Source organism: Ranitomeya variabilis, chromosome 4 (genome assembly GCF_051348905.1).
Source record: "Ranitomeya variabilis isolate aRanVar5 chromosome 4, aRanVar5.hap1, whole genome shotgun sequence".
Taxonomy (NCBI): domain Eukaryota; kingdom Metazoa; phylum Chordata; class Amphibia; order Anura; family Dendrobatidae; genus Ranitomeya; species Ranitomeya variabilis.
Window position 1 is genome coordinate 389,867,861 of NC_135235.1, and position 144,179 is coordinate 390,012,039.

The following is a 144,179-nucleotide window of genomic DNA, read 5'->3' on the forward strand; positions in this document are numbered from 1 at the left end:
TGCTCCCCCTGGTGGCCGGAGTGTGAAGTGTAGTGTGTGACTGTGATACCTGGTCAGGTGAACTCTTTTAGTACCATCAGACGTACCATCACTCCCCCTGGCGGGAGAGCGACATTACTGCAACGACCAGGACTCTGGGGTGCTGCATATCTATAGATCTATCTATCTATCTATCTATCTATCTATTATCTATAGATCCATCTATTATCTATCTATAGATCTATCATCTATCTATCTCAGATCTATCTATTATCTATCTCCTATCTATCTATTTATCATCTATCTTTCAGTGTGTGTAAACATTATTCTTCAATGGAGTATGTAAATGAAGAGGTTGGACAAGAGATGACAACACAATTTTTTTTGTTCAATAATAGATCTTTATTTAGCTTTTAAAAACACATACAAATCTGCACGCTCCTGCCCTGACTGGTGGATGTGAGCTTGGGTGGTTTGTGGTCCCACTGTGCCACAAACCAGACTACCCTGGAAGGGGCGTGACTAGGACAGCTGCCTTGGTCTTCTCTGGAGCCTCTGATGGTGAGGTCAGGATTGTGCAGGAGGCAGCTACCATGTACTACTCCAGGGTGGTGTCTGGCTGTGACTCCTGATCCCACTTGGGGACGGCACACTAGAAATAGAGGGCTGGCAGGCACGGCAGAGAAACAGTGCTGGCAGGCACGGCGGAGACACAGGGCTGGCAGGCATGGGAGAGACACAGGGCAGGCTGGTGTGTATGAGGGAAAAGGTAGGGACCAGTTCACACAAGAGGTGCAGGTACGGATGCAAGCAGGAAGGAACAAAGTAGGAGGGAACAGGTTGGGACCTGTTCACACAGAAGGTGAATCGCAAGGTATGCGGAGAGGAGCTGCAGCAAGTGATACTGCAGCAGCAAGAGCAGAGCAAAACCGCAAGGTATGTGGAGAGGAGCTGCAGCAAAGAGATTCTGCAGCAGCAAGAGCAGAGTAGAGCAAAACCGCAAGGTACGCGAAGAAGAGCTGCAGCAAAAAGATGCTGCAGGAGCAAGAGCCAGTGCAGCGCCCCAGAGTCCTGGTCGTTGCAGTACTGTGGCTCTGCCGCTAAGGGGGGCTATGGTACGTCTGATGGCACTGAAGGAGTTCATCTGACCAGGTATCACATACACCAATACATTTCACAGTCGGGCCTCCAGGGGGAGCTAAGGGTGCTATTTATTAGGCCACTCCTCACCACTGTGGGTAAAACTGGGGGTCAGGCAGGAAGTTAGAGAAAAAGCTGACTGCGTTGGACCAGACAACACCTGGTGGCAGAGGGTGTTGTGAGGGAAGATTCAGTAGGGTCCCTGTCAGGTTTGGGACCCTGACAGAGGCCTGGCTACAAGAAGGAATGTCACGGGACCGTGCCTGCTCAGCATAGCGGCGGTGCCCTAAGAAAGGATCAGAAGCGAGATATATTGTGCTGAGTGAGAAACGAGATCAAAGCAAGAAGGAGAATACCAGTAGGAGTCGTGCTGTAAGACCGAGGCAACATCCTACTGAGGCGCACAACCGGCGGCCGGAACGCCGAGGAAGTATTACTATATTCAGCTTCAGGCAATACTTCAAACCAACGGCAGGACAGTCAGTCAAAGGCGGGCTGTCTCACCTAAATCACCTATGCAGTCTTGGGGGCAACTTGTGGAGAGGGGCGACTCTAGGGTCCCGGAAGAGCTCCGAGCCTACCCGTCATACGGGTGCCGTCCTAACCGTAACATCAGGGAGGGACGGAGGATTAGCAGAACATCATCTAATCGAGTTGTGAGGGAACTTAAGAAACAGACACAACAGTTGTGGGGACTTTCCGTAAGCACAGCAGGGAAGGACCACAACACATAGCGCTAGCAGGTAGGCACAGATTTCCACCTGCAAAGAGAACTCTGGAGGTGCCATTGGACCGGCCGGACTTGCACAGCCTGGTGAACCGTATTCCGGACTGAGGACCCAGAGACCTTCAGTAAAGAGGTAAAGAGACTGCAACCTGGTGTCCTCGTTATTTACTGCACCGCACCTCCACCACCATCCACTACCATCATTTACTGTACGCCCCTCAGCAGGGTCACGGACCGGGCCTAGCCACCGTGACAACCCCAGAGCAGAGACTCAGAGGCCCGGTACCGGGTACCCCTCGGCCCTGCGGCAGTGGGGGCGCTACAACTTGGGGTCACGAACAGGATCTACTTAAGCCTGAAGAATCAGGTCATGTGTGCCTTGGAACTGTGATTTATTGTGCTTGGACTGTACTTTATTGCAAAGACTGTGTGTTGCCATTTACCGCCAAAATCCGCCGCCATTACAGCGCTGAGGAGAGCGCAGGAGAAGAAGAGGGGCGTGGAGTAGGCGTGGACAAGCTGGAGAGCGCGAACGACAATGGCCGCCCAGTCTAAATATTTCTGTGTCCTGAGGACGTGTCCGTCAACAGCCGAGGTCCGCCTCCTGATCCTGTTTGGAGGGTGGAGACCATGGAGACGGGGCCGCCCACAAAAGAGACCGCGGGAAGAAGACGCTGGGGAGGAGATAAAGATGGCGACGCCGGGAGCACCGCGTGGGGATGACCGGACTCGGCATGGAGCCGCATCACCAGACACAGCCTCGGAGACGCCATCGTTGCGGGGACTGGCCCTCACGGAACCACCGATGGGTCGACCTAATTGGCAGATGTCCAAGGAGTGTGTGGCCGCAGCCGAGGCCAGACAGATAGCACGCCGCTTGGAGGCTGATGCCCGCGTGCTCGCTCGGCTGGGCCAGCCCACGGAGGTCCGCCTGTCTCCGGTGTCACCTGCTCCTCCCAACCCGGCCGCGGCTGAAGGTACGCTGCAGACACAGGGCATGAGGATCTTGCCGGAGGCCGAACACCTGCGGTGCTTGATGACGGCGTAGCGGAGCCGGCCCCAGCCTGCAGCCCAGATTGACTTGACCAGCGTAGAAGAAACCCCGCCGTCACACTGGGGTGTAGTGGTATCCTTTAACTCCCGACGCGGAAGGGGAGTTATACAGGAGATTGGGGAGCCGCTACAGGTCCGTGTGGACCGGGAGGAAGTGGAGCCCTGCGGAGGAAGGTTCGCTCGCGACCTGGAGCCAGGTGACGCTGTGACCTACACCAGGTGGAGGAGGGAAACAGGTGAAGCTGGCTAGATAGCTCGGGGCGTCCAGCGGTGCGTCGCATTCCAGGCCGCTGCCGGAACATCAGAAGCCGAACCTCCTGCTGAAAAGGCAACAGAACCTGTCCCTGCGGAGCAGCGGGGAACCCGGACCCACCACGTACCTTGGGGGCGTGCCGGCCCATCAGTGAGAAGAGCATCACGGCGAGGGATCCTGTCACTGCTGGGGCAGGAACCACTCCTTGGATCGGCAGCGCGACCCGTTGGTCTGGTGAGGCCCGGAAGGAAACCACCTTCCGCATCACAAGAGTAAGATTTTAAAACTGCATAATATGTATATAGTTCTTCTAACTGTTTGTTTCCCGTTATGTTGCTACTAAAACCCGTCCAGGGTTAACTCTTAAAGGGATCCCTTTGTTGACCCGGGATCCCTATTGTTTCTGCTTTTTGTTTGTTTTTCTACCTTTTGTTCCGTTACCAAGAACTGCCGCAATCATGAACAGTGCATGATACAAACTGCTTGTAAATAGTTTGCACCTTCTTAAAGGTGCTCCCTACTGGTTTTACTTAAAGAAGGACTCTTTGCGAAGATACCGCACCGGAGCCTTTGCTGAGTATGGACTGGTAGCTTGAGAAGATGTGCTACCTCATACAGACTGGATCCCCTCTTAAAGGGGATGTTCACTTGTTGCACTTAAAGAATGGTATTGCTTTAAGACAGATAGATGGCAATAATGTCTTGACAAAAAGGAAAATGATGATGATGCTCACGTGTAAAAGTTAAAATGTAACCAACTAATTGATTGTAAAACAATGTTTAATAATGTTGATAGAAGAATGAGGACAGGAAGTGAACCAGTAGGGGTTAGTGGTGAGTCCTCTTAGGAGCCATATAGAGATGGCTCAGTGATCTCAAACTGAAAGAAAAACATGTTCTATACTGTGTATAGTAGTGGAAGGACAGAAGGCTCGGGCTGAAAGGAGCGGTCCTGTGATAGAAAGGAGAGGCAGTAGGTCTGGAGCCGTTAGGACAGGCGGTCCTGCAGATGTACAGTAGGAGAATGTAGCACAGTTGCTCAAGCCTTATAATGTGTTATAAGAAGGTCTTTAGTGGATTTAGAGTGTACATCCTTAAAGGCAATGTTGAATTAATGTTTAAAAATTTTGCACTTAGTAGAATACCCGGTTGGGTAAGAAGAGTTATTTATAGGAAAGTTATTTAAAAGTATTTAACTATGTTTGTAACGTTCAAGTGTCCTCACCTCCCATAAAGGGAAGCTTTGTTCAAGTATGCTTATTGTTATTGCACTCACAAAAATTGTATATCTTTTTGCTGACATGTATTGTTGTTTTCTTCCCAGTCCCGGAGTACTGGATTTAACCGGGGGGGGGGGGGAGTGCAGCGCCCCAGAGTCCTGGTCGTTGCAGTACTGTGGCTCCGCCGCTAAGGGGGGCTATGGTACGTCTGATGGCACTGAAGGAGTTCATCTGACCAGGTATCACATACACCAATACATTTCACAGTCGGGCCTCCAGGGGGAGCTAAGGGTGCTATTTATTAGGCCACTCCTCACCACTGTGGGTAAAACTGGGGGTCAGGCAGGAAGTTAGAGAAAAAGCTGACTGGGTTGGACCAGACAACACCTGGTGGCAGAGGGTGTTGTGAGGGAAGATTCGGTAGGGTCCCTGTCAGGTTTGGGACCCTGACAGAGGCCTGGCTACAAGAAGGAATGTCACGGGACCATGCCTGCTCAGCATAGCGGCGGTGCCCTAAGAAAGGATCAGAAGCGAGATATATTGTGCTGAGTGAGAAACGAGATCAAAGCAAGAAGGAGAATACCAGTAGGAGTCGTGCTGTAAGACCGAGGCAACATCCTACTGAGGCGAACAACCGGCGGCCGGAACGCCGAGGAAGTATTACTATATTCAGCTTCAGGCAATACTTCAAACCAACGGCAGGACAGTCAGTCAAAGGCGGGCTGTCTCACCTAAATCACCTATGCAGTCTTGAGGGGCAACTTGTGGAGAGGGGTGACTCTAGGGTCCCGGAAGAGCTCCGAGCCTACCCGTCATACGGGTGCCGTCCTAACCGTAACATCAGGGAGGGACGGAGGATTAGCAGAACATCATCTAATCGAGTTGTGAGGGAACTTAAGAAACAGACACAACAGTTGTGGGGACTTTCCGTAAGCACAGCAGGGAAGGACCACAACACATAGCGCTAGCAGGTAGGCACAGATTTCCACCTGCAAAGAGAACTCTGGAGGTGCCATTTTACCGGCCAGACTTGCGCAGCCTGGTGAACCGTATTCCGGGCTGAGGACCCAGAGACCTTCAGTAAAGAGGTAAAGAGACTGCAACCTGGTGTCCTCGTTATTTACTGCACCGCACCTCTACCACCATCCACTACCATCATTTACTGTACGCCCCTCAGCAGGGTCACGGACCGGGCCTAGCCACCGTGACAACCCCAGAGCAGAGACTCAGAGGCCCGGTACCGGGTACCCCTCGGCCCTGCGGCAGTGGGGGCGCTACACCAGCATGAAGCAGAACCGCAGGAGTATGGAGCACAGGCAGAGCGACAAGGGTAGAACCACAAAGTGCAGAGCCAAGAGCAGAGCGAAGGCACAGAGTGCAGAGGCAATAGCAGAGCGAAGGCACAGAGTGCAGAGCAAATCCACAGAGTGCAGAGACAAGAGCAGAGCAAACCCCAGAATGCAGAACAAAGTCACAGGTTGCAGAGCAAGAAGCAAAGCAAGGTCGCAGAGTGCGAAGCCGAGAGCAGAGCAGAGAGGCACTGCAGGGAAAGAAACCACAGAGAGGGAGGCAGAGGTAGGACAGAGTTCAGACAAGGTAATGATGCTATACAAGGTACAGAAACAAAGACACAGGGACCAGGACATTCTGCTTCCTGGAAGGCAGACAGACAAGAACAAGGCAAGGACAAAGACACTGAGATCAGAATATACAGCCTTCTGGAGGGCAGACAGAGAATAGCCAAGCAAAGCTAGGAGCAGAGCCTCCAGAGAAGGAGGAACACAGAGCAAGGCCTGGCAGCTCAGAAGCAAAACACTGAGTTAACAGATTGCACAGGCCCATTCCACAGGGTGGAGCTGCCCTAAATACTAGAAGCCTCTTGGTAATTGGTCAGGGACACATTAAACAGGTGCACCCTGATTCCATAAGAACCAGAAAGTTCTGGTGCCACCCCCCTATGAACACAGCCAGGAAGCATGCAGAGAGCAGGCAGAGAGCAAGAGACACAGAACATGGAGCCGGAAGCAGACAGAGACCACAACATGACCTGGAGCAGTGGGTAAGATGGTGTGTGAGGGATGGGAGGCCATGAAGTGATGCCAGCAGAGTTGTTACATTCATTCAGTTGTTTACTTTTGTAGATAAAAAGCAGATCACAGATATGGCACAAAACTAAAGTCATTTCAAAAAGCAACTATCTGGCTTTAAGAAACACTAAAATAAATCAAGAACAAAAAATGTGGTAGTCAGTAATGGTTACTTTTTTAACCAAGCATAGGGAAAAAATATGGAATCACTCAATTCCGAGGATAAAATTATGGAATCATGAAAAACAAAAAAAACACTCCAAAACATCACTAGTATCACAAGTATTTTGTAAAAGGGAACCGGTCACCCCCAAAATCGAAGATGAGGTAAGCCCACCGGCATCAGGGGCTTATCTACAGCATTCTGTAATGCTGTAGATACAGTGGGGCAAAAAAGTATTTAGTCAGTCAGCAATAGTGCAAGTTCCACCACTTAAAAAGATGAGAGGCGTCTGTAATTTACATCATAGGTAGACCTCAACTATGGGAGACAAACTGAGGAAAAAAAATCCAGAAAATCACATTGTCTGTGTTTTTATCATTTTATTTGCATATTATGGTGGAAAATAAGTATTTGGTCAGAAACAAAATTTCATCTCAATACTTTGTAATATATCCTTTGTTGGCAATGACAGAGGTCAAACGTTTTCTGTAAGTCTTCACAAGGTTTCCACACACTGATGTTGGTATGTTGGCCCATTCCTCCATGCAGATCTCCTCTAGAGCAGTGATGTTTTTGGCTTTTCGCTTGGCAACACGGACTTTCAACTCCCTCCAAAGGTTTTCTATAGGGTTGAGATCTGGAGACTGGCTAGGCCACTCCAGGACCTTGAAATGCTTCTTACGAAGCCACTCCTTCGTTGCCCTGGCGGTGTGCTTTGGATCATTGTCATGTTGAAAGACCCAGCCACGTTTCATCTTCAATGCCCTTGCTGATGGAAGGAGGTTTGCACTCAAAATCTCACCATACATGGCCCCATTCATTCTTTCATGTACCCGGATCAGTCGTCCTGGCCCCTTTGCAGAGAAACAGCCCCAAAGCATGATGTTTCCACCACCATGCTTTACAGTAGGTATGATGTTTGATGGATGCAACTCAGTATTCTTTTTCCTCCAAACATGACAAGTTGTGTTTCTACCAAACAGTTCCAGTTTGGTTTCATCAGACCATAGGACATTCTCCCAAAACTCCTCTGGAGCATCCAAATGCTCTCTAGCAAACTTCAGACGGGCCCGGACATGTACTGGCTTAAGCAGTGGGACACGTCTGGCACTGCAGGATCTGTGGCGTAGTGTGTTACTTATGGTAGGCCTTGTTACATTGGTCCCAGCTCTCTGCAGTTCATTCACTAGGTCCCCCCGCGTGGTTCTGGGATTTTTGCTCACCGTTCTTGTGATCATTCTGACCCCACGTGGTGGGATTTTGCGTGGAGCCCCAGATCGAGGGAGATTATCAGTGGTCTTGTATGTCTTCCATTTTCTAATTATTGCTCCCACTGTTGATTTCTTCACTCCAAGCTGGTTGGCTATTGCAGATTCAGTCTTCCCAGCCTGGTGCAGGGCTACAATTTTGTTTCTGGTGTCCTTTGACAGCTCTTTGGTCTTCACCATAGTGGAGTTTGGAGTCAGACTGTTTGAGGGTGTGCACAGGTGTCTTTTTATACTGATAACAAGTTTAAACAGGTGCCATTACTACAGGTAATGAGTGGAGGAGACTCTTAAAGAAGAAGTTACAGGTCTGTGAGAGCCAGAAATCTTGAAATTTTGTTTCTGACCAAATACTTATTTTCCACCATAATATGCAAATAAAATGATAAAAAAAACAGACAATGTGATTTTCTGGATTTTTTTTCTCAGTTTGTCTCCCATAGTTGAGGTCTACCTATGATGTAAATTACAGACGCATCTCATCTTTTTAAGTGGTGGAACTTGCACTATTGCTGACTGACTAAATACTTTTTTGCCCCACTGTAAGCCCCCGATGTATCCTGAAAGATGAGAAAAACAGGTTAGATTTTACGCACCCAGAGGCAGTCCCGCTGCGGTTTCGGTACGATGGGCGTCACGGTCCGGGGCTCCCCATCTTCATAGGATGACATCCTGTTCTTGGCTTCACGTTGCGGCTCCGGCGCAGGCATACTTTGTCTGCCCTGTTGAGGGCAGAGCAAAGTACTGCAGTGCGCAGGCGCCGGGCCTCTCTGATCTTTCCCGGCGCCTGCGCACTGCAGTACTTTGCTCTGCCCTCAACAGGGTAGACAAAGTACACCTGCGCCGGAGCTGCAGTGTGAAGACAAGAAGAGGACTTCATCGTAAGAAGATGGGAGGCCCCAGACCACGACGCCCATCGCAGCGGGACCGCCCCTGGGTAAATATAATCTAACCTCTTTTTCTCATCTTTCAGGGTACATCGGGGGGCTTATCTACAGCATTATAGAATGCTGTAGATAAGCCCCTGATGCCGGTGGGCTTAGCTCACTTTTGATTTTGGGGTGACAGGTTCCCTTTAACCACCTCTGGCTTTTATAACAGCTTGTAGTCTCTGAGGCATGGACTTCGTGAGTGTCAAACAGTACCCTTCATCAATCTGGCTCCAACTTTCTCTGATTGCTGTTGCCAGATCAGCTTTGCAGGTTGGAGCCTTGTCATGGACCATTTTCTTCAACTTCCACCAAAGATTTTCATTTGGATTGAGATCCGGACTATTTGCAGGCCATGACATTGACCTTATGTGTATTTTTTCAAGGAATGTTTTCCCAGTTTTTGCTCCATGGCAGGATGCATTATCATTAGAGATGAGCGGTGTTCGAGTCTAACTGTTCGCCAATTTCAAATTCAAGCTGTTTTGGGCGGTGTTCGAGTCGTTCGAAGAACCCGAACAATTTGCTTAAAATTCGGCTGTTCGAGTTTCTATTCGATAACTGTTCGTTCACCAAAAGCCTAGCTTGATTTGCACATTAAAACTGTTTATCATTGTTAATGGTCTGTTTCAGTGTATATAGTGGGCGGGTGGGGGGGCGGGGGATAGATCTGTGCTAAATACCGCCGATCTCCTTTTTTTTTTTTCAGTGCACACACACACACACAGCAATGTGCATGTGATGCACACAATCAAGGGCATGTCATTAGCTGTGTATGTCACATGTCCTTGCCCTATAAGAACCATCCATTTGCCCCGTCGCCACCATTTCCTCACTGCTGCAGCTTAGTGTTAGACGGCACCGCTGCTGCTGTGGGCGCTATACAGACTAAGAGTGTTTTTTTGGAGCGAATTGTCAGAGAGATAGGTTTAGGGAGTCGGGAGGAGTCGGGACTAGTTGTAATATCAGCCTTTTTCAGTGTAGGTTACAGCAGTTCATAGCACTGTTTGCCAGGCAGGTCTGAGCCAGTGCTGTGCAAGTGTTAAGGCCCCGTCTCACTAAGCGATTTACCAACGATCACGACCAGCGATACGACCTGGCCGTGATCGTTGGTAAGTCGCTGTGTGGTCGCTGGGGAGCTGTCACACAGACCGCTCTCTCCAGCGACCAACGATCAGGGGAACGACTTCGGCATCGTTGAAACTGTCTTCAACGATGCCGAAGTCCCCCTGCAGCACCCGGTAACCAGGGTAAACATCGGGTTACTAAGCGCAGGGCCGCGCTTAGAAACCCGATGTTTACCCTGGTTACCCAAAAAAAACAAACACTACATACTCGCCTTTCGGTGTCCAGGTCCCTTGCCGTCTGCTTCCTGCTCTGACTGAGATCCGGCCGTACACTGAGAGCAGAGCGCAGCGGTGACGTCACTGCTGTGCTCTCACTTCTCACTGTACGGCCGGGAGTCAGTGAGAGCAGGAAGCAGACGGCAAGGGACCTGGACACCGAAAGGCGAGTATGTACTGTTTGTTTTTTTTGGTAACCAGGGTAAACATCGGGTTACTAAGCGCGGCCCTGCGCTTAGTAACCCGATGTTTACCCTGGTTACCAGTGAAGACATCGCTGGATCGGTGTCACACACACCGATTCAGCGATGTCAGCGGGGCCTCAACGACCAAAAAAAGGTCCAGGCCATTCTGACACGACCAGCGATCTCGCAGCAGGGGCCTGATCGCTGGTACGTGTCACACATAGCGAGATCGCTATGGAGGTCGCTGTTGCGTCACAAAACTTGTGACTCAGCAGCGATCTCGCTAGCGATCTCGCTATGTGAGACGGGGCCTTTAGTCAAAGCATTTGGTGTAATCTAGCTCAGCCAATCCTTTGGGCTAGTAGCATTGTCTGATAGTCATCTGAGTAGCCCACCTGTGAAGCTAGCTACACCGCCTGTGTATCTCAATTTTTACTGCATCTAACCCAGTAAATCGTTTTGGGGTTTTGGGCTTAGTAGCAGTGTCTGCACGTCAGCAGAGTAGCCCGCCAGTGAAGCTAGCTACACCGCCTGTGTATCTCAATTTTTACTGCATCTAACCCAGTAAATCGTTTTGGGGTTTTGGGATTAGGAGCAGTGTCTGCACGTCAGCAGAGTAGCCCGCCTGTGAAACAAACTATACCGCCTGTGTATCTCAATTTTCACTGCATCTAATCCAGTTAATAGTTTTGGGCTTAGGAGCAGTGTCTGCGCGTCAGCAGAGTAGCCCACCTGTGAAACTAACTACACCGCCTGTGTATCTCTATTTTCACTGCATCTAATCCAGTTAATAGTTTTGGGCCTAGGAGCAGTGTCTGCACTGTCCGACGAGCCCTGGTGCAATACGTTATGACGTATAGCCTGGGCCAACGAGCTCAAGAGGTTGGGCAAATCACGCTGCAGGAGTGGTCTCAGATCAGGAACCTATGCATCCTTCTGCACAGTTTTGAAATAGCAACGAAGATGTTTAGTGCTGACGATGCCATTATCAGCATGACCATTCTGGTGATTTACATGCTGGAGCACACCTTACACAGTGTTCGGAGTGAAGTGGTGGAACAAGAGGAGGAGGAACAGGAGGAGTCGTATGCGGAAGGGATCATATCTCCAAGGTCAAGAAGGTTGGCAGCACCAAGGCGGCTGGCATTGGAGGCTGGGGGGAGAGGGATTACCGAGGGCGCATGGTAGCAGCCAAACTGTTGAGGAAGGTGCAGGAGGCGAGGAAGAAGTGGAGGACAAACTGGCGCTGGGCATGGAAGACTCATCAGATGAGGGAGACCTTGATCAAATTTCTGTTGTGTGAGGTTGGGGGGAGAGGGCAGACGAAGGAAGCATGATTCTCACCTCGCCACCACCAAGACAACAAGGACTTGGTCCTCCAGGAAGCGCAAGACACGAGTGCCTTCTTGCTGCACTACCTGCAACATGACCCTCGGATTGTCAGAATACGAAGTAATGCCGACTACTGGGTTGCCACACTCTTAGATCCCCGGTACAAAAGCAAATTTGGCGAAATAATTCCTGCCATAGAAAGGGATTCACGCATGCAGGAGTATCAGCAGAAACTGTTACAGAATCTAACATCTGCTTTTCCACAAAACACCAGTGGTGCACGTAGTCAATCTCTGAGTTCTAACTTGCCAACCGTGGGACTATCGAGTCATCACTCTAACCGTAACAGTAACATCGTACCTGGTGGTAACAGCAATTTTTTCCAATCGTTTCAAGATTTTTTTAGACCATCCTTTGCAAGGCCACAGGAGACAAGAAGTCTGACGCACAGCCAACGCCTAGAGAGGATGGTACAAGAGTATCTCCAAGTAAACATCGATGCCATGACTGTGCAACTGGACCCTTGCTCATTTTGGGCTTCCAATCTTGAAAAATGGCCTGAGCTCGCCACTCATGCCTTGGAGATCTTGTCGTGCCCCGCAGCCAGCGTTCTTTCTGAACGTGTGTTCAGCGCTGCTGGTGGTGTGCTGACAGATAAGCGCACGCGGCTGTCCAGTGACAATGTAGACAGACTAACGTTCATCAAGAAGAACAAATCCTGGATCCACAAGGACTTTTCTACCCCTGTGTCATCTTGGGGAGACTAAAAGCTTGATGATTTTTGAAAATCACCTCACCAACCGTTTTAAAAAACTCTGGCGAAATTGATGCCACTTAAATGGTGTCTGTGGCCGAATTTTTTGAAAAAAATGAGACTCTTATTTAGTCCCCTTGCTGAGTTTTACATGATGTTGCCATCGTCAATTCCAGGTGGGTGGGGTCGTCTGCAGAGTTGTTTACTCATACTATGTATACTACATACTTTATTCAGAGGTCTGCTCCAAAGCTTCAGTGTCTGCTAGTCAGCAGAGTAGCCCAGCCACCCACCGCCTGTTTACCTAAGTACTATTTTTAACAGCATCTGGCCCAGAAAATCCTTTTGGGCCTTGTAGAATTTAGTGCTACTCCGCAGCGTACCCCACCCATGAAGCAACCTACACCGCCTGTTTACCTAAGTACTATTTTTAACGGCATCTGGCCCAGGAAATCCTTTTGGGCCTAGTAGAATTTGGTGCTACTCAGCAGCGTACCCCACCCATGAAGCAAGCTACACCGCCTGTTTGCCTAACTACTATTTTGTAACGGCATCTAGCCCGGGAAATCCTTTTGGGCCTAGTAGAATTTAGTGCTACTCAGCAGCTTATCCCACCCATGAAGCAAGCTACACCGCCTGTTTACCTAACTACGATTTTGTAATGGCATCTAGCCCAGGAAATCCTTTTGGGCCTAGTAGAATTTAGTGCTACTCAGCAGCGTACCCCACCCATGAAGCAAGCTACACCACCTGTTTACCTAAGTACTATTTTTAACAGCATCTGGCCCAGGAAATCCTTTTGGGCCTAGTAGAATTTACTGCTACTCAGCAGTGTACCCCACCCATGAAGCAAGCTACACCGCCTGTTTACCTAAGTACCATTTTAACGGCATCTGGCCCGGGAAATCCTTTTGGACCTAGTAGAATTTAGTGCTACTCAGCAGCGTACCCCACCCATGAAGCAAGCTACACCGCCTGTTTACTTAAGTACTATTTTTAACAGCATCTGGCCCAGGAAATCCTTTTGGGCCTAGTAGAATTTAGTGCTACTCAGCAGCGTACCCCACCCATGAAGCAAGCTACACCGCCTGTTTACCTAACTACTATTTTGTAATGGCATCTAGCCCGGGAAATACTTTTGGGCCTAGTAGAATTTAGTGCTACTCAGCAGCGTACCCCACCCATGAAGCAAGCTACACCGCCTGATGATCTAATTACTAATTTTTAACTGCATCTAGCCCAGGAAATCGTTTTGTACCTAACAGCATTTTGTACTACTCAGCACAGTACCCGACCCATGAAGCAAGCTACACCTCCTTCTTTCTTTCTCAATCCCTCGGCTCTGGGGTGTCCACTCTCCCTCCAGCTCTCTACTTCTCACAGGTGGACTACCGTGTGTTTTCACACTGTGGTGAATGTTTTGGGCCCAGGCATAAGAAGTCGTCGAGGTAATGGATATGTGCCGCCTTACAAACGTCCATGACGACACATTCGAGGAAGCAACTAAATGCCTCAAATAGTGAGCAGGATATGGAGCACCCCATGGGCAAACAGCGATCTATGTAGTATGCTCCTTCACAGAAAGCAGCCCAATGGGAGGACACTATTCGGAGGCACAGGTTGTAACCGGAACGCCCCCTCAATGTCTGTTTTGGCAAGTAGGGTGCCCCTTACCAACTTCTTGACCCGCCTGATTGCCTCGTCAAAGGAGGTACAGTACATAGTACTGCACTTTGTTATGCGTCGATGTTGTCGTTTACTGACATTCCCCTTGGATATGACAAATGGTGGATTAGTCTGAATGTATTTGGGTTCATTTTTTGGCACAACTCCCAACGGGGGTACCACTACGTCTTCTAAGGAAAGTGTTCTCAATGGAACCGCCGCCATTCTTCCTAGAGAAATTTCTTTTTTTTTTTTTTGTCAAGACGTCTGGGTGTTGGTAGAGTGAGTTTAGATTTTAACTCCAGCCTTTCTTGATTTTAGAAGGGCATGACATGCCTATATCTGTCTCCTCCTCCTTTTACTCCTCCACCTCTTTTCTTTTCGCATGACTATATGTAGTTGTGACTTTTCCATGTGTTTGTTGTGTCTTCTGAGCAGTTTGTCAGCTTTTGGACACCTTTTAAGGTGTTTTCCATGTGTTTGTATGTGTTTGTGTTTGCCTGCGATTGGTTTCAATGGGGTTCGACGGTGTTCGTCTAAAGTTCGACGAACAGTTCGTTGAACACGTCCCTGTTCGACGAACCGAACCCTAGGGAGGTGGCTCATCTCTAATTATCATCTTGAATTTCACCTTTCAATTGATGGGATGAGAGAAGTGTCCAAAATGTCAACATAAATCTGTGCATTTATTGAAGATGCAATGACAGCCATCTCCCCAGGGCCTTTACCTGACATGCAGCCCCATATCATCAATGACTGTGGAAATTTGCATGTTCTCTTTAGGCAGTCATCTTTATAAATCTCATTGGAAGGGCACCAAACAAATGTTCCAGCATCATCACCTTGCTCAATGCAGATTCGCGATTCATCACTGAATATGACTGTCATCCAGTCATCCACAGTCCACGATTGCTTTTCCTTAGCTCATTGTAACCTTGTTTTTTTTGGCTTAGGTTTTAATGATGGCTTTTGTTTAGATTTTAAGTATATAAATCCCATTTCCTTTAGGCGGTTTCTTACAGTGTGGTCACAGACGTTGACTCCAGTTTCCACCCACTTAAGAGTTTGATAATCCTCTCCTTTGTTTCAATTGACATCTCTCGTGTTGGAGCCATGACTCATGTCAGTCCACTTGGTGCAACAGCTCTTCAAGGTGTAATCACTCCTTTTTAGATGCAGACTAACAAGCAGATCTAATTTGATGCAGGTGTTATTTTGGGGTATGAAAATGTACAGGGCGACTCCATAATTTTTTCTCTATGCTTAGTTAAAAAAAGTAACCATTACTGACTACCCAATTTTTTGTTCTTGATTTCTTTTAGTGTTTCTTAAAGCCAGAAAGTTGCCATTTGAAATGACTCTAGTTTTGTGCCATGTCTGTGTTCTACTTTTTTTTCTACAAAATTAAACAACTGAATGAACATCCTCCAAGTCCGATGATTCCATAATTTTTGCCAGGGATTGTATACCCATAAGTGTTTGATTGGGTTGAGGTCTGGGGACTGAGTGCACCATTCCAGCACTTCTACTACGTTGACATTGAATCATTTATTTTCCAATCTTGAAGTATACTTCAGGTTGTTGTCCTGCTGGAACACTGCAGTCATTTTCATACCCATAGTACTCGAGTGTACGAAGTAACATGTTTTGTAGGATTTTCACATATGTTGCTCAACATTGAGACCACCATCGATCTTGGTCAAGTATCCAACACCTTGGCTGGGCAACAACCCCATATCATCAGGCTTCCTCCACTGAACTTGATAGTTCCTTCAATTTCTCGATTTGTAAGTCCCTTTTTCCTGTTTCTTCCTAACCCATTCGCACCCATCAGAGCCTAGTCTCATTGCTCCAAATTGCCCAATTTTGGTATCTGGTTCCCAGAGTAGATCTTCCTGTTTTAATTATCTGGTCATTGCAGGAAAGTCCATACTTCAATCAAGGTTGAAATTTCAGCCCTCTCTTACTTCCCAGCTATAATTAGTTTCTCTTCCCATGTAAAATTAATCCCATATGTTCAACCTTGAACTGTCCTCCCATCTCTCTTCTTGCTTCCTCTTTGACCGCTTACAACCTGGCTTCCGGTCACACCATTCCACTGAAACTGCCCTAACTAAGGTCACCAATGACCTATTAACCGCCAAGAGCAAGCGACACTATTCTGTCCTCCTCGACCTGTCAGCTGCCTTTGACACAGTGGACCATTCCCTATTATTACAGACCCTCTCATCCCTTGGCATCACAGACTTGGCCCTATCCTAGATCTTATCATACCTAACAGACCGGACCTTCAGCGTCTTCCACTCACACACCACCTCCTCACCTCGCCCCCATCTGTCGGAGTCCCACAAGGTTCAGTCCTTGGGCCCCTGCTCTTCTCCATTTACACCTTTGGCCTGGGACAGCTCATAGAATCTCATGGCTTTCAGTATCACCTCTATGCTGATGACACACAGATCTACATCTCTGGACCAGATATCACCTCCCTACTAACCAGAATCCCTCAATGTCTGTCCACTATTTCATCCTTCTTCTCCGCTAGATTTCTGAAACTTAACATGGACAAAACAGAATTCATCATCTTTCCCCCATCTCATGCGACCCCCCCAACGAACCTATCCATTACAGTACATGGCTGCCCACTCTCCCCAGTCCTACAAGCTCGCTGCCTCAGGGTAATCCTTGACGCTGATCTCTCCTTCAAACCACATATCCATGCCCTTTCCACTTCCTGCCGACTTCAACTCAAAAATATTTCACGAATCCGTACATTCCTCAACCAAGAATCTGCAAAAACCCTAGTCCATGCCCTCATCATCTCTCGCCTTGACTACTGCAACCTCCTGCTCTGTGGCCTCCTCTCTAACACTCTCGCACCCCTCCAATCTATTCTAAACTCTGCTGCCTGACTAATCCACCTGTCCCCCCGCTATTCCCCTTCCTCTCCCCTCTGTCAATCCCTTCACTGGCTCCCCATTGCCCAGAGACTCCACTACAAAACCCTAACCATGACGTACAAAGCCATCCACAACCTGGCTCCTCCATACATCTGTGACCTCGTCTCCCGGTACTTACCTACACGCAACCTCCGATCCTCACAAGATCTCCTCTTCCCACAATCGTATACAAGATTTCTCTCGTGTATCACCTCTACTCTGGAACCCTCTACCACAACACATCAGACTCTCGCCTACCATCGAAACCTTCAAAAAGAGCCTGAAGACCCACCTCTTCCGACAAGCCTACAACCTGCAGTAACCACCGATCGACCAAACCGCTTCATGACCAGCTCTATCCTCACCTACTGTATTCTCACCCATCCCTTGTAGATTGTGAGCCTTCGTGGGCAGGGTCCTCTCTCCTCCTGTACCAGTTATGACTTGTATTGTTTAAGATTATTGTACTTGTTTTTATTATGTATACCCCTCCTCACATGTAAAGCGCCATGGAATAAATGGCGCTATAACAAATAATAATAATAATAATAATGTGAGAGTGATGTACCCTCTCTGGAGATGTCTTATTGATTTTTATTTTTTCTCTATGACAATATAGGTCTACAAACCTATGCAATAACAAGAAAACAAATCTTGGAAAATTCTCTGTTCCTATGAAGTTTGTGACTTGTGTTTAAGATATACACAAGGATGCATATGTTAAACCAGTTTTCCAGGCCACAGCAAATTTTCAGCAAGCACTGTATTAAGCTAAATCCTAAGCGTGTAATATACTCAATGTCAGGATTCAGTTCTGCTTGCCGATTCCAGTGGTCATCACATACTGTACAAAAAAGACATCAAATTAACATTTTTGTTTTAATTTATCAAATTAAACTTTACAGTATGCCAAGTGTCTTTCAAGTTCTCTTTTCAAAAAAGACAATGACATGATGAAAATATATTTTAATTGTTTTTCAGCCACAATAGGTTTTATGCAACTATAATTTAAGACATCAAAATAAAACCTGACTAAATGGAAAAACAAAAAAAATTCTTTGAAACTTTGTATGTAAAATGGTAATATAATTTAAGAAAATGTAATAAAAAAGGTTCTATTTTCCAAGAATGATCAGACAATCATTCAGAAGACAAACAGATGCAATACATATGAAATACAGTATTTTAGCAATAACGTGTCAAGATGTATTAACATGGAAGGGAAGCGTGGCTCATCACAAAAGAGAAAGTATAAGTTCAACATAGATAGATATTCAAAGAAAGCAAATGCAAAAGCCGCCTAGCGTTGATCAGTGACACAAATCACTAACCTGCACTCATGCTTGGTTTTCCATGACTTTTTTGTCCCCATCTTTTTTTTTTCTACTTACCCACCTTTGCACTACTCCGTGCATGCATCCTGCAGCCGCCGAGTGCCGATCACTGACCCAAGTCACAGAGTAGCTCTCATGCTCACTGTTTTCCAGGACTTTTTTTGTCCCTGACCAATTTTTCTACTACCCCTCTTTGCACCACTCTGTGTTTGCGTCCTACAGCTGCCGAGCCACTGATCAGGTGCACATCACTGATTAGTACCAGTGCTCGCTTTTGGCATGGATTTTTTTCTCCTTTTTTTTTTAATTTATCCCCTTTTTGCAATACATCTGTGCGTGCGCACTACAGCTGTCGAGCGCCGATCACTGACACATCATTTATTGGCCTCCGGTTGTTTTTGCTTGTTTAAAAAAATTTAAATCAAAATAAATCATTTAGATTAGTTGATAGGACTAGGTCAGGGACACTAAAAAACTAAAAATATACCATAGTCTCTACTATAGTTTTTTTTTATTGAATTGAGTCAGGGTTAGTGTCAGCGTGGAAAACAAAGAATCACATCCGTGCGTATGCCCTACAGCCATTGAGCACTGATTACTGACGCACATCAGTGATCGGTCACCGGTTGTTGCTTTTTTTTTTTGTGAAAAAAATAATAAAAGCAAAATTTATTTAGATAGATTAGGGACATTAAAAACATACCAAAGTAATTGACAACTAATGCAGTAGTGTCGGTTGCGGGTGCTCAGTAATTTGTTTTTTACTTACATCCGTTTAATAGGGTTTTTATTATTTTACCAAATTTTTATATTTTTCTTTCTACATTCTTTTATTCCCTCTTCTAAATAATAATGAAAAAAAAAAAATACACCCTGCACACACACTCACCTGAATAAAATTTTGTACACACGCAAACAGCATATGTGAAAAAATGTCGTATTGCTCGTCGCAAACCTGGTATTCAACGGAGGAAGCATAAGCCTTCCTTGCTTCCGACAACAGTGAGTGAGAGGATCCCACTTTTCCTTTATTTTTCCTCATCCTCTTCTTCCCCTTGTGATACAGAACCGCCATGCAGATGCCCCAGGACAGAAAATGAAACAGCGCCCACTGTTACTCACACCATATGGACCTCACTTCCCAAAAATTATGAGCCACAGACTCCTTATTTTATGGCGCAATCAGGAATCCAATTTGACACTGAAGGCCTCTGAGGATTTTGTAAATCTCATGGTGTCGCAGACAAATTTGTACACCCAGCAATTTTTATCCTAAAAACTCACTTCATCGTTTGCCAACTGGACCACTGTAGACACCATATAAATGATTACGTTTTGGGGCCTGGTTCTTCACGTGGGGATAGTGAAGAAGCCAGAAGTTGGACAATATTGGAGTGTAGACATTTTGTACAACATTCCACTGTTCCACATGGGGACGGCCCGGACACACGTTGAGGCCATACACAACTTTTTGCATTCCAGTAATAATGCATAATAATAATGCCCAAGATGACCCCAACTTTTCAAAGTTCGGCCGGTCATTGACCACTTCAGCAACAAGTTTGCTGAGTGTACGTTGCGCAAAGGGACATCTGCATGGATGAGTCCCTAATACATTTGAAGGAGGGCTGAAATTGCTGCAATACTTGCCCAGTATAAGGGCTAGGTACAGAACTATGCTGTACAAACTGTGTGTACAGGGTACACCCACAGGTTTAGTTTATGAAGGTAAGAACACTCAGATTCAACTCCCTGAATGTCTCCCTGTCCTGAGAGTGAGTGGGAAAATTGTGTGGGATTTGGTGCACCCACTGCTTTATCAGGGTTATCACCTCTACGTAGATAACTTATTCCAGCATCCCACCCTTTAAGGCCCTCTCTGTGCGAGCTATTGCAGCATGCAGTATTATCCACAAAAATCAGATAGCCCCCCCCCCAGGACACTAATTGGGCAACTGCTCAGAAAGGGTGAGAGCAGAGCCCAATGTAGCGACAACATTCTGGTGGTTAAGTACAAGGACAAAAGCGATATCCTTTTCCTAACCACCGGACATGGTGATGGCAGCACCACCATCACCACTGTACGATGTACCACTACACCGGTCACTAAACCAGACTCTCTACTGGGGTAAAACAAGAACATGGAGGAAGGTGATTTCTCTGATCAAGTCTTCCAGCCATACAGTGCCATGAGAAAAGCCAAGATGTGGTACAAGAAGCTGGCTGTGCACATCGTACAGACATCTATGTAGAAATCTTTCATGCTATCACAATGTGCAGGCCAGACTGGGACTCTCCTTCAGTTCTAGGAAGTAGTGATCAAGGCGCTAATATTTGGCAGTCAGGAAGGAGCAGGCCCCAGTACTAACGGAACTGAAGATGCCCGAGTAGTAACAGGGCAACATTTCCCGGGTGAGGTCCCTCAAACTGAAAAGAGAGGAAGGTTGCAAGATAGGTGCTAAGTGTGTTACAGAAGGGGGATACAAAAGGAAACCATTTATCAGTGTGACACCGGCCCTGAAGAAAACAGGTTTGTGTATGAAAGACTGTTTCTGAGCCTACCACTCATCCATGGATGACTTACACAACTCACATGCCAACATGATGCATTCTACACAACTCGCGTATGCCAACCTGATGTAATCTACACAATTCAAATATGCCATATAAAAAAATTCACATAACAGGAAAACACTAGATCAAATCTACTATAGGGTCACTGGTAAGGTTTTTCCACTGTTGGCTCTCCAAACGAGACATGACGTCCGCAGATCATTTAATCAAAATCTGCGTTCCAAACGTCACGCCTTCCTTTCCAAGCCCTGCCGTGTGCCCAAACAGTAATTTTACCCCACACTTGTGGGTATCCGCGTACTCAGGAGTAATTGAGCAACAGATTTTAGCAACAAATCTCCCATTACCATTGTGAAAATAAAAAAATTGGAGCTAAAAGAACATTTTCGTGGGAAAAATTTTAATTTTCAGGGGTCAATGTTATAAATTTCTGAGAAGCACCTATGGGTTAAAGCTGTTCACCACACACCTCTACATAAATTCCTTGAGGGGTTTAGCTTCCAAAATGGGGTCACTTGTGGGGATTTTCCACTGTTTAGGCACATCAGGGGCTCTCCAAACGCACATCATCCGCTCTCGATACTAGCCAATTTTGCATTCAAAAAGTCAAACGGTGCTCCTTTCCTTCCAAGCCCTGCTATGCTCCCAAACAGTGGTTTTCCATCACATATGGGGTTCGTTTTCCCGTTACGCTTGTGAAAAAAAAAAAAAAATTGAGGTCTAAAGTAAAAATTGTGAAAAAAAAACGTTCATCTTTTCCTTCCACATTATTTCAGTTCCTGTGAAGCAGCTAAAGGGTTAATAAACTTCTTGAATGTGGTTTTGAGCACATTTAGGGGTAAAGTTTTTAGAATGGTGTCACACTTGGGTATTTTCTGTCATATAGACCCCTCAAAGTCACTTCAAATGTGATGTGATCCCCAAACAAAATGGTTTTGTAAATTTTGTTGTAATAATGATAAATCACTGGTCAACTTTTAATCCTTCTAACTTCCTAACAAAAATAAAAAATCTTGGAAAAATTGTGCAGATGTAAATTAGACGTGTAAATGCTATTTATCAACTAGTTTGTGACATAACTGATTAAAAGGCATAACAATTAAAAGTTGAAAATTGCCAAATTTTAAAAATTTGTGCCAAATTTCAGATGTTTTTCAGAAATAAACACAAGTCATATTGAAGTTTTTTTTTATCACTATCAAGAAGTACAATATGTCATGAAAAAACAGTATCAAAATCAGCGGGATTCATTGAAGCGTTCCAGAGTTATTACCTCATAAAGTGACATTGGTCACAATTAGTGATGAGCAAATATACTTGTTACTCGAGATTTTCCAAGCACGCTCGGGTGTCCTCCAAGTATTTTTTAGTGCTCGGAGTTTTAGTTTTTATTTCCGCAGCTGAATGATTTACATCTGTTAGCCAGCATAAGTACATGTGGGGGTTGCCTGGTTGCTTGGAAAGTCCCACATGTACTTATGCTGGCTAACAGATGTAACTCATTCAGCTGCGGCAATAAAAACTAAAACTCCAAGCACAAAAAATACTCGGAGGACACCCGAGCGTGCTCGGGAAATCTCGAGTAACGAGTATATTCGCTCATCACTAGTCACAATTGTAAAATTTGCCCTGGTGATGAAGGTGAAAACAGGCTCGGGGGTGAAGGGGTTAAAGGTTTGCACCTTGTGTTGAACCCTTTGTATTTGTGCTCATGAAGTCTTCTCTTTATGGTTAACTTAGATACTGAAACACATACTTTCTGGAGAGTGTTATTCACTTGGGTAGATGTTGTGAAAGGGCTTTTCATCGTTATGGAAACGATTCTGTTATCATACACCACCGTTGTCTTCCATGGACATCAATGCTTTTTTGAGATTTCAAGCTCACCAGTGTGTTCTTTTCTTGCAGAAAGTACAAAACTGTTGATTTAGCCACCCCCAATCTTTCTGCGCTCTCTGATGGATTTTTTTTTTTCCAGCCTTATAATATTAGAGCTCCTTTGACCGCATGTTGTGGGTTCACAGCAAGAACTTCCAAATACAAAAGCCAAACCTGAAATTAGCCACAGACCTTTAACCTGCTTAATTGATGATGTATTAATGAGGGTATAGCCTGTGCAGGCCATTAAAGAACTTTTGAGATAATTGTCCAATTAATTTTGTTCTCTTTAATACCTTTCTGCCATCAGACATACTATTCCGTCCATGTGACTTGGGCCCTAATTCCCATGGCAGAATGGTACTTCACATGCGATCAGCCGTGCTCACGGGGGAGGGGGGGGGGGGGACAGGGACAAAGTGGAAAAATATGAATGAATACAATTTACTTTTTTAAAAATTGTAAAGATATTTAAAAAAAAAATCAATATTTAGTCATTCAATAAATATTTAAATAAAAAAAATTGAATCAATAAAAGTACACATATTTATTATTGCCGCGTCCATAACGACCCGACCTATAAAATTGTCCCACTAGTTAACCCCTTTAGTGAACACCATAAAAAAAAAACTTAAGGCATTGTTGTTTTTTTTGCCTGATCATCATACCGCCGAACAAAAAGTGGAATAACATGCAATCAAAAAGACAGATATAAATAAACGTGGTACAGCTGAAAACGTCATCTTGTCCTGCAAAAAAACAAGCCCCCATACAGCGTCATCAGCAAATAAAGAAAGTTATAGCTCTCAAAATAAAGCGATGCAAAAATAATTTATTATATAAAATAGTTTTTATTGTATAAAATTGCCAATACATTAAAAAATGATATAAATGAGGTATCACTGTAATCTTAATGCCCTGAAGAATAAAACTGCCTCATCAATTTTACCACACGCGGAACAGTATAAACGCCCCACCCACAAAAGAAATACATGAATTGCTGGTTTTTGTTCGCTCTGCCTCCCAAAAATTGTAATAAAAAGCGATACAAAAATTTCATGTGCCCTGTAAGAGTCATGTCGGCCTGGTAGTCGGGGGCAGGTATATCTCACCCAGGTATTTGTCCTATGTGAATTAGGCCGCTCAGTATCTTCAGGATACCGAGGGGTTAATAACTGCAGGAATAAAGGCTGACCAGCTGGAGGTTTCAGGTGTCAGCCTGGGGCACACAGAATGTCTGTCTGTGTGAGACACATGTGAGTAAGAGCTGTGCTCATGACCTGTGTTATGTTTGCTGGGTGGGAGTAGCCCCCCCAGTTGTTAGATAGGAACGTGTTTGTTTAGTAAGTGCCGGACAGGCAAGGATTTATTTTTATGATTTGTTTTCTGTATTTGCTTTCACTTTAATAAACCTGACCTGAGGTCAGTCTACCTGGAAACCTGCTGTCGCCTCAGAGTTTAATGCACAAACCACGTGACCTTTGACCCCAGCAAAGGCGATCCCGGAGTGTTTTGTTACATTGTGGTGGAGAATGCGGGCACTCCGTGGCACAGGCGACAGTATGGAAGACGTGGTGAAAGCACTAGTGCAGTCCACTGCCATACAGCAGCAGGCCACTGCCGCACAGCAGGAAGCTAATCGCTTGATGGCCGCACAGCTGAAGGAGTTACTGGACATGACGGCTGCAGACCGCCAGCTTCTCCAACAGGTGGCGCAACGCTTGCTGAGCATGCCTGAGGCTAACCCGGAAGCAGAGTCCAGGAGGATCCATGTGAGTCGATACTAGCAAAAGCTGACCGCAGAAGATGACGTCGAGGCGTACCTGACAACGTTTGAGCGGACAGCGTTGAGAGAGAAGTGGCCGAAGGAACGATGGGCCGATCTAATTGCTCCGTTTCTTTCCGGCGAGGCCCAAAAAGCTTACCATGACTTGGACCCGGAAGTCGCGCAGGACTTTGAGAAGCTGAGAGCTGAGATCCTGGCCCGGCTCGGTGTGACGACGGCTGTCCGTGCACAGAGGGTACACCAGTGGACATACCAGCAAGATAAACCGGCGCGGTCTCAGATGTTCGACCTGATCTACTTGACAAAGAAATGGCTGCAACCTGAGGAACTGACAACGCCCGAAATAATCCAGCGGATTGTCTTGGACAAGTACCTGAGGGTACTACCACCAGCGCTGAAAAAGTGGGTAAGCCAAGGAAATCCCACGACAGCGGATCAACTTGTGGAGTTGGTCGAGCGTTATTCCGTGGCAGAAGGACTTCCCGACGACACCGCCAGCACCCGGTCTGTGCCTCCTCCTCATGGAACCGGTAAGACTGTTCCAGCGATTACGGGTGAAGGAAAATCGCCAAAAACTGTGGGGGAGGAACCCGGGACTGCTCGCGCTCCGAGACCGAGAGTATGGGACGGTGGTCTCAGTAGGGGGCCTGTTAAGTGTTTTCGTTGCCGTGAGAAGGGCCATGTTTCTGCGAACTGTCCTGTTACCACTGAACCCATGCAGTGCGATGTTATAGACTCTAAGAAACGCATGTCTTTGGTTACACAGCTGGTGAATGTGAATGCGGGCCAAAATGATATAGCAAAACACCTGTGTGAATTATCTGTTGATGGGAAAAGTGTTGTGGCGTTACTAGACTCTGGAAGTGTGGTGACTCTGGTGAAAGCTAGTCTGGTGGCACTTCCGTCTGGTTCGTCTGACAAATTCTCTGTAACGTGTGTGCATGGTGACACCTGCTCGTACCTAACAGCGGTCATACTGATTTCCACTCCCTATGGGTCTGTGCAACACAAAGTGGGACTCGTTCCCGCATTGTTACATGATGTAATTCTGGGCCGGGATTTTCCCCATTTCTGGCAGTTGTGGGAGAGTCAGTTGCTCCTTCACGGTAGCTGTGAACCTTCCCCCATGCCATCTCGAGGTCCCGAGCTCCTAGATGAGACCCCACAGGAAGATATTGCTGCGGAGGTTATTGAATCTAACCTTCAGTTCCCCTTCTCAGTTATGGCAGGGGAAACTGAGGAAACTGAGGAAATTCAGCGAGAGGCGGAGGCCGATAGCCATCCAGCACCCGGCCTGCCAGATTTGGGAGTTCAGTTGGATGACTTCCACAGCGAACAAATGAAAGATCCTACCCTGACTCATGCTAGGAAAAATGTAAAAGTGATAGATAGCGTACCCGTGGAACCTGACACTAGGCTAGCGTACCCATACATGGTTCTTGAAAATGATTTACTCTACCAGGTAGAAAAAAAAGGGGAAGACACTGTGCAACAGTTAGTGGTACCCAAACCTTACCGGCGGAAGGTACTGGACCTGGCCCACGGACATATAATGGGGGGACACCTGGGGGTACAAAAAACCATAGAAAGGATATTGCATTGTTTTGTGTGGCCCGGAATACACAATGATGTGCGTAACTATTGTGAGTCCTGTCCAGAGTGCCAAATCTCTGCACCTAAACCTCGGTTCCGTAGCCCTTTGGTACCCCTCCCTATTATTGGGGTCCCGTTTGAGAGAATTGGGATGGATTTGGTTGGGCCCCTTCCCCGGTCCGCACGTGGGCATCAACATATCCTCGTCATCATGGACTATGCCACTCGTTACCCAGAAGCCATCCCTTTGCGTAACACTGCTACCAAAACGATCGCCAAAGAGTTGGTACAAGTGTTTAGTCGGGTGGGAATTCCAAAACAGATACTCACCGACCAGGGGACTCCCTTTATGTCAAGGGTGATGAAGGAGCTCTGCAGGCTCTTACAAATAGACCAGTTGCGTACGTCTGTCTATCACCCTCAAACAGATGGCCTGGTTGAGCGGTTCAATAAAACCTTAAAACAGATGCTCCGGAAGGCGATAGACAAAGATGGGAAGAACTGGGATTACTTGTTACCCTATTTGCTGTTTGCCATTAGGGAAGTTCCCCAGTCTTCCACAGGATTCTCGCCTTTCGAGCTATTATATGCCCGTCGTCCCCGTGGACTGTTGGACGTCGCAAAAGAAACCTGGGAAGGTCAAGTCACTCCCTTTAAAACGGTGATAGACCATGTAATGCAAATGCAGGACCGGATTGCTACTGTCATGCCCCTTGTTAGGGAACATATGTTACAGGCCCAGGGAGCCCAAAGGCAAAGTTATGATAGAGGCGCCAAGGTCCGTACGTTTGCACCCGGGGATAGGGTGTTGATCCTAATCCCTACGGTGGATAGTAAATTTCTGGCAAAATGGCAGGGCCCCTTTGAGGTCATGGAACGAGTTGGAGAAGTGAACTATAAAGTGCACCAGCCTGGTAAGAGAAAACCAGAACAGATTTATCATGTGAATCTGATAAAACCCTGGAAAGACCGCACTGCCCTAACAGCGGATCTGCCCCGTCCGGTTTGCTCACCTACCATACCGGAGGTGCCGATTGCCGAGACTCTCTCTGAACGACAAAAATCTGAGGTTAAGCAGTTTTTGTTACAGAACCAACAGTTTTTCTCGGAAAAACCAGGCCAGACAAGGCTAGTGAAACATGAGATTGTCACCGAGCCTGGTGTCACAGTTCATGTGAAGCCATACCGGATTCCGGAAGCACGCCGTGAAGCCGTCTCCCGGGAGGTGAAGGCAATGTTGGACTTAGGAGTCATTGAAGAGTCGCACAGCGCCTGGTCCAGTCCAATCATGTTGATACCTAAGCCAGATGGCTCTATACGATTTTGCAATGACTTTAGGAAACTGAATGCGGTTTCTAAATTTGATGCCTACCCTATGCCCCGGGTCGATGAGTTGATCGACCGGCTGGGTAAAGCCCGATATATTACGACCCTGGATCTAACAAAGGGGTACTGGCAAATCCCTCTGGCCGAGGCGGCCAGAGAGAAGACGGCATTTGCTACACCAGAAGGGCTGTTCCAGTATATCTACATGCCGTTTGGACTTCACGGAGCCCCAGCAACGTTCCAGAGATTGATGGATCGAGTCTTGAGGCCCCACAGGCAGTACGCCTCTGCCTACCTAGACGACGTCATAATCTACAGCGTGGACTGGGAAGCTCACCTCCGGAAGGTACAGGCGGTGATTGATGACCTGAGAGACGCAGGCTTAACGGCGAATCCCAAGAAATGTCACATCGGCCTTGAAGAAGCCCGATACTTGGGCTACGTGATTGGCAGAGGAGTGGTTAAACCCCAGATCGACAAAATACAGGCAATTCAGGGCTGGCCGCAACCAGTGAACAAGAAACAAGTTCAAGCTTTCTTGGGCATTGCCGGCTATTAGCGCCGGTTCATACCCAACTTTGCGGCCATGGCTACCCCCTTGACGGATCTTACCAAAGGGAGGGATTCCGTCATGGTAAAATGGACCTCAGCGGCTGAAGAGGCCTTCCACAGTCTGAAACGGGCTTTGTGCTCTCAGCCCGTACTAGTGACTCCTGATTTCAGCAGCGAGTTTGTGGTGCAAACGGATGCTTCTGATACTGGTATTGGAGCTGTACTTTCCCAGGTCAGGGACGGAGTCGAACACCCGGTCCTCTACCTCAGTCGGAAACTGAATGTGCATGAGCAGAGGTATGCCGTGGTTGAAAAAGAGTGCCTAGCCATCAAATGGGCTCTCGACTCCCTCAAATATTACCTGGCAGGTAGGAAGTTTAGGCTGGTCACGGACCATGCCCCTCTCAAATGGATGCACCTCCACAAGGACCATAATAGTCGGGTAACCCGGTGGTTCCTTGCCCTGCAGGCTTACTCGTTCACGGTGGAGCACCGCCCCGGGGTACAGATGGGGAATGCTGATGCCCTGTCCCGAGTGCACTGTTTCAGGAGTGTCTTTGCTCGACCGGAGTGGTCTGAGCAGGGGGGAGGATATGTAAGAGTCATGTCGGCCTGGTAGTCGGGGGCAGGTATATCTCGCCCAGGTATTTGTCCTATGTGAATTAGGCCGCTCAGTATCTTCAGGATACCGAGGGGTTAATAACTGCAGGAATAAAGGCTGACCAGCTGGAGGTTTCAGGTGTCAGCCTGGGGCACACAGAATGTCTGTCTGTGTGAGACACATGTGAGTAAGAGCTGTGCTCATGACCTGTGTTATGTTTGCTGGGTGGGAGTAGCCCCCCCAGTTGTTAGATAGGAACGTGTTTGTTTAGTAAGTGCCGGACAGGCAAGGATTTATTTTTATGATTTGTTTTCTGTATTTGCTTTCACTTTAATAAACCTGACCTGAGGTCAGTCTACCTGGAAACCTGCTGTCGCCTCAGAGTTTAATGCACAAACCACGTGACCTTTGACCCCAGCAAAGGCGATCCCGGAGTGTTTTGTTACAGCCCGAAAATGGTACCAATAAAAATGTCAACTTGACCTCACATGACTGTGGGCCAAAATATGGAAAAATTATAGCTCTCAAAATATGGTGATGCAAAAACTAATTTTTTTGCAATAAAAAGCATCTTTTAGTGTGTGACAGCAGCCAAACATAAAAACCTGCTATAAATAATAAATGAAACCCCCCTTTATCACCCCCTTAGTTAGGGAAAAATACTAAAATTAAAAAAAAATATTTATTTCCATTTTCTCATTAGGGTTAGGGTTGGGGCTGAAGTTAGGATTACGGTTATGGTTGGGATTAGGGTTAGGGCGTGTTAGGGTTAGGTTTCTGGTTAGGGTTGGGGTTAGAATTGGGGAGTTTTCACTGTTTAGGCATATCAAGGGCTCTCCAAACACGATATGACGCCCGCACACCATTCCATCAAAGTCTGCATTCCAAAACGTCACTACTTCCCTTTCGAGCCCTGACGTGTGCCCATACAGTAGTTTTCTCCAACATATGGGGTATTATCGTTCTCAGGACAAATTGGACAACAACTTTTGGGGTCCAATTTCTCCTGTTACCCTTGAGAAAATAAAAAATTGAGGACTAAAAGATTATGTTTGTGGAAAATATCTGTGTGATTCAAGGGCATGAAAATTCAAAGTTGGAAAACTGCGGAATTTTCACCAAATTTCCATTTTTTTCACAAATAAATGCAAGTCATAGCAAATACATTTTACCACTAACATGAAGTACAATATGCCATGAGAAAACATTGTCAGAATCACCGGGATCCGTTGAAGTGTTCCAGAGTTATAACCTCACAAAGGGACAGTGGTCAGAAATGTAAAAATTGGCCTGGTCATTAACATGCATACCTCCCTTGGGGGTAAAGGGGTCAAAAATATGCAGCTACATTTTAAAGAGCTGTAATTCCTAAACGCTTACTCCAATTAGGATGCGAATACCCTCAAATTTTAGCTGAGAGTCTGCACCTTAACCTCACATGGACTACCAAACCATATTTAAGACAGTTATATAAACCGTTCAAGTGTCAAAATGTGTCACTGTCCAAATATTTCTGGACCTAACCGTGTATACCAGTCATATGCTTTCTATTGTTATATGGATTGGCTCTGGTCAGGTTTAAATGCATTATGGAACATGATGGTATTTTGTTCAAAGTACACCGGAAAGTGTTAGAAATGCTTTGCCATTTGTTCTCTTGCAATATGGAATCTATTTTTAAACTTACAAGAAAATTTTACTTTTTTTTTTTATAAGGAGCTGGAACCCATCTCCTTTTTTCTATAACATCAGATAAAGAAAATTGTATACAAAAAAAATAGAAATTTTAATAATTGTTCACAATACAAAGTTGATAAAGTTAAAAGTGGGAAACCACAAGGTGGTGCCACAATCCCATATATCGTAGATACAGGCATTAAGGTATATACAGTCTAAGCATGGTAAGGTTAGTGGTCTTTTTCACAAGTAACAGTATTTACTAAGACTGAAAACAACCCAATGTGCAATCCCATACAGAATAAATACTTATAAAGTGAAGAATAAGCTAAATAGCTAAAGTCATATTCTAACCAAAAACTATAAAACAGAGGGTAGATAAATATCTGCGAAGGGACGTGAGGTGCACCAAAGACCCAACGCAAGTTTCTGCGATATAGCCTTCTTCCAGAGGTAGTATCATACTAACATGGACACATAAGGTCTGTAATGCATACCAAATTCAGGATCTAAACAAAACAACCCTATAGCAATAGAGAATAATTGCCATAGGTACCTCTTGCCTTTAACCCAACAGAACCAGGGTGCTTGTTTAATAATCTATGCACATCCCGGGGAGGTTAAACCAATGAAATCTACCAAGGGGTGTAACCAAATTTACATCAGTTTTGGCGTGTGTTGCACCTGCCAATCAGGAGGGGCACATTCCGAGACCACATCAAGGCAGGTGATCCGATCACGTGACCCAAAGTCAACGCCCATGTAGATCACGTGGGTGAGTCGGATCATGTGACCGGAGCGCCGCCCCTCTAGGCACACCTGGATGCAAGGGCCCAGACTGGCAGGGCACAGGATCATCAAGATGGGCAAGTATCTAGGCAGAACAGTTATCTGGATATTCCATGCGCATCATCAGTAACAAGAAAAAGTAATGAGGGATAATATGTGTTTATATAATACAATCCTCCTTTTAGGGTTAGGGAATGACTCTGCATAATATATAGTCCCTAACAAAACCCAATTCCTCTAGAGATACAGGAGTACAATAATGTAAGGGAACCGCATACATAATGTGTGCCAAATACTACATACAGCTGCTTCTCACAAAATTAGATCATCAAAAGTTGATTTCAGTTCTTCAATACAAAAATTGAAATTTATATATTATATAGTCATTACAAACAGTTCTCTATTTCAATTGTTTATGTTATTGCTGATGATTATGGCTTACAGCCAATGAAACCCCAACAGTCATTATTAGGGTTGAGCGAAACGGGTCGATCATTTTCAAAAGTCGCCGACTTTTGGCTAAGTCGGCGTCTCATGAAACCCGATCCGACCCCTGTGCTTGTCGGCCATGCGGTACGCGACTTTCGCGCCAAAGTCGCGTTTCAATGACGCGAAAAGCGCCATTTCTCAGCCAATGAAGGTGAACGCAGAGTGTGGGCAGCGTGATGACATAGATCCTGGTCCCCACCATCTTAGAGAAGGGCATTGCAGTGATTGGCTTGCTGTCTGCGGCGTCACAGGGGCTATAAAGGGGCGTTCCCGCCGACCGCCATCTTACTGCTGCTGATCTGAGCTTAGGGACAGGTTGCTGCCGCTTCATCAGAAGCAGGGAGAGCGTTAGGCAGGGTCCACTAACCACCAAACCGCTTGTGCTGCAGCGATTTCCACTGTCCAACACCACCTTCGGTGTGCAGGAACAGTGGAAGCTATTTTTTTTTTTTTTTCCCCTCAGCGCTGTAGCTCATTGGGCTGCCCTAGAAGGCTCCGTGATAGCTGTATTGCTGTGTGTACGCCACTGTGGAAACCAACTGCTTTTTTCAAAGCACATATCCTCTTGTTCCTTCCTTTCTGCACAGCTATCTTTTTTGTTTGTCCACACTTTTTATTTAATTTGTGCATCAGTCCACTCCTATTGCTGCCTGCCATACCTGGCTTACATTACTGCAGGGAGATAGTAATTGTAGGACAGTTTTTTTTTTTTTTTTGTTTTTTTTTTGTGGGAGATTAAGATTGGCATTTCTGCTACAGTGCCATCCCTGTGTGTGCCATCTCTCACTGAGTGGGCCATAGAAAGCCTATTTATTTTTTCCGTGATTTGTGTTCTAAAATCTACCTCAACACAGAAACACTACATCAATCAGTGGGAGAAAAATATTGGCCTCAGTCAGGGCTTGTGTGCCACTGCTGTGTGTGCGCTATCTCTCATTCAGTGGGCTATAGCAAGCCTATATTTTTTTTTTTTTTTTTTTTTTAATATTATTTGGTTTCAAAAGTCTCCCTGAAAAAAAAAAAAAACCTAAAAAAACAGTGGGAGAGTAATATTGCCCTTTCAGCTTGTGTGCCAGTCTTGACTCCTGGGTGTGCCACCTCTCTCCCTCTCATTCAGTGGGCCATAGAAAGCCTATTTATTTTTTTTTTTAAATATTATTGGGTTTCTAAAGTCTCCCTGAAAAAAACAAAAAATACATAAAAAAACAGTGGGAGAGTAATATTGCCCTTTCAGCTTGTGTGCCAGTCTTGACTCCTGGGTGTGCCACCTCTCTCCCTTTCATTCAGTGGGCCATAGAAAGCCTATTTTTTTTTTTTTTTTAATATTATTTGGTTTCTAATTCTCCCTGAAAAAAAAAAAAAAACCTAAAAAAACAGTGGGAGAGTAATATTGCCCTTTCAGCTTGTGTGCCAGTCTTGACTCCTGGGTGTGTCACCTCTCTCCCTCTCATTCAGTGGGCCATAGAAAGCCTATTTATTTTTTTTTTTAAATATTATTGGGTTTCTAAAGTCTCCCTGAAAAAACAAAAAATACATAAAAAAACAGTGGGAGAGTAATATTGCCCTTTCAGCTTGTGTGCCAGTCTTGACTCCTGGGTGTGCCACCTCTCTCCCTTTCATTCAGTGGGCCATAGAAAGCCTATTTTTTTTTTTTTTTTAATATTATTTGGTTTCTAATTCTCCCTGAAAAAAAAAAAAAACCTAAAAAAACAGTGGGAGAGTAATATTGCCCTTTCAGCTTGTGTGCCAGTCTTGACTCCTGGGTGTGTCACCTCTCTCCCTCTCATTCAGTGGGCCATAGAAAGCCTATTTATTTTTTTTTTTAAATATTATTGGGTTTCTAAAGTCTCCCTGAAAAAACAAAAAATACATAAAAAAACAGTGGGAGAGTAATATTGCCCTTTCAGCTTGTGTGCCAGTCTTGACTCCTGGGTGTGCCACCTCTCTCCCTCTCATTCAGTGGGCCATAGAAAGCCTTTTTTTTTTTTGGTTTTTTTAATATTATTTGGTTTCTAAAGTCTCCCTGAAAAAAACAAAAAAAACATAAAAAACAGTGGGAGAGTAATATTGCCCTTTCAGCTTGTGCGCCAGTCTTGACTCCTGGTTGTGCCACCTCTCTCTCTCTAATTGTGGGCCATAGAAAGCCTTTTTTTTTTTTTTTTTTAATATTATTTGGTTTCTAAAGTCTCCCTGAGAAAAAAAAATAAATAAATTAGGTGGGAGATTAATATTGACATTAGTGCTTGAGTGACAGTCCTGCGTGTGTGTCATCTCTGTGATTTTGTGCCACAGAAAACAGAGTGTGTAACATTGTGCCTGATTTTCCTTGTGGTCTCACCAACCTGTTAAGGGATATTGAAATCATACTGAAGTTATAGCTCACCGTGTAAGTTGTTTGATAGCAACAAATAAAGTTACTTTGGTTAAGATTTTAAAACAATGAGGAAGTCTGGTGCAAGAGGTCGTCGTGGGCGTTCATTGTCAGCTGGTAATGATGGTAGTGGTAGTGGAGCATCAGGTGGTCGTGGGGATAAAAATATTCCACCTAAGTCTGGAGCTGTGGAGCCAGTTTCGTCGTCAGGCTACACAAGGCCTCGAACGCTCTCTTTTCTGGGAGTAGGAAAACCGCTTTTAAAGGCGGAGCAGCAACAGCAAGTTTTGGCTTACATTGCAGACTCAGCCTCTAGCTCTTTTGCCTCCTCTTCCGAAACTGGTAAATGTAAAAGCAGCGCGTCGCTTGTGGATGTTCACGGTCAGGGACAAGTCGCTTCCTTGTCCTCCTCAGCAAAAACTACAACAAGAGAGAAGGATGCAGCAGGCGACACAACGGGTCACTCCATGGAGCTCTTTACACATACCGTCCCTGGCTTAGAAAGTGAAACATTTAACAGGCCATGCCCATTACAAGTATATTCTGACATGGAGTGCACTGATGCACAGCCACAGCCAGAGTACTATGCTGCTCCTTTGACTCAGACCACCACATTGCCCTCTCAGGGTACAGATCCACAATCAGACCCTGATGAGACTATGTTGCCCCGCCACGAACGCTATACCACCGACCGACACAGTGACACAGACGAAGTTGCACACGAGCTCGAAGAGGAGGTAATAGATGACCCAGTTATTGACCCCGATTGGCAGCCATTGGGGGAACAGGGTGCAGGCGGCAGTAGTTCAGAAGCGGAGGTGGAGGAGGGGCCGCAGCAGGCATCAACATCGCAACAGGTTCCATCTGCCGGGCCCGTATCTGGACCAAAACGCGTGTCAAAGCCAAAACCTGTTGGAGCACAGCGTTGCCATCCGGTTAAAGCTCAGTCTGCAATCCCTGAAAAGGGATCAGAGTCTAGGAAGAGTGCAGTCTGGCATTTTTTTAAACAACATCCAACTGATCAGCGCAAAGTCATCTGTCAAAAATGTTCAACTAGCTTAAGCAGAGGTCAGAATCTGAAAAGTCTAAATACTAGTTGCATGCATAGACACTTAACCACCATGCATTCTCAAGCCTGGACTAACTACCAAACGTCCCTCAAGGTTGTAGCACCCTCGGCCAATGAAGCTAGTCAGCAACGCAACATCCCTTCCGTCACTGTAAGGCCACCATTTTCCGCACCACCGGCAGTATCTGTGCAGGTTTCTTTGCCAGCCAAAAGCAGTCAGGGTCAGGGAATCACCAGTTTTGTAGGAGGAAATATTGCATGTAGGGCACCGGCGGAAACAATACCGTCTCCAACCGTCTCTCAGTCTGCCATGTCCACCGGCACACCCGAAAGTTCCACGATCTACAGCTCTCCAGTCCAGCTCACCCTACATGAGACTCTGGTTAGAAAAAGGAAGTACTTATCCTCGCATCCGCGTACACAGGGTTTTAACGCCCACATAGCTAGACTAATCTCGTTAGAGATGATGCCCTACCGGTTAGTTGAAAGCGAAGCTTTCAAAGCCCTGATGGAGTACGCTGAACCACGATACGAGCTACCCAGTCGACACTTTTTTTCCAGAAAAGCCATCCCAGCCCTGCACCAGCATGTTAAACAGCGCATCGTCCATGCACTCAGGCAATCTGTGAGTACAAAGGTGCACCTGACTACAGATGCATGGACCAGTAGGCATGGCCAGGGACGTTATGTGTCCATCACGGCACACTGGGTGAATGTGGTGGATGCAGGGTCCACAGGCGACATCAATTTAGGGACAGTTGTGCCTAGCCCACGGTCTAGGAAACAGTTGGCTGTAGGCGTTCGCACCCCCTCCTCCTCCTCCTCGTCCTCCTGCAGAAGCTACAGCTCTTCCACAGAACGCAGTCGGCCAACCACTCCATCGGCAGATGACACTGTTGCACACCAGTTGTCCCATTATGGGCCAGCTACTGCCAAGCGTCAGCAGGCTGTATTGGCTATGAAGTGTTTGGGCGACAACAGACACACCGCGGAAGTTCTGTCCGAGTTCTTGCAACAAGAAACGCAGTCGTGGCTGGGCACAGTAGATCTTGAGGCAGGCAAGGTAGTGAGTGATAACGGAAGGAATTTCATGGCTGCCATCTCCCTTTCCCAACTGAAACACATTCCTTGCCTGGCTCACACCTTAAACCTGGTGGTGCAGTGCTTATTGAAAACTTATCCTGGGTTCTCCGACCTGCTCCTCAAAGTGCGTGCACTTTGCTCACATATCCGACGTTCGCCTGTACACGCCAGCCGTATGCAGACCTATCAGCGGTCTTTGAACCTTCCCCAGCATCGCCTAATCATAGACGTTGCAACAAGGTGGAACTCAACACTGCACATGCTTCAGAGACTGTGCGAACAGAGGCGTGCTGTTATTTATTTGTGGGAGGATACACGGGCAGGCAGTAGGATGGCAGACATGGAGTTGTCAGGTGTGCAGTGGTCGAAGATACAAGACATGTGTCAAGTCCTTCAGTGTTTTGAGGAATGCACACGGCTGGTTAGTGCAGACAACGCCGTAATAAGCATGAGCATCCCCCTAATGCGTCTGCTGATGCAAAGTTTGACGCACATAAAGGAGCAGGCGTCTGCACCAGAGGAAGAGGGAAGCCTTGATGACAGTCAGCCATTGTCTGGTCAGGGCAGTGTACAGGACGAGGTAGCGGGCGAAGAGGAGGTGGAGGACGAGGAGGATGATGGGGATGAGTATATTTTTAATGCGGAAACTTTCACGGGGGCACAGGAAATTGGTTGCGTGTCACGGCCGGGTTCTGGTTTTTTGAGGGACACAAGTGACGTAGATTTGCCTGCAACTGCCCCTCAACCAATCACAACCGGAGATTTGACAAGTGGAACTTTGGCCCACATGGCGGATTATGCCTTACGTATCCTACAAAGGGACACACGCATTACGAAAATGATGAACGATGACGATTACTGGTTGGCCTGCCTCCTTGATCCACGCTATAAAGGCAAATTGCAAAATATTATGCCACATGAGAACTTGGAACTAATATTAGCAACCAAACAATCAACTCTTGTTGACCGTTTGCTTCAGGCATTCCCAGCACACAGCGCACGTGATCGTTCTCACACGAGCTCCAGGGGGCAGCAGACTAGGAGTGTTAGGGGTGCACACATCAGAAGTGGCGTTGGACAGAGGGGTTTTCTGACCAGGTTGTGGAGTGATTTTGCTATGACCGCAGACAGGACAGGTACTGCTGCATCAATTGAAAGTGACAGGAGACAACATTTGTCCAGTATGGTTACTAACTATTTTTCATCCCTTATCGATGTTCTCCCTCAACCGTCATTCCCATTTGATTACTGGGCCTCCAAATTAGACACCTGGCCAGAATTGGCAGAATATGCATTGCAGGAGCTTGCTTGCCCGGCAGCAAGTGTCCTATCAGAAAGAGTATTCAGTGCTGCAGGGTCAATATTAACCGAAAAAAGGACTCGTCTGGCTACCCAAAATGTTGACGATCTAACATTCATTAAAATGAACCACAACTGGATTTCAAAATCTTTTGCCCCACCTTGCCCGGCCGACACCTAGCTTTCCTATGAAAAGCTCTTGCCTGTGAATTACTTTTCTAATGTCTAATTTGCTGCTGCAGATTGTACAGCATACGACATGTTTACACCTCCCTAAATGGCCAAACTCCCCACACGGGGCCGTGGTATCGCGACTTGGCGCAAGCACCCGTGAGACTGCTGTTTGTCTGAAGAGGTGGGTGTGCTTGCTTTTGGTTGACGGCATTGCTACTGGGTCCCTCATAGTACAATGTAGTGTCTCTGGCGGTGGTGGTGCGCACCCAACGTCAGACACACCGTTGTAACATGAGTGGCCCTGGGGCGGTCCCGCCGGCCTCAAGAGAGTTCCCCCCTACCCCAGCTCAAACTGGGCTCTACTACGTGCAAAATTATGTCGCACAGCTCCACCAATCTTTAGTCTATTCGCTGACATCATTCAATGTCTGGCACTGACAATACAAATTTGTAGACATCTATGATGCAACTTAAAGTAGTCTGTGTCTGTGTCCTATATTGGCACCATTAAATAGTTACTGCCAAATTACTATGTCAGAAACACAGCAGATGAGCCCACCCCTGTACCTAAGTATGCCATCTTTTTTTTTGTTTTGGTTGTTTTGCGAGACATTAACATCTATTTATATTTTGGGAGTACTGGGACAGACACTCCTTGCACTACTCCTCCACTCAGCACCAAGCTGCCTGCCCGTGTATCCATGTAACCGCTGTAAAACTGCCATGAGCCTATTGTTTGTTATTTTAGGCCTTTGATAGCCTGTCTGCGGTCCCTACTCCTCCACTGACCACCAAGCTGCCTGCCCGTGTATCCATGTAACCGCTGTAAAACTGCCATGAGCCTATTGTTTGTTATTTTAGGCCTTTGAAGCCTTTCTGCGCTCCCTCCTTCCACTAGTCCTCCACTGACCAGACCACTGCTGCCCGTGTACCCCTGGAACCAATTTTAAAGTGCCTACAGCCAGCCCATTTTATTGTGTTAGGCCTTCGAAGCCTGTCTGCGGTCCCTCCTTCCACTAGGCCTCCACTGACCAGACCACTGCTGCCCGTGTACCCCTGGAACCAATTTTAAAGTGCCTACAGCCAGCCCATTTTATTGTGTTAGGCCTTCGAAGCCTGTCTGCGGTCCATACTTCCACTAGTCCTCCACTGACCAGACCACTGCTGCCCGTGTACCCCTGGAACCAATTTTAAAGTGCCTACAGCCAGCCCATTTTATTGTGTTAGGCCTTCGAAGCCTGTCTGCGGTCCATACTTCCACTAGGCCTCCACTGACCAGACCACTGCTGCCCGTGTACCCCTGGAACCAATTTTAAAGTGCCTACAGCCAGCCCATTTTATTGTGTTAGGCCTTCGAAGCCTGTCTGCGGTCCCTCCTTCCACTAGTCCTCCACTGACCAGACCACTGCTGCCCGTGTACCCCTGGAACCAATTTTAAAGTGCCTACAGCCAGCCCATTTTATTGTGTTAGGCCTTCGAAGCCTGTCTGCGGTCCATACTTCCACTAGTCCTCCACTGACCAGACCACTGCTGCCCGTGTACCCCTGGAACCAATTTTAAAGTGCCTACAGTCAGCCCATTTTATTGTGTTAGGCCTTCGAAGCCTGTCTGCGGTCCATACTTCCACTAGGCCTCCACTGACCAGACCACTGCTGCCCGTGTACCCCTGGAACCAATTTTAAAGTGCCTACAGCCAGCCCATTTTATTGTGTTAGGCCTTCGAAGCCTGTCTGCGGTCCATACTTCCACTAGTCCTCCACTGACCAGACCACTGCTGCCCGTGTACCCCTGGAACCAATTTTAAAGTGCCTACAGCCAGCCCATTTTATTGTGTTAGGCCTTCGAAGCCTGTCTGCGGTCCATACTTCCACTAGGCCTCCACTGACCAGACCACTGCTGCCCGTGTACCCCTGGAACCAATTTTAAAGTGCCTACAGCCAGCCCATTTTATTGTGTTAGGCCTTCGAAGCCTGTCTGCGGTCCATACTTCCACTAGGCCTCCACTGACCAGACCACTGCTGCCCGTGTACCCCTGGAACCAATTTTAAAGTGCCTACAGCCAGCCCATTTTATTGTGTTAGGCCTTCGAAGCCTGTCTGCGGTCCATACTTTAAATACTCCTCCACTCACCACCAAGCTGCCTGCCCGTGTATCCATGTAACCGCTGTAAAACTGCCATGAGCCTATTGTTTGTTATGTTAGGCCTTTGATAGCCTGTCTGCGGTCCTTACTTTAAATACTCCTCCACTCACCACCTAGCTGCCTGTGTATCCATGTAACCGATGTAAAACTGCCATGACTGCCTACTGTTTGTTATTTTAGGCCTTTGATAGCCTGTCTGCGGCCCCTACTTGCAATACTCCTCCACTGACCACAATGCTGCCTGGAGTGCCTGCCTGTGTATCCATGTAACCGATGTAAAACTGCCATGACTGCCTACTGTTTGTTATTTTAGGCCTTTGATAGCCTGTCTGCGGCCCCTACTTGCAATACTCCTCCACTGAGCACAATGCTGCCTGGAGTGCCTGCCTGTGTATCCATGTAACCGATGTAAAACTGCCATGACTGCCTACTGTTTGTTATTTTAGGCCTTTGATAGCCTGTCTGCAGCCCCTACTTGCAATACTCCTCCACTGACCACACCAATGCTGCCCGTGTACCCCTGGAACCTATTTAAAAGTTCATAGAGCCTAGTTATATATTTTATTTACTATTAATAAGGCCATGATGGACTACGCTGTACCACGCTACAAGCTAACCAGTCGACACTTCTTTTGCGAGAAAAGCCATCCCAACCCTCCACCAGCATGTAGAAGACCGCATTGTCCATGCACTCTGGCAATCTGTGAGTACAAAGGTGCACCTGACAACAGACGCATGGACCTGTAGGCATGGCCACGGAAGATTACGTGTCCATTACGGCGCAATGGGTTAATGTGGTGGATGCATGGTCCACAGGGGACAGCCTACTAAGTCTGTCTGCAGTCCCTAATTCAAATTGTCCTCCACTGTCTAAATCGGAACTTCCACCTTCTGGCTTTCGGCCTATAGTATCAGAAATTAAACTGCATTTGGCCTTCAACTTTGGTTAGGGCCTACTAACGGCTTCTGCCCCTCCCTGGTGTTGCCCTCAACTAAATAAAGCTGAGCTTCAACCTTCCGGCTCTCATTATGTGGTTTTAAAAAAAAAAATGGTGGTTAGGGCCTACTAACGGCTTCTGCCCCTCCCTGGTGTTGTCCTCAACTAAATAAAGCTGAGCTTCAACCTTCCGGCTCTCATTATGTGGTTTAAAAAAAAAAAATGGTGGTTAGGGCCTACTAACGGCTTCTGCCCCTCCCTGGTGTTGTCCTCAACTAAATAAAGCTGAGCTTCAACCTTCCGGCTCTCATTAAGTGGTTTTAAAAAAAAAATGGTGGTTAGGGCCTACTAACGGCTTCTGCCCCTCCCTGGTGTTGTCCTCAACTAAATAAAGCTGAGCTTCAACCTTCCGGCTCTCATTAAGTGGTTTTAAAAAAAAAAAAAATGGTGGTTAGGGCCTACTAACGGCTTCTGCCCCTCCCTGGTGTTGTCCTCAACTAAATAAAGCTGAGCTTCAACCTTCCGGCTCTCATTATGTGGTTTTAAAAAAAAAAATGGTGGTTAGGGCCTACTAACGGCTTCTGCCCCTCCCTGGTGTTGTCCTCAACTAAATAAAGCTGAGCTTCAACCTTCCGGCTCTCATTAAGTGGTTTTTAAAAAAAAATGGTGGTTAGGGCCTACTAACGGCTTCTGCCCCTCCCTGGTGTTGTCCTCAACTAAATAAAGCTGAGCTTCAACCTTCCGGCTCTCATTAAGTGGTTTTAAAAAAAAAAAAATTGGTGGTTAGGGCCTACTAACGGCTTCTGCCCCTCCCTGGTGTTGTCCTCAACTAAATAAAGCTGAGCTTCAACCTTCCGGCTCTCATTATGTGGTTTAAAAAAAAAAAATGGTGGTTAGGGCCTACTAACGGCTTCTGCCCCTCCCTGGTGTTGTCCTCAACTAAATAAAGCTGAGCTTCAACCTTCCGGCTCTCATTAAGTGGTTTTAAAAAAAAAATGGTGGTTAGGGCCTACTAACGGCTTCTGCCCCTCCCTGGTGTTGTCCTCAACTAAATAAAGCTGAGCTTCAACCTTCCGGCTCTCATTAAGTGGTTTTAAAAAAAAAATGGTGGTTAGGGCCTACTAACGGCTTCTGCCCCTCCCTGGTGTTGTCCTCAACTAAATAAAGCTGAGCTTCAACCTTCCGGCTCTCATTAAGTGGTTTTAAAAAAAAAAAAAATGGTGGTTAGGGCCTACTAACGGCTTCTGCCCCTCCCTGGTGTTGCCCTCAACTAAATAAAGCTGAGCTTCAACCTTCTGCTCCAAATTACCATTTTAAAAAATGCAATAGGCTTTTCCGGCCTACTAAAGGTGTCTGCCCCTCCCTGGTGTTGTCCTCAACTGAACAAAGCTGAGCTTCCACATTCTGGCTTTCGCCCTATACTATCAGATATTAAACTGCATTTGGCCTACTAGTGTGGTTAGGCCCTTGAAACAGTGTCTGCTGCTCTTGGGTTTGCTACTCCACTGAACAAAGCAATGCCGCCTGTTTAGTCCTGTTACCAATTTTGAACTGCATGTAGCCTACTTTATTCTTTGGCCCTATATCTGTTTCCTCCTCATCCTGCCCATTGCCCAGCCACTGCTAAATGAGTCTGCTGGTACATTGACCTAGACCACTACATTCCCCTTGTACTCTACACAGCCAGAATCTGTCCCTGCTGAAAGTAAGGTTCCCCTTCCCGCATGTTATACCACCTTACACAGGGACAAAGAGGAAGGTGCAGATGAAAGTGCAGGTTCCTTCATCAGGTGGGGGGGCATACTCGTTGGCGACGTCACTGGCACAGGGCCCCTCAGAGTACGCAAAAGTGTCGCTGCTGGTGGGAGGCGCCCCCGCCATGCAAACACACCGCCGTACTTTGAGGGGCCCTGTGCCAGTGGCAATGCGAACGAGTGGGCCCCCCCTGCTTGCTCAGGATCACAGCACTTGCAACTTTTAAATACTTACCTTTCCCTGCAACACCGCCGTGACGTAGTCCGCATTTCCTGGGCCCACGAAAAACTTGAGCCAGCCCTACTCCCCCCACAACTTTCCCCCAATTCCCTATGCCCAACTATTATTATACAGTTAATTAAGATTGGCAAGCTTCAGAAACAAGAATGGATGTTTTTGGCATTAAAATGGGCACTGTAGGTGTTTTCCTGGCCTCCACTCACTGCCGACTATGCTTCCCCATTGACTTGCATTGGGTTTCGTGTTTCGGTCGATCCCCGACTTTTAGCGATAATCGGCCGACTGCACTCGACTCGACTCTGGACAAAATCGGGTTTCCCAAAACCCTACTCGATCTTAAAAAAATGAAAGTCGCTCAACCCTAGTCATTATCTCAATCAATTATAAAGTATTCTAACACCAGCTTGAAAGATGATTTTAAAATCCTAAATGTTGGCCTACTGAAATGTATGTTCAGTAAATGCACTCCATACTTGGTCGGGGCTTCTTTTGCATCAATTACTGCATCAATGCAGTGTGGCATGGAGTTGATCAGCCTGTTGCACAGCTGAGGTGTTATGGAAGCCCAGGTTGCTTTGATAGTAGTCCTCAGTAGGGTTGAGCGAAACGGATCGGACAAATTCAAAAGTCGCCGATCTTGGCGCCAAAGTCTCGTTTTGTATGACGCGTTTAGCGCCATTTTTTCAGCCAATGAAGGAGCGTGGGCAGAGTGATGACATAGGGGCGTGCACGCCTATCGCCATTTTATTGTTTGTGCGCAGTGGGGATTTGCAATGTGTAACACGAGATTGTCCTGTGCTGGGAAGAAAGAGAAAGAGAGAGAGAGAGAGAGAGAGAGAGAGAGAGAGATATGAATCTTTCACCATTTACGTGCATTGGGTTTCGTGTTCCGGCCGATCCCCGACTTTTCGCAGTAATCGGCCGATTTCGCCCGACTCGACTTTTCAGATAGTCTGGTTTAGCAAAACACGACTCGACCCTAAAAAAGTCAAAGTCGCTCAACCCTAGTCTTCAGCTCGTCTGCATTGTTGGGTCTGGTGTCTCATCATCCTGTTGACAATACCACATAGATTCTCTATGGGGTTAAGGACAGGCGAGTTTGCTGGCCAATCAAGCAGTGATACTGTTGCTTTTAACCCCTTCATGACCCAGCCTATTTTGACCTTAATGACCTGGCCATTTTTTGCAATTCTGACAGGTGTCCCTTTATGAGGTAATAACTCAGGAACGCTTCAACGGATCCTAGCGGTTCTGAGACTGTTTTTTCGAGACATATTGGGCTTCATGTTAGTGGTAAATTTAGGTCGATAATTTTTGAGTTTATTTGTGAAAAAAAATAGAAATTTGGCCAAACTTTGAAAATTTAGCAGTTTTCAAATTTAGAATTTTTATTCTGTTAAACGAGAGTTATGTGTCACAAAATAGTTAATAAATAACATTACCCACATGTGTACTTTACATTAGCACAATTTTGGAAACAAATTTTTAATTTTCCTAGGAAGGTATAAGGGTTCAAATTTGACCAGCGATTTCTCATTTTTACAACGAAATTTACAAAACCATTTTTTTTTAGGGACCACCTCACATTTGAAGTCAGTTTGAGGGGTCTATATGGCTGAAAATATCCAAAAGTGACACCATTCTAAAAACTTCACCCCTCAAGGTGCTCAAAACCACATTCAAGGAGTTTATTAACCCTTCAGGTGCTTCACAGCAGCAGAAGCAACATCTCGCTTACTTTCAGACTGCTATATGCTGTGCTCTTGGGAGTGATCTTTGTTGGTCAACCACACCTGAGGGTAATAATGGTCTAGACTTTCCTCAATCTGTACAAAATCTGACTGTAGATTGATGGTGCACAAACTTTTCACAGATGACTTTGTAGTTTTAGGTCAAATTTATGCAGAAATCTGGAAATGACTGAAGAGTTCAAAAACTTTCAAGCCCGTTGAATTCTACATTAATGTAATTGTTACATATATTGAAGAGATCACCATTGGCACAAGATGTGAAAGCAGCTACAGTTGGTTATTCCTGCTATACAAATAAACTTCATTGCAAACTTTTAACCCCTTTACCCCCGAGGGTGGTTTGCATGTTAATGACGAGGCCAATTTTTACAATTCTGTTTTCTCGTGACATATTGTACTTCATGATAGTGGTAAAATTTCTTTGATATGACTTGCGTTTCTTTGTGAGAAAAATGGAAATTTGGCAAAAATTTAGAAAATTTTGCAATTTTCCAACTTTGAATTTTCATGCCCTTAAATCACAGAGATATGTCACACATGATACCTAAGTAACATTTCCCACATGTCTACTTTACATCCGCCCAATTTTGGAACCAAATTTTTTTTTCCTAGGAAGTTATAAGGGTTAAAATTTGACCAGCGATTTCTCATTTTTACAACGAAATTTACAAAACCATTTTTTTTAGGGACCACCTCCCATTTGAAGTCAGTTTGAGGGGTCTATATGGCTGAAAATACCCAGAAGTGACACCATTCTAAAAACTGCACCCCTCAAGGTGCTGAAAACCACATTCAAGAAGTTTATTAATCCTTCAGGTGCTTCACAGCAGCAGAAGCAACATTTAACTTTTTAGTCACAAAAATGATCTTTTAGCAACATTTTTTTTATTTTCCCAAGGGTAAAAGGAGAAACTGGACCCTAAAAGCTATTCTACAATTTATCCTCAGTACGGCGATACCCCATATGTGGGGGGAACCAATGCTTGGGTGCACGACAGGGCTCGGACGGGAAGGAGCGCCATTTGACTTTTTCAATGAAAAATTGGCTCCAATCTTTAGTGGACACCATGTCGCGTTTGGAGAGCCCCTGTGTGCCTAAACATTGGAGCTCCCCCACAAGTGATCCCATTTTGTAAACTAGACCCCCCAAGGAGTTTATCTAGATGCATAGTGAGCACTTTGAACCCCCAGGTGCTTCATAAATTGATCCGTAAAAATGAAAGTACTTTTTTCACATAAAATTTCTTTTAGCCTCATTTTTTTCATTTTCACATGGGTAACAGGATAAAATGGATCCTAAAATTTGTTGTGCAATTTCTCCTGAGTACACCGATACCTCATATGTGGTCACAAACCACTGTTTGTGCACACGACACGGCTCAGAAGGGAAGGAGCACCATTTGACTTTTGAATGAGCTCCAATCGTTATCGGACACCATGTCGCGTTTGGAGACCCCCTATGTGTCTAAACATTGGAGCTCCCCCACAAGTGACCCCATTTTGGAAACTAGACCTCCAAAGGAACTAATCTAGATGTGCTTTGACCAATTTAAACCCCGAAGTGCGTCACAGAAGTTTATAACGCAGAGCCGTGAAAATAAAAAATCATTTTTCTTTCCTCAAAAATGAAGTTTTAGCAAGCAAATTTTTTTATTTTCACAAGGATAACAGGAGAAATTAAACCCCAATAGTTGTTGCTCAGTTTGTCCTGAGTACGCGGATACCCCATATGTGGGGGTAAACCACTGTTTGGGCACACGTCGGGTCTCGGAAGGGAAGTAGTGACGTTTTGAAATGCAGACTTTGATGGAATGGTCTGCGGGCGTCACGTTGCGTTTGCAGAGCCCCTGATGTGCCTAAACAGTAGACACCCCCCACAAGTGACCCCATTTTGGAAACTACACCCCCCAAGGAACTTTATCTAGATGTGTGGTGAGCACTTTGAATCCCCAAGTGCTTCACAAACGTTTATAACGCAGAGCCGTGAAAATAATGATTTTTTTCCCACAAAAATAAATTTTTAGCCCCATTTTGTTATTTTCCCAAGGGTAACAGGAGAAAATAGACCCCCAAAGTTGTTGTGCAATTTTTCCTGAGTACGCTGTTACCCCATATGTTTGGGTAAACCACTGTTTGGGTGCACGTCGGGGCTCGGAAGGGAGGGAGTACCATTTGACTTTTTGAACGCAAGATTGGCTGGAATCAATGGCGGCGCCCATGTTGCGTTTGGAGACCCCTGATGTGCCTAAACAGTGGAAACCCCTCAATTCTAACTCCAACACTAACCCCAACACACCCCTAACCCTAATCCCAACTCTAGCCATAACCCTAATCACAACCCTAACCCCAACACACCCCTAATCCCAACCCTAACCACAACCCTAACCCCAACACACCCCTAACCCTAACCTCAACCCTATTTCCAACCCTAACCCTAATTCCAACCCTAACCCTAAGGCTATCTGTCCACGTTGCGGATTCGTGTGAGATTTTTCCGCACCATTTTTGAAAATTCCGCAGGTAAAAGGCACTGCGTTTTACCTGCGGATTTCCAGTATTTTTTTGTGCAGATTTCACCTGTGGATTCCTATTGAGGAACAGGTGTAAAACGCTGCGGAATCCGCACAAAGAATTGACATGCTGCGGAAAATACAACGCAGTTTCCGGGCGGTATTTTCCGCACCATGGGCACAGTGGATTTGGTTTTCCATAGGTTTACATGGTACTGTAAACCTGATGGAAAACTGCTACGAATCCGCAGGAGCCAATCTGCTGCAGATCCGCAACCAAATCCGCACCGTGTGCACATAGCCTGATTCTAACCCTAATTCTAATCCTAACCCTAGTTCTAATCCTAACCCTAGTGGAAAAATAAAAGTAAATATATTTTCTTTATTTTATTATTGTCCCTACCTATGGGGGTGATGAAGTGGGGGGGTTCATTTACTATTTTTTTTATTTTGATCACTGTGAGGTTTTATCACAGTGATCAAAATGTACCTGGAATGAATCTGCCGGCCGGCAGATTCGGCGGGCGTACTGCGCATGCGCCACCATTTTGGAAGATGGCGGCACCCATGGAGAAGACGGACGGACACCGGAGCTCGGTAAGTGTGTGGGGGTGGGATCGGAGCACGGGGAGCAGACAGGACGGGGGGAGCGGACAGGAGGACGGAGGGGAGCGAAGCAGTTTACAGGACAGGACGGAGGAGATGGGGAGATCGGTGGTACATCAGGGTTTCCAGCCATGGCCGATGATATTGCAGCATCGGCCATGGCTGGATTGTAATATTTCACGTTTAATAGGTGAAATATTACAAATTGCTCTGATTGGCTGTTGAAAGTGAAACAGCCAATCAGAGCGATCGTAGCCACGGGGGGGGGGCGAAGCCACCCCCCGGGCTGAAGTACCACTCCCCCTGTCCCTGCAGATCAGGTGAAATTACAGTAAACCCTTTCACCCGACCTGCAGGGACGCGATCGTTCTGTGACCCAGCATATGCATCACAGGTTGGATTGGCACCGACTTTCATGACACATACACTGTGTTCACAGATCGGGAAGGGGTTAAATCAGGTATTGGTACTTTTGGCAGTGTGGACAGGTAAACTCCAAAAAATAGCGCTGAGCAAAACCAAATAGAATCATATAAACTTTATTTATAACAAAGATAAAAACCATGTATATAATCAATATAAAATAGGGGAGAAAACGAAGTGCAGGAACAACTGGCAGGTATGGCTGGAAAAAGTGGCTAAATGGACATAAGATTACCTCCAAAATATATATATATATGTATAACAACACACAGTATCACTTGACAAATATAAAGTATGTTGGAAAGTCATGTGTATATATCATAATTCCACCGACGCAGCGGCTGATAGCGATCACGCACCATATACATATAAAATACACCTATATAATAGCATCAATTAATATATAACCACAAATGTGCAAAATCAGAAAATATAAAGATAAATAAACATAGGGTGCAAGATCACCGCCAGCCGTGGTGCCGGGGAGTATAATCATATAACCAGTGTGTGAAAAGAGGAACATAATTACCTAATGTAAGCCACCAGCCAGGGACCCACGACCCCCGACGTGCGTTTCGCTAAGGAATGCTTCGTCTAATTTACTGAGACAATGACTTTGGGGTTTTCATTGGCTGTAAGTCATAATAATCAACATTAACAGAAATAAACACTTGAAATAGATCACTCTGTTCTTAATGACTACCTATGAGTTTCACTTTTTGTATTGAAGAACTGAAATAAATTAACTTTTTGATGATATTCTAAATTTTGAGAGATGCACCTGTACATGGGAGGACCTGGTCAATGACCTGTAGCGAGCTGGTACCACATTCTCAAACATTACCAATAATAACACACTACGCCGTCATCCCCTTGCTCATGCCAGAACATGCCCAGGCCCATTTCAAGTTCGCCAATGACCACCATCTGCATGTTTCAGAGGAGGCATGTGAGGTCATCTGGTCAGATGAGACCAAAATAGAACTTTTTGGTATCAACTCCACACTCTGTATTTGGAGGAAGGATGAACACAACCTCAAGGACATCATCCCAACTGTGAAGCATGGTTGGGGAAACCTCATAGTTTGGGGGTGCTTTTCTGCAAAGGGAACAGGACAACTGCACTGTACTGAAGGGTGGAAAGATGGGGTCATGTATCGTGAGATTTTGGCCAACAACCTCCTTCCTTCAGTAAGAGCATTGAAGATGGGTCGTGGCTGCGTCTTCCAGCATGACAGTGACCCGAAACACTAAGCCAGGGCAACCAAGGAGTGGTTCTTTCAGAAGCATTTCAAGGTCCTGAGAGTGGCCTAGCCATTCTCCCGACCTGAACCCAATAGCAAATCTTTGGAGAGAGCTGAAACTCAATGTTGCCCAGTGACAGCCCCGAAATCTGAAAGATCTTTAGATCTGTATGGAGGAGTGGGGCAAAATCCCTGCTGCAGTGTGTGCAAGCTTGGTCAAAAACTACGGGAAATGTCTGACATCTAATTGCAAACAAAGGTTTCAGTACCAAATATTACGTTCCATGTTTCCATTGTATCAAATTTATTTTATGTAGTAAAATGCAAATTATGCAAAAATTATACAATAATTTTTATGGATTTTTTTTAGATTTTGTTTCTCACAGTTGAAGCGTACTCACGATAAAAATTACAGACCTCTCCATTTTTGTAGGTTGGAAAATTTGCAAATTCTGCAGCGTATCAAATACTTATTTTTCCCACTGTATATACAGTGGGGCAAAAAAGTATTTAGTCAGTCAGCAATAGTGCAAGTTCCACCACTTAAAAAGATGAGAGGCGTCTGTAATTTACATCATAGGTAGACCTCAACTACGGGAGACAAACTGAGAAAAAAAATCCAGAAAATCACATTGTCTGTTTTTTTATCATTTTATTTGCATATTATGGTGGAAAATAAGTATTTGGTCAGAAACAAAATTTCATCTCAATACTTTGTAATATATCCTTTGTTGGCAATGACAGAGGTCAAACGTTTTCTGTAAGTCTTCACAAGGTTGCCACACACTGTTGTTGGTATGTTGGCCCATTCCTCCATGCAGATCTCCTCTAGAGCAGTGATGTTTTTGGCTTTTCGCTTGGCAACACGGACTTTCAACTCCCTCCAAAGGTTTTCTATAGGGTTGAGATCTGGAGACTGGCTAGGCCACTCCAGGACCTTGAAATGCTTCTTACGAAGCCACTCCTTCGTTGCCCTGGCGGTGTGCTTTGGATCATTGTCATGTTGAAAGACCCAGCCACGTTTCATCTTCAAAGCCCTTGCTGATGGAAGGAGGTTTGCACTCAAAATCTCACGATACATGGCCCCATTCATTCTTTCATGTACCCGGATCAGTCGTCCTGGCCCCTTTGCAGAGAAACAGCCCCAAAGCATGATGTTTCCACCACCATGCTTTACAGTAGGTATGGTGTTTGATGGATGCAACTCAGTATTCTTTTTCCTCCAAACAAGACAAGATGTGTTTCTACCAAACAGTTCCAATTTGGTTTCATCAGACCATAGGACATTCTCCCAAAACTCCTCTGGATCATCCAAATGCTCTCTAGCAAACTTCAGACGGGCCCGGACATGTACTGGCTTAAGCAGTGGGACACGTCTGGCACTGCAGGATCTGAGTCCATGGTGGCGTAGTGTGTTACTTATGGTAGGCCTTGTTACATTGGTCCCAGCTCTCTGCAGTTCATTCACTAGGTCCCCCCGCGTGGTTCTGGGATTTTGGCTCACCGTTCTTGTGATCATTCTGACCCCACGGGGTGGGATTTTGCGTGGAGCCCCAGATCGAGGGAGATTATCAGTGGTCTTGAATGTCTTCCATTTTCTAATTATTGCTCCCACTGTTGATTTCTTCACTCCAAGCTGGTTGGCTATTGCAGATTCAGTCTTCCCAGCCTGGTGCAGGGCTACAGTTTTGTTTCTGGTGTCCTTTGACAGCTCTTTGGTCTTCACCATAGTGGAGTTTGGAGTCAGACTGTTTGAGGGTGTGCACAGGTGTCTTTTTATACTGATAACAAGTTTAAACAGGAGCCATTACTACAGGTAATGAGTGGAGGAAAGAGGAGACTCTTAAAGAAGAAGTTACAGGTCTGTGAGCCAGAAATCTTGATTGTTTGTTTCTGACCAAATACTTATTTTCCACCATAATATGCAAATAAAATGATAAAAAAAACAGACAATGTGATTTTCTGGATTTTTTTTTCTCAGTTTGTCTCCCATAGTTGAGGTCTACTTATGATGTAAATTACAGACGCCTCTCATCTTTTTAAGTGGTGGAACTTGCACTATTGCTGACTGACTAAATACTTTTTTGCCCCACTGTATGTAGTAATTCCCTAACCCCCCTCTATTTTCTATGTAGCTCGAATACTAAAAAAAAATAGATTTCTTGAATCCGCATTCATTCATATGTATGCATTTCCTTTAAAATTTATCTTAAGTATCCATATAAGACTGTATCAAGCTTTGCATCCTGTTTCATTTAGGTCAGTCGGTAGGATTGTGCTATATGAACAAATGATCCCGCATTACTTTTTCTTGTTACTGATGATGCACATGGAATTTCCTGATAACTGCTCTACTTAGATACTTACCCCTCTTGATGATCCTGCCACTCTGTACTCGCGCATCCCGTGGATGTCAATGGGGGGGTGTTCCAGCACTCATGTGATCCGACTTGCGCCCACGTGATCTACGTGACCGGACCACTTTCCTTGACGCGATCTCAGGATGCACCCTCCTGACTGGCGGGTGTGACGGGCGCCAATTCAGGTCTAAATGAGGTTACTCCCCTTGGCAGATTTCATTGGGTGAAGCTGTCAGGGTGTGCATATATTAAACAAGCACCCTGGTTGTGTCAGGTTAGAGGTAAGCGGTATGTATGGCGATTAGTCTCCATTCATTGTTCTATTTAAATCCTGAATTGGGTATTCATGATTAATGAGAGACCTTACTGTCAACACTTGGCGATTGGCTGCACTACAATATAAAGAGTCTCCCATGTTAGTGTGATACTACCCCTGGAAGAAGGCTAGATCGCAGAAACATTAGTTGGGTCATTGGTGCGCCTCACGTCCCTCTGCAGATATTTATCTACCTTCTATTTTTATAGCTTTTGGTTAGAATATGACTTTAGCCATTTATTTTATATGGGATTGCACATTGGGTTGCTTTCAGTCCTCCCCCCCCAGTTGCCAGTCTTTCATCATCTTTCCCCCCATCTTGCGTATCCCCCCTACCTGATCTACCTATTATGGTAAACGGCATCACGCACTCCCACACCTGAAATCCGCTGCCTCGGGGTAACCTCGACTCTGCCCTTTCCTTCAAACTGCACGTCCAAACTCTTGCCACCTCCAACTCAAAAACATTGCCAGAATCCGTCCCTTCCTCAGCCCACAATCTACCAAAACTCTTGTGCTGTCCCTCATCATCTCCCGCCTCGATTACTGCAACACCCTCCTCTGTGGCCTCCCTGCTAACTCTCTTGCACCGCTCCAGTCTGTCCTCAACTCTGCTGCCCGGCTAATCCACCTCTCTCCTCGCTACTCCCCTGCTTCTGCCCTCTGCAAATCCCTCCACTGGCTCCCAATTCCCCAACGAATCCAGTTCAAACTACTAAAGGTACCTTCATACGAAACGACTTTGTAACGATATCGCTAGCGATCCGTGACGTTGCAGCGTCCTCGCTAGCGATATCGTTTAGTTTGACACGCAGCAGCGATCAGGATCCTGCTGTGATGTCGCTGGTCGCTGAATAAAGTCCAGAACTTTATTTGGTCGTCCGATCGCCGTGTATCGTTGTGTTTGAAAGCAAAAGCAACGATACCAGCGATGTTTTACACTGGTAACCAGGGTAAACATCGGGTTACCAAGCGCAGGGCCGTGCTTAGTAACCCGATGTTTACCCTGGTTACCAGCGTAAAAGTAAAAAAAACAAACAGTACATACTCACCTGCACGTCCCCCAGCGTCTGCTTCCTGACACTTGCTGAGCGCCGGCCCTAAAGTGAAAGTGAAAGTACAGCGGTGACGTCACCGCTGTGCTGTTAGGGCCGGAGCTCAGTCAGTGTCAGGAAGCAGACGCTGGGGGACGCGCAGGTGAGCATGTACTGTTTGTTTTTTTTACTTTTACGCTGGTAACCAGGGTAAACATCGGGTTACTAAGCGCGGCCCTGCGCTTAGCAACCCGATGTTTACCCTAGTTACCCGGGGACCTCGGCATCGTTGGTCGCTGGAGAGCGGTCTGTGTGACAGCTCCCCAGCGATCAAACAGCGACGCTGCAGCGATCGGCATCGTTGTCGCTATCGCTGCAGCGTCGCTTCGTGTGAAGGTACCTTAACACTGATCTACAAAGCCATCCACAACCTATCCCCTCCCTATATCCCTGAACTAATCTCCCAATATCTTGCCTCACGTAATCTCCGATCCTCCCAAGACCTCCTACTCTCCTCCACACTTATTTGTTCCTCACACAATCGCCTCCAAGATTTCTCCTAAATATCCCCCATCTTCTGGAATTCCACGCCTCAACACGTCCGATTATCCACCACCCTCGGATCCTTTAGACGGAACCTGAAAACCCATCTTTCAGGAAAGCCTACAGCCTGCAATATCCATTCTGCCGCCTCACCACCACCCGAGCTGCCGCTCCACCCCCAACCTTCTGTCTCTTCTCCATTATCCCATAGATAAGTAAGTCCGCAAGGACAGGGTCCTCTCCCCTCTGTACCAGTCTGTCATAGTAAATTTGTTTACTGTAAACTATATCTATAACTCTGTACATAACCCCTTTCTCATGTACAGCACCATAGAATTAATGGTGCTATATAAATAAATAATAATAATCGTAAATACTGTGTTAGTGGTCTTTTCCACAAGTAACTTTACCATGCTTAGAATGTATATAACTTAATGGCTGTAAGTACCGTATTTTTCGGACTACAAGATGCACTTTTTTCCCAAAAAATGTAAGGGGAAAATGGGGGAGCATCTTGTAGTCGGAATATACTTACAAATTATGCGGCAGCGGTCCCGATGCAGCCTCCCTTCCCATGCTGGTGCGGCTGTGCTGCGGGCTGGGACTGTGCTGCGGGCCGGGACTGTGCTGCGGGCTGGGGCTGTGCTGCGGCAGCGGCTCTCTGGGCTCAGTGGGGCTCCGACTGCATTTCTTCAAAGCCCGGAGGCCCCCCGCTCATCCGGCATGTTGCGGTGGCCTCCGAGAACATAGGCGCCAGGAAAATGGCCGCCGGGCCGGCGCACGCTCAGATTCAAATCTCGTCAATGAGATCTCGTCTCCCGAGATCTCGGCAACAAGATCTGAATCTGAGCATGCGCCAGCCCGGCAGCCATTTTCCTGGCGCCCATGTTCTCGGAGGCCACTGCAACATGCCGGATGAGCGGGGGGGCCTCCGGGCTTTGAAGAAATGCCATCGGAGCCCCCACTGAGCCCAGAGAGCCGCTGCCACAGCCCCACAGCACAGCCTGTGCCCCAGAGCACAGCCACTGCCCGCAGCACAGCTTGTGCCCCAGAGCACAGCCTGTGCCCGAGCCCAGCCACTGCCCGCAGCACAGCTTGTGCCCCAGAGCCCAGCCTGTGCCCCAGAGCCCAGCCACTGCCCGCAGCACAGCTTGTGCCCCAGAGCCCAGCCTGTGCCCCAGAGCCCAGCCACTGCCCGCAGCACAGCTTGTGCCCCAGAGCCCAGCCTGTGCCCCAGAGCCCAGCCACTGCCCGCAGTACAGCTTGTGCCCCAGAGCCCAGCCTGTGCCGGAGCCCAGCCACTGCCTGCAGCACAGCTTGTGCCCCAGAGCCCAGCCTGTGCCCCAGAGCTCAGCTTGTGCCCCAGAGCCCAGTCACTGCCCGCAGCACAGCTTGTGCCCCAGAGCCCAGCCTGTGCCCCGGAGCCCAGCCTGTGCCCCAGAGCCCAGCCACTGCCTGCAGCACAGCTTGTGCCCCGGAGCCCAGCCACTGTTCTGGAGCAGAGCACAGCCCCTGCCCCGGAGCAGAGCCTCCACCCCTGCCCAAGCACAGATCACCGGCCTGGGATGGGATTTCCTGGAGGTCAACGCACCAGCCTGGACCACCGAAAGGCCCCTGTGACCACTTCTCCACCTATGGCGATCCCTTCACTGGTAAGCTGAATTCGGACTATAAGACATACCCCCATTTGAAACATTTTTTTTTCCTTATTTTTATTCTGAAAATTTGGGGTGCGTCTTATCGTCCGGTGCGTCTTATAGTCTGAAAAATACGGTATGATATTGGATTGTGGCACCACATTGTAGATTCCCAATTTTTAATGTTTGTGTTTATTAACTTTGTATTGTAAACAATTAATAACATTTCTTTTGTTCTTTTGCACATTTTGGTTATTGTGTACAATCTTCTTTATATGATCTTATTCTAGTATGTACTGAACCGCGTATGGTGTCCATGCAGACACACTCTCTGGCATACTGTGGGTATAGAATGATGATGTGTTTGTGGATATCTTTGCTAATCTTTGTTCTATGTATACTGTACATTGTGCCTTCCTGTTACGTTGACTAGTTATTCTGTCTTGTGAGTATTTTTTAACTCAAAGTTTTGTATTCATCCATTGGGTCATTCTACAAGTTTTGGCCACATCGCTATTACACATTACATGTGAAACTGACTGATATATTTGAATACTACAAAGGTCATTAATGCACCAGAAAAGTGTACTAACTTGTGGACTTTTTGACCTCTACATATAAATAGACTTTTTAATATAACATATTGCTTCAGTTTCAGGTGTTATTTTGTATAACAGAAATATGTCCATTACTAGCACAAACCCTTCTTAAATACTATAGTCTCTCTTATAAAATAAAATATACTCACTTGCGCAGTGTCTCCTGTGGCTCAAGTGACATTTTTATGCTACGTGGGCCTTGCAGTCAATCAGTGGCCACTAATGGGCTGCTGTGCTCAAACTTCCTCTGGACATTTGAGGTTCATCTGAAGGAAGTGCTCTAAATCAGCCACTGTTTGGTTGTAGGGCTCAAGTAGCATGATGTCAAGTCTTGGGAGACATGGCGCTGACAATGTTGGCGTGAGGAGAGTATTGAATATTTTAAATTTTACAAGGGCGAATATAGTATTTTAAATAAAGGATTGCCATAATGTGGTTAAATGAGTTGTCCACTACTCAGAAAGTGAAAAGAGATTTTCTCAGTTGTGAGTTTTATGATGGCCAGCGAGACATAATTTTAAAGTAAAACATTTCACACATTCTGAACTTGAAAATTATTTTTCCCACGTGTGAATTCTCTGATGTCTAACAAGATCTGATTTCTGGTTAAAACATTTCCCACATTCTGAACATGTCAAAATATTTTCTCTTGAGTGAATTATCTGATGTTTCAGAAGATAGGCTTTCTGGGTAAAACATTTCTCACATTCTGCACAGGAGTATGGCTTCTCTCCAGTGTGATTTTTGTGATGTTCAACAAGATTTGATTTTCTAGTGAAACATTTTCCACATTCTGAACATGAAAAAGGCTTCTCCCCAGTGTGAATTCTTCGATGGTCAGCAAGACTTGATTTGTAGGTAAAACTTTTTCCACATTGCAAACATGAAAACGGCTTCTCTCCTGTGTGAATTCTCTGATGATCACTCAGGCTTGATTTTTGAGTAAAGCATTTCCCACATTCATTGCATGAAAATGGCTTCTCCCCTCTGTGATTCTTCTGATGTTGAACAAGATGTGACTTCTGAATAAAGCATTTCCCGCATTCTGAACATAAAAATGGCCTCTCATTTTTGTGTATCCTCCGATGTCTACAAAGACTACATTTAGTCTTAAAATTTTTACCACATTCAGTACATGTAAACGTTTTGCTCCCTCCAATAGACATATCTTGTTGATCATCTCCTCTGGGAGCAGAATCTTGTAGGTCATCCCCTCCAGGAGCCGTACCTTGTAGATCAAGCAGTGACTGATCAGTTAAAGACCCGTGGTTAGTGAGAGCTGTAGATGAATCTCTGCTGTGAAGAACTGAAGTTAGCGTTGAGGCAGTAGAACGTTCTCCAGAAATATCTTCTGTGATATCATTATATTCTATTTCATAATCAGGAGGTAAAAAAATATGCCCCTCCAAGTTTTGGGCAAAGTCATCTGTGGAAAAGAAACAGATTTTTATAATTTCTTCTTTATAAAAAAAATCAATAGATAAGAATTACAGAGCAGAAAGGAACAGCAAACAACTTGGCAAGAAGGCAGTGTATTACATTAAGCTAATTACTGAGTAACTACTTTTGGGAACAGCATCAGTCAAAAAAGTAACTGGTAAAAGTGGCATTGAAAGTAGAAGTAAAATACTTGCGTTTATAAGTCACTGAAATTCTTTATCAAAATAAAACAAAATGGATGCCTTGACTACCGCCCTTAAGAGTTAGCCTTGAAGGGAAACTGTACACAGCTAAACCACAGGTAGCATGAATCAGAGTCTGTGTGCATGATTGCAGTCAGAAATGTTCCATTCTGCAATGTAACAGCACTTGATTAAAAAACAGTCTGAAGACCTGGCCGAGTACCATAAGGGAGAGCCCTGACTAGTCCGGCGCCGCCCATGGCCGGCTTATCCCTGCTCCACCGTTGTTGATAGTGTACATAGGGAGTGACGTGTCAGAAAAAAAATATACCTGCCTGCAATCATGTACCCAGGCCGATTCATGCTTCCCGTTGTTTGAGCAGCACCTCTCCTGGAGTGACAGGTTTCCTTTTGATATTCATGAAATTATGTTTCTCCCTACATTTTTCTTTCATGTATGCAGACATTGGATGCCGCTGTCTTTGACATAGTTACATGGATTAAAAAAAGACCAATGTCCACCATGTATAAATTTGTATAAGCTGTGCATATTTTCCCATAAAATATTGCCTTCATATCCAACAAAAAGGTGAAAAGAGGTCAACTCCGCTCCCAATGTGAATTTTCAGTGGGGGAAATAAGTATTTGATCCCTTGCTGATTTTGTAAGTTTGCCGACTGACAAAGACATGAACAGTCTATAATATTAAGGGTAGGTTAATTTTAACATTGAGAGATAAAATATCAAAAATAAAATCCAGAAAATCACATTGTATAAATTATATAAATTTACTTGCATTTTGCAATGAGAAATAAGTATTTGATCCCCTACCAACCATTAAGAGTTCTGGCTCCTACAGACCAGTTAGACGCTCCTAATCAACTCGTTACCTGCATTAAAGACAGCTGTCTTACATAGTCACCTTTATAAAACACTCCTGCCACATCCTCAGTCAGACTATCCTCTACAACATGGGCAAGACCAAAGAGCTTTCTAAGGCTGTCAGGGACAAGATCATACACCTGCACAAAGCTGGAAGACGCTGGGTGAGAAGGCGACAACTGTTAGAATAGTAAGAAAATGGAAGAAATACAAAAGGACTGTCAATCAACATCAATCTGGGGCACCATGCAAAATCTCACCACGTGGAGGTATCCTTGATCCTGAGTAAGGTGAGATATCGGCCTAAAACTACACGGGGGGAACTTGTTAACGATCTCACAGTAGCTGGGACCACAGTCACCAAGAAAACCATTGGTAACACAATGCCATAAAGGTTTAAAATCCTGCAATGCCCATAAGGCCCCCCTGCTCGAGAAAGCACATGTGCAGGCCCAGGTGAAGCTTGCCAATGAACACCTCGATGATTCTGAGTGATTGGGAAAAGGTGCTGTGCTCAGATGAGGCAAAAATTGAGGTATTTGGCATTAACTCAACTCGCCGTGTTTGGAGTAAGAGAAATGCTACCTATGACCCAAAGAACACCATCCCCACTGTCAAGCATGGAGGTGGAAACATTAGGTTTTGGGGGTGTTTCTCTGCTAAGGGCACAGGACTACTTCACCGCATCAATGCGAGAATGGACGGAGCCATGTAACGTTAAATCCTGAGTGACAACCTCCTTTCCTCCACCAGGATATTAAAAATAGGTCGTGGCTGGGTCTTCTAGCAAGACAATGACCCAAAACATACAGCCGAGGTAACAAAAGAGTGGCTCAAAATTAAGCACATTAAGGTCATGGAGTCTCCAGACCTTAATGCCACCTTAATGTCATAGAAAACTTATGGAGGGAGTTGAAGCTCCAAGTTGCCAAGCGACAGCCTCAAACTCTTAATGATTTAGAGATGATCTGCAAAGAAGTGTGGACCAAAATTCCTCCTGACATGTGCGCAAACCTCCGTCAACTAGAAAAAAAAAACTCTGACTGCTGTGTTTGCCTACAATCGTTTTGCCATCCAGTATAAAGTCTTGTTTGCCAGAGGGATCAAATGCTTTTTTTCTCACTGCAAAATGCAAATAAAATTATACACTGCTCAAAAAAAATAAAGGGAACACTTAAACAACAGAATATAACTCCAAGTAAATCAAACTTCTGTGAAATCAAACTGTCCACTTAGGAAGCAACACTGTTTGACAATCAATTTCACATGCTGTTGTGCAAATGGAATAAAAACAGATGGAAATTATTGGCAATTATGAAGACACACTCAAAGGAGTGGTTCTGCAAGTGGGGACCACAGACCATATCTCAGTACCAATGCTTTCTGGCTGATGTTTTGGTCACTTTTGAATGTTGGTTGTGCTTTCATACTTGTGGTAGCATGAAACAGAGTCTACAACCCACACAAGTGGCTCAGGTAGTGCAGCTCATCCAGGATGGCACATCAATGCGAGCTGTGGCAAGGAGGTTTGCTGTGTCAGTGTAGTGTCTAGAGGCGCTACCAGGAGACAGGCCAGTACACCAAGAGATGTGGAGGGGGCCATAGGAGGGTAACAACCCAGCAGGACCGCTACCTCAGACTTTGTGCAAGGAGGAACAGGAGGAGCACTGCCAGAGCCCTGCAAAATGACCTCCAGCAGCCCACAAATGTGCATGTGTCTGCACAGTTAGAAACCGACTCCATGAGGATGGTCTTAGTGCCTGACGTCCACAGATGGGGGTTGTGCTCACAGTCCAACACCGTGCAAGACGATTGGCATTTGCCACAGAACACCAGGATTGGCAAATTCGCCACTGGCACCCTATGCTCTTCACAGATGAAAGCAGGTTGACACTGAGCACATGTGACAGACATGACAGAGTTTGGAGACCCGTGGAGAGCAATCTGCTGCCTGCAAGATCCTACAGCATGACCGGTTTGGCAGTGGGTCAGTAATGCTGTGGGGTGGCATTTCTTTGAAGGGCCGCACTGCCCTCCATGTGCTCACCAGAGGTAGCCTGACTGCCATTAAGTACCAAGATGAGATCCTCAGACCCCCCCTTGTGGGACCATATGCTGATGCGGTTGGCCCCGGGTTCCTCCTAATGCAGGACAATGCCAGACCTCACGTGGCTGGAGTGTGTCAGCAGTTCCTGCAAGATGAAGGTATTGAAGCTATGGACTGCCCCCCCCCCCCCCGACCTGAATCCGATTGAATACATCTTGGACATCATGTCTCGCACCATCCACTGACATCACGTTACACCACAGACTTCCAGGAGTTGGCGGATGCTTTAGACCAGGTCTGGGAGGAGATCCCTCAGGAGACCATCCGCGGCCTCATCAGGAGACCATCAGGAGCATGCCCAGTCGTAGGGAGATTATACAGACACGTGGAGGCCACACACACTACTGAGCATAATTTCCTTGCCTTGAGGCATTTCCACTGAAGTTGGATCAGCCTGTAACTTCATTTTCCACTTTGATTTTGAGCATCATTCCAACTCCAGACCTCCATGAGGTATTAGTTGTGATTTAGGTTGATCATTTTTAGGTTTTATTGTGCTCAACACATTCCACTATGTAATGAATAAAGATTTACAACTGGAATATTTAATTCAGTGATATCTAGGATGTGGAATTTTAGTGTTCGCTTTATTTTTTTGGAGCAGTGTATAATTTATATAATGTGATTTTCTAGATTTTATTTTTGATATTATATCTCAATATTAAAAATTAACCTTCCCTTAGAATTATAAGCTGTTCATGTCTGTCAGTGCACAAACTTACAAAATCAGCAAGGGATCAAATACTTATTTCCCCCACTGTATGCTTTCTTACTGCCCACTTGATGTATATACACTGCATTTTAATGCATCAATAAAAGTGTAATTAGTGGTGCTGGACTTCATCTGATATTGCTAAAAGTTCCAGAAGCATGGTATGATTGCCAAGGATTCAGGTTCAGAAACACCGATGTTTAGTAGTCATTTGTTAAAAAAACAAAAAGGGCCGTCTTGTCAAAAAAAAAATGAATTGCTTAAAATGGCTCAAGTTTTCCTCTAAAATTTAACATTAGATAAACCTGTTATATCTATCCCAATGATAATAAATATAACAAAACGTTTTTCGTTATACTTACTGTCAGTTTCAAGACAAGCAAGTTTCATAATAAACATTTAAAAGCAAAATTTGTTAGAAAAAAAATAAAATAATATAAGTGTGTGTGTGTGTGTGTGTGTGTGTGTGTGTGTGTGTGTGTGTGTGTGTGTGTGTGTGTGTGTGTGTGTATCATCCAAGGATGAGTGGACATCTTGCAAAATTGATTGACTTTGATTAGAGCCACCAGTCCCTACTAAAGTAAATTCAAACGAAGAGGAAAGCAGCAACACTTCCGTTTTGTGACGAAGAAACCTTAGTCCTTTATTTCCAATATAAATTCATGGACAACGTAAACAGGGCAGGGACAGTGAAAGTAAAAAGGACGACGGCTGTTTTGCGTTAACCACGCTTCCACGGGTCCACCAGAAATAAAGGACTAAGGTTTCTTAGTCACAAAACGGAAGTGTTGCTGCTTTCTTCTTCGTTTGAATTTACTTTAGTAGGCACCCTTCACCAAGTGACTTTACTCCCATAATGTGCCAATGATTCAGAGTGTATCCCTCTATACCAGTAAGTAACTCGTTACATTTATCTCAGTGCCATTCATTTTTTCTTCTATTTGGCCTACCAAAGTAAAGCCAAGCTATGGAATTTAATCTCTAATTGTCCGACAGCGAAAGCCCAATATGTAACTGTTGCTCACTTGTCCCAGGTCCAGCTCCGAGAGCAGCATCTATCCTACCTCTTAACTGGTCTTGTCTCATATCTCAAGGATCGCAATCTGTTGAACTTTGATGAAGTCATGTTATGAAGTCATTTAAACCCGTAGTACAAGCAGCAGGAGTGCAGGTTATTTAAACCCGCTGTTTCCAGCTTTGCTACATCTGGTCCCCACTGTAGTATTTGTTGCACACACAACATTAAAATGGTTTACTAAAACTATTCCAAGATTTTCTGAATAAAAACAATTATAGAATAATCTGAAGTTTTACATAATACAATTTCTAGGTAGATTCCTTACATTCTGAAAAAGAAAATGTCTTCCCCTCTGTGTGATTTTTCTGATGTTCAACAAGATTAGTCCTCCTTGTAAAACATTTTCCACATTGTGTACAGGTGTACGGCTTTTCTCCTGTGTGAGTTCGTCGATGGTCAACAAGACTTGATTTATAGGTAAACAGTTTCCCACAGTCCACACATGAAAATGGCTTCTCTCCTGTGTGAATTCTCCGATGGTCACTCAGACTTGATTTCTGAGTAAAACATTTCCCACATTCATTGCATGAAAACGGCTTCTCCCCTCTGTGATTTTTCTGATGTTGAACAAGATGTGATTTTTGAATAAAACATTTCCCACATTCAAAACATAAATATGGTCTCTCATTTTTGTGAATTCTTTTATGTCTATAAAGGCTGCATTTAGACTTAAAATTCTTTCCACACTCTGAACACGTAAACATACTACCCTCTCCATGACCTGTAACTTGATGAACATTTTGTGATTCATCAGATGAAAACCTCTTGTGATTAGTAGAGTCAGTATGGAAAGCTCTCCTGTAAAACACAGAGTTTAACACTGACGTAATAGAGTTTTCTCCAGAATATTCTACTTGATAATCTTGAAAATCTGGAGGTAAGGGTAGAGTTCCCTCCAAGCCACCTGTTGGAAAAAGAAACACATTTTTTTGGATTTTCTACCTCTGCAAAGGTGACAGTATGTCAAATTCTTTACAACAGTATCTGTAGCGGTTTCGGCTGTCAGTGGTAAAGTTGGCAATGTCAGCGGCTTTGTGATGTGGGCTTGTGGAAAACCAATTTGAGATTAGAGATGGATGAAATACAAATGTATGTAGAAATTGTATTCATTTAAAACCTAAAACGGGTCGGTCACGACCCTAACACTAGAGGAAGGTTAAGTGACTAACTCAATATTTACTTGTAATTGCCTCTTTTATAAAAAGGATCCAAGTACCAGTGTCCTTAAATATGTAGGTCCACGATTACATATCACATCCACTGCAATTTACATGCTGCTAAAAAACAGGTCAAGATATTAACCCCTTCATGACCCAGCCTATTTTGACCTTAATGACCTGGCCATTTTTTGCAATTCTGACCCGTGTCCCTTTATTTATGGAGGTAATATTTCAGGAACGCTTCAACGGATCCCAGCAATTATTCTTTTTACAACAAAATTTACAAAACCATTTTTTTAGGGACCACCTCACATTTGAAGTCACTTCGAGGGGTCTATATGGCAGAAAATACCCAAAAGTGACACCATTCTAAAAACTGCACCCCTCAAGCTAATCAAAACCACACTCAAGAAGTTTATTAATCCTTCAGGTGTTTCACAGCAACAGAAGCAACATTGAAAGAAAATATGAACATGAAATGATCTTTTAACAACAATTGTATTATTTTCCCCAAGGGTAAAAGGAGAAAGTGGACCGCAAAAGTTGTTGTCCAATTTGCCCCGAGTACTCCACTACCCCACATGTGAGGGGGAAACCACTGTTTGGGCACACGTCGGGGCTCGGAAAGGTACTAGTGACGTTTTGAAATGCAGACTTTCATGGAATGGTCTGCGGGTGTCATGTTACGTTTGCAGAGCCCTTGATGTGCCTAAACAGTAAACCCCCCCCACAAGTTACCCCAATTTGGAAACTAGACCCCCAAAGTAACTTATCTAGATGTGTGGTGAGAACTTTTAACCCCCAAGTGCTTCACAGAATTTTATAACGCAGAGCTGTGAAAATTAAAAAAAAAAAATCCCCCCAAAAATAATTTTTTTAGCCCCCAAATTTTTATTTTCCCAAGGGTAACAGGAGCAATTAGACCCCAAAAGTTGTTGTGCAATTTTTCCTGAGTACGCCGATGCCCCATAAGTTTGGGTAAACCACTGTTTGGGCGCACGTTGGGGCTCGGAAGGGAGGGAGCACCATTTGACTTTTTGAACGCAAGATTGGCTGGAATCAATGGTGGAGCCATGTCGCGTTTGGAGACCCCCTGATGTGCCTAAACAGTGGAAACCCCTCAACTCCAACCCTAACTCCAACCCTAACTCCAACCCTAACTCCAACCCTAACTCCAACCCTAACTCCAACCCCAGTGGAAAAATAAAAATATTTTTCATTATTTTCCCTACCTATGGGAGTGATAAAGGGAGGATTATTTACTATTTTTTTTTTATTTTGATCACTGTGATAAACCCCAGGGGCCAAGTATAGGTCCCCCAGTACCTGCGGGTTGGGTGACCTTTCATTGACCCCGGTCACCCGGCCCGCAGGAACGCGATCATTCTGTGACACAGCATATGTGTTACAAATCGGATTGGCACCGACTTTCATGAAGTAAACGCTGTGTCACAGGTCGGGAAGGGGTTAAATTTTTCTGCACCACACGGTGTTCGAAGAGCATAGCAATGTGCAGGTCATGCATTCATGGTCACTCTCCCCACAGTTTGATAAATGCTAAGGGTATGTGCACATGGTACTTTTATCAAGTGGGTCTGCTCAGGACCCTGCCTGGAAAAGCGCATAACCCCTTCATGACCGAAGCTTTTTTCTTTTCTTTCCCCCTCTTCCCAGAGCCATAACTTGTATTTTTCCATCAATATGGCCATGTGAGGGCTTATTTTTTGCTGGACGAGTTGCACTTTTGAATGAAACCATTGATTTTACCATGTTGTGTAACAGAAAACGGGAAAAAAATTCCAAGTGCGGTGAAATTGCAAAAAAAAGTGCAATCCTACACTTGATTTTTGTTTGGCTTTTTTGCTAGGTAAATTAAATGCTAAAACTGACATGCCATTATGATTCTCCAGGACATTACAAGTTCATAGACACGAAACATGTCTAGGTTCTTTTTTATCTAAGTGGTGAAACAAATTCCAGTTTGCTAAAAAAAAAATTTAAAAAATTGCGCCATTTTCTGAGACCCGTAGCGTCTCCATTTTTAGCGATCTCGTGTTAGTTGAGGGCTTATTTTTTGCATGCCAAGCTGACTTTTTAATGATACCATTTTTGTGCAGATACGATCTTTTGATCGCCGCTATTGCATTTTAATGCAATGTCGTGGCGACCAAAAAAATTTAATTCTGGCATTTTGATTTTTTCCTCGCTACAGCCTTTAGCGATCAGGTTAATCCTTTATTTTATTGATAGATCGGGCGATTCTGAAAGCGGTGGTACCAAATATGTCTGTTTGATTTTATATTTATTGTTTCATTTTGAATGGGGCGAAAGGGAGGTGATTAGTATTTTATTTTTTTATTTTTTTCATATTTTTAATCACTTTTTTTTACTTTTGGCATGCTTCAATAGCCTCAATGGGAGGCTAGAAGCTGTCATAACTTGATCGGCTCTAATACATAAGAGCGATGCTCAGATCGCCCATATGTAGAAGAATTTCAGCATTGATATGAGCCCCGAACACAGAGTGGCGCTCCTAGAAATCGACATCAACCACCATCTGCCGACGCACTGATGATTCCCGATCAAGTGACGGGGGTCAGCGGTGCCCGTATTTCCGGCCCGATGGCAGTAAGCGCACGTTAAATTCCTCTGTCAGTTTGACAGCGGTATTTAACTAGTTAATAGGAGCGGGCGGATCACGATTCCGCCCACTCCTCTTGCAGCATTATCGTCCCCGGGGCCCGCGCATTAAGGTTTTTGTTTTTTTGGGGGGCGCGCGCAGTTGCGCTGCCCTTTGTACTTACAGCGCAGGCACCGGAGACAATAATGCAGCAAGAGGAGGCGGCGCCCGGCGAGCACAGGCCCGGAGTGACGGCTGTGCTGCGTCTGATTAGGAAGGAAAGACCCGCCTCCCTGGCGATTTCAGGGTATGTGGGGGCACATTTTATAAATGTTTATTTTAGCGTGTGCGGGCATCATAACTAAAAGAGCAACCTTGTCAGAATGCTGCATTTGTGCTGCTCAAGGTGGCTCTTTTAGTTACAAACGCCTGAGGGCGGTGACAGGTTCCCTTTAAAACAAAAAAAAAAATCCAAAGAAAACCCTCAACTTTTACATCTTAATTACAGAATGGAAAAAGGACCATTGTAAAAATTTGGGCATCCTTGGAGATTTGCGTGCCCAGATAACTTTGACCAAGGTTTCCTTAAGACCTTAATGAGCCTGTTAGGTTTATGGCTTATTCACCATCATCTTCAGGAAAGGCCGGGTGATGCAAATGTAATTTTATAAAAACCAAGCCTTCACTAACCTTGTGGCAAAAAAACCCCCCCAAAAACCCCAGAAGCCATGGGTTCTTCCAAGCAGCTACCCAACATTCTGAAAATGGGGGAGGCCCACAAAGCAAGGGAAGGATATAAAAAGATAGGAAAGCATTTTCAAGTTGCCCTTTGTAGTTAAGAATTGGTAGTTAACAGGAGCAGCGGAGGTCAATATAAGGTCCGGAACAACAAGAAAAATTTGAGTGACAGCTGCTGGTACGATTGCTAGAGAGGCAAATCAGAACCCCCGCTTGACTGCAAAAGACCTTCAGAATGATTTAGCAGACTCTGGAGTTGTGGTACAATGTTGTACTGTTAAAGGCTCAAATATGGCCTTTATGGAAGAGTCATCAGAAGAAACCTCTCGTTCTTCACCATAAAATTCAGCATCAGACGTCTGCAAAAGACCATCTAAACATGTCTGATGCATTTTGGAAATAAGTCCTGTGAACTGATGAGGTTAAATGGCCACAATGTTCAAAAGGTATGTGTGGAGAAAAAAAAGAACAGAATTTGAGGAAAAGAACATCTCACTAACCATTAAGTTGGAGGTGGATCAATAATGCTTTGGGGTTGTGTTGCAGCCAATGGCATGGGGAAAATTGGATTTAATGAAATTTCAACAAATTGCAACAAACATTACACCAGCTGTAAAAAAAAAAAAAAAAAAGCTAAAGTTGAAAAGAAGATGGCTTCTGGAAATGGATAATGATCCTAAACGCATATCAAAATCCTCAACAGACTACCTCAATTTCATAAAACAAAACAAAACAAAAAAAACCCCACCACAATAATTAGCTTGAGCTGCCATTTTAAAAAAATATGTGTAAAATTTTTATGTTTTGGTCAATGGAGCAGTGTTAGGTCTCATTTTCGAGGTACCCTGACGGTTTTAATAATACCATTTTCAGGTATGTATGAAGCCGTGATCGCTTCCTGTTGCTTTTTTGTTAAATTTATAACTAAAAACACATGCTTCTGGCATTTCGATTTTTCTTCTCTTGAATGGTTTTACAAATTGGGCTAATTCATATTATATTTTCATAGATCAGACTTAAGTCAGAAACACGGGTAATACCTGGTAATGTGTTTATTCATGAGACATGACGGCACCACGAGAGAGGGGATCCCCCATCAAGGACAGGAAACCTTCAACATAAAAGGGGTGGCTCCTCTCTCCACATCAGTTGTTTTACAGAGTACGAGAGGAACTCCGCTGGTTAGTGTACACAAATAATACATCCTATAAGGTTCTATTCACAGATACCCCAGGGAGTGTATAATACAAATAATGCTAATAATGCACCCAACTAATGATGTGATCAAAAGGGTGGGAATATAAGGGTGCCGTCATGTCACGAAAAAACACATTACCAGGTATGTAATACCCGTGTTTTTCCATCATACATGACGGCACCACGAGAGAGTTACAGAGATTGTATTCTCTTTAGGGAGGGATCACTGCTTGTAACACTCTTCTCCCAAATGTGAGATCAGATGTAGCAGATAGGTCTAGCCTATAATGTTTCAAAAATGTAGACGCAGAGGACCAAGTGGCCGCATTACAGATTTGGTCGATGGTAGCATCTGCTCTCTCCGCCCACGACGTCGCCATGGCCCTCGTGGAATGGGCTTTTAGACCCTGTGGAATAACCCTGCCTGCACTACTATACGCTAGAATAATGGCCTCTCTCACCCATCTAGCTATAGTCTGTTTTGAGGCTTTAAGGCCCTTCCTTGACCCCTGGAACGAAACAAAAAGCCCTCTGTTTCCTCCAGGATTTTGTCATCTCTAGATACTGTAGGATACATCTCCTGACATCTAGGCAATGGAGTCTCTCCTCTTTCTTGTTACTAGGATTGGGACAGAAAGAGGGTAGGGTTATATCCTAAGCTCTATGGAATCTCGATACCACTTTGGGGAGATATGCCGGATCTAATTTTAATACAACCCCTATCGTCCATGATTTGTGTGTATGGGGGTCAGCTGACAATGCGTGTAAATCCCCCACCCTACGGGCCGATGTAAGTGCCACTAACAAAGCTGTTTTTAATGTTAGTATTTTATCTGAAGTAGTATTTAATGGCTCAAAGGGGCTTTCTGTCAAAGCTGTTAACACTAGATTTAGATCCCATGGTGGAGGAGTAGGGGATGGAACAGAGTCAGCTCTACTACAGGCTCGGATAAACCTCACCACCCGTCTATTGCTTGCCAGGTCACAGTTGAACAGGGCTGCTAAGGCTGAAATGTGTACTTTGAGGGTACTAACAGCTAACCCCAGATCTAAGCCCTTTTGCAGGAACTCCAGTATTGCCACTATCGGGACCTCCCCTGCCCGTATTGGCCCTGAGCTGGAGAGGAATTTCTTCCATATTCTCCCATAGATCTTGGTCGTTACTGGGTTTCTGCTGCTGAGCAAGGTGGATATTAACCCAGCTGAGAACCCTTCTTTCTCTAGTAACGACCGCTCAAATGCCAGGCTGTCAAATGAAGCCCGGAGTTCTGCGGGTGGTTGAAGGGACCCTGCGTTAGAAGGTCCTGGTCTTCCGGGAGAACCCACGGGTCCGTCACTGACATCACTCTCAGCCAGTAAAACCATGGTCTTTTCGGCCAGAAGGGAGCTATCACAATTACCCTGGCCTTGTCTTCCCTGATCTTCCTCAGAACTGCTGGAACTAGACATATCGGTGGGAAGGCATACAGGAGTCCTGACGTCCATTCTATACTTAATGAGGTATAATTGGTGTGCACTCAGTCAATTTAGAGGGTGAGGTGCAGGTGTCATGGACAGAGGAGTCCCCGTATAAGTAAAATTTAGAAGACACCGCACACTCTTAGTAGATTATTATGCATATAGTGCAAAAACTTTGCACTATATGCATAATAATCTACTAAGAGTGTGCGGTGTCTTCTACATTCTATACTTAAGGCGTTTACTTCCAACGGCCTGTCTGCTGGGTTCAGGGAGCAGAATCTTTGAACTTTCTTGTTGGCTCTTGAGGCAAAGAGGTCTACCCTGGGTCTTCCCCACATGTGTACTATTTGTTGAAAAACAGACTTTTTTAGGGACCATTCCCCTTGCCTCAAGTGGTTCCTGCTTAAAAAGTCTGCCTTTATATTGTCCACACCTCGAATATGCAGGGCCGATAATGACAGGAAATGCCTTTCGGCTAGAGACATGAGTCTTCTGGTTATGTGCATCAGTGACCGAGAACGGGTGCCCCCTGGTGGTTCACGTATGCGACCGCTGTTCGATAGGACCCTCACATGATGCCCTGTCAAGTGTGGAAGTAATCTCTCTAGCGCCTTTTCTATTGCTAGGAGTTCCCACTCGTTTGAGGATAGATTTTTCTCCTCTTGAGCCCAGGGATCTTGGACCCACAGTGTGTCTGAGTGAGCTCCCCACCCCCATGGACTGGCGTCCGTTGTGATCACTTTGGAGGCTGTGTATGTCCAGGGGACTCCTCTCGGAGATGACTATCTGTAACCACCATCTGAGAGATTGGAGCACAGAGAATGGGAGAGTGAGCTTCTGCTCTAGCTGCCCCTGAAGTTCCAGGTCGTTCTGCAGCACACACCATTGCAGTTTTCTTGCATGGAACTGGGCCCATTTTACTGCCGGTATGCAGGAGGTTAGGGACCCAAATACTGACATGGCCCTTCTTAAAGTCATCTCTGTTTTTTTTAACGTGGTCATAATAATTTGTTTGATCTTTTCCTCTTTTTCTTCTGGGAGGCGACATTCCTGCGCCACGGAATCTATCGTTATCCCCAAGAAATTCTGGACCATTGCTGGCTCTAGTTTGGACTTCTTGAGGATTAGTTGCCATCCCAGTGTCTGTAGAGTGTCCATCACTATCCTGACCTGGTCCAGACAGTGAGAAAAGTTCTTCCCCACTATCAGGAAGTCGTCCTAGTAGGGAATTATCAGATTGTCTTTTTCTCTGAGATGTGCTGTGACCTCTGCTATCAGCTTTGTGAATACCCGTGGGGCTGTTGCTATCCCAAAGGGCAGAGCCCTGTATTGAAAGTGACGCAACTGGGACCCCATCCGGACTGCCACTCTGAGAAACCGACGATCTTGTTGTCTGATTGGGACGTGATAATAAGCGTCCTTGAGGTCGAGGACGGACATGTAACACTGGGGATATAGAAGCTTCACCGCTGATTTTATGGTTTCCATCTTGAATGATGGTATTACAAGAAATTTGTTGAGGCCTTTTAAATTTATTATTGTCCTCCAGGAATTGTCTGTTTTTTTTATGAGAAAAAGAGGGGAATAAAATCCTTCCCTCCTTTCCTCTATAGGAACCTCTTCCAAGACGTGCTTGTCTAGGAGTGATGTTACTTCCCCCTCCAGACTGTCTTGCTTCTCTTGGGAGGACTGTACTGGAGTCTGCATATATCTTTTTGGAGGCCAGTGGTGGAATTTTAGTTTTAGGCCTGATCCTACGATCTGCCGGATCCATATGCTGGATGAGATCCTCTCCCAGGCTGGAAGGAAGTGAGAGAGCCTCCCTCCCACCTGAGAAGGACTGTCACTGGGAGGGTTTCTTGGTATCTCTGGGGGACTTGCCAAAATAGAAGCCCTTTCCTCCCCTGGGTCGCTTGTCCAGGTTGCTCCTGTCTCGGTCTCTATACTGCTGCCTTCGGAATTTTTGGCCTCTCTGAAAGGAGCGACGAAAGGGCTGAAATGGCTGTTTCGGAAAGTTTTAATTTTTGTCCCCGGCTTTCTCTAATACCTCGTCTAATGCCGGTCCGAACAGGAAGTTCCCCTCACAAGGCAAAGAGCAAAGCTTCATCTTCGCCTGAGTATCTCCTGGCCAGCATTTAAGCCATACGGCACGGCGTCCTGTGTTGGTTAAAGCTGCTGATTTGGCTGCCAGTCTAGCTGAGTCTGCTGATGCTTCAGCTAGAAACACTACCGCTGCTCTCATGGCTGGTATTGCCTGTAGGATAGTCTCTCTGGGAACTTTTTGCTCTACCTGTTCCTCCAGGTTGTCTATCCAGACTTTTAAGGATCTGGCTCCACAAGTGGCCGCGATAGCTGGCCTTAGTGCACCTGCCAAGGCTTCCCATGCCATTTTTAGGGAACTATCCACCTTCCTGTCCAGAGGTTCTTTTAGAGAACCTAGGTCCTTGAATGGCAGGGAGGATTTCCTGGCAACTTTTGAGACTGCCACATCAATCTTTGGGGCTCTATCCCAAGATGAGGACGCCTCCTCCTCAAACGGATACCTTCTCTTTAGGGAGGTGGTTATTTGGGACCTCTTTTCCGGTTTTTGCCATTCCCTTTTAATCAGTTCTTGTAATTGTTCATTAATAGGGAATGACCTCCGTTTTCTCTTCTGTAGGCTGTTGTGAATTCTGTTCTCGAGCTCCCTCCTGTGGTTATGAATGGTACTTCGGCGAGTTCTGTTCATGGACTCCCTCTGGTGGCTGTGAGTGGAGCTGCTGGTTCTGAGATTCATTCTCCAGCTGATCTCGTTGAGGTCTTGGCTGGCTGCTCTATTTAACTCCACTCAGATCGTTACTTGATGCCAGCTGTCAATGTCCTAGTACTGGTTCAGTTCTCTTGGATCTTTCAGATGACTTGTCTACTTCAGCAAAAGCCAAGTCCCTGCTAGCTTATTTGTTACCACTGTTTTTTTTGTCCAGCTTGCTATAATGATTTTGTCCTGTTAGCTGGAAGCTCTGGGATGCAGTGTGGCACCACCGCGCCGTGAGTCGGTGCGGTGGTTTCTTTTGCACACTCTGCGTGTTTTTTTGTTAGTTTTTATGCTGACCGCAAAGATACCTTTTCTGTCTTCAGTCTGTTTAGTGAAGGCTGGCCTCCTTTGCTGAAACCTATTTCATTCCTGTGTTTGTGACTTCCATCTTAACTCACAGTCAATATATGTGGGGGGCTGCCTATTTCTTTGGGGAATTTCTCTGAGGCAAGGTAGGCTGTATTTTCTCTCTTTAGGGGCAGTTAGCTCTTAGGCTGTGAAGAGGCGTCTAGGCAGAGTCAGGAACGCTCCACGGCTATTTCTAGTTGTTGTGATAGGATTAGGACTTGCGGTCAGCAGAGCTCCCACTTCCCAGAGCTCGTCCTGTAATACTAGTTTGCTCATCTGGTCATTCCTAGTGCTCCTAACCACCAGTTCAAACATAACAGTAGGCCACTGAACATAAGTTCCTGGGCTGTCTTTTTAGCCTTCTCATCTACCAGCCCCATGGTAGAGCGAACAGCTTTTATAAGCTAAGCCTATCTGTAGCCTCTGCTGGAAATGTGTCCTCCTCCTCTGAGCTACTATCTGAGTAGTGAGCTGCATCCGAGTCCCCTTCTGACTCTGAGGAATCCCTCTGGGATGCTACTGAGGGGCTGGATCTGTCCCTAGATCTGGCATCCATGTCAGCTGTCTGTAATGCTTTTACGGACCTAGAGACTTCGGACTGGATCAGAGATCTTAGGCTGTCCGTAAAGGAGGGTGTTTCCTCCGCCACAGTCTTGTTGATACACTCCTGACACAGTCTTATCCCAAGATGCCTTTAGAGGCTTTTTACATAAGGGACATTCCTTATTTTTAGTCTTTCCCTTTTACTTTTTGGGGACCTCCTATACTCCACCCCGCAATGTATGAAAAGAGGGGAGAGACGGAGATAAGAGAAAAGAACAGACATTAGCGTGCTGGACTTTCTTGCAGTTCACTCACCACTCTGACGCTTTCCAAGTACGGGTACCGGATCCGGAGGTTGGCTGGTTTTCTCCGTGTCTCCCACTGAGACTAGGGACCCCTCCTTGGTATGGCGATCCGTCCGTACGCTGTCCGAGCGGCTTCTGCTGCTGCCACGGCGGGACTGGCTCTTCTCACTTGAGCGAGACCGCCTTTCCTGCATCTCTTGTTGTGGCATCAAATGCTCTGGTGAAAAGCTCTCCACCATACACACTACCACTTAACAAGAGTGGTCACCTTCAACCTGGCCTGGTTTTAGTGACACAGGGCAGCACTTCTGGCTCGTTTAAATAGATTCACTTTTTTTTTTTTTTAATGAATCACCTGGTTGATCCTGCCATTACTGGTCGCTTCCGGTGCTTATAGATGTAATCAATCACCTGGTTGATCCTGCATCTGCCGCCGCTAGCGCAACGCCTGCGCTGTGTAATCATGTCAGAGTGCGCACCCGGCAACCACTTCCAGTGCGCGTTATAATTTACCTGGCTGATCCTGACATTGCCGGCCACCCAGCGACGCTTGTGCGGTAAAATGATATCTGAGCGCGCACCCGGCAACCACTTCCGGTGCGCGCTCCATACACCTGGTTGATCCTGCCCCGAGTGCTACCGCCGGCTTCAGCGCCTATGCGCGCTTTACTTCCAGGAGCGCACCCGGCCTTTGCTTCCGGTGCACGCCGAAGATTTTGGCCCCCCCTGCCCCTCTACCGCATCAAATCGTTCCGAGTGCTGCCGCCCTTCCTTGCGCACGCACGTACCTCCATTCCTAGGTACCTGGTGCCGGCTGGAGCCCACGCCACGGATCTCAGCTCAGCTCAGCGCAGCTCTTAGCATGCAGATGCTCCAGTGCTCCGGACACCGCTCCAAACCGCTCTGCAGCTTCAGGTACTCAGGGAGGAGGAGGAAGGGGGGAGACCTGCTCTTCACGCTAGACAGGGAGGGCCACAAAACCTCCGAGGAGCTTACCTAGCCCGGGCACCGATGTGCCTCACGGGCTGCATGGCCACCTTTGGTCAACAGGGGGGCACCAAAAAGTGACCCCCGTGGACAGCAGGATTTCTACTCGACAGGGGGGGAGCGCCACCTGCGGCCCCCGTGGAGAATCTTCACCCGGGCGTTCGCCTCACGGGCTGTGGCCATGCTTCGCTCAGGGGGGCATGGTATACATTGACCCCCAAGGCGACTACCGGTACCTGGTGACGGGTGCAGCAGACCAGCGCCTGCCCAAATCCACCCGACCCAGGCATCCTCTTCTATCTTCATCAGAAGTCTTCCATCTTGAGGGTTCCCCGTCAAGGACAGGAAACCAACTGATGTGGAGAGAGGAGCCGCCCCTTTTATCTTGAAGGTTTCCTGTCCTTGATGGGCGGATCCCCTCTCTCGTGGTGCCGTCATGTATGATGGAAAAAAACTCAAATTTTTTGGCCAAATTTTGTGCTAAGCATCTCATGTGTTTTTTCATAGATTTCACAAGCCATTATGCTATTCACATTTCATGCATCACACATTCCTTTGCTTTAGTAGCCAGAAAAACCTCTTTAACATGCTTATTTTCCACATAATAGGTTATACTTAGCCCATATGTGGAAGCAATCTACCCACTCATAGCAACATGATCACAAGGAGGAACAAGAGTTCTTTTGGGTATAGAACCATAAAAGACAAAAGTTTATTGAGAGTTCATATTACATATAACCATAATATAAAAACAGGGACAACCTGATAAAGTGACACATGTGCAGATAAAATAACAGGGCAACCAGAAGCCCCCAACAAAAAGCGCCCCTTAGTGCTTACTAGTATATAGTATAAAGTGCACGTGCAACACAGTATAGCACAGGTAGGCTGGCACAGCCCCAAAAAGGAATAGGTAGTAATGAGATATCGAACCACTATCATGTAGGGCCAGCCAGCACTTACCACGGGCAAAAGTTGGAGGGATTCCGGGGCCGGGTGTGCAGAGAGCCCCCCGACGCGCGTTTCGCGTCCACCACAGACCGCTTTCTCCCTTGAGCACTAAGGGGCGCTTTTTGTTGGGAGCTTCTGGTTGCCCTGTTATTTTATCTGCACATGTGTCACTTTATCAGGTTGTCCCTGTTTTTATATTATGGTTATATGTAATATGAACTCTCAATAAACTTTTGTCTTTTATGGTTCTATACCCAAAAGAACTCTTATTCCTTTGCTTTAGTACAATTGAGTGCAGCCATTTGTCTATTTGCTATGTAAGTTGTTTTTGGTTATGCACCAGTTCAGACTAGTTCGCTGTTCAGTCAGTTTACCATTACTTGCTATAAACTATTTTTCTGACTTGAACGCCCCGCCCTTCACCATGCTGTGATTTTAATTAATCCAAACACAGTTGGTTCCGACCTTCCTATAAATGCAGGCTTTACCATGATATTAGCCAGAGGTAAGTGTTCACACTAGGCAGACAGGTCAGGGACTCATCCGATCTGAAATTACCTTGACGTTTGGTGGATGGACTCACATTTTTTGGCCAAATTTTGAGCTAAGCATCTCGTGTTTTTTCATAGATTTCACAAGCCATTATGCTATTCACATTTCATGTATCACACATTCCTTTGCTTTAGTACAATTGAGTGCAGCTATTTGTCTATTTGCAATGTAAGTTGTTTTTGGTTATGCACCAGTTCAGACTAGTTCGCTGTTCAGTCGGTTTACCATTACTTGCTTAAATACCAGTGTCAGCAATTGACAACCGCAGCGATCCACAGGTACACTGACCCTTTGTGGAGTGACTCTGCTTCTGAGCCTGCTACAAAGTCCATGATACGTTACATGACTGCTATATCCGTCATTGGGTGTTAAGGGCTTTTCTTTTTTTCATTTGCTTTTTCCAGCTCAGTGTCCCTTCATGCTTTTAATGCTTGTCACTTACTTGTGCTGATATTTGTAGGCATTTCCTCCTCCTTACACCGCTGACTATCGTCCATATAGATTTCTTTTTCTTTTCTCATAACTTCATAATGAATATGATCCAGTTCTTCAGCCTAATTTCCAGTGTATATATGTGAAAATTAATGTACAAATAAGAAGAGAGCTGAAGAAGTTTATCAGAACATTTTATAAAATAAGAACTGTACCCATTGGCTACAAAGACAAAAAAAAAGTATGTACAAGATCACTTACAGCATTTGGTGTGATCTCTGATCTACCTTATGATCCTGAAGGCCATTATGATTTTCCTCTGTACCATTATCTGCAACAAGGGGATAAGAAAATCTGAATGGTGTGTTCTTCATACTGAATGTATCTGTAGGAAAAGCATGATGAGTCACTGAAAACATTGCCGATAGGCTATTATCATGTAAACATATTCCAAGGAGATCTCTACTCTGCAATCAATGAAAGTTTCTGCTTACACATTGATGTAGCGGGCTGGTGATCCTCCATCATGATGTCCTTGTAAAGATCTTTGTGTCCCTCTAAATATTCCCACTCCTCCAAGGAGAAATAGACTGTGATGTCTTGACATCTTATAGGAACCTGATGTACACAAACGATAAAGATTCAGTGGGGAAACAACTCAACCACCATTTCTTTGGACCAGTTCTTTGTATGGTAATTTTTATACAGAAAAGATTAAAAACCACCTTCTTTTTCTAAGAAGATAGCTCCAAAACATTAACTTTATACCTTCTTTAACCAGACATTGTACACATTATCTAATGTCTTTCTATGTAATGACTTCAAATGCTCACAAAGGAAATAATCTGCTGAATAAAAACCTTAAAGTAGACATGATCGAATAAATTAGAGTGGAATTGAATTCTATTTGAATTTTACAAAAATCTGCATTCAACAAAATGTGGATTTTTTTGTAACTCGATCCAGTGCCGGATTCAGCAAAATGCCAACTATTGGCCACAAAGTTTTCTGAACCATAAGAGGACAAAATGTTAAAGTAAAAAAATAAATCTTATTCACCTCTCTGGTCCCTCAGCTCACCACTACCCGTTTGGTCCCTGTTTGGATTAGCATCGGTAAAATTCCCGAGTTTGCAAGGCCCATGCTATGATGTATAATATCACCGCGAGCACATGAGCAGAACCTGCAGGCCCAGGGATTTAATTGGTGCCAACAAAGATTGGACAAGTGGGGGTGAGGAGCTGAGGTGCTGGTGAGAAGAGTATAAAGGATTAAAGATCCCATAGCTTGATAAGTGACAAGAATAATTTCTCAGTGAATCGAATTTCTCCAGGGAAACGCGCAAACAAGCAAATTCAAAGACTTTATGGCTCAATCATTTGGTATGCTACAATATTTTTTTAGTTAGGGAGAAAATGGTTTTATGCTGAATCCGTTTTAATTACATTTTTTAAACAAACATTTATTGTTACACAGGGAGATTAAGATAAGTAAACAGCAGAACAAAACTGTAGATTACGTCCCAGTACAATTTCAATCAAATAATAATATAAAAAGTTTTTTGAGCGTCTAAAACTAACATATAACAAAATAAGGGAGGGGGGAGACAATAAGGCAGGTTAAGAAAAGGAAAGAAAGATCAGGAAAAAAAAAGGGGGGGAGGTTATCATGATAGCACACATTAAATCTTAAGAAAAAAAAATGAGTATTGAAATGATCAGAATCCCTAAATTCCCCTCTTAGATGCCATATATGTCAGAAAAGCAAAAAACCCATCAAACAGCACTGTCCATTTAGGAAGGGGGACAGGGAGTCTGCAGGACAGAAATACTAGAGATTTGTGCTGTTATCTTACTTCATTCTGGGTGAAGTTATACAAGAAGCAATGCAAGATGGATTCTTGTGTATTATGCAGTAGCAGGAATAGGCTGTAAACAGTAATTGAAGTAAATCTTGTCATATCAGTGTGTTGTGGCTTTCTGTGTGTGCACAATACAATGAGATATTCAGATAAACCCTTTACTAACAGCCGATTGCTTCTTAGAAATAATTAATCTACAAAAAAGTAATGTCCACCTTTTGCAAATTAACCTTTTGTGCCATAATCCTAGCCCCCAATCATCCCGGATTCAGCGGGACTGTCCCGATTCAAGTGTGCAGTTCTGCTGTCCCAGCAGGTTAGGGCTTTGTCCCATGACTTCTAATACTCACTTCTCGCCGATGTTGTCATTGCGCTATGGCTCCTCCTCCAGGGTGGGGTGGGGGGCGCATCGTTCTGCTATATCATAAATTATTCCCTTCTCTTGTGATCTGGCATGCTCAATAGTGATGAGCGAGTGTACTCGTTGCTTGAGATTTCCCGAGCACGCTCGGGTGGTCTCCGAGTATTTATTAGTGTTAGGAGATTTAGTTTTCATCACCGCAGCTAAATGATTTACAGCTAATTGCCAGGCTGAGTACATGTGGGGGTTGCCTGGTTGCTAGGGAATCCCCACATGTATTCAAGCTGGCTTTTAGATGTAAATCATTTAGCGGAGGTGATGAAAACTATATCTCCGAACACTAACAAATACTCGGAGATCACCCGGGCGTCCTCGGGAAATCTCAAGCAACGAGTATACTCGCTCATCACTAGTGCTCAAGACTCAAACTCGCAATCTCATGTTCACAGGCAGCAGCTCTAACTATGAGTCACAGCACACAATGATAAATATGGGAGAATTTGTTAATCTTGAGATGTATTGCAGGCAGTGACCCCAGAAGCAAATGCTACAGGTACACAGAGATACATTGTATATAGTAGTGCATTTCCATGTCCCTGTATTCTAAAAGGTAAAAGACGTCAGATTTGTTTTGTTCCTATAAAAATAATTGCAAAAATGAAAGTCTTAAACCCACAACCTCTATATTTGCAGGCAGGGGCAAAAGCTATTTAGTAACAGGCTCCAGAGATGTCACTTGGGAAGGTATTGCATACTTGATCTGTGTTGCAGCCACTAACTAAACAGGCAGATTATACTGATACATAGAGATACATTGTACATAGAAATACACTTATGTCCCATATTCTAGAGGGAGAATACAATTTTTTTCTTCCCATAAAATTACTAAAAAATGAAAATAATTTACAATAATTTCATTCTTTATTTAACTTTTTAAAAAATTATAAACAAATATCACAAATTCGCAAATAACACGGACATATTTTGTGTCACTGTAATAGTAAAAACTCGCACAGCACAGAGATCAGATTATTTATGGGACAGGTATATGGTATAAAAATTGGCCTTATTGATATTTTTTTCTCTATTAAACCCATAAAAAAAGTAATAGAAACGTAACACTAACGGCGTGTGCACATGTTGGGTAACTCTGTTTTTTTTTGTTTACTATGTCTATTTCTGCAAGTGTCCGCACTACCCAACGCAATAACCATTTCCTCGGATTATTGCATGTTTGCTTTGTTTCTTTTAGAGTTTCCCCCCCACATTTGATGCATTTTTGGTGCAGATGTGAATCCACAGTTTACTGATTTTTTTTTTACATTATTATTAATAATAATTTTTATCTATATAGCGCTAACCTATTCCTCAGCACTTTACAATTAATCGGGGACATGCATAGACAATAAAAAGAAACAATCAAACACATTTGAACAGTTACATGAGTAGTGAGAGCCTGCTCACAAGCCTACAATCTATAAGGAAATCGAGGGTAAAAAATAGGTAGATCGTGCCGTTATGTACGGTCCAGCCATCATTATTATAATAAAGGTTTTCATATAAAGCTGCACGATCTGCTCACCAGCCAGGATCTGTCTAGGACTCTAGGTACAGTTACCGAGTGGTGTTGGGTGCATGGAAGATGTGGAGGCAGATGAATAGAAAAGAGCAGATTATGATTAACATTTAGAAGGAAAGAATGGGGAGAGTTAGGTTAGTAAGTTAGGTTTACTACAGAAAAACTTTGATTCTGTGCTTAAAAAAGCAATATTGCTTTTCTTCCCTTGCGTTTTTTCAGGCTCCACATAGACGCCAGAAAGTAAGATTCGCAGCCTCCCATACATTGGTCAGGTACCACTGACATGTAGTGTGGACCGGAGTCCCTTAAATTGATCTACTCATCTCTAGTTCCAACTGTCCCATATAAAGCAGACAGTCCTCGATTTGGGTCTACGTCCTGCAGTCCCAGGTGTCTGCTGACTGTCCCTCACTGCCACTGCCCCTCTGACATCTCCTCCTGCCAGGCTAGAAAGAAAATGATAAGGCGTAGACTGGGGTGTTGTGGCCAAGGGCTTGACCAAAATTTGCCACAGTGCAATACGCGCAACACATAATTTGTCCCCATTTGTTCTTCAAAAGTTGGGAGGTATGGCCATAATCTCCTTCATCTGGGCTGCATAATTACATGGCTGCTAAAAATATTCTGTAGAGTGTAATGTTCAAATGTTTAGGTGAGGTAAAATTTTCACCAGATTTGTGTTTTGCCGATTTAGGGCCCATTGAGATGCATTGGTGAATGAATTTACCATGTTGGCAATTCTTTTTTGGTGAAAATTAGAAAAATATGTACATAAATTCTCCCATTTTCTTGTATGGGCCAGGGAGATGACAAAATGGCCCAACAAAACAAGTCCTGTCAGATGTGTGCACAAGGCTCCACTTCGCTATTCTGCTGTTGCATTGAATCAGCTCCCTTGTCAGGCAACAAGCCCCCAGCTAATTTTGGGTTTGAGTTGTATTGTAACATCAGGCATCAAAGTAACTGTAGAGATGAACGTCCTGATGTGCGTTACACTGTAATCACTTACAAGCAACACACTCGCCCCAATTCATCATTTGCATTTTTTTTAAATCAACTTTTTTGTAATCTTTGTTGCCTTTTTGGTACCAAATTCCTCAAAAGGCCCACCAGATGCATGTATTTGCAAAGTTAAATAAAAAAAAAAAAAAAAAAAAAGCTTGAACTGTGACATTTTTGCATACTTGAAAATACACAGAGGGAGGTCAGAAGGGAGTTACAGTGAAGTTGTGCAAAATTTTTCGACTTTGTAAAAAGTTGCAAATGATGAATCAGCCGAAAGCCTCAGAAACTGCTTAACTCCTGACACAAAGCGGAAGACAGGAAAAGAGAAAAAACAGAACAGGCAAGCACGTATAAATTAGACTTAAAAAGGCACAAAAAGAATAAATGAATTGGGGGGGACAGGTAGATAACTAGACAAAAACAGGCGCAAAAGCAACGATGAACCGTAGCCGTATTTTCATCCCTAATTTCGTTTGTAGTTTTTGTTTATTATCTCCAAGGGCACCTTTTACATTGTATCATGTACACCACATTGGAGGATGATTTACATGAAAAGTCATCCAAAATTTTAGAAGCCTGTTTTGTGTTGGGTATGTGGACTTTGCTTGTTGGCAAGATGTGGGTACAGGTACTGCATTTTTTGCCATTACAGGGGGAATGTACCAGGCTCTGATGGTGATGAGAGGACACTTCTGGGGAGGAATTTCCTTATGTTTGGTGGCTGTTTGTAGGAGAAAAGTGGTAGATCTGGAAATACATCAGTCTGTCGTCTCTGGAATATGGATTGAAGATCAGCAGTAATTTTCCTTATGCTGCTCATGTGGAGTTCTATGTGACCACAAGAGCCAGCCTATTTTTGCCCGGTTTGTAAACCAGGAGTCAGCTTCTTGGGATCTTTGTAGCTGTGGATCGGTACCACACGATAATTTTTATTGTACATCATTCTTGCAGAAGGCAACTATTATTTACCCCATGATATAAATCAATCTCAGATTCTGCCTAGAGATCTGACGCCCTTTGTGGCCATGAAGCTTGTTAATTCAATAGGTATTTGCAGCGCAGTGTGTGTGCTTGTGTGTGCACTGGTGGGGGACAAATGCGGTCTTCACTTCTCTGATAGCTTAGACCAGGGCTGGGGAATCTTTTTTCTGCCAAGGACCATTTGGATATTTATACCATCCTTCGGGGGCCGTACAATCTCTGCCCACAAAGTACAGCCTGACTCTGGCACTGGTGTCATGACGCAATCTTTCATTGCATACCCTTCAGTGTTTAGTAGTGAACACTGCATGTGTGTGCTAACAGAGCAAGAAGAAATTAATGATCTGGTGGCAATCAAATTACAGCTCCCTGCACAAGAATGTGGTCCCTGAGAATCTGCCCGGGGCCTGATAAAAGGTCATCGTGGGCCGGAAATAGCCCTGGGGCCTGAGGTTCCCCACCCCTTGCTTAGAACTTGGGTAAAATATCTCCAAGAGCTAACATCTAAGATGGATGAATAGGATAGGTTCTCATGGATGGATCCATAGCAGTGGGGCTGAGTAAAGAAGCAACTGATTAGAATTCTTTTGTGATTATTATCAATCACAAAACAATACAACATTTTGGTATATTATGGATTATAATAGACTGGCCGCGAATTGGTCCCTCCCTACTCCCCTCCAGTCAGTGCCCCCTCCATATTCCTCTACAGTCAGCGCCCACATAGTGTTTTAGCAGTCAGTTAACGCTGCCATTAACCAACTTTTTACTATTGATGCTGCCTATGCAGCATCAATAGTAAAAACATATAATGTTAAAAATAATAATAATAAAAAAAACCATTATATTCTCACCTTCCGGCGTCCGCGGCAGCCTTTCCCGCTCCTCAGGTCCCAAGAATTGTCACGGGAAGCCTAGGTAGGCAAGAGCTAATAACCCAGGCCCCTGCGATTTCCCTCAACTCTGGGAAACCCTGACTGACCCTTCTCCCAGAGTTTACACTGATGGTGTGCATGTCTGGGCCTCCACCCTCACCCTGTCTCCTGTTTCAACCCTAGGCTGAAACCACCAACCACCACCCAGTGAAGAGACCACACACCAATATCCACAGTTAGCACAGACAAGGATAACGGAAAATATGCACCACGCCGCAGTCACACAGGAATACACTATAAATGCACAGGGCAAAACAACACAAATAAAGGAAGGAGAAAATATGACAAAGGGAAATACACCACCGGATACGAAACTCCTTCTCCTAGACCACCACTCCAGACCGAGATAACCAAGCACACGACAGAAGCTATAATCGGCGACGCCCAAAGCCCAGCAAAACTATTTAAAGGCAGTGGGCGTGACTCAGCCCTCAACCCGAGTACCAGCCAGATTAACCCCGGATAATCTGGATCAAATCTAACCGGCGCCACTGAGCATATAGTGAATGAGGAATTACCGCTGTCTGTCGGACGCCCTAGTGTGAACAGCGTCCGACATGACAAGAATGCATTGGCCAATGACCCCAGATGACGTAGCGGCGTCGCGAGACCGCTACATCATCACGGGTTATTGCCGCAAGGCATTACTGGGAACGGAGTGTCGCGAGGAGCATCGCTAAAGGCCTGGGCTGGATCCGGGGGCCGCCGGAAGGCGAGTATATAACTATTTTTTATTTTAATTCTTTTTTTAACAGGGATATGGTGCCCACAATGCTATATACTGCGCGGGCTGTGCTATATACTGCGTGGGCTGTGCTATACACTGCGTGGGCTGTGCTATACACTGCGTGGGCTGTGCTATACACTGCGTGGGCTGTGCTATATACTACGTGGCTGTGCTATATACTACGTGGGCTATGTTATATGGTACGTGGGCTGTGAGACTCTTTAGCCCAGGGACCTCAAAACCTGGAGCTGGCCCTGGCTTCACTGATCGCCCGGCCGGCCGCGAACAATCAGCGACAGAAGCAGTCCGGCCGCGAATTGGCGCGGGATTTGAACCACGCTTTGCTAATTGGTCGCGCCCGGCCGAATCCTGTGTATTTATTGCATTATTCTGAAATCTTCATACATAAACTACATAAATATTCTAGAATACCCGATGCGTTAGAATCGGGCCACCATCTAGTAGTCTAATATTCCAGTATGTTAAGTTGTGATTTTCCAGCTATGTATCAGATTTATAGAAACAGGTTTTGTTTCAGCTACAAGAAACCCAGGCTTAGCCTGCAGATATTGTTAAGAGTGTCCAACACTACAAGGCAGCAGAGCTGGGCTGCTCTGGCTCCATTCAGTGTGTAAATCAGAGCACTGGCAGAACAGATTGCAGCTGATTACTCGGGGTGCTCGGTGGTAGACAACCTCCATTTTGATATTGATGACCTTGAAGAGGATAGTTCATCAATATCTTAAATCTGGAAACCCCTTTAAGTAATAAACAGTCACAGAGAGATGTGATGCTTGCAGCACGGCCTGATAAAACCTTCACATTGTGATGTTATCACCTAACCCACAATGATCCAATCATTATCTATACACCTTACTCACCTCTCCAGTCAGCAGTTGAATGATCTTGTTGGTGAGTTCTAGGATCTTCTGCTCATTGATTCTTTCATTCATCAGTGCATGAGGTGGAAGCTTCATTATAGGGACCTGGCTGCTGCTCCATCCCTCATCCTCATCAGATATCGTCTTAACTACAATGTAATCCTTTGCAAGGGGAGACATATTGATTTAGGTTTACAAAGGTTTCAGTTTCCTGGTCATATTCCTTTCATTTCATGCAAGGGAAAAAGAAAAAGGGTAATGCCATTCACCACCTCACAAATTCTAAAAATGTTTTATATCATACATTATCAAAGAGTGATCCGATTTCTAAAAGCTAACTCAGATGGTATTTGTTTTTAACAATTCTGTAAACGAAAACAAAAAAAGAAAAAGGAAGAGCTAATAGAAAAGAACAAAAATGAAGCAAAATCACATTGTAAAGTTACCCAGTTTTCCCATGTTCCTGAAAAGCAAACTTTGGCTCCCAAGCGCACAGGAAAATCACTTACAAAAAAGCATAATCTGAGAGCTCCAGCGCTGTTATTTTTATGTCAACAGTGCTGTTTAATGTTTTGTTATTTTCCACTATTTTGCCTTTTTTCATGTGAATTTATCCATTTTATTTTTTTTTATGCAGGTTGAGAAAAAAAAACAAAAAACCGAAACAAAAAAAAATTTAAAAAAAACAGCAGCTTTGGTATTTCTGTTTTGGTTGTTTCTATATTCTTTTATGTTGTTCCCTATGAGGGTTATAAACCATTAGTTGTATACTACAGATTGTTACTGTTGTGATAATATTGTGTGTCATGTTTTTTTTTTTCCATCAAATTGTTTGTTGGTTTTATGAATTTTTTAACCACTTCCCGACATTTGAAGTATTTATACTTCAAATGGTTGGGAAGGACTTCCCGAATGATGAGGTATATACGTCAGGGTGCTTGATGTCAGGGCAGAACTACTGGTGCATTGCAATGCTTTATACCAGAGATCAGACAAATGTGGTATCGCTGTAATCGTACTGACTTGAAGTATAAAGACGTCTTTGTACGACATGTGGAATGCCTAAAAAAAAATAAAACACACTTCCTGAATTGCTGGTTTTTGTTCATTCTGCCTCCCATAAATCAAAAAAACGTTATGTAACTGAAAATGGTACCAATAAAAATATCAACTAGTCCTACTAAAAACAAGCCCCCGCACGACTGTCAGGAGATATATGCAAAAAATCGTTATCAAATACGGTGATGCAAAATCTTGTTTTTGCAATAAAAAGCGTTTTTTAGCATGTGCCAGCAGCCAAACATAATAAACGTTATAAATCTGGTAATCCTACCGACCTGAAGAATAAAGTCATCGAATTACTTATACTGCACGAGGAACGGTATAAAAAAATAAATAAATAAAACCAATTCTTCACCTGCTGTTGATTAGTTCATTCAGCCTCCCAAAGATAACAAGTAAGGCTCGGCTCACATTTATCCTGCGCTCTACGCTGAGAGTTTACACCGGAATTTCCATGTAAATCTCTGAAATAAGAAATACAGACAGAATCCCAGGAGGAAAATTCCCCATAATGAGGCAGATGGAGTCACTTTGGACCTTGTATAGCCTATGATCCAGGGATCTTTTTAAGGGTGCATAAAAGTGCATTCAGACACTAATTGGGAACCTCTGAAAAGAAGGACATCTCTGAACAGAGGCCAGATGCAGTCCAGAGTAACTCTGCTGTCTCATTATATTGAATGGATCCCTTGAGACTTTCATCTGAATAACGTCATTCGGAGATTTAGGCCGGGATCACATATACGCGAGATACGTCCGAGTCTCGCAGGTGAAAACCCGGCTCTGGCACTCCGGAGCGGAGCGTGCAGCTGCACAGCAATACATGGAGCTGTACGCTCCGCTCTGGAGTGCCGGCGCCAGAGCTGGGTTTTCACCTGCGAGACTCGGCCGTATCTTGCGTATGTGTGATCCCGGCCTTACATGGAAACGCCAAAGTAAGTGCTCAGCGTAAAGCGCAAGATAAACGTGATCCCAAATGTTATGTAAATGTTCCCAAATAAAGCTTTAAGTCAATCAACAAAAAAAGGATGTCCGTCATCTGTTAACGGTAAAAAGGGGGCTTCCAAGTTACCAGTAGTACAAAGGCTCTGGAAAAGCACTATGGCTCCTCATTCCCCAAAAGAAATGCTGCAAATTCTGCACTCCCAAATACAAATGCGCCCCCCCCCCCTTCCGAGCCCCAGTGTGCCTAAACCACATTTAGCATTTCTGTTGTGAGGAGAGCCCGCTTAATTTATTGGTCCATGTCTCCAGAAGCATGAGCTGGGCATAACTTATTGATGACTGCAATGTACGGGCACTACAATAGTAGATTTGCGATTCTCACTCAACATCCACTGCTGCTTTTTGTGGAAAACACCCATGGAGTCAAATCATCACTACACCTGTAGATAAATTCCCAAAGGGGTATAATTTCCAAATGGGGTCACTTGAGGGGATATTCTCCTCTTCTAGCACTTAGGGTCTTTGCATATGGAATCTGCAAACTATTCTAGCTCCAGTAGGAAAAAAGAGCTCTGTCCCTCCAGAGTCTCGCCCTGTGTCTAAGCAGTACTGTACAGCCACATATTGGGAACTTCTACATTCTGCAGAAATTGTGAGAAATTTTGTTGGAATTTTTACCCATTTCTCCCTTGTGAAAATGTAAAATCTGGGGATAAAACAATTTGTGGTAAAAATGTAATGTAACTGTCCAATGGTAAATTCTGTGACACTCCTGTGGTATCAATATGATCATTGCTCCCTTAGATGAATTAAGAGGTGTCGTTTGTAAAATGGGGTCTTTTTTTACTGTAAGCAATAACAGTAACAGTCACCAAATTATGGCGCTTTTTCCTTTTGAGCTTTGCACTGTGCCTCAAAAGTAGTTTCCAATTACATTCAGGGTATTGGCGCACTCAGGAGAAATTGCACAACAAACAGAGGTTTTCTTTACTTATAAAAAGGCAGCACACTGCAGCGCTAAAACATGCAAACATGAAACATGAAAACTGAACTGCAATACTGCACTAGAAATATGAAAAATGAGAGCGTTTAGCGCATAAAAATGGCCAATTTTATGTGTACCCGATAGCCCCTTTACGGCATCTCTCGTATATCAGGTCCTACGCTTGCCTACCTCGCTGAGAATAAACGTCTCCATGTGAATGGGTACCTGTGAAAACCTCTTCCTAGACTCATATTCTCTCTCTCTGTGGAGGGGTACCGGACCTGCTGCGATTAAAACACCTGGGCTAGGAGGCGGAGTGCTCAGTCAGAAGGCTAAATAATATATTTGAAAAAACTGACCGTCACATCCATGCATAGACTAAGTGTGAACAGGTGCTGTATTTCTAGTGCAGTATTGCAGTTCAGTTTTCATGTTTCATGTTTGCATGTTTCAGCGCTGCAGTGTGCTGCCTTTTTTACTTGACTATATATGAGTTGGTTACTCTAGGTTCAGCACCTGTTCACACTTAGTCTATGTATGGATGTGACGGTCAGTTTTTTCGAAAATATTCTTTACTTATAAGACCTCACAAATATTAAAAATTTGGGGCTACAACAATATTTTAAAGAGGTAATAATGTAATTATTCTCTCTTCACGGCCTAATGGTGTGTGTATATGTGTAATATAAGTTATGGCTCTGGGAAGAATGGTGGCAAAAAAAAACGAAAAGTTGCAATTGTCATGAAGGGGTTAAAGAAAAGAGGAAAACAAAATAGAAGAGGGAGGGGATGCCGTGTCGTTTCTTTTGTAACATTCTTTTGTATTATTTATGCAAATCCTTCTGCAAAACTGTCAAGGTAGAATTGATGGTTAGGTACAAGTTGCATATTCTAATGAACATTTTAATTGATTGGAAATAAAAGTGAAGCAATTTAACATGCGATATTTTCCCCATAATTTCTCACCTCTCCGGTAAGCAGGTAGATAATTTCTAGGGTGAGGTTTAGTATTCTCTCAGCCATGTGTTTTCTGCTCTTGTTCATCTTTGGTGGCCCTACCAGATGAAAGGAGAAACAAATCTTACCAATTCAGAATGTTTTACGAGTCTAAGTATCTCATTGGGAATTTTGAAGGTATAGATAGAATTTTAAAGGTAAGATATACAGGTGCTACTCACGAAATTAGAATATCAAACAGTTAATTTATTTCAGTTGTTCAATATAAAAAGTGACAGTGACACACTCCACAAGGAGGCTAAGCCACAAAAGGTAATTTACTAAAGAAGCTGGCTGTTTACAGAGTGCTGCATCCAAGCATATTAATGGAAAGTTTAGTGGAAGGAAAAAGTGTGGTAGAAAAAGGAGCACAAGCAACCGGGATAACCTCAGCCTTGAAAGGATTGTTAAGAAAAGGCCATTCAAAAATTTGGGGGAGATTCAAAAAGGAGTGGACTGCTGCTGGAGTCATTGCTTCAAGAGCCACCACACACAGACATATCTAGGCATTGAGTGCATTTACTGAACATACATTTCAGTAGGCCAACATTTTGGATTTTAAAATAATTTTTCAAGCTGGTGTTATAAAGTATTTTAATTTACTGAGATAATGACTTTTGGGTTTTCATTGGCTGTAAGCCATAATCATTAACATTAACAGAAATAAACACTTGAAATAGATCACTATTTGTAATGACTATATAATATAGGAGTTTCACCTTTTGTATTGAAGAACTGAGAAATAAAATTTTTGATAATATTCTAAGTTTGTGTGAAGCGCCTGTACTTAGGGTTATCAAAGATAACAAGACCACCGTCCAGAACAATATATAATAGTGAAGGTATCTTTTATGAAGGATAAGGCTACTTTCACACTAGCGTCGTGCACTGCACGTCGCTATGCGTCGTTCTGTAGAAAAACCGCATCCTGCAAAAGAGCTTGCAGGATGAGTTATTTCTCCATAGACGTGAATTAGCGACGCAGTGCGACGCATTGCCACACGTCGCAACCTTCGTGTTGCGTTGGACCGTCGGCACAAAAAAAATTACATGTAACCTTTTTTTTGTGCGTTGTGTGCAGCAATTCCGACCACGCATGCGCGGCCGGAACTCCGCCCCCTCCTCCCCGGAGCTCAGAATGGGGCAGTGGATGCGTGGAAAAACAGCATCCGCTGCCCCCGTTGTGTGGCGCTTCCACACTATGCGTCGGTGCGCTGCAACGTCGCATAGCGACGTGCAGTGCAAGACGCTAGTGTGAAAGTAGCCTAAGGTCGCGACGGTCGCGACGGATCCGTCGCCCATAGGCGGCCATTCTATGGAATGACGGATGCGACGGATCCGCCGCGAACCGTCATTTCGGCGTTGACAAAAAACGTTTCAATGTCCGTCTATGTCTAGACAACGTCCGCCAAATTTCGACGGATCCGTCGCATGACGGATGGAACGGACGACCATCCGTCACAATCCGTCGCCAATGCCAGTCTATGGGAAAATAACGGATCCGCCAAAAAAAAAAATGACGGATCCGTTATTTGAGGAAACTGGCGGTTTTAGACTGACGCCAAACAACTGAAGTGTGAAAGAGGCCTTACATGTATACTCTAGTAGTGCCTTGTCACATATTGTAGCTATAGTAATTACATTTCAACTACAAAAAAAAAAAGTGTGTAGGAACTGGTACAGGAGTCATTGGGCGCCTCTCCTTGCATGTTTCAACCTCACTGATTGACTTCTCCGCATTTGCGTTTAAGGGGGGACCTATTTTATATTACAGGATGATTTATGTAAACTAGAAGCTTGGGCTGATAAATGGCAAATGAGCTTTAATGGGGATAAATGTAAGGTCATGCACTTGGGTAGAAGTAATAAGATGTATAAGGGTATGTGCACACGTTGCGGATTTCTCGCAGAAATTTCCTGAAGAAAACCGGAAATTTTCTGCAAGAAATCCGCATTTTTTTTTTTGCGTTTTTTTTCCGTTTTTTTCGCGTTTTTTTCGCATTCTGCAAGCGTAATTAGCTTGCAGAATGCTAAAGTTTTCCAAGCGATCTGTAGCATCGCTTGGAAAACTGACTGACAAGTTGGTCACACTTGTCAAACATACTGTTTGACAAGTGTGACCAACTTTTTACTATAGATGCAGCTTATGCAGCATCTATAGTAAAAGAGAGAATGTTTAAAAATAATTAAAAAATGCTTATACTCACCCAGACATCTCATCAGCGGCGTCCGTTCGTCTTCCTATAGCTGGTGTGTGCGCGCAGGACCTTCCGTGACGTCACGGTCACGTGAGCGGTCACATGACCGCTCACGACCAATCACAGGACAGTGACGTCATCGGCAAGGTCCTTCGCCGCACATCAGCTACAGGAACCGAAGCGGCAGCATGCAGTGGAGGCGGGAAGACATCGAGGGTGAGTATATCGCTATTTTTTATTTTAATTCTTATTTTTTGACCACTTATATGGTGCCCAGTGCGTGGAGGAGAGTCTCCTCTCCTCCACCCTGGGTACCAACCGCACATAATCTGCTTACTTCCCGCATGGTGTGCACAGCCCCGTGCGGGAAGTAAGCAGATCAATGGACCCCTAGGTGTGCGGAATCCCCTGCAATTCCGCATTTTAATGAACATGTTGCTTTTTTTTCCGCGATGCGATTTTTTCGCGGAAAATAAGGCTACATTTGCACAAAAAATGCGGAATACACTTAAAATAATGGGAGGCATATGTAAGCGTTTTTTTCGCGTTTTTATCACGTTTTTATAGCGAAAAAACGCGAAAAAAACGCGGAAAAATACTTAACGTGTGCACATGGCCTAACTATGTGCTTAATTCTAAAACTCTGGGCAAAACCGTCAATGAAAAAGACCTGGGTGGATGACAAACTCATTCAGTGGCCAGTGTCAGGCAGCTGCTACAAAGGCAAATAAAATAATGGGATGCATTAAAAGAGGCATAGATGCTCATGAGGAGAACATAATTTTACCTCTATACAAGTCACTAGTTCGACCACACTTAGAATACTGTGCACAGTTCTGGTCTCCTCTGTATAAGGCTACGTTCACATTTGCGGTGTGCGCCGCAGTGTCGTCACCACAAGAAAACGCATGCGTCGTGCGGCCCTATCTTTAACATTGGCGCCGCATGGGGCCGCATGTACATGCGTTGTCATGCGTTGTGGTGCGTTGTACGCCGCATGCGGCGTGAGGGCGCACCTGTCAGGGCGCGGCAAACGCAACATGTTGCATTTTTCGGGCGGCGCCGACCTTTTAAAAAACGCATGCGTCGTGTTAGCGTCGTCGATGCGCCTTTTTCCCCATTGAATTGTATTGACAACGCAGACGACGCAAGTACTTGCGTCGTTGTGCGTTGTACGACGCATGCGTTTTCCAATAAACAATGCAAAACATTGTCTAGACTTTGTCTAGACACTAAAAAAAACACATATATATATATATATATATATATATATATATATATATATATATATATAAAAAAAAAAAGGGGGGTTGCCATTGTCTTTCACAAGGCTACAGAGAGAGGATCAGAGAAGACAGAGAGAGAATCAATCTGCTTTCAAAAACTGTAAGTATATTAATTTCTCTTTTTTTTTTTTTATTCTGTGTTTTATTTCTTGATTTTGATTAATTTGTGCAATGTTTGGTCTGTGCTATTGTACGGTTATGGCACTGTGGATTGTTATTGAAAAATTGTGTTTTTATCTGGTTCTGATGTACTTCTGGCGTTATATGATGGCGTTTCTTGTCTTCGGCCTTGCTTGGTTTTGGATTGTTTTTGGATTGGTTTTGGGTTGTTCTGGTGTCATGCGGTTGTTCAATGTCTTTTTTTTTTGGCTGATTTTTTCTTGTTAAATTTCTGGTGCATGTCTTTTTATGGTTTCTATTGTTGGGGGTAACCGTATGGCGTTTTCTTGGCTCATGTCTTGCTGTGTTTTATTATGCTGTTGGCATTTTTTTTTTCTTTCCTTGAGTGTCTTTTCTTGCTGGTGGGGGGGCTACATTTATGATGTTTCATTTGTATTGTATTGTTCCGTGCGGCTATATGCCATTCTATTTTCAATTGTATTTTCCCTTTTTATTTTATTTTTTTCTTTCTATCTCTGATGGTTTTACGTCGATTTCCGTATGGCATATATCTCCTTCCTTGACTGTTTGCATTGCCAAGTGTGTAGTATAGTGGGTTTTTGTTTTTTTTTTGGGTGGGGCCCTTTTTTTTTCTTTTAAGTTCATGTGTTTTATTTTCTATTTTATGGTTTATCTTTTGGGTTGCTGTATTTTGTAACAGCGGTTGTCCCGTAATGTTTATTGCTTATTATCTAGAATGGTATTTATCGCCTTTTTCAGATGTATTTCTGTGGTAGATGTCACCAGATGGTGTTGTTTTGGATCATGTCTTGTTGCAATTGTAAAGTATGGCGTGCATTAGTTTGCTATTTCATTGTGCCTTTTTTTTTACCTGTAAGTTTTTTTTTTTAGTAAGTTTTTATATTTAAAAATTTGGACATAGGTGTCTATTTGTTTGGGTCTATTCTTGTATTGTTTCTTCTATTGTTTTCTCTTGCAATGTATGGCGTTGTGGTGTCGCTTTTTGAGTTTGCATTGTCCTATCAGTCAACAGTCAATTGTGGTTGTTTTAATTTTTTGTGCCTATTTTATTTTATGTGGCATTGTTAGCTTTGGATGTGATTTACTGTTCATTTTTTCATTGCAGAGCAAACTTGCAAGAATGGCGAGTGACTCACATGACTCGGAACATAGCCAATCGGCGCGGGGGAGTGCGGTGAGTAATTATGTCCAGTTGCTTACTATTCGCTGCCATTTGTAGCATTGACAATTTTTGTATACAATTTTTACAGGCTTCTTCAAGTGAGGGGGAAGGCACACAGCGGGAGCAGAGAGATCGGTGCCAAGGTGTGGCGTCAGGCCGGCGAGTGAGTATTTTTTTTTTTTTTAATCTTTTTTTTTTTGAGTAGCATCCTGCTGTGAGGAACATTACATTTGAGTAGCATCCTGGTTTCACTAGGGATGTTTACTAAGCTTAATTACATTATAGCTTTTCAGGGCAGCAAGTATTGGGGGAAGGTAACATAAAGTTGAACTCCCTGCACACAAACATTCCAAAATACAGGTGTAGAAAACATCAATATACATACATCAAATGTCAAAGGATAGGGCAAAGGTACATATCATGCCAGGTGCTGGTGGTTGTTAATATTTTCAAATTTTTTTAACCTTTGTTTTCTAATTTTTCTAGGTTTCACAACGGGACCAAGGAGACAGTGCCATAGATGTGGACCTCCTTATCTCCAGCATCCAGGAGCGTGGCCCGTTGTGGGACAGCCGTGACCCCCGGCACATGGACCAGGTGGTGTTGAGGCGTATGTGGGCAGAGGTGGCAAAGTCGCTGTGGGATGGCTTTGACAGTGCCTCAGCGAAGGACAAAGGCAACTTTCGTGAGTATTGCTGATACGCTGCTATGACCCATCTTGCCATGATAAACACAACCGTGTGTGATGCGATCAACGCCTAAACTTTGCATCGCACACGGTTGTTTTATCCTTTTAAAATGCAAAATATGTAACCTTTTTTTTTTCTTTACATTCACAGTTAAAAAGTTGAGGACCAGATGGCGATCCATGAAGGACCGTTTCAATAAGGGGCTCCGTACTGAGGAGGAGCAATCTCGTAGCGGTGCTGCTGCGTCCAAGTCGGTGCCCTACAAATACAACAGGGCACTACAGTTCCTAAGACCGGTCCCTGGCCGCCGACAGTAAGTATTTTGTCCACATACCATATTGCACAGCCACATTGTACATTGCCCAGACACATAGCATATTGCACAGCCACATAGTACATTGCCCAGCCACGTACATTGTGCATCCACATAGTATATTGCCAGGCCACTATATCGCAGCCACATAGTACACGTTCTAGCCACATATCCACATAGTATATTTCCCAGGAACATAGTGTATTGGCCATCCATGTAGTCAGCGTAGCATATTGGCCATCCACGTAACTTTTTCCCTAGTGGAATGGTATATAGCCCATTAGTATTTTTTTTGGTTAAGCGTGAGTCCTTGTAGTCCATGACAGGTTACGTTCTGAGTCAGGGTAGTTCTGATCGCAGGAATAATGATGACGTCTCGATCACATGATCCTAACGTCATGGCCGTTCCTGCGATCAGATCAGCAAAGTCAGTTTTTTTGTTTTTTTTTAATGTTTTTCTTGACTTTAAATTTTATACTATTTTGGCGTCATAGGCAGCATCAAGAAAGATTTTTTGACAAAAATTTTTTTAAAACGATGACAGAGGTATGCATTGGCTTTGGCAGCGGGAATGAACAGTCATTTTCTGCCGTAGGTATGTCCATGATTGTTATCGTCAGACCTAATGGTCAGCTGGCGATAACAATCAGCAATTTATTATAGGCCACACAGACTGAGAGACAGGGGATTTTAATGTATTGATGTGTCATGTAATGTTAATTTTATTACAGGAGTTGGCGTATGTGATAGGTTATTAATTGAAGACTAATTTTTTCCTTATCTTTTCACAGGACACACAGCAGCACCCTCGAGCGAGCTCGCCCCGCAGGAGCGGACCTTCATGAATCGCCATCTGACCCGTCACAGCCCTCCCACAGCGACAGCAGGCTTGCACCACCATCTGGAGAACCGGCAGCCGGTCCATCAGGTGTTCCCCTGCCCGAGGCCTCTGGCGCACCTTCGTTCGGGAATTCCCGACAGCGCCAGCGGGCCTCGGACAGGCCAGCCATGCCTGAATTTATGCATTTGAGCACGGTTTTCCAGAACTGTTTCAAGGCGCTCAACGATAAAATGGACACTCGTCTGTCCAATATCGAACGGCGCCTTGAAAATCTGGAAGCCGAGCTCTCGAATCCGGCCAAACATTTTTTAAGTACTATTGCTAAAGGCATGGTGGAACACCTTACGCCGGAACTCCAGATTTCGGTGATGCAGTCCTGCAACAATGCCTACGTGAGGGCTCTGCAGCAGGCTCGGGTCATGCAGTCAGCGACACTGCCAGTAGTACCGTCGCTGGCTAGCATGACTCCGACTCCTGCTGCAGAGCCACTCCAGCCACCCCACCGAGGTCCATGTGCCGAGCGACGCCACCACAGGCACCATACCATTGTGCCGCCGACTCCTGCTCCTGCCAGGCCCTCATCGTGCCGTAGGCATCATTCTGGGGGAGCTGCCGCAGGAGCTAAAAAAAGGAAAAGGAAGAGGAGACACACAGAGGCACACAGTGAGGCTCTGGCTGCTCCAGTAGAGACACCAAGTGCGCGTCGGGGCTCTAGCCGCAGCAGGAGCAGCCAGGGCCAACCAAGAACCTCGCAAAGGCTCGTGTTGCCTCCTCCCTCCCCTACAGAGGTGGCGGTTTCTTCCCCAGTCTACCCTGCGGAGGGTTTGGACCTGCCATCGAGCCTCCTGGACTATAGGTCATCATCCTCCTCGTCGTCATCATCCTCATCTTCCTCTCCCCATTCCCAACAAGATATATACCATTCCCCCATGGTGGCAGAGGTTGATACCCCCCAAGTTTAAATTTCCCCTTTTTTTTTCTGTTTCCCCCCAATAAAAAAATTTTGTTTTAAAACAACAATATTTGTTCTTATTTTCCAGTATACTTCTCGGCAAGTCACACCGTGCGCCGTCTACACATATTTTGTGCTTCAAACACCTCATTTATTCAATGTCAGACACTATTTTTACCATTTTTATTTTGCCTTTTTTTGTGTGTCTCTCATTGCTGTATGAGGTGTTTACAAACAATAAAGTGTATGAGGTGTTTTCAAACAATAAAGTGTATGAGGTGTTTTCAAACACTAAGGGTATGTGTCCACGCTCAGGATTGCATCAGGATTTGGTCAGGATTTTACATAAGTATTTGTAACCCAAAACCAGGAGTGGGTGATAAATACAGAAGTGGAGCAGATGTTTCTATTCTACTTTTCCTCTAATTGTTCCACTCCTGGTTTTGGCTTACAAATACTGATGAAAAATCGTGACAAAATCCTGATGCAATCCTGAACGTGGACACATACCGTAAAGGTACCTTCACACTTAACAATGCTGCAGCGAAACATACAATGATGCAGATCACTGCAGCATCGCTATTTGGTCGCTGGAGAGCTGTCTGTGTGACAGCTCTCCAGCGACCAACGATGCCGAGGTCCCCGGGTAACCAGGGTAAACATCAGGTTGCTAAGCGCAGGGCCGCGCTTCCGATGTTTACCCTGGTTAACAGTGTTAAATGTAAATAAAACAACAGTACATATACTCACAATTGCGTCCCCCGGCGTCCGCTACCCTGCACTGACTGAGTGACGGCCCTAACAGCAGAGCGGTCACATCACCGCTGTGCTGTGCATTCACTTTACGGCCGGCGCTCAGTCAGTGCAGGAAGCGGACGCTGGGGGACGCAATTGTGAGTATATGTACTGTTTTTTTTTTTTACATTTAACACTGGTAACCAGGGTAAATATCAGGTTACTAAGCGCCGCCTTACGCTTAGTAACCCGATATTTACCCTGCTTACCATTGTAAAACATTGCTGGTATCGTTGCTTTTGCTGTCAAACACAACGATACACGGCGATCTAACAAACAAATAAATGTTATATGGTATGGTATAAATATGTTGTTTGAAGCAGGGTAGAAAAATTAGAAATTTTTTTATTAAACAACCACATTTTAAAAACAAAGGTTTCCAATTTTTTATATAAGGCACATTACATTTGTGAACTATAGGTAGATGCCAAATTTGACATAACCAAACCAACCAAAACGGATAACATTTATTGCACATTTACTGGAGAATTAGTTTATTATCATATTATATTTTTAGCACAGTCACAGTAGAGGTATTTATTGGTGTAGTTAAAACCAGAATACAGTCCAACAGTAACATTATTACTACACCATTTGATCTTGCCATGACACACGGCCAACATCTGACACAAAATAGGCCGCAAAACGATCCCTCATCTGCGCAATTTCCACACTTGTCCTCAGAGGATGATCATGGTAATCGGGCAATGTGTTGGCTATGGGTTCATCGAGTTCCACGTTCAGTCTCTCTTTGGCCATAATGTAATTGTGGAGAACCACACAAGCCTTGACCACCTCATCCACTGTCTCAGTTTTCAGATTAATGGCGGATCCTAATATCCGCCATTTGGAGACAAGGATGCCAAAGGCGCACTCCACAGTCCTTCTGGCCCTGGACAGTCTGTAATTGAAAACCCTTTTTGTATGGTCCAAGCCCCGACTGGAGTAGGGTTTCAATAGGTTGCCAGACATTTGGAATGCGTCATCCCCAACCACAACAAATGGCATCGCAGGGCCTTCGGTGTGGGGAAGAGGTCGTGGCTGTGGGAAATTAAAATTGTTCCCATATAATTTTTGGCCCATATCCGACTCTTTAAATGTGCGCGAGTCATTTGCACGGCCAAACGCACCAATGTCCACTGCGAGAAAACGGCAGTCCGCACCGGCAATTGCCATGAGCACAGTGGAAAAGTATTTTTTATAGTTGTAGAAAAGGGATCCACTTTTCGCAGGCTTGGTAATCCGAATGTGCTTTCCATCCCCCGCGCCAATACAGTTTGGAAAAGAACACACTTGCTCAAATTTCTGTGCGTTGGCCTCCCAGATTTCGCTTGTAGGGACAGGTAAAAATTCCTCCCGGAGATTATCCCACAAAGCGCGGCATGTCTCAGCAATAATTCCGGAAAGAGTGGAGACTCCAATCCGGAACTGAAAATGAAGTGATCTCAAGGTCTCTCCGGTAGCCAGGAAACTGCCAAGAAGATAAAGAAATTACATTAAAGTACATTGTAATTTATAAAAGTACATTGACCATACCAACCCACAAAAAATTTTTTTTTTTTTTTTAAAAAAAAGGGAAGAACATATCACAGTCATTCAAACAGCTACGTACCGTAGAGTCACCAGCAGCCGTTCCTCTGCGGAAATAGCTCTCCGGAGCTGCGTGTCCTGCCTGCTAATGGATCCTTCCACCCGACGCAGAAGATAGCGGAAGCTGTCCTGAGACATCCTGGTTTATTCAAAATATTTCTCCAGGTTGTCATTCAGTTCGCCAAACAAGCAATGGTATGCTCCACGGCTCTCCCGGACTTCCACGATAGGGTGTATCCAAAAGCGGCAACGACTCCATCTCCGTTTTTCCCTTTCCCTTTGATGAAAACAGGCGACAGCATAGGCATGAGCCAAGGCAAATTCCATCTCCATATCCATGTAGATACTGTCCATGGGACGCTCCATCATGAATACCAGAAAAATGGGAGGAATTCATCTCTGCCAGGGTATATATACACAATTACATAAACACCAACCCTCTTCTAGCCATTGGTGGTCCTTATCTATTGTGTAGACACTTTTTTTTGGGGGGGGGGATGAAGAATGACTCACTGCACAAAAAACGCATGCGGCGCAAAACGCTGCGTTTTTTGTTCAAAACGCAACTGCGTTTACAAAAAACGCAGCGTTTTGCGCCGCATGCGTTGAACGCATGCGGTGCAAAACGCAGCGTTGTGCTTGCGTTTTGCTGCGTTTGTTTGCGTTGTGCGTTGCGGCGACGACGCTGCGGCGCACACCGCAAATGTGAACGTAGACTAAGAAAGACACAGCTGAACTGAAGCGGGTGCAGAGAAGAGCGACCAAGGTTATTAGAGGACTGGGGGGGTCTGCAATACCAAGATAGGTTATTACACTTGGGGCTATTTAGTTTAGAAAAACGAAGACTAAGGGGTGATCTTATGTTAATGTATAAACATTAGGGGACAGTACAAAGACCTTTCTGATGATCTTTTTAATCATAGCCCTGAGACAGGGACAAGGGGGCATCCTCTACGTCTGGAGGAAAGAAGGTTTAAGCATAATAACAGACGCAGATTCTTTACTGTAAGAGCAGTGAGACTATGGAACTCTCTGCCGTATGATGTTGTAATGAGTGATTCATTACTTAAGAGGGGACTGGATGCCTTTCTGGAAAAGTATAATGTTACAGGGTATATATACTAGATTCCTTGATAGGGCGTTGATCCAGGGAACTAGTCTGATTGCCGTATGTGGAGTCGGGAAGGAATTTTTTTCCCCAGTGTGGAGCTTACTCTTTGCCACATGGTTTTTTTTGCCTTCCTCTGGATCAACATGTTAGGGCATGTTAGGTTAGGCTATGGATTGAACTAGATGGACTTAAAGTCTTCCTTCAACCTTAATAACTATGTAACTATAAATCAGGAGACACTGGGAGAAGGCTCTCCATCACACCTAAGTAGTGGGGACAGCTTGCTTTGAAACACTTACTTTTGTTAGCTATTAAAAACACCGGATTACGTACCGGTAATGCTCTTTTATAGAGCCACGACAGCACCCACTGAGAGAGGGGATCCGCCCCTAGGAACAGGAAACCCTATGGAGAGATAAAAGGGGCGGTCCCCCTCGCTCCCACAGTTTGGGTTACAGAGATTGCGAGGAACCGCCCACCAGTATTAGTAGGCAATTTATTATCATTTTATCTTAAACTACTAATATTTACAAGAACCAATCACCCTTATCCGTGCTCATATGCAAACTAATATATAAGGGAGGGAAGTGAAGGGGTGCTGTCGTGGCTCTATAAAAGAGCATTACCGGTACGTAATCCGGTGTTTTCTCTTCGCCACGACAGCACCCACTGAGAGACTTTCAGAGACAGTTATTTGGGGGAGATTATCGTGTTAAGAACTGATCTACCGAAACACAGGTCAGTGGAGGCAGATAGATCTAGTCTATAGTGACTATAGAAGGTAGTAGGAGACGACCAGGTTGCGGCCTTACATATGAGTTCTATTGGAACCTCTGCCCGCTCTGCCCAGGATGATGATATCGCCCGGGTGGAATGTGCCTTTACAGTCTCAGGTGGATCTACCCCTTTAGACGAATAGGCCAGGTATATCGCCTCCCGAATCCATCGGGATAATGTGCCTTTGGTAACACCAGCTCCTTTTCTTTGACCCTGGAAGGAAACAAAGAGAGCCCTGCTCTTCCTCCAGGGACTAGTCCTGTCTAGATAGGTTATCACAGCCCTTCTCACATCTAAAGTATGGTACTTTTCTTCCTCCTGATTCGTAGGGTTATTATAGAAGGTAGGAAGAAGGATTTCTTGAGATCTATGGAATTTAGTACACATCTTAGGCAAGTAGGAAGGGTCTGTTTTTAGGACAATCCTATCTGGCAATATTGACATAAATGGAGGATCTACTGATAGCGCCTGTATGTCACTTACCCTTCTTGCCGATACTAAGGCGACAAGAAGAGCAGTCTTGAGGGAGACATATTTAATGTGAGCAGAATCTAGAGGCTCAAACGGATGGTTTGTCAAGGCTTCAAGGACCAGATTAACATCCCAAGGAGGTGAGTTGGGGATATGGACTGGTTCTGCTCTCTGGCAGGCTGAGATGAATCTGGATATCCATCTATCTCCTGCAACGTTGTGACTATATAAAGCCCCTAGCGCTGAAACATGCACTTTTAAGGTGTTAACTGAGAGGCCTAAATCACGTCCTCTTTGGAGAAATTCAAGAATAATAGGGACTGGAATTTCATTTGACAAGGCTGAGGGATAGAGGCTTAAAATTTTTTTCCATACTCTTACATAGATCGATGTAGTGGATCTTTTCCTACTCAGCAATAGGGTATCGATTAGTTTATCAGAGAAGCCCCTTAGTTTTAACAACTGCCTCTCAAATCCCAGGCTGTCAACCGCAGACCCTTCACATGAGGGTGGTTGAAGGGCCCCTGGGAAAGCAGATCTTGATTCTCTGGGAGAATCCATGGATCCGAGATGGACATGGCTCTGAGCAGGGAAAACCATGGTCTCTTTGGCCAGAATGGAGCGATCAATATCACACTCGCTCTGTCCTCTCTTATCTTCCTGATGACTGTTGGAAGAAGAACCATCGGGGGAAAGGCATATGCCTTCTGAAATGTCCATGGAATCTGGAGGGCGTCGAGAACATCGGGGTTGTCTGTTCGAAACATTGAGGCGAATGTTTTTACTTGCCTGTTGTCTCTTGTGGCAAAGAGATCTATGTCGGGTATACCCCATTTTATAGTTATCATACTGAATATCCGACGATTTAACACCCACTCCCCCTGATGGAGGGTATGACGACTGAGAAAGTCTGCTTTCGCGTTGTCTATCCCTCGGACATGAAGTGCTGATAAGGACAGAAGATGATTTTCGGCTATAGTCAAGATGTTTTCGGCTATAGACATGAGAGTGCTTGATCTCGTTCCGCCTTGATGGTTGACGTAAGCCACTGATGTCATGTTGTCTGAGAGAACCCTGGTATGTGTTCCGTGCAACTGTGGGAGGAATTCACATAGGGCATGATAGATGGCTTTTAGTTCTTTTTTATTTGATGAGTCGTCTAATTCCGAAACCGACCACAGCCCCTGGACAACCTGGTTCCCCAAGTGTGCCCCCCAACCATGAGGGCTGGCATCCGTAAATATTATGTTTGAGGGTTTAACCTCCCAGGGAACCCCGATAATTAGATGATCTGGTTGTAACCACCAGGTTAGAGATTGGATTACGTCACTAGAAAGGGAAATTTTACCGTCTAATCGGCCATGTAATTTTATCTCCTCATTTAAAATTGCATACTGTAAGCACCTCGAGTGGAACTGGGCCCATGGAACCGCTGGTATACATGACGTGAAGGAGCCAAGTAAGGACATACCCTCCCGAAGGGAAATTATAGGTTTATCTAGTATAGACTGAACTTTATTCCTCACCGTCATCTGTTTAGATTCTGGGAGAAAACACCTTTGAGTTATAGAGTCTAATATGATCCCCAAAAATACCTGTCGAGTCGTTGGGATTAACCTAGATTTTTCCCAATTTATTATCCATCCTAAGTTCTGCAAGGATGAAATCATGTGACTTAATCTTTGTTGACATTGTGAGGGGGATTTTCCTACTACTAGAAGGTCGTCTAGGTATGGGATTATGAGGGTGTCTTTTAATCTTAGAAATGACATGACCTCTGACATTAGTTTAGTGAATACCCTTGGAGCAATTGACAGTCCAAAGGGCATTGCTGTGTACTGAAAGTGCCGTATATATCCTTTTATGACAACCGCCACGCGGAGATATTGTTGATGTTTTTTAAAGATTGGGAGATGGTAATACGCATCTTTCAAGTCCAGAACCGTCATGAAGCAATGGGGAAACAGGAGTTTTATGGTGGAACGGATAGACTCCATTTTAAAGGTTTGATTCTCTAAGAAGGTGTTTAATTTTTTAAGGTTTATAATGGTTCTAAATGATCCATCCGGTTTTGGTATTAGAAATAACGGGGAGTAAAACCCTTTGCCCTCCTGAAGAAGTGGAACTTCCACCAATACCCCCTTGGACAGAAGACTCATTACTTCCTGTTCCAATGCCTCCTGTTGTGATTGAGATTTTAATGAAGTCAATAGAAATGAGTCCGGAGGGACTCGGGAAAATCTTAATTTTAAGCCGGAGGTGACAAGATCATTTGCCCAACTATTTGATGTTATCAGCCGCCATTTATCTGCGAAGGAGGATAATCTACCTCCCACAGGTAGATCCGCTCTAACGGGGTTTGTCCTCAGGTTTGAAAGGGCGCTTCCCGAAGAATGCACCCCTTTGTTTGGTGTCTCTAGTGGCCCAGCGGTCCTGGTTCTTAAAATCTTTCCTTCTATTAAACACTGGCTTCCGGAACGCTCTCCTATAGGATGGAAGGTAATTAACATTAGGGAAGCCCTTTTTTCTCTCTCCCGCTTTAGTTAAGATCTCGTCTAGTTTAGTACCAAACAGGTACTCACCCTGACATGGGAGGCCACACAATTTAGATTTTGTTTGGGGATCCCCCTTCCATCCCTTAAGCCACAGGGCTCTACGTGCTGCATTCGTGAGTCCCGCTGATTTGGCCGCCAAGCGTATGGAGTCAGCAGATGAGTCCGCCAGGAAGGCTGTAGCCCCTCTAATCAAAGGTATAGAGGATATTAATTTGTCTCTAGAGAGACCGCTTTTTAGTCCCTCTTCCAGGTCATTTAGCCAGACTAGCATGGACCTGGCGGTGCATGTAGCCGATATTGCCGGCCTAAAGGCTCCCGTACATGACTCCCAGGCTCTTTTTAAAAGAGTGTCGGTTTTACGGTCCAGTGGGTCTTGTAATGAGCCCGAATCCTCCACGGGCAGTGAGGATTTTTTGGATGTGGATGCCACTGCTGCATCCACCTTCGGGGCTTTTGACCATAATGAGAACTCATCATCATTAAATGGATAACGTCTTTTTGAGGTTGGAGGTAAACCCCTTTGCCCCTGGCTTTCCCACTCTTTCTTGATTAGATCTTTTACTGCCGCTATTACAGGAAAGGAGGGTCTTTTCTTTTCTGACAGACCAGCGAACATGATATCCTGCTGCGTTTTAGGGACCTTAGAATCTTCAATGCCCATGGTGTTGCAGACTGATTTTACCAGGTTATCAATGCTGTCGGTGGGAAAGCATGTATTTTGGTCCTCATCTGAGGAAACGTATTCACGGGAAATATCAGAGTCTGCATTTTCTCATTTTCTGCATTTTTATCAGACGACTGGTCAGATATAGGGGAAACGTACCCCTTTTTTCCTCTAGTACGCGGCTCTTTGACAGAACTATGTAGGGCTCGTAGTTCTTCTCTAATCATGACCCTAATGTCTTCCGATTTAACGGAGGCTTCTTCCCGTAGGGTAGAGTCAATACACGGTTTACAAAGCCTCTTTTTATGACTATCTGGAAGGGGCTGGAGACATAACGCACACTGTCTGTGTTTCGTTTTTTCCGTCCTTTTGGCCTAGGGTGTGAGGGAGAGGGAACAATAATCAGCCTAAATAGGGTAGATATACACTCACCCAGTGAAGCTGTGTGAAGGTACCGGCTGATGAGGAGGAGACTGAGGCACGGGTTGAGGAATGGCACGATCCGACTTGCTCTTCCTAGAAGATCCGCTCTGCTTAGAGCGGCTGGTGCTGGTATGGCTGCGTGGAGTGGATGCGGTGGCTTCTAACGAAGACATCACAGCGTCCGGCGCAGAATCCATAGTGGACGCCGGAGCGTTATCGCCGGCGTCCTTTCATATGGGGGCCGCCATCTTCTTCCGGTTGTACCCGGAAGCGCTAGTCACTTCCGGGTCGCGGCCATACTGTATGGGCCTGCGCTGCCGCCGGTGTCAGCGCAGGCGCTGTCCTCCTCCTCCATCACCCCGGAAGTTTACCTGTACTTCCGGGGGAATACACTGGGGCTCCATGCTGCATATGCGTCCGCCGAGGACGGCGCGACGCTAACCTCACCACAGCGTTGCTCCCGCAGACGAAAAACCGGCTGGAATCCCGTGAGCCAGCAACCACCGTCCTGGCCTCACGGCGTCTGCCAGCAGAGGGGGGAAACCGAAGCAGGACCCCCGACGCTGCTTCCAGCTCTGGAGCCCTTGCCGTCCCCTAAGGTAAACCGCGCAAGCGGCATCCAGGCTGGGCATCCTCTTCTCTCCATGGATTCCCGTAGGAACAGGAAACCAAAACTGTGGGAGCGAGGGGGACCGCCCCTTTTATCTCTCCATAGGGTTTCCTGTTCCTAGGGGCGGATCCCCTCTCTCAGTGGGTGCTGTCGTGGCGAAGAGAAAAGGTATCATACACAACCATTCAAAAGTTTAGGGTCACTTAGAAATTTCCTTATTTTTGAAAGAAAAGCACAGTTTTTCCAATGAAGCTAACATTAAGGCTGTGTGCACACGTACAGGATTTTTTGCTATTTTTTTTGCGTTTTTTCGCTATAAAAACGCTTAAAAAGCATACATATGCATCCCATCATTTATAATGCATTCTGCAATTTTTGTGCTATGTTCACGGAAAAAAACGCATCGCAGTAAAAAACGCAGCAGGTTCATTAATTTTGCGGATATTTTGCAGATTTCCCACTATATTATTGCATTGGGAACCTCCGGAAGGAAATGCTAAAAAATCCGCCAAAAAAAAAAAAAAAAAAAGAGCGAAAAAAAACGCTAACACAGTAGCCAAATCTTTTCTTTTCCAATTGACTAAATAGAGAAAGGAGGTTTGAAACTCCCAAATGAGTGACAGCAGACGAGAACAATAAGCAGGCAGACCGCAAAGGGGATCAGGCAACAGGAAGTATCCATAGGTTGAACCAAGCTGTTTTCTGATCTTTGCAGTCTAAATGAGACGTACTTGGGTCTTTCTGGCGTGGTCTGCGACTGTTCTCATATGATATCATAGGACAGGATCATGCAGCTGAGAGATGTGTGCAACAACAGGCAGGCTGATGGGAGGAGTGTGGCCGCACTAAAGACTTGTATAGAGGTAAAACTATGTTCCTGCCATGAGCATCTCTGCTTCTTTTAATGCATCCCATTATTTTATTATCCTTGGCAGCAGCTGCCTGGCGCTGGTCACTAAAGTGGAGTTTGCGGTCCACCCATACACCCAAGTCTTTTTCAGTGACATTTTGAACAGTGTTTTACAATTTAGTACATACCGTAATTATACATTTTATTTCCTCTGCCCAAGTGTATGACTTTACATTTATCTACATTAAACTTCAATTACCACTTCTCAGCCCAAGCATCTAACCTACATTAATGCTTTTGTAATATTATCCTCTTCTGTATAGATAGCCCTTCAGAGTTTAGTATCATCTGCAATTTAGGCCGGCGTCACACTAGTGAGTTTTACGCACGTATGAGAGGTTCGGAAAATACGGATTGCATACGGTACAATGATTCTCTATGGCCCTGCTCCTATCTGCCGTATTTTACTGATCTGTATTATACGGTCTTGTACGGCCGTAGAAAATCGCAGCATGCTGCGTTTGTCACCGTATTGCGCAAAAAAAAAATTGCCAATGAAAGTCTATGGGGGCAAGAAAAATAAGGATTACACACGGACCATGCACGTGACTTGCAAGAAATACACACCGGTGTTATAGAGAAAAGCCGGCAATTCAGTGCGGTGTACAGTAAAATCACACTGACAGAATAGAATAGGTAGAATAAAAATATATATATATATATATATATATATTTTTTTTTCCCCCCATACAGCGCTAGGTATAATAAAAGCCGGTAATTGCCATCTTTTGCTATCTCCTCCCCAAACCCGACAGGATATGAGACATGGTTTACATACAGTAAACCATCTCATATCCCTTTTTTTGCATATTCCACACTACTAATGTTAGTAGTGTGTATGTGCAAAATTTGGGCGCTATAGCTATTAAATTAAAGGGTTAAATGGCGGAAAAAATTGGCGTGGGCTCCCGTGCAATTTTCTCTGCCAGAGTGGTAAAGCCAGTGACTGAGGGCAGATATTAATAGCCTAGAGAGGGTCCATGGTTATTGGCCCCCCCGGCTACAAACATCTGCCCCCAGCCACCCCACAAAAGGCACATCTGGAAGATGCGCCTATTCTGGCACGTGGCCACTCTCTTCCCACTCCCGTGTAGCGGTGGGATATGGGGTAATAAAGGGTTAATGTCACCTTGCTATTGTAAGGTGACATTAAGCCAGATTAATAATGGAGAGGTGTCAATTATGTCACCTATCCATTATTAATCCAATTGTATGAAATGGTTAATAATAGTCTTAGGCGAACTGAAGACCGCGCACACGAGGTAGATTTAGGGTGGTTTATTGAAGCCTACGCGTTTCAAGAGCTATCTTGCTCTCTTCTTCAGGGCATATAGTACAACACACAAAAATGGGGTATATTTATACAAAAGGGAAGGGGAGGGGCCCCAAGGCCCTTGTATTATGATACATAAACACCTTTAAAACACATATTAATAACATATAAAAACATTACTCTTTATTATTTTTAACCTAGGAACATTAATTGATATAAATAAAAAAAATAAATTTAAAATTTAAAAATATAAATAAGCCCTGAAAAAAAAACACATAAGTAACCTAATGGGTATTCGAACCGGGGAACTTTGTATAATAATTCTATTGTTTAAGCTATTCTAGTCCTTGCGCCACAGAATACTGATAAGTTCTTTATTAATTTCTCTTGTGGAGATAAAAAAAATCTGAAAATGATCTTATGGGCAAAAGAGCAAAATATTGCAGAAAAAAAAAAAGAAAAAACAATATATGCCGTTATTAATTACTAAAAAATTGCATGGAGTAATTGTTATTATAAATTATATATAGTTAAAAAATATTAAAATTATTACATGCCTTCTTGGGAGTTGTGACCCAGTTTCACAACTTCAATAGGTGAGCACATTCCCTACAAAGGATTGTATGTGTGTTTTTTAAACAGTGTGACACATTGGGGGCGCCTTGTTTTTTTTCTTTTTTCAGAAATGGTTAATAAAACACACACACATTATTACAAAGTACTTTAATGAAATAAAGACACAGGGTGTTTTAATATTTTATTAGACTCGTAATCCACCTGCAGACCCTCGTTCTGTAATAAAGGAAAAATAAAATAAATCAACAATATCCCATACCTTCCGTCGTTATGGCAGGTCCACGATGTAAATCCATCTGAAGGGGTTAAATCATTTTACACCCAGGAGCTCTGCTAAAGCAGCTGTGCTCGTGGTTGTAAAAATACGGGGAATGAATGGAGTGCAGGGGAATGTCCTGTAGTTACCTTGAGTCACGGTGATGCGCCCTCTGCTGGATGTCCTTATATGAACTCGAGCCTGGGAAAAGTTCCCACGCTCGAGTTCATATGAGAACCCCAACCCTGGACAACCCCCTTAAGTTACAATAATGCTACATTCCTAGCATGAGCATCAGGCGAGTTTTGATGTTGCAGATTTTCGGCACATTAGGTTACTTGTGTTTTTATTGATTGCGTCTCTGAGTGCATATGTTTATATGTATTTCAAGCGCGTTCTTGATGCTGTGGTCTGTCTTCGTTTGGTATGTCATGTTTTAAATTGAGCAGCTTTGTTTTTTATACTTCATAGTATTTAGCTTCGACAAAACTTTAACAATATAGTAATGTGTGGTTTATAAGTGATGTAGTGCGGTTCTGCATTGTAAATACACAGAGATGCATGTTTTTATAACCTGCTGATTTTCTGCAATGTATGTACACACACTATGTAAATACTAGGATTATATGGTACGTATGTATACACATCACACACACTATATAAATACTAGGATTATATGGTACATATGGGTATACACACACACACACACGCACTCTATGTAAATACTAGGATTATATGGTACATATGTATACACACACTATATACACACACACACACACACACACACACACACACACACACACACACACACACACACTCTATGTAAATACCAGGATTATATGGTACATATGTATTCACACACTATATGCACACTGTAAATACTAGGATTATATGGTACATATGGGTATACACACACTATGTAAATACTAGGATTATATGGTTCATATGTATACACATCCCACTATATACACACACTATGTAAATACTAGGATTATATGGTACACTAGCTATTGAACCCGTTCTACGCCCGGGTGGCGAGCATTTATATTGGTATATGGTCTCCACCTGGTATGTGCTGCTCCCATCTTGCTCTCCCATCCTGTCATGTGCTGCTCCACCGTGTCACGTGCTGCTCCATCCTGCGCCCCATCCTATCACGTGCTGCTCCATCCTGCGCCCCATCCTATCACGTGCTGCTCCATCCTGCGCCCCATCCTATCACGTGCTGCTCCATCCTGCGCCCCATCCTATCACGTGCTGCTCCATCCTGCGCCCCATCCTATCACGTGCTGCTCCATCCTGCGCCCCATCCTATCACGTGCTGCTCCATCCTGCGCCCCATCCTATCACGTGCTGCTCCATCCTGCGCCCCATCCTATCACGTGCTGCTCCATCCTGCGCCCCATCCTATCACGTGCTGCTCCATCCTGCGCCCCATCCTATCACGTGCTGCTCCATCCTGCGCCCCATCCTATCACGTGCTGCTCCATCCTGCGCCCCATCCTATCACGTGCTGCTCCATCCTGCGCCCCATCCTATCACGTGCTGCTCCATCCTGCGCCCCATCCTATCACGTGCTGCTCCATCCTGCGCCCCATCCGTGCTGCTCCATCCTGCGCCCCCATCAGTGCGGGCGGCTGTGCTGAGTGCGGGCGGCTGTGCTGAGTGCGGGCGGCTGTGCTGAGTGCGGGCGGCTGTGCTGAGTGCGGGCGGCTGTGCTGAGTGCGGGCGGCTGTGCTGAGTGCGGGCGGCTGTGCTGAGTGCGGGCGGCTGTGCTGAGTGCGGGCGGCTGTGCTGAGTGCGGGCGGCTGTGCTGAGTGCGGGCGGCTGTGCTGAGTGCGGGCGGCTGTGCTGAGTGCGGGCGGCTGTGCTGAGTGCGGGCGGCTGTGCTGAGTGCGGGCGGCTGTGCTGCGTGCGGGCGGCTGTGCGTGGCGCTGCTGGGTGCGGGCGGCTGTGGGTGGCTATGCTGGGTGCAGCGGCTGTGTGGCTGTGGGCGGCGGCTGTGGGCGGCTGTGCTGGGTGCGGCGGCTGTGCTGGGTGCGGCGGCTGTGCGTGGCTGTGCTGGGTGCGGCGGCTGTGCTGGGTGCGGCGGCTGTGCTGGGTGCGGCGGCTGTGCTGGGTGCGGCGGCTGTGCTGGGTGCGGCGGCTGTGCTGGGTGCGGCGGCTGTGCTGGGTGCGGCGGCTGTGCTGGGTGCGGCGGCTGTGCTGGGTGCGGCGGCTGTGCTGGGTGCGGCGGCTGTGCTGGGTGCGGCGGCTGTGCTGGGTGCGGCGGCTGTGCTGGGTGCGGCGGCTGTGCGTGGCTGTGCTGGGTGCAGCGGCTGTGCATGGCTCTAGGCGGCTGTGCGTGGCTGTGGGCGGCTGTGCTGGGTGCGGCGGCTGTGGACGGCTGTGCTGGGTGCGGTGGCTGGACGGCTGTGCTGGGTGCGGCGGCTGTGCTGGGTGCGGCGGCTGTGCTGGGTGCGGCGGCTGTGCTGGGTGCGGCGGCTGTGCTGGGTGCGGCGGCTGTGCTGGGTGCGGCGGCTGTGCTGGGTGCGGCGGCTGTGCTGGGTGCGGCGGCTGTGCTGGGTGCGGCGGCTGTGCTGGGTGCGGCGGCTGTGCGTGGCTGTAGGCGGCTGTGCTGGGTGCGGCGGCTGTGCTGAGTGCGGGCGGCTGTATGTGTGCGTGGCTGTGCTGGGTGCAGCGGCTGTGCGTGGCTCTAGGCGGCTGTGCGTGGCTGTGGGCGGCTGTGCGTGGCTGTGCTGGGTGCGGCGGCTGTGGACGGCTGTGCTGGGTGCGGTGGCTGTGCTGGGTGCGGCGGCTGTGCGTGGCTGTGCTGGGTGCGGCGGCTGTGCGTGGCTGTAGGCGGCTGTGGGTGGCTGTGCTGGGTGCGGCGGCTGTGCTGAGTGCGGGCGGCTGTATGTGCGGGCGGCTGTGCTGAGTGCGGGCGGCTGTATGTGCAGGCGGCTGTGCTGGGTGCGGCGGCTGTGCTGGGTGCGGCGGCTGTGCTGGGTGCGGCGGCTGTGCTGGGTGCGGCGGCTGTGCTGGGTGCGGCGGCTGTGCTGGGTGCGGCGGCTGTGCTGGGTGCGGCGGCTGTGCGTGGCTGTAGGCGGCTGTGCGTGGCTGTAGGCGGCTGTGCGTGGCTGTGCTGGGTGCGGCGGCTGTGTGTGGCTGTGGGCGGCTGTGCGTGGCTGTGCTGGGTGCGGCGGCTGTGCTGGGTGCGGCGGCTGTGCTGGGTGCGGCGGCTGTGCTGGGTGCGGCGGCTGTGCTGGGTGCGGCGGCTGTGCTGGGTGCGGCGGCTGTGCTGGGTGCGGCGGCTGTGCTGGGTGCGGCGGCTGTGCTGGGTGCGGCGGCTGTGCTGGGTGCGGCGGCTGTGCTGGGTGCGGCGGCTGTGCTGGGTGCGGCGGCTGTGCTGGGTGCGGCGGCTGTGCGTGGCTGTGCTGGGTGCGGTGGCTGTGGTGGGTGCGGCGGCTGTGCTGGGTGCGGCGGCTGTGTGTGGCTGTGGGCGGCTGTGCGTGGCTGTGCTGGGTGCGGTGGCTGTGGACGGCTGTGCTGAGTGCGGCGGCTGTGGGCGGCTGTGCGTGGCTGTGCTGGGTGCGGCGGCTGTGCTGGGTGCGGCGGCTGTGCGTGGCTTTAGGCGCCTGTGCGTGGCTGTGCTGGGTGCAGCGGCTGTGCGTGGCTGTAGGCGGCTGTGCTGGGTGCGGTGGCTGTGCTGGGTGCGGCGGCTGTGCGTGGCTGTGCTGGGTGCGGTGGCTGTGGTGGGTGCGGCGGCTGTGGCTGGCTGTGCTGGGTGCGGCGGCTGTACTGGGTGCGGCGGCTGTGGGCGGCTGTGCGTGGCTGTGCTGGGTGCGGCGGCTGTGCGTGGCTGTGCTGGGTGCGGCGGCTGTGCTGGGTGCGGCAGCTGTGCTGGGTGCGGCGGTTGTGCGTGGCTGTGGTGGGTGCGGTGGCTGTGGACGTAAGTGGCGTAAGTAACAAATAGCTGTGGCATGAAGTGCCACAGCCTCATGGCACAGCAATTTGTTACTTGCGGAGGGTGAGTATACTTACCTGTCCCGTTCCACCGACGCCATTCCGGGCCATGAATATCCCCCTGCTCCCGGAATCGGCGCCTGCGCAGTTCGCGCTTTCCGGCACCATTTTCTTGAAGACACATTGCAGTGTGTCTTCAAGAAAATGGCGCCGGAAAGCGCGGACTGCACAGGCGCCTTTTCCGGCACCAGGAGGACAGATTTTCTGTGTCCTCCTGATGCCGGAAAAGGCGCCTGCGCAGTCCGCGCTTTACGGCGCCATTTTCTTGAAGACACACTGAAATGTGTCTTCAAGAAAATGGCGCCGGAAAGCGCGGACTGCACAGGCGCCGATTCCGGGAGCAGGGGGATATTCATGGCCCGGAATGGCGTCGGTGGAACGGGACAGGTAAGTATACTCACCCTCCGCCTCCTGGCTCGTCCCTGTTTCTCTGTTGGAGATCGCGGTGTGCGTTCAGCGCTTACGCATACCGCGATCTCCTGGGAGCGTCGCTCTGTGGGGTCCAGACTGCGCCGGCGCTTGCGCAGTCTATAAAGGCTTCGGACAGAGTGACGCTCCCAGCGTTATATTATAGATATGGGTATATACACACACACACACACACACACACACTCTATGTAAATACTAGGATTATATGGTTCATATGGCTATACACACACACACACACTCTCTATGTAAATACTAGGATTATATGGTACATATGTATACACATCACACTATATACACACACTATGTAAATACTAGGATTATATGGTACATATGTATACACATCACACACACACACACACTATCTAAATACTAGGATTATATGGTACATATGTATACACATCACACACACACACACACACACACACTATATACACACTATGTAAATACTTTTATTATATGGTACATACCATATATACTCGAGTATACGCCGACCCGAGTATAAGCCGACCCCCCTAATTTTGCAACAAAAAAAACTGGGAAAACTTATTGACGCGAGTATAAGCCTAGGGTGGAAAATGCAGCAGCTAGTCAAAAATAAAAATAGGTACCAATAAAAGTAAAATTAATTGAGACCTCAGTAGGTTAAGTGTTTTTGAATATCCATATTGAATCAGGAGCCCCATATAATGCTCCATACAGTTTATGATGGGCCCCATAAGATGCTCCATACAAAATATGCCCCATATAATGCTCAATGCAGTTTTTTATGGCCCCATAAGATGCCCCATATAATGCTCCATTCAGTTCTTTATGGCCCCATATAATGCTCCATGCAGTTCTTTATGGCCCCATAGATGCTCCGTATAATGCTCCATACAGTTCTTTATGGCCCCATAGATGCCCCATATAATGCTCCATGCAGTTATGGCCCCATAGATGCCCCATATAATGCTCAATGCAGTTATGGCCCCATAGATGCCCCATATAATGCTCCATGCATGCAGTTCTTTATGGCCCCATAGATGCTCCATATAGCATTGTGCCACATGTAATGCTGCTGTTGCTACACTAAAAAAAAAATAAAAATAAATGACATACTCACCTCTCGTCGCTGCCTGCTGCTCCTCAGCGTCCCGTCTCTCCGCACTGACTGTTCAGGCAGAGGGTGGCGCGCACACTAATACGCCATCGCGCCCTCTGACCTGAACAGTCACTGCAGAGGACGAAGAAGACGAGGCGGCGCTCGAACGCGGAAAGGTGACTATGACATACTCACCTACTCCTGGTGCGGTCCCTGCATGTCCCACGTCTCCGGGAGCGGCAGCTTCTTCCTGTAGTGAGCGGTCACGTGGCACCGCTCATTACAGTAATGAATATGCGGCTCCACCCCTATGGGAGTGGAGTCCATATTCATAACTTTAATGAGCGGTACCAGTGACCGCTAAACAGGGGAAGAAGCTGCCGCTCCCGAAGACGTGTGACATGCAGGGACCACGCCAGGAGCAGGTGAGTATTTGACAGGCGTCGCTCCCCCTCACCCGCCGACCCCCCGCCTTCCATGACTCGAGTATAAGCCGATAGGGGCACTTTCAGCCCATTTTTTTGGGCTGAAAATCTCGGCTTATACTCGAGTATATACGGTATGTATACACATCACACACACACACTATATAAATACTAGGATTATATGGTACATACAGTACAGACCAAAAGTTTGGACACACCTCATTTAAAAATTTTTATGTATTTTCATGAAAATTGTACATTCACACTGAAGGCATCAAAACTATGAATTCACACATGTGGAATTATATACTTATTCTAGGTTCTTCAAAGTAGCCACCTTTTGCTTTGATGACTGCTTTGCACTCTTGGCATTCTCTTGATGAGCTTCAAGAGGTAGTCACCGGGAATGGTCTCCCAACAATCTTGAAGGAGTTCCCAGAGATGCTTAGCACTTGTTGGCCCTTTTGCCTTCACTCTGCGGTCCAGCTCACCCCAAACCATCTCGATTGGGCTCAGGTCTGGTGACTGTGGAGGCCAGGTCATCTGGCGTAACACCCCATCACTCTCCTTCTTGGTCAAATAGCTCTTACACAGCCTAGAGGTGTGTTTGGGGTCATTGTCCTGTTGAAAAATAAATGATGGTCCAACTAAACGCAAACCTGATGGAATAGCATGCCGCTGCAAGATGCTGTGGTAGCCATGCTGGTTCAGTATGCCTTCAATTTTGAATAAATGCTCAAGTGTCACCAGCAAAGCACCCCCACACCATCACACCTCCTCCTCCATGCTTCATTGTGGGAACCAAGCATGTAGAGCCCATCCGTTCACCTTTTCTGTGTCGCACAAAGACATGGTGGTTGGAACCAAAGATCTCAAATTTAGACTCATCAGACCAAAGCACAGATTTCCACTGGTCTAATGTCCATTCCTTGTGTTCTTTAGCCCAAACAAGTCTCTTCTGCTTGTTGCCTGTCCTTATCAATGGTTTCCTAGCAGGTATTTTACCATGAAGGCCTGCTGCACAAAGTCTCCTCTTAACAGTTGTTGTAGAGATGTGTCTGCTGCTAGAACTCTGTGTGGCATTGACCTGGTCTCTAATATGAGCTGCTGTCAACCTGCAATTTCTGAGGGTGGTGACTTGGATAAACTTATCCTCAGAAGCAGAGGTGACTCTTGGTCTTCCTTTCCTGGGGCGGTCCTCATGTGTGCCAGTTTCTTTGTAGCGCTTGCGGGTTTTTGACATTGCACTTGGGGACACTTTCAAAGTTTTCCCAATTTTTCGGACTGACTGATCTTCATTTCTTAAAGTAATGATGGCCACTCCTTTTTCTTTACTTAGTTGCTTTTTTCTTGTCATAATACAAATTCTTACAGTCTATTTAGTAAGACTATCAGCTGTGTATCCACCAAACTTCTGCACAACACAACTGATGGTCCTAACCCCATTTATAAGGCAAGAAATCCCACTTATTAAACCCGACAAGGCACACCTGTGAAGTGAAAACCATTCCCGGTGACTACCTCTTGAAGCTCATGAAGAGAATGCCAAGAGCGGGCAACGCAGTCATCAAAGCAAAAGGTGGCTACTTTGAAGAACCTAGAATATAAGACATAATTTCAGTTGTTTCACACTATTTTGTTAAGTATATAATTCCACATGTGTTAATTCATAGTTTTGATACCATCAGTGTCCAATGTCCAAAGACAGACTGATAGGGAATTTAGATTGTGAGCCCCAACGGGGACAGCGACGATAATGTGTGCAACCTGTAAAGCGCTGCGGAATATGTTGGAGCTAAATAAAAATAAAGATTATTATTATTATTATTATCAGTGTGAATGCACAATTTTCATAGTCATGAAAATACCGAAAAATCTTTAAATGAGGTGTGTCCAAACTTTTGGTCTGTACTGTATGTACACATCACACACACTCTATGTAAATACTAGGATTATATGGTTCATATGTATACACACACTATATTATATTATATATATACACATACATACATATACATACACACACACACACACACACACACAATGTAAATACTAGGATTATATGGTACATATGTATACACACACTATATACACACACACACACACACACACTATGTAAATACTAGGATTATATGGTACATATGTATACACACACACTGTGTAAATACTAGGATTATATGGTACATATGTATACACATACTATATACACACACACACTGTGTAAATACTAGGATTATATGGTACATATGTATACACACACACTATATACACACACACACTATGTAAATACTAGGATTATATGGTACATATGTATACACACACTATATACACACACACTGTGTAAATACTAAGATTATATGGTACATATGTATACACACACTATATACACACACACACACACTATGTAAATACTAGGATTATATGGTACATATGTATACACACTATATACACACACACACACACACACTATGTAAATACTAGGATTATATGGTACATATGTATACACACACACACTATGTAAATACTAGGATTATATGGTACATATGTATACACACACTATATACACACACACACACTATGTAAATACTAGGATTATATGGTACATATGTATACACACACTATATACACACACACACTGTGTAAATACTAGGATTATATGGTACATATGTATACACACACTATATACACACACACACTGTGTAAATACTAGGATTATATGGTACATATGTATACACACACACTATATACACACACACACTATGTAAATACTAGGATTATATGGTACATATGTATACACACTATATACACACACACACACACACACACACACACACACACACTATGTAAATACTAGGATTATATGGTACATATGTATACACACACTATATACACACACACACTGTGTAAATACTAGGATTATATGGTACATATGTATACACACACTATATACACACACACACTGTGTAAATACTAAGATTATATGGTACATATGTATACACACACACTATATACACACACACACTATGTAAATACTAGGATTATATGGTACATATGTATACACACACTATATACACACACACACTGTGTAAATACTAAGATTATATGGTACATATGTATACACACACTATATACACACACACACTATGTAAATACTAGGATTATATTGTACATATGTATACACATCACATACACACTATGTAAATACTAGGATTATATTGTACATATGTATACACATCACATACACACTATGTAAATACTAGGATTATATTGTACATATGTATACACATCACATACACACACTATGTAAATACTAGGATTATATGGTACATATGTATACACACACACACTATAATTCCACATAAGAGCTAGGTGCAAGCTGCACACTACTGCCAGCACACAGGTCCCCTCACCTCCCACCCATGTGACATTCCTCCAGCTCCCTAGCACGGCCTGTCCTCCTCCCCAGCACTATGCAGCCATATCCCCAGCTGCCCATGGTCCCCGGGTGTACAGAGCTCTCGTACACACCACCCAGTGCCGCCCATGCACGGCTCCCACCACACACAAGTGGCCCAGAGCACAACACCCATGAGCACAAGCCGCACGTACCGGGGTCAGGATGACGTATGGTCAGCAGTGGTCATGTGATTCTCTGTGCGTTTCCTTTCTATCTCCCAGCTCAGCACAAGGCAGAACCAGGAGGAAGTCACATGACCGGACTGGAGGGCGGGGCTCAGCTGTTACGCATCTACTTACGTATTGAGCTCTGCAGGCACTGGGGGCGGGGCTGATAGTCTGCAGTTTGCACACTCACATGGATCTGTGGGGATGGGGTTACTGACTCACATGGCCTTTGGGGACGGGGTTACTGACTCACAGGGACCTGTGGGGACGGGGTTACTGACTCACACGGACCTGTGGGGACGAGGTTACTGACCCACACGGACCTGTGGGGACCGGGTTACTGACACATACGGACAGGTACGGACTGGGGCTGAAATTCAGTCCTGGCATTTGCAATCACACAGGCCCAGATGGGATATATTGCTAATATTACCCTGGATGGAGGAAAGCAAGACCAATATTTCTAATGATACCTGTGGTCTGCTGGGGTAAGTGATGGAGCCAGCGACTTTGTGCTCCATCACAACTGTTAACTGTATGGGTGTCTTGAGAACACCGATTCTGTTAACAAAGTAGCAGACAAGGTGGCCCACGACCAGACAGGACCTTCTGGCGTTTGCCAGATGGCCAGTCCGGCCCTGCCCACGGACCTGTGGGGACGGGGTTACTGACACACATGGACTTGTGGGGACGGGGTTACTGATGCACATGGACCTGTGGTGACGGGGTTACTGACAGCCTCATTTCACTAGTTTCTAGTTGTGCTTTATTTAATGTATTACATTTCTGGGGATGGAAAAGCAGGGGAATTTATAGCATAGCATTTAAAGGGATTGTCCCAGTTTGGGCCCGCTGCTTGGGTGACCCTCTGGTCGGAGCTGTGCGCTGTCACAGGGTGCTAACAGGAAGCTTTGCCCCTCCAGCATGAGAGATGGAAGGACACTGCGGCTGCCCAGATCTAGCCTGGTTCAGAGCCATACAAACCCGGGTGCAGCTAGTGGGGGTATCTTGGTGCTGCCTAATGTGGTGGTCCCCCAGGCGATGGATTTTCGCTGCCATGTGGAGTAGGATTTGGCCATTCTCTGCGCCAGCTGGTAAACTGACAGCCGGCATGGAGAACATAACATGGTGGCTCCCTGCAATCAATTATACTCGCATCTTTCAGGCATGACTACAATTGGATCTCTGACCGCCGCCACTTCAATGCTCAGGGTGACGTCAGCAGCTGCGGGATCAGGTCACCTGATCACACCGCTGATAAAACACCAGCGACCCATAGAAGAAAGCGCTCCTCCTGTGCTGACAACGAGGTATGCTTAGAGTCGAAGATACCGGGAAGGCCTTGGGGGCAGTATAGGGTGGCATGTGTAACGGCAGTATTGGTGAGGAGTGTAAGGTACAGGATAATGACCACATGCTGGGTCCTGGGCTCAAATCCAACCAAGGACAACATCTGCAAGGAGTCTGTACGTTCTCCCCGTTTGTGTGGGTCTCCTCCTGGTTCTCCCACATGCCTAAGACATACTGATAGGGAACTTAGATTGTGAGCCCCTATGGGGACAGAGATGATAATGTCTGTAAAGCGCTGTGGAATAAGGTAGCGCTATATAGATGAAGTGTCCGAGGGCAAGGCCGCCCATGCATATCCATGATCTGGCCCAGCAAAACCTCCACACTCAGATTCCATCTTAACAAACGTATCTTTACTGTTATACATTTTTCTTAACACAGCAGAACACAATAATAGACAGTACAAAGTATGCTTATTCACAGAAATAACGTGTAATAACAAACTGTCCCTCACTGTCCCTATCCACACGTTACCAGTTCCTTTGCTCCAAGAGGTTATCTTCCCACGTCGCAGGCCTGTCGGTCACAGCAGGGAGACGCTCCAGCCGAAGAGAAAAAAGGAATTAAACAAAACTTTGTCTCTCAGGTCCAAACTGTAGTCCTTGGGGTTCAGCAGACAGGGGTGGAATGTTCGGCCTCTCAATAGAGGACCCGCTTACAGTTCATGAGCTCCAGGATCTGTGAAGATGTCACCGCTGAGTGCTCCGCAGTGTGGGAGCTGGGAACAATCTGGATGTCAGCTTCCAAGAGAGAGGGGTAATCCAGGCAATCTTCTATATCGCATCTACAGGAGGACGCCAGCACACACAGACCTCTCTCTGCACCGACTGGTTTCCGGGCTCTTCTTCCTCTCCCTCTCCTTCCTGGTCACATGACATAACAGGGGGGAGTTTAGCCAATACAGTTTGTTTCTCTGTAATCACATTCGGCATAGGTATAACTTCTGGCCACACGGGGGCAGTGTCTGTCACAGATTCTATGTCAATGATAACGGAACAGCCACAGCCTGCCAGCTCACTACACGCCCCCCCGCTTAAAGGTTGGCAGTCCCTATCAACGACTGTCTCCAGGGCGGCGATGGCTGTGGAGGTTGTAGGACCCGGCTGTGAAAAGGGCCACACATATTGGTCTCCGTAGGACTGTCCCGGGGGCACTCCTGCGGTGGTTCTCGCTGTCCGCCTAACGGGTGCTAGTCTCTCTCCCCGATCAGTCACCCCACTCTCCGCCCCAGTCGGTAAGTCAGTCGAGGAGGTAAGGGGTTCAGACGCGTCAGTCAGGCGAGCAGGGGTAGGGATGTCTTCCACCTCTACATCCCCGGTATCGGTGTCTCCCACAGTATTAGTATCCATCTCTCTAGGCATTATAGGAGGGGAGTCAGGCTGAGAACGACAGGGGCACAACATGTTACGGTGCAGGGTGCGGAGGCTGCCGCTGTCTTCGCCTTGTACTTGGTAGACGGGGCCACCAGGGTACGGGTGTCCAATTATTCGATAGACTTTGGTCTCCCACTTGGGCTGGAGTTTTCCTTGCGGTTTCTTTATACGAACTAGGACTAGTTGACCCACACTCAGTAGGTCTTGTACTGGAAGTGGATCAGCGTGGACCTGGTTTACAATGGACACCGGCGGCGGTTTCTGACTGTACACTGGGCCTGCCGACTATGCCAGATGAAGTGTCCGAGGGCAAGGCCGCCCATGCATATCCATGATCTGGCCCAGCAAAACCTCCACACTCAGATTCCATCTTAACAAACGTATCTTTACTGTTATACATTTTTCTTAACACAGCAGAACACAATAATAGACAGTACAAAGTATGCTTATTCACAGAAATAACGTGTAATAACAAACTATCCCTCACTGTCCCTATCCACACGTTACCAGTTCCTTTGCTCCAAGAGGTTATCTTCCCACGTCGCAGGCCTGTCGGTCACAGCAGGGAGACGCTCCAGCCGAAGAGAAAAAAGGAATTAAACAAAACTTTGTCTCTCAGGTCCAGACTGTAGTCCTTGGGGTTCAGCAGGTAGGGGTGGAATGTTCGGCCTCTCAATAGAGGACCCGCTTACAGTTCATGAGCTCCAGGATCTGTGAAGATGTCACCGCTGAGTGCTCCGCAGTGTGGGAGCTGGGAACAATCTGGATGTCAGCTTCCAAGAGAGAGGGGTAATCCAGGCAATCTTCTATATCGCATCTACAGGAGGACGCCAGCACACACAGACCTCTCTCTGCACCGACTGGTTTCCCGGGCTCTTTCTCTTCTCCCTCCCCTTCCTGTTCACATGACATAACAGGGGGGAGTTTAGCCAATACAGTTTGTTTCTCTGTAATCACATTCGGCATAGGTATCACTTCTGGCCACACGGGGGCAGTGTCTGTCACAGATTCTATGTCAATGATAACGGAACAGCCACAGCCGGCCAGCTCACTACATAAGCAAAGTATAATAATACAATGTGGGTGGGAAGAAGTGTGAGGGGGTACAGTATAGATACTGGGTAGTGTGTGTGGGGCTATATTAAAAGTGGGCAGCAAGAAGTTGACAGTATACAGAGTGGGGTGCACAGTATAGAGACTGGGCAGTATAAGAGGACACTGTGGGAACAGTGTTCAGAGGGGGGCCAGTATAGGAAGGGAGCAGAGTGGAGGAGCGATTCTTAAAGGGAACCTGTCATGCTATTAACCTGCAGATATAGGGTTAATCTCGTTAATAGCATTCTAAAGCTATGAGGTGTAACGGGGTCTACCATGCTGGAGTACCTCATTACAATAGCCGCAGGTGGCCGGAGCCTGCCGATATTTACTGTGGGAATTACAAAGATGGGGGAGGTCAGAAGGGGGATATCTTGTCCCCTCGGCCCAGGGGCGCAGCCTGTGGGCTGATGCATTAGGGACATGCATCTCACATGGAACCTATTATACATACATATAACTGCACAACATATTCTGGGTGCTGGGGGTTCCATAACACGGCTCCCCTTTTCAGCGACGCGATCGGCATACACAGTCTGATCCTTAACGGATCGGTTTGAGATGACCAAAGTTTATGGGGTTGGTACAAGTTCCGTTTGTCGACTTAGTCCATTGTTTGCCGGGTCTGTAGTGGATGGTGAAGTCCAGAGGTTGTAGGGCTAAACTCCACCGCAGTAATCTGGCGTTGTCTCCGGAGACCCGATTAAGCCAGACTAGGGGATTATGGTCCGTTAGGAGGGAAAACTGTCGTCCATACAAATATGGTTGCAACTTTTTGAGCGCCCATACTACCGCCAGGCACTCCTTCTCGATGGCCGCATAGCTTACTTCACGGGGCAGTAGTTTCCGACTCAGGTAAGCTACCGGGTGTTCTTGGCCGTCCGGCCCGACTTGGCTCAGTACTGCCCCCAATCCATAGAAGCATCTGTGTGAACAAGGAAACGTTTAGTTGGATCGGGTGCGGCCAATACAGGGGTATTGGTGAGGGCGTCCTTTAGCTGGCGGAAGGCTTCCTCACACTCTGGGGTCCAGGTTACCTGGCGGGGTTAATTCTTACGGGTCAGATCAGTGAGGGGCTTGGCCACGCTGCTGTAATTGGGAACGAATTTCCTGTAATACCCCGCTGTCCCTAGAAACGCCATGACCTGGGTTTTAGTGCGTGGGGTGGGCCATTTGGCTATGGCCTCAATCTTGGCTGGTTCTGGTCGCTGTTTCCCACCCAATGCCCTAAATACTGAACCTCTGCTTTGCCCACGTGACACTTGTTTGGGTTCAGGGTGATTCCGGCCTTGTGGATCCTGTCCAATACTGTCTCTAGGTGATTTAGACGCTCTTCCCATCTCGCGCTGTAGATGGCGATGTCATCCAGGTAGGCACAAGCATAGTCCTGGAGACCATCCAGAAGCCGGTCAGCCAGCCTCTGGAAGGTCGCCGGGGCATTCTTCATCCCGAATGGCATAACTCGAAACTGGAATAAGCCGAACGGGGTGACAAATGCCGACTTGGGAATAACGTCAGGACTAAGGGGAATCTGCCAGTAGCCTTTGCCCCCGCCAGCCGGTCTAACAACTCATCCACACGCGGCATGGGATACGCATCCGTCACGGTTTTCTCATTGAGCTTACGATAGTCTACACAAAACCGTGTAGTCCCATCCTTCTTGGGCACTAACACTACGGGGGATGCCCAGGGACTATCTGACTCTTCAATGACCCCTAAACGCAACATCTCATGTCGCATCCCTTCTCGTACAGACTCAGGGATGCGGAAGAGGGGTTGTCGCAGGGGGGTCTGATCCTGGGTCTCAACCTTGTGTTGTGCCAGGCGAGTGTACCCTGGTCTCCCCGAAAATATCCTCTGTCGCTGCCTCAACAACGCCTCCGCCTGCTGTCTCTCCCGGGGACCTAGGTCTTCACCCAAGTGTACCTGGTTCCATGTTTTAGACTGAGTCCTTTTCCCTAAGACATCAGGCAAGGGAAGTCCGGCTAAATCCTCTGCTTCAGGTGCACAGATGGCCACTACCTCTTCAGGGCGCTCCCGGTAGGGCTTGGGCTTCAGCATATTCACGTGGAACATGCGGATAACCCTGGGGTCATCACAATCGGCGACATCGTAGGTGGTGTCGGCTATTTTCCCCACTACCTGGTAGGGCCCCTGCCATGCAGCTTGGAACTTGTTCTGCCTAGTGGGCTCTAACACCAGGACCTTCTGTCCTATTTCCAAGGTGCGTTCTCTGGCCCTCCGATCGTACCATACGCGCTGGCGCCGCTGGGCCATCTGCATGTTCCCATGTACAGCCTGGGTCAGCTCCTGTAGGCGGTCCCGGAATTCCAGCACATAGGGTACAATAGGTACCCCTTCTATGATGCCCTCCCCTACCCAGTGTTCTAGCACTAAGTCTAGGGGTCCCCTTACCCGCCTCCCGTATACCAGTTCGAATGGGGAGAACACCGTGGATTCTTGGGGCACCTCCCGATAGGCAAACAGGAGGTGTGGCAAGAATTTCTCCCAGTCCCTGTAGGTCCTGGTAAAAGTCCCAATGAGTTGTTTTAACATCCCGTTAAAGCGTTCACACAACCCATTGGTTTGCGGGTGGTATGGGGCGCTTCTAATGGACTTTACACCACACAGCTTCCACAGTTGGTTGGTCACCTCTGCTGTAAACTGGGTACCCTGGTCTGATATAATCTCCCGGGGAAATCCAACCCGTGAGAAAACCTGGAGCAGGGCAGCCGCCACCATCTCTGCCAGAATGTTAGGTAACGCAACCGCCTCTGGATACCGTGTGGCATAATCTACCACTGTCAATATATACCTTTTCCCTGACGGACTGGTTTTTTAGCTGGTCCCCCTACAATCTTCTGTGGTTTGGGGGCCTCCAGGTCCATGGGCGGACCCCTAGTGACCATCTTTGATCCGGACAACTGAGGCCTCCTGGCATCATCATGTTCATTGGCCAGACGAGCGGCCTCCTCAAGAGTCGTTGGCCGCCTGTCCCGAAGCCATTCCTGTGTCTCAGGGGTTAGTCCATTAAAGAATCGTTCTAACAAGAAGAGCTGGAGGACATCCTCCTTAGTGGTTGCTTGGCTCCCTTGTACCCACTGTAGCAGTGACCGCCGTAATTTACAGGCCCATTCAGCGTGGGTATCGGTTACTCGTTTTATAAGTCCGCTGAACTTTTGGCGGTATGCCTCTGGTGTCAGCGCATACCGGGCCAAGATCACTTCTTTGATCTGCTCATAGTCCATACAGTCCTCATCAGGTACCGTGCGGTAGGCGTCCGCTGCCCGGCCTGTCAGCTTGCTGGCCAGAATCTAAACCCGTTCCTCCGGCTTCACTTGATGAAGGGCACACTGCCGCTCAAAGTCCTGCAGAAAGCCATCAATGTCTTCCTCTGCCTCCCCCAACTGTCGGAAGGCATTATACTGGATCTTTTTGTGGCTTACTGTTGAAGGTACCTGGGCGGAGGCCAGAGCTCCCCCTGCTCGCTGACTCTCCATCTTGGCCAGCTCCACTTTGGTCCGCTCTGCCAACTTTATCTTGACTAGCTCTATCCTGGTCCGCTCGGCCATCTTTTCCTTCAGATCAGTACGCACATCAGCCATCACCTCTCGTATGATCTCTACTGCAGGGTTTGGGCCATAGAACACCAGTCTGTTCTTTACCTCCCTCTGGAATTCAGTCTCCTCCACGTTCACATTGGGGGGCGCTGCACTGTCGTGTTCCATGATGGCTGCTATCAAATCCGCTTTTGTTTCGTTGCTGGCGATTAACCCTCGGGCTTCCACCAGATCTTTTAATGTAGTCCTATTTAACTTCTGGTAGTTGTTTTACATTCATTCCTTTCCTCCTGTAGACGGGGTATCACATCCCGCTGTCTGCCACCAGTGTAACGGGGTCTACCGTGCTGGAGTACCTCTTTCAGTACCACCCCGTGTTCCAGGAGGTCCACTCTGCTTTGGCTGGAGTCTGAAAGAAGGACGCTGGCTGGAATTGCTTGGTTACATGGGCGCATATAAAAGATCACTGCTTCTCCACGTATTTCCAGTGTGTCAACACTTTACTCACAGGACACAGAATATATCACACAGATACAGAGGGCGGGCCAATTGAAAAGCGGCAGGCCAGACATACATTACAATAGCCGCAGGTGGCCGGAGCCTGCCGATATTTACTGTGGGAATTACAAAGGTGGGGGAGGTCAGAAGGGGGATATCTTGTCCCCTCGGCCCAGGGGCGCAGCCTGTGGGCTGATGCATTAGGGACATGCATCTCACATGGAACCTATTATACATACATAGAACTGCACAACATATTCTGGGTGCTGGGGGGTTCCGTAACACGCAGCTTCTATGATAGTGCTTCTAGCAGAAGGAAATACATTTTATTCCTTGTGGCAGTCTCTGGCTTTCAGTCATGGAACTGTGCTGGCTTGGCTTCAGTAACCACTCAATACATAGTGAGCAGCGGCTGTGTCCCTAACAGTCAGCTCAGAAGTGCATCAGCACAGAGCCTTCAGTCAGTGCCTGCTTACAGCCGCCGCTCACTATGTACTGAGCAATGACTGCAGAAACATTAGCACGCCTCCTGAGGAAGTCTCTACGAAACGTGCGTTGGGGCGGCAGGGACCAACTTGGTACCGACACTCTGCCTTCATAACATTTAGTGAATATATCATGCCTCTTTCAGCTATATTTCTATGTCTTGGGCTCATGCCTGTTTTTTTGCATTTTCACATTATACACTGATTCTAATGTGGGACAATGTTATTGGTTTGCCCTATATTATTCAGCAGCATGTTGATCCTCTGTACTGAGCTTGGCCATTGCACATACTAAATACCATGTGGTTGTCTTTGACACCAGGCACTGTTTTAATGGTGTGATCGCTGAAGCTTTCATACTTTGGTATTGACATTGCTGTGTGATTATATTACTGTTAGCACTTTATGGGGCATTGAATTTCTACTCTGCTGCTATAGGCTTCATGTGCCGGGCACTCTTTGTGTCCTGTTCATTGGGTATCCAGTTTCTTCTCATTTTAATGTGTATTTCATGTTCATTTTTAATTGTTCTTCAATAAAATATTTAATAAGGATTATACTCGGTTGTGCTGTGGTTTATCCACCTGTGGTTGTTTAGAAACATTAGCAAGTCTAAATGACTGAAAGCCAGAGGCAGCCGGAAGGAATAAAGATCATTTCCTCCTGGTAGCATCACTTTCAATGCGATGGCTGGGAAAACCGACAGCCGAGTTTTGACAACATGCTGGATGCACACTGTCACAGTTCCGGTGCAAGTTGGCAGTCATGTGAATACATTTCTGCAATTTGCATACCTGTGGTCACATGCCGACTAGACTCATCCAACCTCTCTCAAGTCACTTCTATTGGGAGAAGCCCACCGAGTTTAGTTGTCACATGACCGCAGGTATTTAAAACGCATTTGAAAAAGTACCAGACCAGACACCCAGGTTCTAGATCTTTCAATGTTATCTGCCGGATTCAGCTACACTCCTGAGACACGGACTGCGTCCACCTTCTGCTACGACTTTACTGAGAACCCACAATCCTGTGGGTCTATCTGTTTATATTCACAACTTACCGCTGTGACTGATGAAGGTCCGGCTAATAGGATCGAAACTTTTTTGCTACTAAGCGTGGATACAATTAAACCACTTTTAAAGCGAAGTTTGAGTGCTGAGTTTTTTGCTAAACCTAACTTTAGCCCCAGCCCTAACTTTAGCCCCAACCCCAACCCTAACCCTAACTTTAGCCCCAACCATAACCCTAATGAGAAAATGGAAATAAATACATTTTTTTAAATTTTATTATTTTTCCCTAACTAAGGGGGTGATGAAGCGGGGTTTGATTTGCTTTTATAGCGGGGTTTTTAGTGGATTTTTATGATTGGCAGCCGTTACACACTAAACGACGCTTTTTATTGCAAAAAATAGTTTTTGCGTCTCCACATTTTGAGAGCTGTAATTTTTCCATATTTTGGTCCAGAGTCATGTGAGGTCTTGTTTTTTGCGGGACGAGTTGACGTTTTTATTGGTACCATTTTCGGGCACGTGACTTTTTTGATCGCTTTTTATTCCGATTTTTGTGAGGTAGAATGAACAAAAACCAGCTATTCATGAATTTCTTTTGGGGGGCACTTATACCGTTCCACGTTTGGTAAAATTGATAAAGCAGTTTTATTCTTCGGGTCAGAACGATTACAGCGAGACCTCATTTATATTTTTTTATGTTTTGGCGCTTTTATACGATAAAAAATAAATTTGTATAAAAAATAATTATTTTTGCATCGCTTTATTCTGAGGACTATAACTTTTATTTTTTCATTGATGACGCTGTATGGTGGCTCGTTTTTTGCGGGACAAGATGACGTTTTCAGCGGAACCATGGTTATTTACCGTATATCCGTCTTTTTTGATCGCGTGTTATTCTACTTTTTGTTTGGCGGTATGATAATAAAGCGTCGTTTTTTTGCCTCTTTTTTTTTTTTTTTACGATGTTCACTGAAGGGGTTAACTAGTGGGACAGTTTTATAGGATGGGTCGTTACGGACGCGGCGACACTAAATATGTGTACTTTTATTGTTTTGGTTTTTTTTATTGTAGATAAAGAAATATATTTTATTGGAACAACAATTTTTTTTTCTTTATTTAGTTTTTTTTTTTTTACTACACATGTAAATATTTTTTGTAACATTTTTGCATTGCCCCAGGGGGGACATCACATTATAGTGACAGATCGCTGATCTGACACTTTGCAGTGCACTGTGTCAGATCAGTGATCACAGGCACTGCAGGGAGGCCTCCCGGCGCCTGCCCTGAGCAGGCGCTTGAAAGCCACCTGCCTGCAAGACCCGGAAGGCCCCCCGCGGCCATTTTGGATCCGGGCCTGCAGGGAGGAGGTAGGAGACCCTCGGAGCAACGCAATCACATCGCGTTGCTCCGAGGGTCTCAGGGAAGCAAGCAGGGAGCCCCCTCCCTGCGCAATGCTTTCCTATGCCGCCAGAATGCAAAGATTGCAGTGTTTCGGGGGTTAATGTGCCAGGAGCGGTCCGTGACCGCTCCTGGCACACAGTGCCGGATTGTCAGCTGCGATAGTCAGCTAACACCCGGCCGCGATCAGCCGCGCTCCCCCCATGAGCGCGGCTGATAACGTTAAACGTACCATCCCGTCGGTGGTCATAATGGCCCATACCACCTTGACGGGATAGTACATCTAATGTCAGAAAGGGGTTAAACAGACAATATGAGATATAAACCGTCAGGGCCAGAAGTCCTGAGAATAACACAAATCTTGGTTTTCATGTTTCCTGCTTCAGCATTGTTACATCTTTTAGTTGAATGTTTCTATAGTTCTTGAAGTACAATTAGAAGCATTTCATACATTTTTACACTTGTATTGATAAATGCATCAAGTTTATGCAAAGACTCAATATTTTTAGTGTTGTCCTTTATTTTACAAGACTTCTGCCCTTCGCCCTGGCAGCTGGATATCAGCTTCTGGGCCAGATCCTGCCTGTTGACAGCGCATTCTTACCTAATCAGGGCTTGGAGTTGTCACTATAATGTACAAAATGGCGTATGATTTTCCTTGTTATCACACCTACTGGAACATTCCAAGGCTTCACTACACTGTCCCCTCACTCCTTCCATTCCTGCTCCCGTAGGAATGTTAATTGTTATGAGCTGGTGGTTTAGGAGCAACATGGGACGTGCTCTGGAGGAGGTGGTACCTTTACTGACCGCAGACTCTGAACTTAACATAACACTAGAAGTAGCCGTGGGATGTTCCTGTCACTCCCTAGACACCTCGTCACAGCCGGAGGACTAAATACCCCTAAAGATAGAATCAGGAAAGTTATCTTGCCTCAGAGAAAATCCCCAAAGGATAGGCAGCCCCCCACAAATATTGACTGAGTGGAGAGGGAAACGATATACACAGAATGAAACCAGGATATAGCAAAGGAGGCCAATCTAGCTAGATAGATAAGACAGGACAGAATACTGTGCGGTCAGTATTAAAATACTAGAAAAATCCACCACAGAGTTTACAAAAATCTCCACACCTGACTAAAAGGTGTGGAGGGTAAATCTGCTTCCCAGAGCTTCCAGCTTAACTGAATAAATCCATACTGACAAGCTGGACTAAAAAAAACATAGAATGTGCTGAACGATTAAGTCCACAACAAATGGACTGCAAAAGAACAAAGCAAGGACTTATCTTTGCTGAACTGGTCAGAATATCAGGGAAATCCAAGAGAGATGTGAATCCAACCAGGAACCATTGACAACTGGCACTGGCTGAAGGATAGAGCCAGGATAAATAGCCGAGCCAGAATAGACGATCAGTGGAAGCAGCTGCTGACTGCTAAATCCAAGGAGCAGCAGTTCCATTTAAACCACCGGAGGGAGCCCAAGAGCAGAACTCACAAAAGTGCCACTTACAACCACCGGAGGGAGCCCAAGAGCGGAATTCACAACAGTACCCCCCTACCTTGAGGAGGGGTTACCGAACCCTCACCAGAGCCCCCAGGCCGATCAGGACGAGCCAAGTGAAAGGCACAAACCAAATCGGCGGCATGGACATCGGAGGCAACAACCCAAGAATTATCCTCCTGGCCATAACCCTTCCACTTGACAAGATACTGAAGCCTCCGCCTCGAAAAACGAGAATCCAAAATTTTCTCCACCACATATTCCAACTTCCCCTCAACCAACACCGGGGCAGGAGGATCAACCGAAGGAACCACGGGCACCACATATCTCCGCAACAAAGATCTATGGAAAACATTATGGATGGCAAAAGAGGCTGGAAGGGCCAAACGAAAAGACACCAGATTGATAATCTCAGAAATCTTATAAGGACCAATAAACCGAGGCTTGAACTTAGGGGAAGAAACCTTCATATGAACATGACGAGAAGATAACCAGACTAAATCCCCCACCCGAAGCCGGGGACCAACACACCGACGGCGGTTAGCAAAACGTTGAGCCTTTTCCTGAGACAACGTCAAATTGTCTACCACATGAGTCCAAATCTGCTGTAACCTGTCCACCACAGAATCCACAGCAGGACAATCAGAAGGCTCAAACTGCCCCGAAGAAAAACGAGGATGAAAACCAAAATTACAAAAGAAAGGCGAAACCAAAGTAGTCGAACTAGCCTGATTATTAGGGGCAAACTCGGCCAACGGCAAGAAAGCCACCCAATCATCCTGATTAGCAGACACAAAGCATCTCAAATAGGTTTCCAAGGTCTGATTAGTTCACTCAGTTTGGCCATTTGTCTGAGGATGGAACGCCGAAGAAAAAGACAAATCAATGCCCATCCTAGCACAAAAGGCCCGCCAAAACCTAGAAACAAACTGGGAACCTCTGTCAGACACAATATTCTCCGGAATGCCATGCAAACGAACCACATGCTGAAAAAACAATGGAACCAAATCAGAGGAGGAAGGCAATTTAGGCAAAGGTACCAAATGGACCATTTTAGAGAACCTGTCACAAACCACCCAGATAACAGACATCTTCTGGGAAACAGGAAGATCCGAAATAAAATCCTATGGAAATATGCGTCCAGGGTCTCTCAGGGACCGGCAAAGGCAAAAGCAACCCACTAGCGCGGGAACAGCAAGGCTTGGCCCGGGCACAAGTCCCACAGGACTGCACAAAAGAACGCACATCCCGCGACAAGGAAGGCCACCAAAAGGACCTAGCAACCAAATCTCTGGTACCAAAAATCCCAGGATGACCAGCCAACACTGAACAATGAACCTCAGAAATTACCTTACTAGTCCATCTATCAGGAACAAACAGCTTCCCCACTGGACAGCGGTCAGGTTTATCAGCCTGAAATTCCTGAAGCACCCGCCGCAAATCAGGGGAGATGGCAGAAAGAATCACCCCTTCTTTAAGAACGCCAACCGGCTCAAGGACTTCAGGAGAATCAGGCAAAAAACTCCTAGAGAGGGCATCAGCCTTAACATTCTTAGATCCCGGAAGATACGAGACCACAAAATCAAAACGGGAGAAAAACTGGGACCATCGAGCCTGTCTAGGGTTCAGCCGCTTGGCCGTCTCGAGGTAAATCAGATTCTTATGATCGGTCAAGACCACAACGCGGTGCTTGGCTCCCTCAAGCCAATGTCGCCACTCCTCAAATGCCCACTTCATAGCCAACAACTCACGATTGCCAACGTCATAATTGCGCTCCGCAGGCGAAAACTTTCTGGAAAAAAAGGCACATGGTTTCATCAAAGAACCATCAGAATTCCTCTGAGACAAAACGGCCCCTGCCCCAATCTCAGAAGCGTCAACCTCAACCTGAAAAGGAAGAGAAACATCCGGCTGACGCAACACAGGGGCAGAAGTAAATCGGCGTTTAAGCTCCTGAAAGGCCTCAACAGCCGCAGAGGACCAATTCGTCACATCAGCGCCTTTCTTCATCAAATCGGACAGGGGCTTAACCACACTGGAAAAGTTGGCAATGAAACGGCGATAAAAATTAGCAAAGCCCAAAAATTTCTGAAGGCTCTTCACCGATGTGGGTTGAATCCAGTCATGAATGGCTTGGACCTTAACAGGATCCATTTCTATAGACGAGGGAGAAAAAATAAAACCCAAAAAAGAGACCTTCTGAACTCCAAATAGGCACTTAGACCCCTTCACAAATAAAGCATTATCACGAAGGATCTGGAATACCATCCTGACCTGCTTCACATGAGACTCCCAATCATCGGAAAAAATCAAAATATCATCCAAATACACAATCATTAATTTATCAAGATAATTGCGGAAAATATCATGCATGAAGGACTGAAATACAGAAGGAGCATTAGAAAGCCCGAAAGGCATCACAAGGTATTCAAAATGGCCTTCGGGCGTATTAAATGCAGTTTTCCATTCGTCACCCTGTTTAATACGAACAAGATTATATGCCCCTCGAAGGTCAATCTTAGTAAACCAACTAGCCCCCTTAATCCGAGCAAACAAATAAGAAAGCAAAGGTAAAGGGTATTGCAGTTTGACCGTGATCTTATTAAGAAGGCGATAATCAATACAGGGTCTCAAGGAGCCATCCTTCTTGGCAACAAAAAAGAATCCCGCTCCCAATGGTGACGAAGACGGCCGAATATGCCCCTTCTCCAAAGACTCCTTGACATAAGTCCGCATGGCGGCATGCTCTGGCACAGACAGATTGAAAAGTCGGCCCTTAGGGAACTTACAGCTGGGAATCAAGTTAATAGCACAATCACAGTCCCTATGTGGAGGAAGGGAACTGGACTTGGGCTCATCAAATACATCCTGGAAATCCAACAAAAACTCAGGGACTTCAGAAGAGGGGGAAGAGGAAATTGACATCAAAGGAACGTCACAATGTACCCCTTGACAACCCCAACTAGTCACAGACATAGATTTCCAATCCAGCACCGGATTATGTTCCTGTAACCATGGAAAACCCAGTACAACAACATCATGCAAGTTATGCAACACCAGAAAACGGCAATCTTCCTGATGTGCTGGAGCCATGCACATGGTCAGCTGAGTCCAATACTGAGGTTTATTCTTGGCCAACGGTGTAGCATCAATGCTCCTCAAGGGAATAGGGCTATGCAAAGGCTGCAAGGAAAAACCACAGCGCCTGGCGAATTCCAAGTCCATTAAGTTCAGGGCAGCGCCTGAATCCACAAATGCCATGACAGAAAAGGACGATAATGAGCAAATCAGGGTCACATATAAGAGAAATTTAGGCTGTACAGTACTGATGGTAACAGACCTAGCGAACCCTCTTAGTACGCTTAGGGCAATCAGAAATAACATGAGCAGAATCACCACAGTAAAAACACAACCTATTCTGACGTCTGAATCCCTGCCGTTCTGCTCTAGTCAAAATCCTATCACATTGCATAGGCTCAGGACTCCGCTCAGAGGACACTGCCATATGGTGCACATCTTTGCGCTCGCGCAGGCGCCGATCAATCTGAATGGCTAGAGACATAGATTTGCTCAAACCAGCAGGCGTGGGGAACCCCACCATAACATCTTTAAGGGCTTCAGAAAGACCCTTTCTGAAAATTGCTGCCAGAGCATCCTCATTCCATTTAGTGAGCACAGACCATTTTCTAAATTTCTGGCAGTATAATTCTGCCGCTTCCTGACCCTGACATAGGGCCAACAAGGTTTTTTCTGCATGATCCACAGAATTAGGTTCATCATACAATAATCCGAGCGCTTGAAAAAATGCGTCTACATTAAGCAATGCCGGATCCCCTGATTCAAGGGAGAATGCCCAGTCCTGAGGGTCACCACGCAGCAGAGAGATGACAATCTTAACCTGCTGAATGGGATCACCAGAGGAACGGGGTTTCAAAGCAAAAAACAATTTGCAGTTATTTTTAAAGTTCAAAAACTTGGATCTGTCCCCAAAAAACAAATCAGGAGTAGGAATTTTAGGCTCTAAATCCGGAGTCGGGACAACATAATCTTGGATACTCTGTACTCTTGCAGCAAGTTGATCCACACGAGAAAACAAACCCTGAACATCCATGCCAGCGCCAAAATCCTGAACCACCCAGAGATTAAGAGGAAAAAAAAGACAAAACAGACTACAGAAAAAAAAATGGCTCAGAACTTTTTTTTCCTTCTTTTGAGGTGCATTTAATTCATTTTTGGCCAGTTGTACTGTTATGAGCTGGTGGTTTAGGAGCAACATGGGACATGCTCTGGAGGAGGTGGTACCTTTACTGACCGCAGACTCTGAACTTAACACAACACTAGAAGTAGCCGTGGGATGTTCCTGTCACTCCCTAGACACCTCGTCACAGCCGGAGGACTAAATACCCCTAAAGATAGAATCAGGAAAGCTATCTTGCCTCAGAGAAAATCCCCAAAGGACAGGCAGCCCCCCACAAATATTGACTGTGAGTGGAGAGGGAAATGACATACACAGAATGAAACCAGGATATAGCAAAGGAGGCCAATCTAGCTAGATAGATAAGACAGGACAGAATACTGTGCGGTCAGTATTAAAATACTAGAAAAATCCACCACAGAGTTTACAAAAATCTCCACACCTGACTAAAGGTGTGGAGGGTAAATCTGCTTCCCAGAGCTTCCAGCTTAACTGAATAAATCCATACTGACAAGCTGGACTAAAAAAAACATAGAATGTGCTGAACGATTAAGTCCACAACAAATGGACTGCAAAAGAACAAAGCAAGGACTTATCTTTGCTGAACTGGTCAGAATATCAGGGAAATCCAAGAGAGATGTGAATCCAACCAGGAACCATTGACAACTGGCACTGGCTGAAGGATAGAGCCAGGATAAATAGCCGAGCCAGAATAGACGATCAGTGGAAGCAGCTGCTGACTGCTAAATCCAAGGAGCAGTAGTTCCACTTAAAACCACCGGAGGGAGCCCAAGAGCAGAACTCACAAAAGTGCCACTTACAACCACCGGAGGGAGCCCAAGAGCAGAATTCACAACAGTTAATTAGCAAGGAATGACTTTGTCTAAAAACCCATGTGCTTGTTGTAGGTGGGAGAGATATTAAAGAAGCCATAATGCGATGCCAGTGTGTGATAGAAATATGACAGATACATATTTGGAACGTGCTTTGATAAGCTTCCTTACAGCTCCTTTTGCTAAACTCTAGCACCAAAAGAACCCAAGAAATGGATTTCTCCTGAACAGAGTGGAATAACTAGTCTGAGTTTGGAATCATTAGAAAGCTAATTTCAATATAAGATGAGTGATGTGTGTGCCGTTATTCTGCTAGGTTCTCAAGCCCAGGTATGATTATTATAAGTTTTCTTACCAAAATGTGCACCCTGGCAGCTTGGGGAGGCTGCAGGTAAACCAGCCCCTTTACTGATGTCACAAGCCCAAAATTATAAGTTACTGCACTCAGCCCAGCCTTCATTCTTACCTGGGAAGCTGCTGCAACAAGACCCTCAATGCATTGTGACATCTGGCTCCTCCCACCAGCATGGTTAGCCTGGAATTATCTAAGCAATATGTGAGTGTTCTGTTCTATTTTAATCCTCATTTTATTGGTAATTACAATGTACATATGATTTAGTCTTCTTTGTAATATCTTTTATACCTTGTAAACACTGCCTACCTTTTTTATGGAGTAAAATATATAATCTACTAGCTTGTCTCTTCATGCTCTATAAACAAACTGTCGCGTCCTCTGAGGTGAATTACGCTAATGATTTGGGTTGGCTCCAGACCCGTTAATATTTGTGAAAATCGGAGCTGGTGGCAGCATACTTTGTTCTGTGAGTTTGGGAAGCTTTGCAGCGATGGCGGCATTGTTAATTTTTGTTCCCGCCTGCATGGGAGTAGTTAATTGCCCTCGCTGCAGTAAGCCCAATAGCCAGTACATAGCAGGCAGGCTTTCTGGCCACTAATTACCCTAGGTGAAGTACCTAATCTGACCTGATGGTAAGGGGGGCGCCAGAGAGCTGCAAGTTCCAAACTGGAACTTGAAGTGGGATATAGATAAATCCCCTTCAGAAGGAACCAGGGGCAACCAAAACACCCCGGTTCGTGACAAATTGGTGTGAGTAGTGGGGACGATAAAGGCATCCTCCCCGGGATCCCTGACATATTGTTGGCAGCATGGTGTGAACCGTGACAGGAGTTTATCACAATTTTTGTGTTTTTGTTTGTCCCCTCGCTTTTTGAGGATTGACAACATATTCTAAATGGGATTGAGATTGGAGGAGTTTCCTGGCAATGGACCCAAATTTTCAATGCTTTGTTTACTGAACCACTTAGTTATCCTTGACTATCCGTGACCTGATGCTCCAAGATGTCTCGGTCTAAAGGGGACTACATCATAGAAAATAACTTTACCCCAGTCCAATCTCTGTACTTCCTGCAATGTTCTTTTCCCTGATGAAGTCTACTTCAGACTGTTTAATTGTCCAGTAAAGAAAAGGTGAGTGAGGGCTGACATGAGTCCTGTATCATGCCAACAGTGAAGTATCCTGAGACCATTGATGTGTGGGGTTGCTTTTTATGCAAGGCAATGACCTCACAATTTTGCCTATGAACTCTGTCATGAATAAAGAAAGTTGTCGCCAAATCCAACTTACCTGTAGACTTGTCTCCTCATGGTTCAGCTGTTAAGCTGTCACCTTTTGGGCTGTGAATTGGGCTGCTGTTGCGGTAGCCCCTTCCGAGGAGAGCGAGTTTGGGTTGAGATGCAAATGATGTCCAATATCTTTGCCATTATTGGTCCAAATTAAAATGCAATAAAATAAATGATACATCGGAGGCAAGAAACTGCACACGGCCAGTGTCTGTCCATGTACAATTCTTCTCTGGTTCTCAGATCCCAAGCAACAAGTATTTTATTACATGCCCAGAAGAACGGCTATGTACATTACCTAGGAAAGAAGGTACTTTAATTGAGAATAACAAGGTAATAAATAATGGATTCCCCAGACAGACCTCCTTCTGTCCAGGGTTTCCTATGCCTTCTGTAACAAACAAAATTTAACACAGACACCTCTATATCAGAGACCATGCCCCGTGTTATTGCTTTTATGAATAACACTTTGATAATTTCATATTCATATTTTTAAACGAATTTTATAAGATATATAAATTGTCTGAATGATAATCAAAGCAAAGTATAAATACTTACCATAACACTGTGTCACTTAAATTCATACATGCCTTTCTATGGGCTGATCTGTATTTTAGCAAATACACTAAGGTACTGTATATACTCGAGTATAAGCAGAGATTTTCAGCCCATTTTTTTAGGCTAAAAGTGCCCCTCTCGGCTTATACTCGAGTCAGTGTCCCAGGGAGTTGGCGGGGGAGGGGGAGCGGCAGGAGTGGCGGCTGTCAATCATACTCACTTGCTCCCTGCGCCGTCTCTGCACTTCCCTGTTTCTCCGATAGTCTCTGGTGCCTGCAGCTCATCATGTGTTGACGTGGTACTGCTCATTGAAGTAATGAATATGGATGAGACTCCATTCCCATAGACGTGGAGCGCATATTCATTACTTTAATGAGCGGTACCACATGACCGCTGAACACGGGAATAAGCTGCCAGCGCGCGCCGGAGACCATCAGAGAAGCAGGGACATACAGAGACCACATCAGGAGGGAGTGAGTATGACTGGGGAGGGTGAGCCATGCAATATTCACCCGTTCCACCGCCGCGCTGTGTCTTCCATGTTCTCTTGCTGTGCCATTCAGGTCAGAGGGCGCGATGACGTGGTTAGTGCGCGCCCTCTGCCTGAACAGTCACTGCAGAGAGCCGGAAGAAACAGCGACTCGCGGCGGTGGAATGGGGATAGGTGAATATCGCATGTAATGGTGCCCTGAGTCAGCGGCGTGTCATGATCTCAATGGCAAGAGAACATAGCATAAGCATATATAGGAACTAGCTCTTGGAAGATGGGAACTGAGCTGACCATGAACTAAACCTAACGCACAACTAGCAGTGGCCGGGTAGCATGCCTACGTTGATTCTAGATGCCCAGCACCAGCCGGAGGACTAAATAATACTAGCAGAGGAAAATATCAGTCCTAGCTCACCTCTAGAGAAATACCCCGAAAGGAGACAGAGGCCCCCCACATGTATTGGCGGTGAATTAAGATGAAATAACAAACGTAGTATGAAAATAGGTTTAGCAAATTTGAGGTCCACTTACTACATAGCAGAAGACAGAAAGGACACTTTCATGGTCAGCTGAAAACCCTATCAAAACACCATCCAGAAATTACTTTAAAACTCTGGCATTAACTCATAACACCAGAGTGGCAATTCCTGTTCACAAGAGCTTTTCCAGACACAGTAACGAAACTACAGCTGTGAACTGGAACAAAAATGCAAAAACAAACATGGACAAGAGTCCAACTTATCTAGTAGTTGTCTAGGAGCAGGAACAAGCACAGAGAGGCTTCTGATAACATTGTTGACCGGCAAGACACTAACAGAGCAGCAAGGTTATATAGCGACTCCCACATCTTGATGGGAACAGGTGAACAGAGAAGATGAAAACACCAGTTCAATTCCACCAGTAGCCACCGGGGGAGCCCAGAATCCAAATTCACAACAGTACCCCCCCCTCAAGGAGGGGGCACCGAACCCTCACCAAAACCACCAGGGCGATCAGGATGGGCCCTATGAAAGGCACGAACCAGATCAGAGGCATGAACATCAGATGCATTAACCCAAGAATTATCCTCCTGGCCGTATCCCTTCCACTTGACCAGATACTGGAGTCTCCGTCTGGAAACACGAGAGTCTAAGATTTTCTCCACAACGTACTCCAACTCACCCTCAACCAACACCGGAGCAGGAGGCTCAACGGAAGGCACAACCGGTACCTCATACCTGCGCAATAATGACCGATGAAAAACGTTATGAATAGAAAAGGATGCAGGGAGGTCCAAACGGAAGGAAACAGGGTTAAGAATCTCCAATATCTTATACGGACCGATGAACCGAGGCTTAAACTTAGGAGAAGAGACCCTCATAGGGACAAAACGAGAAGACAACCACACCAAATCCCCAACACAAAGCCGAGGACCAACACGACGGTGGCGGTTGGCAAAAAGCTGAGTCTTCTCCTGGGACAACCTCAAATTGTCCACCACCTGCCCCCAGATCTGATGCAATCTCTCCACCACAGCATCCACTCCAGGACAATCCGAAGATTCCACCTGACCAGAGGAAAATCGAGGATGAAACCCCGAATTACAGAAAAACGGGGACACCAAAGTGGCAGAGCTGGCCCGATTATTGAGAGCGAACTCTGCCAATGGCAAAAAAGCAACCCAATCATCCTGGTCAGCAGACACAAAACACCTCAGATATGTCTCCAGGGTCTGATTAGTCCGCTCGGTCTGGCCATTCGTCTGAGGATGGAAAGCGGACGAAAAAGATAAATCTATGCCCATCCTAGCACAGAATGCCCGCCAAAATCTAGACACGAATTGGGTCCCTCTGTCAGAAATGATATTCTCAGGAATACCATGCAAACGAACAACATTTTGAAAAAACAGAGGAACCAACTCGGAAGAAGAAGGCAACTTGGGCAGAGGAACCAAATGGACCATCTTAGAGAAACGGTCACACACCACCCAGATGACAGACATCTTCTGAGAAACAGGCAGATCTGAAATAAAATCCATCGAGATGTGCGTCCAAGGCCTCTTAGGAATAGGCAAGGGCAACAATAATCCACTAGCCCGAGAGCAACAAGGCTTGGCCCGAGCACAAACGTCACAAGACTGCACAAAGCCTCGCACATCTCGTGACAGGGAAGGCCACCAGAAGGACCTTGCCACCAAATCCCTGGTACCAAAAATGCCAGGATGACCTGCCAACGCAGAAGAATGTACCTCAGAGATGATTCTACTGGTCCAATCATCAGGAACAAACAGTTTATCAGGTGGGCAACGATCAGGTCTATCTGCCTGAAACTCCTGCAAGACCCGCCGCAGGTCTGGAGAAACGGCTGACAATACCACTCCATCCTTAAGGATACCTGTGGGCTCAGAGTTACCAGGCGAGTCAGGCTCAAAACTCCTAGAAAGGGCATCCGCCTTAACATTCTTAGAACCCGGTAGGTATGACACCACAAAATTAAACCGAGAGAAAAATAATGACCAGCGCGCCTGTCTAGGATTCAGGCGCCTGGCGGTCTCAAGATAAATCAAGTTTTTGTGGTCAGTCAATACCACCACCTGATGTCTGGCCCCCTCAAGCCAATGGCGCCACTCCTCAAAAGCCCACTTCATGGCCAAAAGCTCCCGATTCCCAACATCATAATTCCGCTCAGCGGGCGAAAATTTACGGGAAAAGAAGGCACAAGGCCTCATCACGGAGCAGTCAGAACTTTTCTGCGACAACACTGCCCCAGCTCCGATCTCAGAAGCGTCGACCTCAACCTGAAAAGGTAGAGCAACATCAGGCTGACGCAACACAGGGGCAGAGGAAAAACGGCGCTTAAGCTCCCGAAAGGCCTCCACAGCGTCAGGGGACCAATCAGCAACATCAGCACCCTTCTTAGTCAAATCGGTCAATGGCTTAGCAATATCCGAAAAACCAGCAATAAATCGACGATAAAAGTTAGCAAAGCCCAAAAATTTCTGAAGACTCTTAAGAGAAGAGGGCTGCGTCCAATCACAAATAGCTTGAACCTTGACAGGATCCATTTCAATGGAAGAGGGAGAAAAAATATATCCCAAAAAGGAAATCCTCTGTACCCCAAAAACACACTTAGAACCCTTCACACACAAAGAATTAGACCGCAAAACCTGGAAAACCCTCCTGACTTGCTGGACATGAGAGTCCCAGTCATCCGAAAAAATCAGAATATCATCCAGATACACAATCATAAATTTATCCAAATAATCGCGAAAAATATCATGCATAAAGGACTGGAAAACTGACGGAGCATTTGAAAGACCAAAAGGCATCACTAAATACTCAAAGTGGCCCTCGGGCGTATTAAATGCGGTTTTCCACTCATCCCCCTGCCTGATTCGCACCAAATTATACGCCCCACGAAGGTCAATCTTAGAAAACCACTTGGCCCCCTTTATGCGAGCAAACAAATCAGTCAGCAACGGCAATGGGTATTGATATTTTACAGTGATTTTATTCAAAAGCCGATAATCGATACATGGTCTCAAAGAGCCGTCTTTTTTTGACACAAAGAAAAAACCGGCTCCTAAGGGAGATGACGATGGACGAATATGTCCCTTTTCCAAGGACTCCTTTATATATTCTCGCATAGCAGCATGTTCAGGCACAGACAGATTAAATAAACGACCCTTTGGGTATTTACTACCCGGGATTAAATCTATGGCACAATCGCACTCTCGGTGCGGAGGTAATGAACCAAGCTTGGATTCTTCAAAGACGTCACGATAGTCAGACAGGAACTCAGGAATTTCAGAGGGAATAGATGATGAAATGGAAACCCCAGGTACATCCCCATGAGCCCCCTTACATCCCCAGCTCAACACAGACATAGCTCTCCAGTCGAGGACTGGGTTGTGAGATTGCAGCCAAGGCAATCCTAGCACCAAATCATCATGTAGATTATACAGCACCAGAAAGCGAATAATCTCCTGGTGATCCGGATTAATACGCATAGTTACTTGTGTCCAGTATTGTGGTTTATTATTAGCCAATGGGGTGGAGTCAATCCCCTTCAGAGGAATAAGAGTCTCCAAAGGCTCTAAATCATACCCACAGCGTTTGGCAAAGGACCAATCCATAAGACTCAAAGCGGCGCCAGAGTCGACATAGGCGTCCGTGGTAATAGATGACAAAGAGCAAATCAGGGTCACAGATAGAATAAACTTAGATGGTAAGGTGCAAATGGAAACAGATTTATCAAGCTTTTTAGTGCGCTTAGAGCATGCTGATATAACATGAGTAGAATCACCACAATAGAAACACAACCCATTTTTCCGTCTAAAATTCTGCTGCTCGCTTCGGGACAGAATTCTATCACACTGCATACTCTCTGGCGACTTCTCAGTGGACACCGCCAGATGGTGCACTGGTTTGCGCTCCCGCAAACGCCTATCGATCTGAATAGCCATTGTCATGGACTCATTCAGACCCGCAGGCACAGGGAACCCCACCATAACATCCTTAATGGCATCAGAGAGACCCTCTCTGAAAGTCGCCGCCAGGGCGCACTCATTCCACTGAGTAAGCACAGACCATTTACGGAATCTTTGGCAGTAAATTTCCGCTTCATCTTGCCCCTGAGATAGGGACATCAAAGTTTTTTCTGCCTGAAGTTCCAAATGAGGTTCGTCATAAAGCAACCCCAAGGCCAGAAAAAACGCATCCACATTGAGCAACGCAGGATCCCCTGGTGTCAATGAAAAAGCCCAGTCTTGAGGGTCGCCCCGGAGCAAGGAAATCACAATCCTGACCTGCTGTGCAGGGTCTCCGGCAGAGCGAGATTTCAGGGACAAAAATAATTTGCAATTATTTCGAAAATTCTGAAACCCAGATCTATTCCCCGAGAAAAATTCCGGCAAAGGAATTCTCGGCTCAGATACAGGTGCATGACAAACAAAATCTTGCAAATTTTGTACCTTCGTGGCGAGATTATTCAAACCTGCAGTTACACTCTGAAGATCCATTACAAACAGGTGGACACAGAGCATTCAAAGATTAGAAGGAGAGAAAAAAAAAAAAAATAAAATAAATAAATAAATTTCAGCAGACTACTTATTTCTCTCCTTTCTCAGCCAAGGATTTTAACCCTTTAGTGGGCCGGTCAAACTGTCATGATCTCAATGGCAAGAGAACATAGCATAAGCATATATAGGAACTAGCTCTTGGAAGATGGGAACTGAGCTGACCATGAACTAAACCTAACGCACAACTAGCAGTGGCCGGGTAGCATGCCTACGTTGATTCTAGATGCCCAGCACCAGCCGGAGGACTAAATAATACTAGCAGAGGAAAATATCAGTCCTAGCTCACCTCTAGAGAAATACCCCGAAAGGAGACAGAGGCCCCCCACATGTATTGGCGGTGAATTAAGATGAAATAACAAACGTAGTATGAAAATAGGTTTAGCAAATTTGAGGTCCACTTACTACATAGCAGAAGACAGAAAGGACACTTTCATGGTCAGCTGAAAACCCTATCAAAACACCATCCAGAAATTACTTTAAAACTCTGGCATTAACTCATAACACCAGAGTGGCAATTCCTGTTCACAAGAGCTTTTCCAGACACAGTAACGAAACTACAGCTGTGAACTGGAACAAAAATGCAAAAACAAACATGGACAAGAGTCCAACTTATCTAGTAGTTGTCTAGGAGCAGGAACAAGCACAGAGAGGCTTCTGATAACATTGTTGACCGGCAAGACACTAACAGAGCAGCAAGGTTATATAGCGACTCCCACATCTTGATGGGAACAGGTGAACAGAGAAGATGAAAACACCAGTTCAATTCCACCAGTAGCCACCGGGGGAGCCCAGAATCCAAATTCACAACAGCGGCGACTCCGGCACCAGGCCCCCATGGCGCGCCAGTGTCCCCGCCTTCTCAGGTACCTGGCACTCAGCGCCCAGTGATGAGAGGTGAGTATGTTTTTTGTTTTGTTTTTAATTGCAGCAGGGTACGGGGCATATTATTCTATGGAGCATCTTATGGGCCATCAACCTTTGTGCAGCATTATATGGGACATAATATGCTATGGAGCATCTTATGGGGCCATCAACCTTTCTGCAGCAATATATGGGGCATGATATTCTATTGAGCATCATATGGGGCCATCAACATTTGTTTACATGGCTTCAACCGCAACAGAACTAACATATTCTAACAGAAGGGGACCTTTTTTAAGCAAAAAAGAAGTTCCAATGTCAATGGTAGGCGACAGCCCCTGTAGAATTAATACCTCAGTCACTAAATGCAGGATAGAAGATAATGGGTAGCACTCCGTGGACACTGATCGGTGAAAAATTTTTTTCTTTATTAGTTGCATAAAAAAAGACATGGAGGCGGGGGAGCGCAGGTGACCATGCGGACTACGGCCGTTTCGTGTACACACTACGCTTCAACGGGTCCAGGTACCCGGTTTTTCTTCTCCTTTCATCAATCACTAAATTATTTAAAACAGGAACACATGA

General features: G+C 45.6%; 1 protein-coding gene across 2 annotated transcripts; it reads right to left on the minus strand.

The window, feature by feature from the left end:
- Positions 1-54,855: 54,855 nt before the first annotated feature.
- On the minus strand, positions 54,856-117,793 carry LOC143767146 (uncharacterized). Of its 2 annotated transcripts, none has more exons than XM_077255182.1 (8): positions 117,673-117,793; positions 88,501-88,589; positions 84,543-84,704; positions 76,707-76,830; positions 76,500-76,543; positions 76,223-76,334; positions 62,390-63,028; positions 54,856-57,149 (listed from the first exon to the last, which is right to left on the minus strand). In XM_077255182.1, the coding sequence occupies exons 2-8, from the start codon at positions 88,576-88,578 to the stop codon at positions 56,278-56,280; spliced, it is 2,031 nt and encodes a 676-aa protein (XP_077111297.1). In that variant the 5' UTR covers positions 88,579-88,589; positions 117,673-117,793; the 3' UTR covers positions 54,856-56,277. The 2 variants fall into 2 exon arrangements, with proteins under 2 accessions (XP_077111297.1, XP_077111296.1); XM_077255181.1 differs by having other exon boundaries at positions 76,500-76,597.
- Positions 117,794-144,179: the final 26,386 nt, after the last annotated feature.

What these genes read in the sequence shown, in the direction of transcription:
- LOC143767146 (XM_077255181.1), bottom strand. Translation starts at nt 88,578, where the DNA reads ATGAACAAGAGCAGAAAACACATGGCTGAGAGAATACTAAACCTCACC. An exon ending in TCTACCTGCTTACCGGAGAG is followed by an intron (nt 84,705 to 88,500) that starts GTGAGAAATTAT and finishes CCCCTTGCAAAG; the next exon opens with GATTACATTGTAGTTAAGAC. An exon ending in CCAGCCCGCTACATCAATGT is followed by an intron (nt 76,598 to 76,706) that starts GTAAGCAGAAAC and finishes CTTTTCCTACAG; the next exon opens with ATACATTCAGTATGAAGAAC.